At 35.9% G+C, this 144,179-nt stretch overlaps 1 long non-coding RNA gene across 2 annotated transcripts; it reads left to right on the top strand.

Moving 5' to 3' along the window:
• The first annotated feature begins 38,576 nt into the window (after window positions 1-38,576).
• LOC119817798 lies at window positions 38,577-117,726 on the top strand. 2 transcript variants are annotated; one of them, XR_005285945.1, is made up of 4 exons: window positions 38,577-38,786; window positions 38,890-39,042; window positions 115,192-115,357; window positions 117,183-117,726. It is a non-coding gene; the product is annotated as an uncharacterized LOC119817798 (long non-coding RNA). The 2 variants fall into 2 exon arrangements; XR_005285944.1 differs by lacking the exons at window positions 115,192-115,357; window positions 117,183-117,726 and adding an exon at window positions 65,993-67,546.
• Window positions 117,727-144,179: the final 26,453 nt, after the last annotated feature.

Here is a 144,179-nt window from a genome sequence, read left to right on the forward strand (position 1 = left end):
CATAAGAGACATTTGATAGCCTGGGTACTTTTTGAAAGAATGGCTCAAGCTATTAAAATGTGCACTTACTAGTAAACTGTGCACTTTCAATTGTGTATCAAATGCAGCAATAGGGCTTTATGATTTGACCCAACTCCTACCCACAGCATTGGGACAGGAAAAATGTAATACTTATTATATGATATCTTGTCATCTTAGATGCTGCAAATATATTAGAATGTGTAATTGGCACAAACGACCATTTAGGAGATGGAAAAGGGCAGTAGACACAATTTGAAAATGGCAATTAAGAAAATAGCTTCAGAGGACAGAAGCATTGTAAGTATTCTGGATATTAGAGAAATTATTGTATCCCAGTGAGGTATGATCCATCATGGGTAGCACTCCTTGGAAATTTTGTGAAGTTTATAAAAGTCAGACATCACCCATCCCCATCGGCCCTTATTCTCCATATGGTATGATTTCTGACCTTACATAAATACAAGAAGGACTGGCAAAGATTTTGAGTCTTGTAATGGGAGAAATTGGACCCCATGTGCTGCACAGATTAATGTACCAGAGGGCTAGAACATTGCATGTGGATGTGGGAAATTACACTTTTTCTTAACAAAGAAACTTCCTGCTCACTCAAGTGAGACCTCACCATTTGTTTATCTGGAAGGATGATGGCGAAATCTGTGCTTAAAATTCAATTAGTCCACAAATTCTAAAATACCTTTAGGTTCTGACTTTGCTTGTGAAAATTGACAGTGTGGGAGGATAACTTTAATGGACGGTTTCATTTTGTAATCTCCCTGTATTTATTATTGTCTTCTTCATTTTCCCTTACATTCAGACATTTGGGTTATTCCCCACTAATGGTTGTTTTCACACTGTTCTGTTTTTAAGTCAGTATGAACTAAACATATATAGTTCTTCAGTCCTCTCTCAAATATTGGAAAATTAAAATCTGTCTTAAATGTTATAGCTTCTTCCAGTAGTGATTGACTTGGCTGGTTTTTGTGAGATGCACTTCTCTCAGACTATATTCACCTAGGGAGCTGCATGAGCGCATCTTTTCTCTCTTTCCTTAGAGTGTGTATTTCCAGTCCAGTGATGGATGTCAACAGACACAATAAGGAACCTTCTGGTACTCAATTGTGTAATTAGAGGCCAAGCTGGGCCATCTTAAAGCACTGCTACCTACATTTAGCAGACTCTCTGAGGTGGCTCAGTTGAATGTTAAATACTTCCCTCTGAAGGAGTCCTGGCAGGAAATTCAGGCATTTCATATTTTTCACTTATTCTATCACAGTATTTGCTGTTCTCTTGTCATAACCCTTCAAATGGCAATAACAAAAATGATTCAAGAAAAGACAATGGTGGGCTTTAATGCCTAGTCAGAAAGTTAGGATGAAGGATGCTTTAGGGACTGGGAGGAGTGATGTTATGATGAGGAAGAGACTTTGAAAAATAATTAATCTACAAAGGATTATGTTATTAAGGGAAATATGAGCGTATGGTCCCTCTCCCCAAAATTAAGGCCCTAGGAATGGTCTTAAGATTGCATCTTAATTATTTATAGTGTTTATTTCCTATTGAGAATTTCTCTAACGTGTCATTAAATGGTCTAAATGTATCAAAGATATTAATCAGAACAATACCTAGGAAACTAAATGGAAGTAAATTAAAGCCAAATTATCCACTGATACACACTAACTCCTTTTGTATGGGAAAGGTGTTTCTCTAACAAAAGTTGTGAAAGATTGATTTCTATTAGTAGAGAAAATGATATAATTTTATTAGCAATGCCTATGGCAGACTATTGATTCAAGATGGCAGCAACTGTCGCCACCTGTATGACCATGGGGGTCTCTCCAAGGAGCCTAAGAGATGCACCAAGGTTTCACAGGAAGACACAGCAGTAGAAGATGAGTTCACAGAGCACACAGTATCTCCAGAACAATGACAAAAAAAGGAGGCCTTATGGGATGATACTTTTAAAAAGTGGTTTCATGGAACTGGAATTGAAGATGGTAGGACTGAGCAGAATACTAGAAGCCTTAGGCCAACACCAGGCCCACCTTGCTCATTCACTGTCTCCTAGGCCAGTATCACTCATCATGCTCCTAGTTCTGCTAGGAGGAGTAAAACAAAGAGCACAGCACTGGCCAAAGGGTGCAAACTTGATATTCTAGGGTAAAGGCATGAATACTGAGGGCAGGGTGGTATACAACATACTTGAGCTCATGCAGGTCCTACTGCTGAACAAGCTGCCCACCAAGGCAATCACTCTTAACCTGAGCAACAAAAAGATATTCGAGATGAAGAATGGTACATTTTCTGAATTGTGTCTTCTTGCAGGACTTCTATGGTCAGTGTTTCCTGACACTGGAGACCATGTTAATGTCTTTGGTTCATGCTGCTATCAGATACTCTGATGATGTCCATGTTGACGTCTGTAGTCTGTCCATGATCCAAGGTGCCAAAGGAAATCATGTAGAATTTCTTGATCCCTGCTGCCTCCGGCTGGTATGGGTAAGGAAGCTTCTTTTGCAGTGCTCTCAATGACTGCAGACTCATAACTGAGAATGAGAGACCATGGATGCTTCTGTGACAAGCCTCCTCACTAAAGAAACAGATGAGAGATAACTAAACAAAACCCCAAACCAGTTCAAAGAGAAAATTATTGAAGAGAGTCTTATTGTGATAAAGATTCTGAAGCATAGTTCTTCACATTTAACAGCTTCTGGCTGAGCTGTGGGAGAGAACTTAGTTTTCTATAAGGGGTTTGGCATTGGGAGTTTCACTATGCTCCAAAGATTACATTGGCAACACAAATTGGTCTTGGTGTTAGAGTTATATAAGACTACTAAAAGAGACTCTAAAAGCCAGAAAGGACAGATGTGCTCCAGACTCTAAGAAACCACATATATCAGCCCATATTACTATACCTAGCAAGAATTTCAATCAGCATAAGTGGAGAGAATAAGCTATTCAATAATGAAGTCAAAATTAAACAGTATTTATCTACAAATCTTGCCCTTCAAAATGTGCTAGAAAGGAAAACTAGAAACAAAGGAGGTGTGTGGTGATATTTTGTTTGTGATCTAATAGATAAATATTGCCTGAAGATCAGATTGTGGAGATAGCCAATAGTTAGCCTTAGAGGCCAGGCAAGGATGGCACACATCTTAAATCCTAGCCTTCAGGAGACAGAGGCAGAAGTTTCTCTGTAAATTCAAGGTCACTCTGAGATATACGAGACTGACTTAGTCTAAAAGAGAAACAGAGGCAGGTGGTGGCAACTCACACCTTTAATCTCAATACTTGGGAGTCACATGTTTTTAATCCCTGCACTAGGGAGGCAGAGACAGGAAGGGATGTGACTGTGTGGGGAGCTGAATAAAAGGTGGGAGGAGAGAGGAGCTCACTGCATTCAGTCTGAGTATTTGCCTAGTTCAGTCTGAGTATTCAGTAGATGTAAAAAGTCTTTCTATTGCCTGCTTTTTTACCTTTCTGATCTTTGAGCATTTATCCCAATATTGCATGCCAGGGTTTTTTTTTAATTGATTTTTATTGAGCTCTACATTTTTCTCTGCTCCCCTTCCTGCCTCTCCCTACCCCTTCAACCCTCTCCCAAGGTCCCCATGCTCCCATTTTACTCAGCTGGTCTTGTCTTTGTCTACTTCCCATGTAGATTAGATCTATGTATGTGTCTCTTAGGGTCCTCATTGTGGTCTAGGTTCTCTAGGATTATGATTTGTGGACTGGTTTTCTTTGCTTTATGTTTAAAAACTACTTATGAGTGAGCACATGTGATAATTGTCTTTCTGGGTCTAGTTTACTCACTCAAAATGATGTTTTTAGCTCCATGCTTTTGCCTGCAAAATTCAAGATGTTATTTTTTTCTGCTGTGTAGTACTCCATTGTGTAAATGTAACACATTTTCCTTATTCATTTGTCAGTTGAGGGGCATTTAGCTTGTTTCCAGATTCTGGATATTACACACAATGATGCTATGGACATAGTTGAGCACATGTCCTTGTGGCACGATTGAGCATCCCTTGGATATAGAGAGTTGTGGGGGTAAAGGGAACACTCCTGCATTGCTGGTGGGAATGCAAGCTGGTACAGCCGCTTTGGATGTCAGTGTGGCAATTTCTCAGATATTAGGAAACAACCTTCCTCAAGGCACTCCAGGTTTTTATTATTAAGACCAATTAGGATTCATACAATATCTGGCATTCCAACATGGGGCCAAACTTTCCACATTAAGCCTGAAAAGGCTTTTAAAAAAGATTTTAAACACACAAAATCAGAGTCAAGCTCAGCTTCTAGGTAACTGCTTTTTTGTTTTTTTTTTTTTTTTTGAGTGGGTTCTGTTTACCAGCAGCAAGCAGAGGCAGCACTCCTTTAAGAGATGGCTTCCTGACTCAGTGGCAAAACCAGGAGGCTCTTTTAAGAGACTCTTCTATAGGACACTTAATTGGGGTTTATGAGTAGTGGATGGCATGTTACTTGGTAACAGCAAGGTCTCAGGAGCTTCCCAGAGTTGGGGCAGTAGTCATGGCTCCCAAAATTGGTGGTGAGCATACCTCTGCCATGAGACTAACCTCTCAGGGAACCAAGAAGCAGGGTGGAACCCCCCACTGAAGTCATTGTCTTAGCCCTTGCCATACAGCTTATCAGTTTAAAGACTCATGTGGTCAGAAAAAAAAATTAGAAATATGATTCAGACAAATTCAGACAAAACATAATAACCTCTAAATGATTTGTTTAAAATATACATAGTCTTGGAGAGTAAAAAGATTTAGACAGTGATAAAAAAGAAATATACGTTTAAAATAATAAAGGCCTTAAAAAGGGAATAAAGTAATATTAAAAATAAAGATGGAAAATACATCTTAATTTGAATACTATATGTTATTTTGCTGTATTTGAATTGTTTTACTGCTGATGAAGGAGACACAGATGCTAAGAGACATTTGATTATTCACCTGGCATTGGATGGAGAAAATGACAGAGCCCCACATAGGAGCACCGGACTGAGCTCTCAAGGTCCTGATGAGGAGCAAAAGGAGGGAGATCATGAGCAAGGAAGCCAGGACCCTGAGGAGTGCTTTTACCCATTGAGACGGTGGGACAGATCTAACGGGAGACCACCAAGTCCAGTCGGAATGGGACTGATGGAGCAGGGGACCAAACCGGACTCTCTGAATGTGGCTGACGGTGGAGGAGGACTGAGAAACCAAGGACAATGGCAATGAACATGAACTCTACAGCATGGACGGGCTCACTGTGAGCCTTGTCAGTTTGGTTGCTCACCTTCCTGGACTTAGGGGGAGCTGGGAGGACCTTGGACTTAACATAGTGAAGGGAACCCTGATGGCTCTTTGTCTTTGGAGAGGGGTGGAGTGGGGGTATGGGTGGAGGGGAGGGGAGGGAAGGGGGAGGAGGAGGGGAGGAGATGGAAATCTTTAATAAAAAAATGAGAAAAAAAACAAAATAATGTTGGATTAATCTAGCATATATATTTTGAAATGCATTGGCTTCAAAATTTAAGTCAAAATATATGTAACTTTTGAGAAGAAGTTTTGCTTTTGCTTTCACAGAAAATAAGAGGCTGTGGATTCATTCTGGGTTAAGAATAATCAGGTTTGATGGAGGAAGATCCCTGAAAATTTTCTGATAGGAGCAGATGGGCCAGATGATCCAACATTTCAGAGCACCTCTGTTGTATTTTCTCTCTGACTTCTACATCCAGAATGGCTTCAAGGCTGCTGACTTAGATGGTCCAGTCTCACAGAATTCTCCAGTCAAGATTTGACCATATTCCTGAATTTTCTCAGGGTTCTCCAAAGATTACCAGGATTCCCAATAAGCATAAAGTAGTATAAAGTTCTACGCCCACATTCCCAAAAGATGGGTAATGGATATTTGCTATCATTTAAGGTGGGTTGAGTACAAGTTGTTATTGGTAATGGTCAAGAAAAAAAGCTGAACAAAGGAAATTAGATTCGGAGATCTTATTGCAAAAATAAAAGGGAGGCTATAAAAATGTGGTAATACTTCCTTGCTCATAATCTCCCTCCTTTTGCTCCTCATCGGGACCTTGGGATCTCAGTCCAGTGCTCCTATGGTTGCTCACCTTCCTGGACTTAGGGGGAGCTGGGAGGACCTTGGACTTAACATAGTGAAGGGAACCCTGATGGCTCTTTGTCTTGGAGAGGGGTGGAGTGGTGGGGGTATGGGTGGAAGGGAGGGGAGGGAAGGGGGAGGAGATGGAAATCTTTAATAAAAAAAAAAGAAAAAAAATGTGGTAATACAACTTGGAACAGAAAATGAATTAGGTACAACCTTTTGGAATCACCAAAATAGGATAGATAGATAGATAGATAGATAGATAGATAGATAGATAGATAGAAGAATATTTACTCTGTATTTGTCAAATGCTAATGGACTAGACATTGTTAATGTAATTATTACCTGTGTATAATGTGTATAGTTATTGTATTTATTGTACATAGCTTTTCTTATATTAATTATTACCTTTTTATCTTAGACAAAGTGGAAGAAACGTGGTGATATGACATTAAAAATAACTATATGGCACAAAAAATTCAACTAGGGAACTTCTACAGCTGATAAATGCTTTCAGGAAAGTGGCTGGATACAAGATTAACCAAAAAAATAATAGTCCTCCTATATATAAATGACAAAAGAAATCAGAGACTTATTAATACATGGATTGTGAAATCATGTAAAAAATATATTCAAGCCAAAGCACACCAGATCCCTGGAAGATGAGGGTAGTTGGAACCACAATCCACTCCAAACTATTAAGCTACTGGCAGCTGTTAGCTGCTGGGGAAGAGAGGCAATTTTTAACAGATCAGTTTCCAATAGAAAACAACACATCAAAGACTGTTAGGAAGTACAATGACAAAATGACACAAAATTGGAGAGATAAGGAATGGGGTATGAATTAGGAAAGAATCAAATGGGTGAATTTAACATAAATAAAATGTGATAAAAATTATTTCAAAGAATTAATGAAGGGAGAGTGAGATACAAAGTACACAGAGATAGGAAGAAAAAGAAAATTTTTTTAAACCTCTACAAGAAAAAGAAATTATACTTTAACATGTTTGTGTCTCTCCTTGTGATCCAACCCACTTGCTGATTTCAACAATCATTTTTACACAATAAACAATCATGATTTTACTTCAAAATCAGGTAGAAATTTTAATCTTTAAGGATTTCTTTTAGACTGTGTGAGAAATAAGATTAATTACTATCTTAGAGAATGATACATAATACAAAATATCTGTCATACTGTGACTGTTAAGATTTAAACACTAGGAATTTTCTTAGGTATTGTGGTAATGTTTTTTTTTACATTGCCAATTATTTTTTAAAATACCAGTGCTGCTTCTTATACATTAAAAACATATTTTGAGAGAACCCCTTCTACTATATACACATAAAATCAACAGCCAAAGTCAATGTTCAAATAAAAGAAAAAATAAAATTGATTCAATAAAAGAGAGACAAAAAAAGCAAAAATCAAGAAAATGTCCAAGAAAGAAGTACTATAAATATTCCAAGATTAGAAAATATAGTCAGACATTTAGGGTATGAGGGAAATTATTAGAGTAAATTACATTAAATTTCAATTCAACTTTAGGTGTACCCTATCTGTGGTTCATAGAGGCTAGCATGATTACTTAAATTGTTAAATGTATCCTCAAGTTATGTAAGTAACAAAGTTTAATATGCCCGAAGTAATATTCTCATAGTAAAAATTTCAATATTTGGGCTACAAATTTTTAAGTGTGCATTATTGAATTTTTTTCATTTTTCAAATCTTTAAGTATGTGTGTCTGTATTGAGTGTATATAAGTATGTGACCCTGAAGATCTGAACAGCTACTGGATGCCCCTGGAACTACAGACAGACAATTGTAGTCAGTCCAGTATGGGTGCTCAGAACCAAATTCAGGTCCTTTACAGGAGCAGCAAGCACTAATGATAAAGCCCTCTTCTCTGTAGTCAGATTTTTGCACTGCTCACTTCCAAATAATGATATGGAGATTTGTTTTTAATCATGTAAGATTGGCCTCAGCTTAGGTTGTTCCCAAGTAGCTCCTTTTTAAAAAAAAAAAATCTTTTTTTTAATGATGTGGTAGTCCCTCTGTGTGTTGTTTGTATTAGTTAATGAATAAAGAAACTGCCTTGGTTTGATAGGGCAGAACTTAGGTAGGTGAAGAAGACAGAATTGAATTCTGGGAGGAAGAATGCAGAGTAGGAGAGACACCATGCAACCACCTGGAGACAGATGCTGGGAATTTTACCCAGTAAGCTACTGCGACATGGCGACATATAGATTAATAGAAATGGGTTAAATTAAAATAAGAGTTAGCCAATAATAAGCTAGAGCTAATGGGCCAAGCGGTGTTTTAATTAATACAGTTTCTGTGTGTTTATTTCGGGGCTAAGCTAGCTGAACAGTCAGGACAAACAAGTGGCCTGGTTCCTTGCAACAATTTTACATACCAATCCTAGTTCCCCCTCCCTCCCCTCTTCCCACTCCAATCACCTTCTCCACACACTACTCTCCATCAACACCTCAGAGAAAAGGCCTCTCATGGGCATCAACAATGTCCATCACAGGCAGGGCCAAGCCCCTCCCCGCCCCCTCCCCCCACATATCTAGGCTGAGCAAGATATCCCTTAAATGGAAATGGGTTCCAAAAAGCCAGTTCATGAACTAGGGATAAATTCTGATCCCACTGCCCATGGCCCCCAAAACGCTACACATCTGTCACGTACATCGAGGGATCCTACCCAACCAACTCTTATAACTTAAATTAATCAATTTCTAAAATCTATGTTCTATCAAGTTAGCTCTCCTTCACATTGTATGTCCAACTCTTCTGTGTCTGGCTGGAAAAATACTAAGTGCCTCAGATTCTTCCTTAGTTTCTCTCTCTCCCCAGAAGTCCTGCCTATTGTTCCTGCCTAGCTATTTGTCATTCAGCTCGATTAAAACCAATAAGAAGTCTCAATAGGCAGAAACACAACTTCACAGTTTACAAGATTATCTCACAACACTTTTCAACCTCTAAATATGCATTACTCAAAAGATACTATGTCATATATTGAGACTAATGATAGGGATATGAGTTTCTTAATTTTGCAGAACTCATAACGTACTATAAAAAGAAACAGAAATACTGAAGTTAACATAATGGCAGCATTGAACTCTACATAAGTCCAGCACACAGACAATGATGAGGTCTCTCCTGTGTAGGTATTGAGTAGAGGCGATAACTAAATCCAGCTCAGATACAGGTAGCCCTGATGAAACACAGTGGGTCTTCACATACATCACACAAATGACATGAGAATAGGAATAAAATGGATTTTGTTAGACAGTGAAGGGAATAGAAGAGAATAATGAAGGGAATATATCTAATATACATACATACATATGTATGTATGTATATATATATATATATGATTTTATAAGAAAACTTGCAGTAAATATCGAACAAATTTTTAAAAGGAAAGAAAATACCATCTCATCTTCTAAAAGAAGAAATGAAGGATATAAAAATCATCAGCTTGTATAGCTATCAATCCTACTTACTGATTTGTTATAGTAGCCAAATGATAAGAGTCTATAGGCATGACAGAAAGTGCAATATGAGTTAAAGTAATAATTGCTATAATGACTGGAAAAGCTCCAAAATGGGATTCACTGTCCAGCCAGAGAAAAGACACATGTATCGAGTGTTTCTTATATCAGGCAAGAGGCAAATGGTCTTAATTTCTGAAAATTTAAATTGTAGTATCTGTTATTACATTTACACAGGCAATCACCCTTGCTAAAATAGTAGTGAAAATTATCAGTGCTTTCTAGGCTTGCTTACTACTCTATATCATGATTCTTTGATGAAAAAAAAAGTGAAGCATAATAAATGGGACTTGTTTCTAAATATATTTATAAAGGAGGATTCTCAAAAAGCTGATAACAAATCCATCATATGCCCAATGACTACACATCCTGTTCCAGAGATGCTTGTTCTGCCGTGTGCATTGTCGTTCTATCCACGATGACACGTAGAAGTCACCTAAATGTTTTTCAGCAAAGGAGTGATAAGAATGTGGCACTTGTACACAAGGAGATTCTATTCAGCTCTAAGATTTGTGAAATTTGCAACATTATACTGAGTTAACGCAAAGAAAAACAATACACGTTCTCTCTTACTTTAGCTCCTAGCTGTAAAACATCAGGTTAGATTATATCAACAGAAATAATATCAGAACTCAGAAAAGTCAAGGCAACCATGAGAGGAGGAAGAGAGCAGGGGTGCTAGAGGTGGAGATAGTAGGATAGGACACAGGTGATAGCAAGGTGGGAATGAGGAAATGTTCATGGGTGTGACTTTAACTGGTATTCTGGTTTGTTTTAAGGTGTACGTAACTCAGATGAAAGCAACTTTTGAAGGCAAAGGTTTATTTTATCTTATATATTACAGTCAATTATTTAAAAAGGTTAAGGCAAAAACTCACAGCAGGAACCCGAATACAGGAAGTGAAGCAAAGGCAAGGAGGAACGCTGCTTATTGGGTCGCTTCTGTGGATTTGCTCAGGCATCTTTCTTAATAAACCCCATAATAAATTCCATACCCAAGAATGGCACCACCCCCAGTGGACTGGTCCATACTACATTAATCATTAATCAAAAATTGTCCCACAAACCTACACATAGACCTTCAGTTTCTCAGTTGAGGTTTCCTATTCTATATGATTCTAGTTTGAGTCAAGGTGGCCAGAATTACCTAGCACAATTTGGGGGGCGGGTACAAAAGGAGAGGGGAGAATGTAAATTAGTGAAACTAAGCCGTAAAGAAACATGTTATCATTTATGAGCAATACATGAAACTTTTAATGAATATGTAAAAAGCAGATGAAGCCCTGAATGAATGTGTATTGTTGACACAGTCAGCACCACATCATGGACCAGTGTCTAAGGCCCATGGGAATGTCAAATCCTTCCCCATATGAATTAGGCTTAGACAAATAGTAAAGTCATCCCGTGGTTGAGTGCAAATGTTGGCAGGGTGTGTCCATACTAGAAATTGCAGTTTCCTCTTCCCAGGTATTTACAGTCTAACTGCTTGCCTACATAGTCTTCCTACTGAGGCTAGATACCTCCTTCCTCTGTCATGTATATAATAAGAAAGCTGAGGTTACAAGCTGTTACACTAATTGTTACTTTTCTATCAGAGTGTGCCAGACCCATATGATACCAGCATTTCTGTGCATGGATCTGTCCTATCTTCATTATCTGCTTAGTCAAGTAAGGACCCAAGGTGCACAGGTCATTGTGATCTTATAGATGCTGAAAAATACATATTATATGTATGTGTACACACACACACACACACACACACACACTGTTTAAATGCAATCATGCAACAAAGGGTTGTAAAACTACCCCCTAGAACTATAGACAAATTTCAGTGAAAGGTAGAAAATCCCCTTCTCTGATTGCTGGTGAGGGGAGACTGAGACTCTCTGAAGACTGTGTAGACTGCTGCCATTGTACTTTGTTACCCCTGAGAACTTGAAATAGAAACCTACTGCCCAACATACTACAGACTTAAGGCATGAGACTTAGGAGTTGAGCTGTATGTTTGGTGGCATCCTTCTTGACAGCTGGATCTCATAGTAAAAAAGTTGCTGTGTAAGCAAAACCAACTAGTGTAAAATCTACAAAATGAAATGACCAGCTTGCCAAGATGTTCCTAATGGTGTAATGGCGGTACTTTTAATACTATATATGACCAACAGCTAGAATTTCCTCAGTGGTAAAGAACTGGTGCTGGGTACTGAAATCCTAGCCAACACAGACATGTGGCTACAGAGAACATGAGCCAGTGTCTTCTGCACATGACAGCAAAGTTGTACTCATGGAAACAACACTGTTGTCTAAGCAAGACCCTCATAATGATGACAGCATTCAATATGCTGACATTTACAAGACCATGCTCTAGATGAGGAGTTACAACATTAATGGGGGCTGAGAGAGGGATGAACAAGTTTTTATTCCAATAAGCCTTCTGATGATTATCCGATCACAGGTGGACAGCCTGAAATATATGTAGAACATATATTTAAGAATGACATCTATTGGACCAAATAACACACACACATATATCTACCCACATAATATGTACATATATGTGTATGTAGTTTTATGTAACAATGATAGAAAGTATTAAATTTGAGACAGAAGGGGTACAAGAAGAGGTAGAAATTAGGTGACTAGAGTACTCATGTATAATATTCTCAAAAAATAAAAAGTAAATCAAAATATAAAATGAGAAGACATCTGAATGTTGGTATAATGAGGAACTCTTGCTCCCCAAAAAGTTTTACAAATTCTTTTCATTTTTTTTTAAAGAAAATGGTACTGTCAAATCTGCAAGTGCTCATGAATATAAATACATTGGAAAGATACCACGAAATAGCTTTCATTTAATCATAAAATATTTTGTGGTCAAAAATACTGTAGGACTTTACTAATAATTAGCAGAAATATGTTACATTTACCAATATTGAAAACTTCAAAATAGTAACGAAAAAGCCAGCAGAGTTGTTTCAATGACAACGTTGAAATGCTGAACTTATTTAGAAAATTTCTATATATCCTTTCCACTAAAATACCGGCATGTGTTTTTAGCAGTTGTCTAGGACATTAGCGGTAGATCAATGTACCTTTTTTCAAGAAATTCTTCTTAAGCACCAGGAACTCTGTTAGGTGGGGTGAATATCAATACGAAGCAGAAAATCTCCTTCACTTTCCTGTATTTGTTTTACACTTTTGAAATCTAAGCATAAATGTCATGGGTCATTTTTTGGAGGGGACAAATTACATGCCATGCTCCCTAGCTACTACAACCAAACATAATTTCAGTATAACGAGGAATGTTCCCCCAACTAGCAACCTCTTTCTGGGGCTTCTCTGTTGCTGTCTGTCCACTCACTCTATTCAAATCTTTGGGAATTATATTGTCCCATAAGTTCAAACAAACTGTATGTCAAGAGGAAGGGTCAAATATCCACATATTTCCATCTCTACTTTAGAAGAATCTAAGCTAAGTCATTTAATGCGACAAACTGTTTTAGTAAAGAATAAATAAAATCCCTATAAGGAGCCAGATATTGTGAAAACCCTGTACATGTATCAGATAATAAATACTTATTTCAAATGCAGCAAACTGCTGCTGGTTTTGTTTATGATATTCTCTACAAAAATTCTGCAAAGTAAGCTAAAAAAAATGAATTTTTGACTCAGAGAGGAGACCAATGGATACATTTACAGGATTGAGGGGTAATATTACCGGAATTTTATACCAAAACAATTTGCTTAAGTATTTTCAGGCATATTAATGAATCAGAATAACTCATTTATAGATGAATGAGATAATTAATGGGACTTACAGTCATGGAGAGCACAGGCCAATAACAAAGATGAGCAAATCTCATGGAATGAAAGCCAATACGAAGCAACAGAGTTAGTTAATCACAGAAAAAGCTGCTTAGGTCTATTTGACAGTATTGCCCTCAGAACATCCAAAAATATATGCATATACAAAATATATGGATATGCAAATACACACACACACACACGTTGAGAGTACTTGACCAATTACATTGTCTAAGAACAGCAAGTCTGTATTTGATTGTTTGTATTATTAGTTTGTTTTTTGCTTTTTTAAAAATTATCCTGCCATTACATCTTAGTTGTCAATGAACAATCTTGCTGGCTGTCTCTGTTCTAGGTTTTAACAACTTATGGAAAGCAGTACCTTCCATACCTTAGCATCAGCTACTTTCATTCTGTGCTCTTCAGCTATTTCCTGAGAGCTCAGCTTCCAAACACCATTCTGGGTTTGAAACTTCTTAGCTCTTTTATTGTAGTTATCCTTTGGACCTAATGTGTCCAATTTAGGTTGACTGATTACTTTGTCTTTTGGATTTTTATTTTATATTTATTCACACACAAACACATAAATATTTGGCTCCTTTGTAAATGTCCTCTGAGATACTCTGTTTAATGTTATTTTTACTGCATTACAAAGATTTCTAATATATAAATGTATATAACCATTGTAGTAATATATTACCTGAATTTTACATTCCAAAGTCTACATCAATAAATCAGGAGCATAAATTTCTGCCAAGTACAAATGGTATGTTTAGTGCACTGTGTTTTTAAAGATATAATGTATAGAAAAGAAATACATACAGAGCAAGTTAATATGTGTGTGATGCATTTATGCTACATATTCTTTCGTTAATTCATTAGTAGGGAACAGTAAATCTTTTATTTCTTCTTATCTATTATTTGCATCAAGTAGGTGTATTAATGTTTTCCAAACTCATGTGAACACTGGAGATAGTTTCATATCCACAAATACTCACCATTATAATAATATTTTATTTTTTTTACATTCCTTCATATTTATTAATCATCTGTTACAGTGAAAAACATAACAAATAACCTTGTATTAAAATGACAATTTAGGACTTACCCAAACATCAGTGTTATTCTATTTAATTTTCAACCCAACTATTATGTATGCTTTCTAGATATATGTCAGAAGAATCACATTTTAATCTTATATGACAAAAGTTTCTTGTCAACGTGGTAAGAAAAGTTATGTTTCTAGCAAGAGTAAATTATGAATTCTAAAACATTCACTGGCAAATAAAATTAGTGTCTATCACTCTTGAGACTTATTTTATCATTATTTTTGTGTGTGAGTTGAGTGCTCATTTCAATTTGTGCATATATAAGTGCATAGGCCCACTGGGTCAGTAAGTGCGTGTCAGATTCCCTGCAGCTGGAGTTATAGGCAGTTGGGACCTATCCAATGTGGATGCAGGGACCTAACCTGACACCTGTATATGAGCAGCGAATTCACTTAACCACTGTGCTACCTCTCCAACCCTCACTTAGAAATCTTAGTGTATACTTCTGCTCTGAGAAGCAAACTTCAAGGGATAATTAAAAATAACCAACTTTATTGATGAGAAGATGCTTCAATAATTATTTGTCATCATTCTCATATGGTTATTGTGATGGGGATGACACAAGAAACAATTAGGAATGGCTACTAATCTTCTAAACAGTTCTGTATTTAATTCTAAAAAAGGAATATTTGATTAATAAATGTAAAAAATCGCAGATCCATAAACTATCTGCTTAGTTTTGTATAATAAAATAGTATACGTAACTAAATAATATTGAAATTATGGAATTATGTCTTCAGTTGTTATATTCACATAACAGTTATTGATGACTGTATTTAGAATAAAATTATTGAATATGTAAGTCTAAACATTACAAACATTTAATTCCAACGAAGCACCTATCCTGCTTTTCTCTAAGCTATGTAAGAGCTCAGTGACTCAGATCATGTACTCATTATTAATACAGGGAATTGCTTTGGCATAAAGCTAAAAAAAATCAAGAAGAAGTCTTTTTTAAGTCACACTTTTCTCTGGAGGAATTCAATGCATAGTTGCCACATGACAGCTCCTTAATTTTTTGTGAAAAAAAAGTCTCAGTCTGAGCACAAAAATTACAGATTTCATTTTTTAAAAAAAGAATGAAACCTCTAAAAACATATTTCACTTTCAAACATTCTAATGCCAAGAGGTACACAAATCAAATAAAAATTGATGGATAAATAAAAAAGGTTGACTATCTTTTTACAAAGTCTGCATCAAAAGTGAAGAATGTTTAAGCACTCTTTTATTGAACAAGTAATGATGAGAGAAATTTCACATACAAGACAAAAATGTGAGGCTATCAAGCAGAAAATATCAGAAAGGGTAGCTATTTTGGGAGTAACAGAAAGCATTTTTAACTGTATCAGTAGATGAAGATTTCAGGTGAAGGTTCATACAATGAAACACATAACTAAAATGAAATTTCCAAAAATTATGAAACGCCTGCTCCCTGCCTGATGAACCAGGTCATGCTGATTTTATTTATCTTTCAATTCTTAGCATAGCCATGGATTTCACTACAGATTTCAATAAAACAATTTAAATAATTTCATTCATATTGTTTCAGATTTGTCCATTTTTTTTTACAACTGTACCATGTGTGAAATTTTATGAGTCGCTGAAGCTAGGAATTCCTGTTGAAATGTGTAGTGAGAGATTATTGTCATAATTTTCTGAAAATCCTTCAATGAGCAAAAGTTCTTATGGGAAGGTCACAGAAACTTTTTTAAAGACTGGGTTTCTTCTTGTGAATATGAAGTAGGAAGGGCCTCTCTGCTCTTTGTATTTAGCTATGCAGAGGCTATCTCTCCCTGTTGACCTGACACAGCCCTAGCCAACACCATCCATAATGAAAATCAATGCCACCAAGTCACTAAACAATTACTCTGTCTTTTAAAATGCACAAGTCTTCAAAACCAAGGATTTGGAGACTGATTAATTTGCCATTTGTCCAGGAGATTACACTAGTTGCATTATTTAACATGTTCTGTGCCCTCAACAGGTAAAACAAGATAAAAGTTCTGAAAACCATGGAGCCCCATGAGAGGTAGTTTTTGACACAAGGAAAAGCAGGGAGGAGTCGTGTCCTGTGCCTCTAAGACTCAGACGTATGTGCTCACGTTGGAAGGCCATTATGGCCTGTAGTACATCTACATCTATAAAATGGAGAAAGTCGATGAAAACGGCTGTGAAGTTATTCACTCATTTGAATACTCATATTTCTTTAAAAAGAAAGGATTTTCTGTGATTTCTCTCCTTAGGAATTTATACATATGTGTTGATTCTATAAGAACAATGAACATTAGCTCATTTAAAAAAAATGTGTACACCACTTCTCAGTAACATTTGAAAAAGAAAAAAATTACCAAGATGTTAATAATATATGTGTATTCATAGCCATTTTTTCGCTGATATCATTTGAAGAGCACAGACAAGCATTTTTCAACCATTAATCTATTACTTTAAACTCTCAACTCTTATGTAATTATTTGATTACTTACATTAATTCTGAGAAAAAATTGCCCAAAGCTGTGTTTTCTGCATAAAAAGTTTAAGTCAGTGAAAACATTTTGTTAGAAAAATACATATGTTGGCAGAAAGCTGAACAGAAAGAACTCTGAAAACAAATGAGTTGGAAGAACAGACCTCAGATGGGTCAGTGGTAGAAATGTCCACCTGTAGTTAAGGGGTGGAGCCCCAGGAGGAAGACAAGGTGACTTCAGAAGTCAATCAGCATGTTTGCAATGATGAAAGGCAGGTACCAGGTGGAACCTTCTCTCTTCTACAAATGAGTCAACTAGAATATACAGGCAATCTTTCTCAGGTTTTCTAAATATCTGTCTGAATAATATATAATAATATATGCTCCCTATATTTGTTAATGCGTGATTTAATTGCATCTGAGCTGTGTTTCTCTCTTCAGATGAAGTCATACTCTCAAATTGTGTTATATAGTGAATAAATAAGAATAAGTAATCAGTCATGCTTAGCCTAAGATTACACAGATATTTATCTCAGTCTTGTTTTGGATTAGCATATGTAAAAAAGGCAAAGATAACATACTTAGAGTCTTGCCTCTATGCTCATGACTTAAATAAGTAGGCATAAAGGTGGGAGTAGTTGGCCTTTAGGTCCTGCCTCAACTTAATGTGGCAGTCTTAGTTGACTTTCTAAGAAATGGATAGAGGTGGTTGGTGGGGTGGGAGGGCTAGTAGGAGGGGGTGAGGTAGGCCTGACTGTGATTGGTATGTAGAACGAATAAAAATAAAATAAAAAAAGACCCCCCAAAAGAGACTTTGGATAAAACCTTTTCAATTTTAGAAATCATTTTGAAATATTTTCCTGATTCTTGATGCTATTAAAGGTTACTGTGTATAGGCAAGGTACTCTGCCACACAAGAAAAGAAATTGATGACATTTTTTTGACATTTGTACAGAAAAGTATTTAGAGTTTCACACTTAGGTCACACCTAAAGCAGCGAGTTGCTCTTGGTGGTTACTGATGATCTAATTATTCTAATTAATAGAGGAACATATGCACTGTTAAGGAGCTAAAGTGATTGATTTATGCTCACATTGTCCTTATGTACCAAAGACCACACGTACATGTGTCATGACTTTGATTTTATTTGTTTGTGTCACCTCAATTTCAAACACTCAAGAAGAAAAATAACCTATACACTTGGTTTCTGGAATTTGTTCAGCGAAGCCAACTATTAGAAGGATTACATATCTAGTAAGACAAGTCAACCAGTGGGTGGCAGGAGCCATTTACTTCTCTGGGGAATAACGCCTGAGAAGTCTAAGATTTGCTCTCTTTGTGGCAAAGCCCCAGGAGACCTAGACTCACTGGAGACCTGTAGCCAGTTTGCCGCATGATTCCAGACATGGTCTCAGAAGCATGAGCCCTCTGTGCCTTCCAGGCTTTCACTACGTGCCATACTGTTGACCTGAACACATCACAGTAGGTCATGAAATTTAACATTACTTATTTGCATAACTGTACTGGGAAGGATGATTTTAACCACAAGTGTGTTAAAGAAATGACATTAAATAGATGCTATTAAGAGTTACTGGGAATATTTGATGAAGAGGGAAGGAAGCACAATCACAGAAACCCACTGTTACTTAAATTTCAGTAGCTATGCCAATATTCCAAGAAATTAATGGAGATAAAGGCAAAAGGACACGGGATGAACAGTGCCAACTATTAACAGTAAGTCTCCAGGTTATGTTGCCTATAGGATAAATGGAAACAAACAAAACAGATCAAAAACAACAACAAAAATGATATAACCCAGGGGGTAGAGCAGTGTAAAATGCAAAATGTTTTGGTCCTACTCTGACTGATGAGTTAGTTGTGAGACCTTGGATCCTAGCAGATACAAATATTAACCACAAGAGACAAAACTGTCTTTCACCTTGCAAGACTCTGTAATTGCTTATGTTGCCAATTGGGTACACTGTTCTACCTGTAAATATGCTTAGTTAGAAAAGTTCCTTTGTAGCTCACAAAAGGGCTTATGTTTTTGATGAGAGAGATGTAGACTAAAATTGTAATTGCTACCTGTGGTAGAGTTGGGAGACGAAAGGGGAAAGAGGAGGGAACAAATTGGTAATTATTGTAACCACTTTTTAGAAACATAGAAAGTAAAAACCTGTAAAACTGTTCATACAAGACACTGAAACTGTATAAATAAAGATAGCTCATGATATTCAGGGCCACTTATTTGAGTAACCACAGCTGGAAAAAAAAATCTCTTCTTGGTGCCTATTCAAGGCATCCTTTCCTGCCTGGAATTGAGAACAGCCTGCAGATGTCTTCATGTTATGGTAACAGGTAAGACTGTAAATGACACACTCTCGTGAGAAATGAAGAAGATAGTAAGGACATGGGGGACACTCATGGTGTGCTCCACATGGGTCAATGGCAGACTTTGAGTTCATAGTCGCTTTTGGACACTTACCATATCCATTTACATTGACTGCTTGAGCAAAGTTTTCTAGAGAATAAATTTTTGAGTTACGAAATACCAAACTAGAAAAGGTTGATCTCAATATTTATTCATATGAAACAAGGTTTCTTTAGCAATGTTTATTAAATGCATTGTTTCTTGAAGAAGCCTAGAAATCACAGAAGGATGTGATTCTAGATTTTCTGATCTCTGCTGGTTCTATTCAATATGTAACTGACCAACCTTTTTGTTTATAAACAGAAAATGGGTCCCATGAAAATTACCTTAAGCTCTTATCTGTTGTGTCCATAGTTAACTAAGGACTTATCATTACATCTTATCTTTCATCCCTGCCACATGAGTACCAAGCTTTCAGCATATAAACTTGGCACACACACTCAGATTCAGATTCAAACAACTGGTTTGAGGTCTCCAGGAATGTTCCTAGTAACTCTATGAACGACATTCCATTCATTCACAAGCCATAAGACCTTAATCTATTATGAAATACTGGAAAAAACATGGCCACTGGCATACAGCTATGATGAATAATGAACAAAGATAGAAATACTGCCTAAAGATTTGAGAACTAAATGTGAATGGGTTATATTCTTTGGTACAATGATTACTAGTAAAAGGTGCTTTGATTTGTAACTCTTAAGTCTATCTAAGACAATCATGTAATTGTGTGTCATTTAGGAAATTTAGTACTCAATTTTCCATATGTTTTATTTATTAGAGACTGGGCTATATACCACAAGAAGAGCCATTCATGCTACTCTCTGTCCTTGATTCCCAAATAAGTCACATGGCTCCCACCATAAAATGGATTGAAACAGCGAAAATTGGGAAAAAATTTTGGTAATACAACCATAATTTTATTTCCTGAAGAACTCTAAATACTATCCACAAGGAATCATCAGCAATTTCAACTGTAGCTTACTGAAATAGAAAATTTTAGCAAGAGGATTCTAGATTTACAATAGATTTCTTAGATAAGATGGATGCTTGTTCAAATTTATCTACAATTTTCTATATGAGCATTTTGAATAGCTATATTTTCATGACTATATCTCAGAAATAGCATTTATTCTAAAACAAACCCATCTATTACACCTATCATTCAATATATTAATTTTAGTAGTAACCCTGCTCCTGGCAAAGAATGACAACTCTACATTTGAAAGATCTCAGTGTTAGTGATATAAGTGGCTCCCATCTGTGTCACACCGCCACATCTGCCAGTTCTGACAATGGAACATAGGATGCAAAAACCAAGAGCTGGAAGCAGCGGTCTGACTCTCATTCTGTTGGGTAAACAGAATATTTTTGTCTCCGCTGATGTATCAGTAGAACCAAAATAAACTAATAGCAATCCAGTTCATTTTCAAAACGGGTTAGAAGTTTATTTTTATCACCTGGCACAATAATATAAAAATGTTAAATGCTCGGAAATCATGTCTCTGAGATTTCAATGATGCTGTTTATATGATCTAAGAAATACTTCAGAATTTGGTTTTGAGGAGAGTTTGCTAGAAAACAGGCTAGCTGTGGTCTGTAGAGTCAGGTTTCTTATGAATGTTTTCATGTGTCAACTACTCATCTAAATTTGTTCCATCTATTTTCAACATCATATTTAGTGGCATATGCTCTGTGTGCTTCTGTTTTGTCAGAAAAATGATTCAAGACAGAAGTTTAGATAAATTCAGCAGAGTCACTAATTCTGTTACTGGTTTTGTTTTTATTCATTAGTTACACCTAATATCATTTAAACATGAAAGATGTTGGCTTCCTTTCAGGTCTGCATGGCTTAAAGGGGTAAAATAATAAAGAAATAAGATAATTAGAGAAGGACAATATTGTTAAAAATGGGAAAATTGATTACTGCCACTAGCAATGTTAATATGTGATTAACATCATAATTCCTAACCAGTACAGGAGCACTCAGTGGGGTAGTAAATTTTCACAGGCAAAGCTTGAGGAAAGTTGAGTCAATTAAGCACTCCATGAACCACAGTGCCATGGTAGACACTGGTGAGTCAAATGATTTTCTTGTGAAATGTCTTGAACGATTAAATCATCAGAGGTTCTGCAACCACTGTGATTTAGTTCATGTTTTATAACTGATGGTGATTCTCTTTTAAAATATTTGAATGATTATTTCCTTAAAATTATTAAATTATTAAGCAACAGTGAAAATGAAAAGTGGTCATCAACATAATTTTTCTTTAAATTCTTGAGCTATTAGGTGGGTGGTTCTGTGTTAAACAGAATTCAGGCCAGACAAATTCTCAACATAGACTGATAGAGGGGTGTAGTGGTAAAATGTCTAACCAAGAAGCTATTTGCATTTGCTGCTTCTTGGAAAAGGGAAAATCATTTGTCTCCAATGGAGTAATATTGGTTGTATGAACCACACCCTAGGACTGGCTTTATTATCAGGTGTACAGGTGTAATTAGTCAATACAAATCAGACTCTGAACTTGGGCATATCTTTTTTTGTTTTAGTTTTGTGTGTCATTATTGTTTTATTTGTGTGTTTCGGAAGGAAAGAACATGTTAGGTTTCAGACCTGGAACAAATGACTGAGATACCCATTTATCAAAGTGGACCTAGCTGCCAGGTTTTCCCTGTATTCCTCAACCCTTACCAGTTCCAGGGTTCTCCTTGTTGGCATACCCTACTCCTGACCCTGAACTGGGTTAGGTGTGCTGGGCTGCTTGTTCCTATATGATCCAACCATTTTGATTACCTGTTATCTTATTACCTTTGGTCCTTCTGGCTGAAATACCTGGTTTCCTTCTCTCCCCTCTCCTCCCTTCCTCTCTCCTTCCCCTGCCCCCACATGGTAGAGTTCAGTTCACTCTGGACTTTCCCAGATGTCACTTCCTCTAGCTATTCTCTCTCACATATATCTTTTTTATATTTATTTATTTATTATATATACAATATTCTGTCTGTGTGTAGGCCTGCAGACCAGAAGAGGGCACCATAACCCATTACAGATGGTTGTCAGCCACCATGTGGTTGCTGGGAATTGAACTCAGGACCTTTGGAAGAGCAGGCAATGCTCTTAACCTCTGAGCCATCTCTCCAGCCTCCACATATATCTAGAATAAACTTTATCATCCTCCATACCTAGGAGCAGTTGTGTTCTTTTCTTTTTTCTTCATTGGTCATCCCTCAACATGATCAGTATTTTCCCTGAAATTCTGTCTATTTCTTCATGGTGAGACTAAGTACCTTCTTACTTAAAACTTTTCTGATAGGAAAGTAATCTGTGTGTTATTGTGTTTAGTTGTTGACTCTTGGTGCTCTGTTTTTTTTTTTAAGGTTATAGGAGAAATAGAGAAGGGGAGAAGAAAGGTGAGAGGAACCTATGGGGAGTGGAAGGAGGGGAAACTGTGGTCTGGATGTATAGTATGAGAGAATCTATTTTCAATTTAAAAAAAAAAAAAAGAAAGGAGTCTCTACTACAAACTTGCAGGGACTTGCAAATGTGTGTATAGCCTTCCATCACCATAAACAGCAAAAAGAGAAAATCATTTATATGTGAGCCTTCAATGCCAAGCATAGGGCCTTGATGTTTGAAGATTTTTATATTGATAAAAAGCTACTTCAGAAAAAAAGACATAGTTGGAACTCAGCATTGGAAAAATCTATTACAAATGTTCCCTTTAGAGGACACATTTGTTTTCAAAACTAAATGGTGAATTTAAAGATTGTAGTTTGCTGTTTATCAAAATTTGTCCAATATCCAATTGTGATATTTTATCACAACAAGAATTTCCTGAACTACTTAAACATGTTACCATAATATTGAATCTCTTTCTTATTAGACTTGGTATGCTTTACATTGTTAATCTATAGCCTTGACTCTCCTTATGCATAATTATATTTGTTGAAAATAATTTCCCTCCAGTTTAGGAATATCAGATGTTAATCTAATTTTTTTTAGATCTGATACATGCCTTTCATAGGCCTTGATTTTCTGTTTTAGGTAAAGTAAGTGAGTGAAGGGATTTATTCACTCACATTGTACTAGTGAAGACCTATTCTGATAATTGTCATCTTCCCTCTCTATGTATTTATGTATTCTGTGGCCATTGTCACATACACTAGCAAAAACTAACAATTACCATGGATATTTTCTTCCTTGACAACATTTGATTTCTAATAAAAAGTAATCAGAATTTGAATAAAAGGAAAGAAAACAAAGTCTGTGGTGGTGTGGATTGGTGTATCTACAAGATTTGCTATAACTAAAGTGCAAATCATATTCACTATTATTTATAAAGAGAAGGGTAGAGAAAGAAGGGATCTATGAAATATGAAATCTCATAGAAATGTTATAAAACCTTCTACACTTTTGCTAAGTTCAATATATAAGCCATTCATTTCTTGGAGATTTGGTCTTAAGATCTGTGTAACAGAGCACATTAACCTATTTATTTTCATTAATATAAGGAACAACTGTGATATTTAATGTATTTAAGTAGCAAATAGTAAGTGATTTTTTAGTTTAACTATTTGGCTTGTGGAAAGCACTCAATGTAGGTGATTCTTCAAATATGAACCTAAATGATAAAATGTCCCTACACTCTATTAAATTCAGATGAACAAAGTCCACTGGTATCGCATACACACACACACACACACACACACACACACACACACACACACAGGCAACAGAGAATTTCTTATTTATATATGGCTAGTTACCTCATTTTCAAACTTATTATCAAAGTTCCTTTGTTAACTTGGAATTTTCTTACAACATATAATGATTATATATTACAAAAGTTTTTAAAGTCCATGTTTGTAATTTTGTATATTTTGAGTGATTATTTAAAACACACATAAAAACAGAATAAGTCAGAATTCCTATATAACTCGTAAATTAGATTTCACAGCGACCAGGCTGGGGAGGTGGCTCTAGAGTTTCAGCACCTGCTGTCCTAGCATGAGGACCTTAGTTCAGATACAGGACACTTACACAAAGACATAACTGTTCAGTGTGGTGGTCTGCAAATGTAAATCCCAGCACGAGGAAATGAAGACAGGTAGATCCTGGGTGCTTGCTGTCCAGTGATTCTACTGTAATCGGTGAGTTCCAGACTCAGTGAAAGACCCTACATCCAAAATGCTGAAGATGACATTTCAGTATCAACCTTATGCCTCCATATCCGACCACAAAGGGAAACATACTAATATGTCATATCCCACATACCATAGACACCCAGCACATGTATCACATACACATCACACTCACCACACACAAAATACAGCACACAAAGCACACATACTATACAAACACACACACAACATACACAAACAACATACATAAAGAAACAGTACATACCACACACACATACACGCACATACTGACACTGTCAAAAACAAAAACATTAAGATATTACTACATTAAGTTAGTACTTTTCAAAATGTATTTCTTGATTTGCCTTTCATACGCATTCAATCAAAAATATTTTGCACATCCTATACATACTTCAGTTTTCATTCCTAAAATATGAATTTACCCTTTACAGAGTTACAAAGATATGTAAGTCTTGACCACACTAAGACTTAGGGTTTGCATTCCCTGTACTTTCATTTTACATAGTCCAATTGCATGTTCTCAAATACAAATAGAACTTCCTCTTAATTTTTTTGAACTCTACTCCATGCTGTTTTTTTGTAGGGCCAAGTGTTTATGTGCACTCTAGTGCACACAGTGTTTGTGGATAAAGAAGGACATAAAGTACTACGGGCAGAATCAAATACTAGTTTACAATGCAGAATTTAATAGGTTTAAAAAAATAACACTTTAAAAAATAATACATAGTCAATTCAATGTGTCATCATGAACTATTAGAATGCCACACATTATTCTTGTGAAAACTTGGAGAAAAATGCCTTTTATTACAATTCCAAAATGAAAGATTTAACTCATACTTATTCTCACTGTGTTTTATGTTCACTAATATTAGATCTGACCACTTAGGGAGAAACACCATAGGAAATACATACATTCCAGTGTTTAGAAGGAATTTGACATCTAGAAATAATTTTTGGCCAGTTAATGTTTAATTGCACAAATACCCATAGCACCATCCAGCCAAAACCTTATTAAATTAGCATTTCTAATGGTGTTCTGTTCAACAGAGAGGTTAGTCCCTAGAAATGACTATTTTCTACTAACATCAGACTTTAAGAGAGGACAGTGATAGCTACAGAACCATTGGAAGTTCTGTGGAAGCAAGGCCAGGGAAATTTGGGTTGCAGTCTAAAGACGCAATGTGAAGCCCTATACCCTGCTGAGAGTTTTCACTAAAGTAGTTCTCGATAGCATGCATTTATATCAACCTTTTATTAATGCATGCTATCGAGAACTGCTTTAGTTAAATGTTTTCCTCAACATCAGACCCTAACAACCACTGTAACTGTATTTGGATGGGGCAATGATTGGGAGGTGTTTGTGAGTTCCATATCTTTCAATCCATTAATGACCTCATAGGAAGAAAACTCTCAAGAACCAGTATGGTCTTTTATATTCTTCTGCCATGTGAGGCTACAGCCTTCATCTTTTTATTTTTCCTTCTGTCTTTCAGTTTTTGCCATATGCAAAGAGCCCTACTAAATGCCAGACACTGGGTCCCTTCCCAGCTTGCACCCAGAACCCTCCCCCCCCCCCCCCCGCTTCATCCTCCCGTCTTTGGAGCCACAAAATCCCACAGCCCAGCCTGTATGGGCTCCTGGACCGGGAATTGAGTGCACCCAGGTCAGTGGGAGGTCCCCTGCTCCAATAGCCTGCCTGCATCAAGGTAGGCCCTTTGTCACCGAGCTGCTTGGCCAGCAAGGAAACCTGACTGTCTATCAGAAGATCCATCATTCATTGGGGGCTTATTCTCTCTGGATACTGCCTCTCTCTTCCTGTCCCTTCCCAGCTTGCACACAGAAACACCCCCCCCCCGCTTCATCCTCCCGTCTTTGGGGCCACAAAATCCCACAGCCCAGCCTGTTTAGGCACCAGGGACCTGGAATGGAGTGCACCCAGGCCGGTGGGAGGTCCCCTGTTTCAAAAGTCTGCCTGCAGCAAGGTAGGCCCTTTGTCAGTGAGCCGCTTGGCCAGCAAGGAGACCTGACTGTCTACCAGAAGATCCATCATTCATTGGGGTGAGTGAATTGAATTCATTGGGGTGAATTGAACTTCGGAAAGAAGACCCAAAGGGCATTATTCAGAGGAAGAAATGGGCAGGCGCCAATGCAAGAATTCCTCCAACAATTTGAAAAACAACATGAAAGCACCAGAACACAGCGAACTTATAACAGGAGGACTTGAACACACTAATCAAGAAGAAGTAGAAAAAATTGACTTTATGAAAGTAATAGAGTCCCTTAAAAAGGAGGTGAAAAACTCCCTTAAGGAAATGGACGAGAAGAATAACAAAAGGTTTGAAGAATTGAGTAAATCCGTAAATGATATCCTAGGAAAACAAGAAAAAATAATCAAACAGATAATGGAAACAGTGCAAGACTTGAAAACTGAAATGGAGGTAAGGAAGAAAACACAACCCGAGGGCCAGCTGGATATGGAAAATCTATGTAAACGAACAGAGACTACAGAAACAAGCATAACCAACAGAATACAAGAGATAGAAGAAAGAATCTCAGATTCTGAAGATATCATAGAGAAAATAAATGCACTGATCAAAGAAAACAGCAAATCCAACAAATTCTCATCACAAAACATTCAGGAAATCTGGGACACAATGAAAAGACCAAATCTAAGAATAATAAGCGTAAAAGAAGGAGAAGAATTACAGCTCAATGGTCCAGAAAACATATTTAATAAAATTATAGAAGAAAACTTCCCAAACCTAAAGAAAGATATTCCTATTAAGGTTCAAGAAGCTTACAGAACACAAAATAGACTGGATCAAAAAAAAAAAAATCATCCCCTCGCCATATTATAATCAAAACACAAAACACACAGAATAAAGAAAGAATATTAAGAGCTGCAAAGGAAAAAGGTCAAGTAACATATAAAGGTAAACCTATCAGACTAACACCTGACTTCTCTATGGAAACCATGAAAGCCAGAAGGTCCTGGATAGATGCTTTGCAGAAACTAAGAGACCATGGATGCAAGCCCAGATTACTATACCCAGCCAAGCTTTCATTCACTATAAATGGAGAAAACAAAATATTCCAGGATAAAAACAAATTTAAACAATACGTAGCCACAAATCCAGCCTTACAGAAAGTAATAGAAGGAAATTCACAAACAAAGGAGTCCAGCATTGCCCAAAATACCTCAGACATCTAGCGACCCTTCACCAGCACATCTCAAAGAAAGGAAACACACAATCTCTACTACCAAATAAAAAATGACAACTGGAGTTAACATCCACTGGTCATTAATATCACTTAATATCAATGGACTCAATTCACCTATAAAAAGGCACAGGCTAAGAGATTGGATACGAAAACAGGATCCAACATTCTGCTGTTTACAAGAAACACACCTCAACCACAAAGACAGATATCTATTCAGAGTAAAGGGTTGGGAAAAGGTTTATCAAGCAAATGGACCTAAGAAACAAGCAGGTGTGGCCATACTAATTTCTAACAAAGTTGACTTCAAACTAAAATCAATCAGAAAAGATGGAAAGGGACACTTTATACTCATTACAGGAAAAATCTATCAGAATGAAGTCTCAATCCTGAATATCTATGCCCCTAATACAAAAGCACCCACTTATGTAAAAAAACATTACTAGAACTCAAGGCAGCAATCAAACCAAACACACTGATAGTGGGAGACTTCAACACTCCTCTCTCACCAATGGACAGGTCAATCTGACAGAAACCTAACAGAGAATTAAGAGACTTAATAGAGGTAATGAACCAAATGGACTTAACAGACATCTATAAAACATTCCACCCAAACAGGAAAGAATATACCTTCTTCTCTGCGGCTCATGGAACCTTTTCGAAAATTGACCAGATACTCGGTAACAAAGCAAACTTCCACAGTTACAAAAACATATTAATAACCACCTGCATCTTATCGATTAAAATTAGAATTCAACAACAATGCTACCCCCAGAAAGCCTACAAACTCATGGAAACTGAACAGTCAACTACTGAACCACAGCTGGGTCAAGGAAGAAATAAAGAAAGAAATTAAAGTCTTCCTTGAATTTAATGAAGATAAAGACACAACATACTCAAACTTATGGGACACTATGAAAGCAGTGCTAAGAGGAAAATTCATAGCACTAAGTGCCCACTTAAAAAAAAAAAAACGGAGAAAGCACACATTGGAGACTTAACAGCACACCAGAAAGCTCTAGAAAAGAAAGAAGCAGACTCACCTAGGAGGAGTAGAAGACTGGAAATTATCAAACTGAGGGCAAAAATCAACAAAATAGAAACACAGAAAACAATCCAAAGAATCAATGAAACAAAAAGCTGGTTCTTGGAGAAAATCAACAAGATTGACAAACCCCTAACCAAACTAATCAAACGGCAGAGAGAGAACACACAAATTAATAAGATCAGAAATGAAAAAGGGGACATAACCACAGACACAGAGGAAATTCAGAGAATCATTAGATCTTACTACAAAAGCCTGTATGCCACAAAATTGGAAAATGTAAAAGAAATGGACACTTATTTAGATAAGTACCATATACCAAACTTAAACCAGGACCAAGTGAACAATCTAAATAGTCCTGTTAGTTGCGAAGAATTAGAAACTGTTATCAGAAACCTCCCTAACAAAAAAAGCCCAGGACCAGATGGTTTCAATGCGGAATTCTACCAGATCTTCCAAGAAGACCTAATACCTATACTCCTTAAGGTATTTCATAATATAGAAACAGAACAGTCATTGCCAAATTCCTTTTATGAAGCTACACTTACCCTGATACCTAAACCACACAAAGACTCAACCAAGAAAGAGAATTACAGGCCAATCTCACTCATGAACATCGATGCAAAAATTCTCAATAAAATACTGGCAAACAGAATCCAAGAACACATTAGAAAAATTATCCACTATGATCAAGTAGGCTTCATCCCAGAGATACAGGGCTGGTTCAACATACGAAAATCTAGCAATGTAATCCATCATATAAATAAACTGAAGGATAAAAACCATATGATCATCTCATTAGATGCAGAAAAAGCATTTGACAAAATTTAACACCCTTTTATGATAAAGGTCTTGGAGAGATTAGGGATACAGGGGTCATTCCTAAATATAATAAAAGCTATTTACAGCAAGCCGACAGCTAACATCAAATTAAACGGAGAGAAACTCAAGGCCATCCCACTAAATTCAGGAACACGACAAGGCTGTCCACTCTCTCCTTATCTCTTCAATATAGTGCTTGAAGTTCTAGCAATAGCAAAAAGACAACACAAGGAGATCAAGGGTATTCGAATTGGAAAGGAAGAAGTTAAACTTTCGTTATTTGCAGATGATATGATACTGTACATAAGCGACCCGAAAAACTCCACCAAAGAACTTCTACAGCTGAAAAACTCCTTTAGTATCTTGGCGGGATACAAGATCAACTCCAAAAAATCAGTTGCCCTCCTATATACAAAGGATAAGGAAGCAGAGAAAGAAATCAGAGAAGTGTCACCTTCCATGATAGCCACAAATGGCATAAAATATCTTGGGGTAACTCTAACCAAGGAAGTAAAGACCTATTTGACAAGAACTTTAAGTCTTTGAAGAAAGAAATTGAAGAGGATACCAGAAAATGGAAGGATCTCCCTTGCTCTTGGATTGGGAGGATCAACATAGTAAAAATGGCAATACTACCAAAGGCAATCTATAGATTTAATGCAATCCCCTTAAAGATCCCATCAAAATTCTTCACAGATCTTGAGAAGACAATAACCAACTTTATATGGAAGAACAAGAAACCCAGGATAGCCAAAACAATCTTATACAATGAAGGAACTTCTGGAGGCATTACCATCCCTGACTTCAAACTCTATTACAGAGCTACAGTATGGAAAACAGCTTGGTATTGGCATAAAAATAGAGAAGTCGACAAATGGAATTGAATAGAAGACCCAGATCTTAACCCACAAACCTATGAACACCTGATTTTTGATAAAGGAGCTAAAAGCACACAATGGAAGAAAGAAAGCATCTTCAGCAAATGGTGCTGGCATAAGTGGATGTCAACCTGTAGAAGAATGAAAGTAGATCTGTGTCTATCACCATGCACAAATAATTTAATCCAAATGGATTAAAGACCTCAATATCAATCTGAACACACTGAACCTGTTAGAGGAGAAAGTGGGAAGTACTCTACAACATTTGGGCACAGGAGACCGCTTCCTACGTATAGCCCCAGCAGCACAGACATTAAGCGCAACATTGAATAAATGGGACCTCCTGAAGCTGAGCAGCTTCTGTAAAGCAAAGGACACTGTCACTAAGACAAAAAGGCAGCCTACTGACTGGGAAAAGATCTTCACCAACCCCGCAACAGACAAAGGTCTGATCTCCAAAATATATAAGGAACTCAAGAGACTAGACTTTAAAATGCTAATGAACCCAATTAAAAAATGGGGCACTGAACTGAACAGAGAATTCTCAACAGAAGAAGTTCGAATGGCCAAAAGACACTTAAGGGCATGCTCAACCTCCTTAGCAATCAGGGAAATGCAAATCAAAACAACATTGAGATACCATCTTACACCTGTCATATTGGCTAAAATCAAAAACACCAATGATAGCCTTTGCTGGAGAGGTTGTGGAGTAAGGGGTACACTCATCCATTGCTGGTGGGAATGCAAACTTGTGCAACCACTTTGGAATGCAGTGTGGAGATTTCTCAGGAAATTTGGGATCAACCTACCCCAGGACCCAGCAATCCCACTGTTGGGAATTTACCCAAGAGATGCCCAATCATATTACAAAAGCATTTGTTCAACTATATTTATAGCAGCATTATTTGTAATAGCCAGAACCTGGAAACAACCTAGATGCCCTTCAGTGGAAGAATGGATGAAGAAAGTGTGGAATATATACATAGTAGAGTACTACTCGGCGGTAAAAAACAATGACATCTTGAATTTTGCATGCAAATGGATGGAAATAGAAAACACTATTCTGAGTGAGGTAACCCAGACCCAAAAAGATGAACATGGGATGTACTCACTCATAATTGGTTTCTAGCCATAAATAAAGGACATCGAGCCTATAATTCGTAAAAAAAAAAAAGATATATAAGAAGATATATAAGAAGGTGAATCCAAAGAAAAACATATAGTTATCCTTCTGGATATTGGAAGTAGACAATATTGCCGGACAAAAAATGGGAACTTGGGGGTGGGGTGGGATGGCGGGATGGGGGGATGGGGAGAGAAAAGTGTGAAGTGGAGGATGGGAAGAGCTTGGGGGAATAGGATGGTTGGGATATAGGAAGGGTGGATATGGGAACAAGGAATTATATATCTTAATTAAGGGAGCCATTCTAGGGTTGGCAGAGACTTGACTCTAGAGGGGTTCCCAGGTGTCCAGGAAGATGCCCCCAGCTAGTTCCTTGGGCAGCTGAGGAGAGGGTGCCAGAAATGTCCAGATCCTATTGCCATACTCATGAATATCTTGCATATCACCATAAAACCTTCACCTGGCATTGGATGGAGAAAATGACAGAGCCCTACATAGAAGCACTGGGTTGAGCTCCCAAGGTCCTGATGAGGAGCAAAAGGAGGGAGATCATGAGCAAGGAAGTCAGGACCCTGAGGAGTGCGTTTACCCATTGAGACGGTGGGACAGATCTAACGGGAGACCACCAAGTCCAGTTGGAATGGGACTGATGGAACAGGGGATCAAACTGGACTCTCTAAATGTGGCTGACGGTGGAGGAGGACTGAGAAACCAAGGACAACGGCGATGAGCATGAAATCTACAGCATGGACGGGCTCACTGTGAGCCCTGTCAGTTTGATTGCTCACCTTCCTGGACTTAGGGGGAGCTGGGAGGACCTTGGACTTAACATAGTGAAGGGAACCCTGATGGCTCTTTGTCTTGGAGAGGGGTGGAGTGGGGGTATGGGTGTAAGGGAGGGGAAGGAAGGGGGAGGAGAAGGGGAGGAGATGGAAATTTTTAATAAAAAAAAGATAAAAAGATAAAAAAATGCCAGACACTATCATTTGTCTTTGGAATTCTCAGAATCTAGTTGGTCTGAGATCTGTATTATAAGTTTTCCAGCCTCAAGTGCACAAAAGGACTGAGATAAAAACTGATGTAAATCTGAAACCAATATAAAAATTAAATGTCTTAACTAAAAAGGTAATATGTGACTCTTGGCTAGTTCAGTTTGAAATATAAAAGTAATTAAGGAAATTTGCATATTGAAGAACAAGTTCTTTAGGCTCTATACTTTAAGCAACTTTATTAGTTAAGATATGTATATCTCACATGAAGAGAAAGATCTTTTCCATAAGGTAAACATGCTGAAATCCTGTTTTATCTCTTAAAATGTTGTTTATTCTACAACTTGATCCAAATAATTTTATCACTGAAATATATATATATGTGTAACATATAAAAAATAAGTTACATAGTTCTAATCTTTGTAAAATTGATTCGGGATCATAAAGTGACTTTTCTTTCTATTTTAAACTTTCCTATATCTTTACAAAATTATCAATAAAATGGGGAATTATAACATCCATTATATTTTCCTATGTCCCTCAAAGATGCTCACTCTTTTATACTAGAAACTGTGTCCTTGTAGAGTCAATGTTCTAAATTTTTATTTAAAATATTGACATAATAGACTTCTAATACATGTTCTAAACAGAAAAGACTTAGAAAGCAGTTAAGATTATGAAACATAGGCAGGTAACAAAGAGAGGCTTCACTCCATACATAATCTATTAATATCTCGTTAAGTTATTATTATGATATGTCACCGGAATCAAACAGTAAATACCAAAATACATCTGAAATGTTTCCATCTTAATGTTATCAAGTATGTTTCAGAAAGTTATTTTATTATTGTTAGTTATTATTTTAGCAGCATACCCAGCTGCTCATGAGCACTTTAAAAATAAAAGCGGTGTGTGTTCATTGTGAAGAAATACCTTTCTGTTTACACTCTATTCCATAAAATAGAACCTTACTTGTTAGCTGTGTCAAACCACTGTTAGCATTCTTTTTTTTTAGCTAGCATCTAGTGATTTTTTTCCAGTTTATTTATTTTTTATTAAAAATTGCCATCTCCTCCCCTCCTCCTCCCCCTTCCCTCCCCTCCCCTCCCCCCACACCCCCACTTCCTCCCTCTTGAGGCCAAACAGCCATCAGGGTTCTCTACACTATGTTGAGTCCAAGGTCCTCCCTACTCCCCCCAGGTCCAGGAAGGTGAGCAACCGAACTGACAAGGCTCACACAGAGCCCGTCCATGTCGTAGAGACCAAGCCCATCGCCATTGTCCTTGGCTCCTCGGTCAGCCTCCACCATCGGCCACCCTCAGAGAGTCCGATTTGGTCGCATGTTCCATCAGTCCCATTCCAAGTGGACTTGGTGGTCTCCCATTAGTTCTGTCCTGCCGTCTCAGTGGGTGAACGCGTCCCTCATGGTTCTGACTTTCTTTCTCATGATCTCTCTCCATCCGCTCCTCATCAGAACTTTGGGAGCTCAGTCCGGTGCTCCAATGTGGGGCTCTGTCTCTATCTCCATCCATCTCCAGGTGAAGGTTAAGGCTCACAGTGAGCCCGTCCATGCTGTAGAGTTCACATTCATTGCCGTTGTCCTTGGTTTCTCAGGCCTCCTCCACCGTCAGCCACATTCAGAGAGCCCGGTTTGGTCTCCTGTTCCATCAATTGGAACACAGCTCAGGTCTTAGCCAATTTTACAAACTTTGTTTCCTTTACTTTTGTCTTTCTTGGTTTTGAGAGCACAAGCTTTAAGCAATTTCTTATTTTTATCTATTAAACCACGAGGTTTTCCAGATTAAAAGGGCTGTAACCCTTCAAGTGCATCTTTAATAATTCATGCACAATACAGGACTACATGTTCCCTGCTGGAATGAGCAAGCTTTCTTCAGAGATACATTACTGTTTTATCTAGATAATGCTTTAGGATTATAATCTAAATCTTATGAGAATAACTGCATTAGAATTACCATGGTGCATCATTTTAATGCACAGGCCTACAGTATAATGTTGTTGTTGGAGCAATCTAATAAAACAAGGAGATCTCAGTACTAGAGGTATGTGAGAATGGCCTTGAAGACTGCTGGGACAAATATGGTAGAGAGCTGTTTGTTAAGGATTTATACCTATACAAATACATGGTCATTCTAACAAATGAATGTAAGTAATTCTTCAACTACAGAAAAAGACTGACTATAATTTTTAAGTTTGTGCCTACAAAATGGGAAATAATTCAAAAATTCTAGGATACTGAAATCAAGTCATTTTGGGATTAATGTAATTGGTATGCATCCATTTGGATTTGAAATGTGTGTACGTAGCCTACAGGACAAAGGATGTAGCTTCTCTTCACATTTGTCTGGGACACAGGGCAGACTGTAAGAGTGTGGTCCAGATTCTAGAGGTAAAGATTTCAGTTTTATTTTTATTTTCTGCAATCTCTTGCTCATAGGGACTATCTGGTTGACAGGAAATGCACCTGTAACTACATGACTGTATCATCCTACAAGAAGCCAAAGAGGAAAAGATGGCACGTTGGTAAAGCAGGAGTAAATGGTGGTTTTTTTGTTGTTGTTGTTTGTTTTTGTTTCAGTTCAGGAGTAAATCAAGTTTTGTTTTTTTAATCGTTGAAGTAAGTCAAGTGTCTTCTCACACTTATAGCTGTGTCATATGTGTTTAAATTATTAAAATATATAGGTCTTTGTCTCTTTCTGTTTAAAACAATTTCTACAATATCTTATCTAGCTCATTATCCAAAGAACCACCTGAATTTTCAGAAAATAATATGATTATATGTCAAGTTAAATTCTGTTAAAAGACCTTAAATAACCTCCAGTTGCCATAAAATGAAGTCGTGTTTTGCTAGCAACTTTTACAAAACGTTCAATGTCTGGGCTATTTTTCAAGTCTATTCTTTTTTAGTTATCTCTAGAATAAATCCGAATTTTGTATTTTTCTATAGAATCAAGATTCCACTCAACTTTTCAGTCTATTATGATTCAGGCTGCTTCTTACCTCTAGATCTAATCCTCTTTTGCTTATAACATTTTTTCTCACCCTGCCCATCAGGCTGATGTCTGTTTGAATTCAAATCTACAGAGATACAATTAAATTTGGGACCCATAATTTTATTTCCAAATTCTAAATTAGGCTCACTCATCCTTATAGCTCATATCACAATTCACCAGATTCGCTAGCACTCAATGGTATTCCGATCTACTTACTTTTTCCCTACAACTAGATTGAAAACCATGCTAAGAGTTAAGGAAAGATTAATTGTCACATTTGTCATGATGTCCCCAGTGCTTAGAAAAATAACCACCACATAGGGAAGATGTTTCCTGAATAAACCGCAGTAACACAAAATACATCTTGCCACTAATTGCAGCTTATTTTTTCCTGCATATTTCCGCAAAGTTATAGTCAGATGGAGCACTTCTCCATTCTTGGATGAAAACTCTGCGGTGCCATCTTGTTTCTCCCAAATCACATTAAAGCAATAGAAATTCTTACAGACAGCCACCAATTACTTGCTTAATTAAATAATTAAAAATCTAGCCTAATGAAAAAACATTTCAGCACTACTAAACACAACTTCACCTCTTCTTTTCAAATAGGACTTGCAACTTCATGAGAAGTTTCTTGCAAGACTGTCTTCCTCTTCTAGTTCAAAGCCTGAAGTTTGTCTCATTGGTACCATGACTGGAGACATTGTACTAAAACACCCCCCCCCTTCACTGTTGAATGTTTTCAGCTGTTCTTAATTCTCTGGGTCTAACTACTTAAATGCTGAGGTCTTTCTTAGACACAGGAATGGTAGGGTGGTTGTGTTTATTCTAGGTTTGTTTGTTTGTTGTTTTGTTTTGTTTTGGTTGGTTCGGTTTGGTTTTTCAAGACAGGGTTTCTCTGTGTAGCTTCGGAGCCTGGACTGAACCTCACCCTATAGACCAGGCTGGCCTCAAACTCAATGAGATCCACTGTCTTCTGACTCCCGAGTGCTGGGTTTAAAGGCGAGCTCTATTCTGTGTTGGAAGAGAAAGGATCTACTGACAAATTGCAAGTATACTTACTATGTAAAGTGCAAAGTTTTTGTTGTTGTTGTTGTTTTGTTTGTTTTTTTTTAACCATAGTTTACCTTTGTTTATTGTGATTTCAAATCCCAAGAGAGCTTAACATCCCTGAGGGATCTCCTGAAGAGTTGATCATCTTGAAAATGAACAGGACCTTGGTCTTAGCATAGAGTGGGGAACCCTGATGGCTCCTTGGCCTTGAGAGGGAGGGAGGGGAGGTATGGGTGGAGGGGAGGGGAGGGAAGGGGGAGAAGGAGGGGAGAGAAAGGGGAGAAGGAGGGGAGGGAGGGGGGGAGGAGGAGGGAAGGAGATGGAAATTTTTAAATATAAAAAAAAATAAACCATGAGAAAAAAAAAAAAAAAAAAAAAAAAGAAAATGAACTAAAAATTTTCAATATGTGGCTAACCTCTGCTTCTGAGGGTATAGTCTGGCTTGACTTTAGATGACATAGGAAACACATTATTAGTTTATGGAGGAGAGGTTGTGGAGGGAAAAGGCATCTAAGGCTTAGCTTGTTCTAAATAATGTTAATATTTTTGAATCATCATATCCATGTTCATACCCTAATGTGAAAGTGAAGCTCATATACTACAAGGTGAGTACCTAGTTTCTGCCAGTTTACTTGGCAAGATGTATGATATCTATTCTGTTCTTTTATTATGGCAACATAAGATCATACCTGCTACTATTCCAGTTTTTCTCCCAATGACATGAGAACTTTGAACAAAGGAAGCTCAAAATCAGTATTCAATGTAGCTTGTTGTGAGAATGTAACAGTTTTCTAAAGTAAATGGAGTACCTTGGAATCCTGGATATGCTTTGGATCATAAGGATGCTTCAACAGATTACAAAAAAAAAAAGAAGGAGGAAAATTCCTGTACAGTGCAGGAGATTGAACTAGGTAAACTGTATCATAATTGATAATTCAAGGTTTACAATGAAAAAAGTAACAATATGCAGCTCCATAATCTAAGGGTGAAATCATTAGAACCATTTAGACACTAAATTTTTATTGTTCTTTATTCATTTCAAATTAACTTAATGCAATGAGACTATAATTACCCATGTTTATACTGTAAGAATTAATCACCCAAGGTGTGCCATTAACAATTAGTTGGAAAATTTTAAGCACTGATTTAATAATTCCTCTATGTTTGGTTTATTCAAAGAAAACTAAGAAACTTGAATGAAAGAAGAAGAAAAAAGAAAAACACAAATCTTCTTGGTCTAGTCTGGAATTTATCCCTCTGAATGAATCATATCTTATTCCTCAGATATTAAAATCCTTTTACCTTTATGATTAATTTTAAAAATATATGTTTAAAAACACTCATTGCATGTGTCCATCTTAGAAGGCAAGTTAAAAAGACATTTAATCATATTATAATAGCATGTTCCTATAAGAGGATCCAGGCTTACAATATGTATGTTTTACTACAATCCCACATAAGACCAGAGCTGGCACTTGAATTCTAACTTCTTGGTTCTGACAAGCAATAGAAAACACCTCTTGAAAAGCTGCCGACTTAGTGTAGGTTTCTTTTTGTTTGAAATTTTAAGCTGACAAAGTAAGGTAAAAGATATATGTCTTGATAATTCCCAAGTACAACGTCAATGAATCATGCTCTGAAGTAAACATGTCCTAGGAGTTTTCTAAAAATAAATCCTCTTGGTTAAACAAAAAGGTCATGCTAAATAAATAATAGTTAATATGTTACTTATTTTTCAAGTATTGAATATCAAGCTTTTACAAAAACATTCTTACCTCTCTACACATCACGGTCTCTTTACCCTCGAGGGAAAGAGCGGTTTACATTCATAGCTTGCTCCACACATCTTTCCCCATCATTTTTATTCCTTGTTTCATTGTTGAAGGTATCTGTTGAGTATTCGATTCTCATCACTCAAACACACGCAGCTCCGCATGTATAATAAGTGCACGCAGACTGCTAACATGTTTGATTTACAAATAACTTCAGCGGGCCTCCAGGTATCACCGAAAGCCCCCCTTTCGTGCTCGGCCCTTTCATTACTCATTACTTAATGGAGAAAACAGATTGATCTGTTGTCTGACAATTTGTCATCTTCCACAGCCTGCTGATGTCAATCAGGGCTAGGGGACAGACATTCATCAGCACAACCTGAACCTTGTCATGAACAGTGGACGTGTACTTCCTGTGAAGCTGATCTGAAATCAGAGGATCCAGAGAAAAAGTAGCAAAGGGAACTGGAAAGGCCACTTCAAGGTAACTCTCGCTACTAAAGGAGGGCAACGGGGGCTTTGTTCAAATCAATGGTTGTGTCTCTTTCAGGTTAAAGTCGGGAAATATGAGAAATAGGAAGAAAGCAACAAGAGTGATGCCTGAGTTCTATGGAACGAATAACTATCAAAATATTTAGTTATTAAATATGACTCTTAGGGCTACATAAAGGGATAAATAAATTATATTTTAAATTAATTATTGGTACAACAAGAATGCCTTAATAAAGACTATCTTTAATTAACTGCCTTTGATAACTTGTCCCATTTACTGGCAGTGTGTGATAATTATGAAGGCACAGGAAAACTTTAGGGAGATAGATTAAACTCATTAAAATCACAATAATTGCATTGATAGCAATCCTAATGATTGTGTGCGTGAAAATGTTGTGAAACATATAGACATATATATCTGTATTTTGCTTAGAAATTTGTTCCAGAAGAGAGTGAAAATTCTAATATTGCTATGAATATAATTGTTTCTCTCAAATGATGTTGGAAAATGTTTATTTAAATGATTAAATATGCTCATTTCATGCTTAGATTTCTAATGGAAAGTATTATTTGGGAACCTTATCTAGGCCATGATGAAAACTCAATGGCAAAAGGAATTAAAGAAGGAACAAAAACACTCAAAAGGAAGACAAGAAAGGAGATTTGAAGGTTTAAAAAATTCAAAGAAGAAATAAGCAGAATATTTAAAACAGAAAATTTATGGTCCTCTATCATATGTAGATGGAATGAACCACCTATTCTGATACCCTCCTGTTTGATGAAACTAGTCGTTAGGCCCATGGAGAATTTTTTAATATTTTGACTTGCCTTTTTATTACCTGTGTGTTTGATAGAAAGTTGTTTTCTTATGCATATTTTCTTTCTTTTTCAATCTACAAATTTGAACTCTTACCTAAAGTTCGAGATTATAAAGTTATAGAGAAAATAATATCCTATGCATAACTTTCATGCAATAAAATTATTTAAATGAATAGTTGAATAATTATTTCTTTTTAATTTACGTGTGCGTTCATGTATGTATATGTGCAGTCTTATGTTCATGTGAATATGTGTGTACAGGAGTGTGGAAGCCAAAGAGCAACCTCTGGTGTCATTCTTCTGATGCCATAAATCTGTTTTTCTCTTTCTTTCCTTGAGAAAGATTTTCTTATTTTTTGTTTTTATATTTTTCCATTTAAAATTTCCACTTCTTCCCCTCCTTCCATTCCCCTCCTGCACCTCCACTTCCTCTCCCCCCTCCCTGTCCCTCCTTAAGAGAGGCCAGGGAACTCTGCCCTGTGGGAAGTCGAAGACCCTCCCACCTCCATCCAGACCTAGGAAGGTATGCATCCAAACAGACTAGTATCCCAAAAAGCCAGTACATGCAGTAGAAACAAGTCCCATTGCAATTATCAATGGCTTCTAAGTCAGCCCCCATTGTCAGCCACATTCAGAGAAATCGGTTTGATCACATGCTCCTTCAATCCCAGTCCATCTGGCCTTGGTGAGCTACCATTAGATCAGGCACACTGTCTCAGTGACTGGACCAACCCCTCACGGACCTGACTTCCTTGCTCATATTCTCCCTCCTTCTGCTCTTCAACTGGACCTTGGGAGCTCAGTCCAGTGCTCCAATGTGGGTCTCTGTCTTTATCTCCATCCATTAAAAGATGAAAGTTCTATGGTTATATTCAAGATATTCATCAGTGTGACTATGGGACAAGGCCAGTTCAGGTACCCTCTCCTCTGCTGCCCAAGGACCTAGCTGGGGATATCCCCGTGGATACCTGGGATCCCTTCTAGAGCCAAGTCTCTTGCCAACCCTAAAATGGCTCCCTTAATTAAGATATCTACTTCCCTGCTCCCACACCTGCCCTTCCTCCATCTCAACTCTCCCACTCCCCCAAGCTCTCCCCAATTCTTCCGTTCTCCCTTCTCTCTCCCCTTTCCTCTTCCCTTACCCCACCCCGACCCCCATGCTCCCAACTTTTTCCCAGCGATCTTGTCTGCTTCCAATTTCCAGGAGGATCTATATATAATTAGACATTAAAATTCTAAATAACCCAATTAAAAAATGGGGTACTGAACTGAACAGAGAATTCTCAACAGAAGAAGTTCACATGGCCATAAGACACTTAAGGTCATGTTCAACTTCCTTAGCAATCAGGGAAAGGCAAATCAAAACAACTTTGAGATTCCATCTTACACCTGTCAGAATGGCTAAAATCAAAAATACTAATGATAGCCTTTGCTGGAGAGGATGTGGAGTAAGGGGGATCATCATCCATTGCTAGTGGAAATGCAAACTTGTGCAACCACTGTGGAAATTAGTGTGGTGGTTTCTCAGGAAATTGGGAGTCAACCTACCTCCAGATCCAGCAATACCACTCTTGTGAATACACCCAAGAGATGCCCAATCATACTACAAAAGCATTTGTTCAGCTATGTTCATAGCAGCATTATTTGTAGTAGCCAGAACCTGGAAACAACCTAGATGCCCCTCAACTGAAAAATGGATAAAGAAAGTGTGGAACATATACACATTAGAGTACTACTAAGCAGTAAAAACCATTGACATCTTGAGTTTTGCATGAAAATGGATAGAAATAGAAAACACTAGCCTGAATGAGATAGCCCAGACCCACAAAAATGAATATGATATGTACTCACTCATTAGTGGACTCTAGCCATTAACAAAGGACATTGAGTGATGCAGGTATGTCTTCTATCTATCTCATGATTTCATTGGTTAATTAATAAAGAAACTGCTCAGCCTGATTTGTTAGAAATAGGTGGGTGGAGTAGACAGAACAGGATGCGGGGAGTGAGGCAGATGCCTTGGGCAATTGCCCTGCCGCTCCTCTCTGAGCCAGATGTGATGAAGCTCCGGCCCAAGATGAATGTATGCTAGAATCTTCCTGATAAGCCACCACATCGTGGTGCTACATAGACTATTAGATATGGGTTAAAGCAAGATATGTGAGAATTTGCTAATAAGAGGCTGAAACTAATGGGCCAGGCAGTGTTTAAATGAATACAGTTTGTGTGTTGTTATTTTAGTGTATAAGCTAGCCAGGTGGCCGGGAGCTGGGCAGAAACACAGCCCGCAGCAAAACTACAATTGAGCCTATAGTTCAGGAGCCTAGAGAAGCCAAATAAGAGTGTAAACCCAAAGAAAACATATATAGATCCTCCTGGAAATTATTTTCTTGGATTACTCAACTAAGGTAGGCATGGTGGTTGATCAGCGAGGAAAAGAGATCTAATTATCCCTACTTTTCAAGACTTAGAATTGTGCCACCATCCCTGGCATTTAATATGGTTTCCAGTGTATGTTGTCATTATAAAATATTAATATTTGGTCTCTGCTTCCTTTCTGGGCAGCATAACAGAGATGACTCTGTTGTCAGGGGCTTGAGCAAGACCTGAGGACATAAGAGCAGGAGTGCTGACTCCTTTCCCTACAGCAATCAGGAAAAAACACCTTTTACCTGGCCTTGGAAGCACAGTCGGGGTGGCTTTTGTGCTGTGAGTGAGATGGACCTGGATATGAGGGCCCAAGAGCAGGAGAACTCGACTGGCTCCTTGCTATTTGCAGCATTGGGTTAGCTAGCAGAAGTAGTGTGGGAGAACTCCTTCAGGTATTAAGAATGAAAGAAAGATACTGAACTGACTAACACAGCTACAAACCAGGCATCCACTGAATCTGTGAACTTGGAGCATGTGAAGGGAACAAGCCTACAGATTGAAATCAGCAGGATCTCCATGACACAGGATAACAGCAGGTTCTCCAAAAAGAGTCCCACTCACAGTTTATTATCAGTGATGTAGCAGAGACCAGAGACCTTGATCTGAGCACTGACTCCTAACAATGAACGCTTGAAAGAAAGGATCACTGTAAAGAAAAGGTACTTATATCACTTTAGATCTTTAGGTTTAGATCTTATATAGATCATTACATATTGAAATTTAATGTAATCAAAGAATCAAAAATATGTAAGAACCATCCAGATATGATGGACCAAGGAGGACATACTAGTCAGAGATCAACTAGAGGACTTTCTGAAGCTTGGCTTCCATTAAGTGGGCGTGGAAGAATGACACAGCCATGAAATTGGAATAACAACACAGCCATGAAACAGTACATCAGAAAAAAATAGGCAGGAAAATGATTGGTATTTGTTTGAGAAGCAAATTAGTAATGCTTCTTAGATAAGTAAATGGCACTTTCTGTCATACATAAATACATAATAATATATATTTTTAGAGTTATGTTAATTTGCACAATCATCTTCCTGTTTTGAAAGTCAATAAAATTGTAACTTCATACTGAAACAAATGTTACATCTGGTAGAAAAAATAAACCTGAAACTCATAGAAAATGATGGTAAAGATGTCTCTTTGGCATTATTTATAAGAAGAATAATTAAAAGTCTAATTTTTGACAAATTTTAAAGTAAAATATGTACTTAGGTCAATAAAAAATTAAAATTAAAAATTTTATATTATTCTCACTTCATTTATAGATAATAATTAGTTCCAATATTAAAAGTCTATAGTAATGTCCACCTTAGTATTCTGAAAGTAAGAATATAGAATATGAAAGAAATATATAAGGTTCTATCATTATATTCTCTATAATTTGGAAAAATAAAAAAATATACTTCAACAGAAATTTCCAAAATATACTTTAATTTGAACACATTAAAAATAATCTCTATAAGTAAGTATATAACAAAAATATTTCTGATTCACAAAGACAGTGTATGTTAAAGAGATAAAGCTTGATTCTTTAATAATGGAGCTATCTAATTAATATTAATTTCCATAAATTTTTCTGCTTGCACTAGGTTAAATCCAAGTTCAGTACAGACCTTATCAAGTACTAAAAACAGCACTGAGCGAGAGGAAAAGTCATTAATAGTGGCCTACATGGATTTTAAAAATACAAATTGAAGAACCTGTCTCTTGCCTGAATCCCCACTACTTTTTTCACATCTTCTATATTTTAATTGCATGTGTATGATGAAGACCTAAGATGTCTCCTGAGTGACAGTCTGTTTGTGCCTACACATGAGCGTTGAATTTTTACAGGATGCCTAATTAAAAGTTTCTCAACCATAGTTGGCAATCAGTCCATTGGTAGAATGGAGCAAACCTTGCCCTACTCTGGATGTTCTGAAATGTATATGAATAAAAGTCACAAATGTGAGCACATTCAGTATAATTATGTTAAATTTAATTATATTCAATGATAAATATGCTTATAGATATTAGGTAAAGTACATAATTATTTAAATGTGACTCATAATGGATATATAAGTGACTACCTTTTGTATTTAGGAATAATCTACTATGTGCTGCTAATAAATATGATGAAGAATATCACAAATTATTTATTTTCTCTTAAATGTTTTTTTAAATTAAACTATGATATTATTAGCACATTTTGTAAGAAATTCACAAATCATATATTTAATAACAAATTCTTTATCAAAAGATTATCACCATCCATGAGTTGAATCTGGGTAGTAACCCACAACAATATGTATATAAAAGTGTTTGCGGTAGGCATAAACCTGTAAAAAATTAGTGAGAGATTCTGGGGTCCCTGACAAATAGCTATGTAGATTATTGTGTGACTGTCTTCTGTTATTTTTGTTTGTTTGTTTGTTTGTTTGTTTCTCTCTGGAGATGTGACTTCTTGCTTGTCCCTTCCTCAAGGATACACCCTTGCAAGTGTCTAAAACAAATGGATCAAACTGACTTGATATTGACCCCTCTGGACTGTGAGACAAACACAACTCTCTTTACATCAGAAGCAGACTGTCAATACTTTTATAAGAAAAGTTAATTTGGAGAGCCCTGCATAAAATCATTTTATGCAGTGTGTATGCAGACTGTTTTCCATATGGATGTTTCCATCCTTGATCTTTTCCTAATATCCATTGTCCCTCCTACTTACTCAGTATTTATCTTTGCTTTTCCTACAATTATTTCAAAAAAGGAATCCATAAATTGAATTGAGTCTTTGAAAACCCCCTTTGTCTTTCAAATTTTCAGAATTCATAGTCAGTTCTGGATCCGTGTACTCAGGCCAAATATCTGTGGAATCAACATATCATATTTTATACATTTTCATCTTTGGCGTTTTGCTCATGACTCTCTTCCCAAAGCAAGTCACAAAATCTAAAATTAGCAATCCCCAAAGCAAGTCACTAAAACTCTAACTTCCCTTCCTCTCTGTATTAGAGCTAGCTATGAAGAAGATATAAGAGTTTTATTTTAGTAGGATCCCTGTCTCCTTCTGGGAGGTTGAGATGTTGGGCAGGGTTCAAGAAGAAACTCAACAGATAATCTTGCTTTCTTTCTATACTTAGTCTTTCAAAATTATCTAGTCACATTTCAATATTTTCTCTGATTTACTTATGCCTCTGTAATGTCTTCATAATAACCCTAATAGACAGAATTTGGAGAAATTCCAAGTATAATTTGCTGAAGAGCAATGTTCCCAAAGGTGACATGGAAGTTCATTTCTCTTTGCACATATATCAACAAATATCTTAATCTGTATCATTTGTAATACCCAATCATTTTTCTGGAAGTTCAAGTAAATGCTTTTCTGATTTCTTTGAGTAATTCAAGACTCCTGTTTCCATAAATGTCCCTGGTCTGGATGTGCTCCTGCTCCTGTGGAGTTCACTGTCTCAAGGGAGTTTATTGAGTCAATACAGAACTCTTTCATAAGAGTAACTCAAAGCCAGTTGGTCAAATACACAGGTAAAGCCACCCATTGTTGCTGATTCGGTATCTAATGTGAGGAGTCACATTTGGAGAGTGAGTATTTTAAATATAAGGGCTCTGAATAGATGGTGGTAGATTGTTTAGATTAGAAAACCCAGCATCTGTTCACTTTCTTTTAAAATACTACTTGGGAAATGCATGGCTCACTAATGATGGAGAAACTAGGGGTGGTAAAAATCTAGACTTTGAGTACTCTGTAAGTCTAGAACGTGAGCATCTACAGACCAGATAACCTTCTGTTCTCTGAGGTGTCTCTCCGATCTTACCACCAGCGAGAAACGGTCTTAGAAATATTGTGGATCACATGCTGCTTCACTTATCTTCTCCTCCTCCAATAAGACGTCCTTTATCCTTTCAGTAACTTCATCTTTCCTCAACGCCCATTTTCCATCTCGCCAGGGCTGCCTTTAGAATCCAGAATCAATCTCCCGACCTTCTTCAGATGAAACTCATTTACTAAAAAGAAACACAACTATAACCTCAAGTTAAGATCACTAAACTTAGCCAGGCGGTGGTGGCGCACGCCTTTAATCCCAGCACTCGGGAGGCAGAGGCAGGCAGATCTCTGTGAGTTCGAGACCAGCCTGGTCTACAAGAGCTAGTTCCAGGATAGGCTTCAAAGCTACAGAGAAACTCTGTCTCGAAAAACCAAAAAAAAAAAAAAAAAAAAAAAAAAAAAAAGATCACTAAACTTACCATATTTTCCTCAGTCCGTATTAGCTTTTTTCCTTGGACATAACTATTTTATATATTTTTCATTGCAAATATCCATCCAAATCTTTGCCTTTACATGTTCTTAGTAGAATTATTTTTTCTGGTGAAACATTTTTTTTTATTAAAAATTTCCATCTCCTCCCCTCCTCCTCCCCCTTACCTCCCCTCCCTTCCACCCATACCCCCACTCCGCCCCTCTCCAAGCCAAAGAGCCATCAGGGTTCCCTTCACTATGTTAAGTCCAAGGTCCACCCAGCTCCCCCTAACTCCAGGAAGGTGAGCAACCAAACTGACAAGGCTCACAGTGAGCCCGTCCATGCTGTAGAGTTCATGATCATCGCCGTTGTCCTTGGTTTCTCAGTCCTCCTCCACCGTCAGCCACATTCAGAGAGTCCGGTTTGGTCCCCTGTTCCATCAGTCCCATTCCAACTGGACTTGGTGGTCTCCCGAATTTATCTCCATATCACTTGAAAATGAAAACTAGCATACAAACAAATTCACAAAATCACCACCAATATCCGGAGTGCTCTGAAGATCATATTAAACGTCTTCCTTTCCTGTTGCATGTACACATTATCTTCTCTCAACTGTCCAAATCTTGTTTCTGCAGACTGAATATTAATTTCATTTGTCTTCTTTTAATCTCATATACCTATAAAATGCTGTGCTATTTCCCATTTGAAATAACAATAACAAACAAGCACACAGAAAAACAGGGCCTTGGTTCTTTCCTCATGGATTATCCCCTGGGAATTTTCTTTGTTCCAGTTTACCTTAAAACAACTCAATAATTTTGTTGGAAGAGAATTATTTTGGTCATCTCAATATCCCTAAATAATCCTAGATTGCTATTTCAATATCCAAGTATTCATAGTAAGAAGACTGCATAATTTCCAAGTGCAAACTGAATAGATTATTCTCAACTTTCCTTCTTTTATTTCAACAACAACCACAAAAATCCATAATTTCCAGTATCTTATTCCAGGAGGATCCTGTAGAGCTCTGGCTTCCTTTGTTGGCTTCTCAGAGAATTGATATCTAAATATATATGGGTTCAAAGACTATATCTTTGATCTTCTTCTCTATAGAGACTTAATGGAAGATTTTGAATCAAGACAATTACTGACAGATCTCAAAATTATATCTTCAAAATATATTTATTCTGATAGAATTTATGGGTTTTCAATAATCAAAGCCCAACCCAGTATCTGACATATATCTCTGGTTTCCATTTCAAACTTAGTATAAACAAGCATTATGATTTGTCAACTTCTGGTTCCCAAACTCAGTCATCTCAAACTATTCACCTCACTGATAAGTAGAATCACTGAACTACTATTTCTAGGACTACAACATTTGGGGATATAGCTGTTTATTATTTTCCTGTCCAAATACTTTCTATGAATCATTCTTTCTCACTCTGTCTTCAAAACATATATTTTTCTTTACCTCAATTGCTATGACATACTCCAAATATGATTGCCAGGTAGATGCTGTATTTGTCTCCTGATGACCTATGTTCACTGATTTTATGTTAGTATTCTGCATTTTCACACTGCCAGATAGTATGCAGGTTCCCAGCGAGGGCCTCGATAATTGTTTTTTCTTATGCCTCTATTTCTATAAATTTTATGATGTTTCCCTCCTTCACCACATTCAGATATTATATATCTTTATTGACAACTCTTTCCATGGACTTCCCATATGAAAACAGTGTATCATTTCCTACTTAGACCACTATTTTTTTTCCTTGGTCTAGGTGCTCTAAAAAATAACTTGAGGGGAGAGGCAGGGAGGGGCACAGAGAAAAATTGTAGAGCTCAACAAAAATGAATAAAAAAAAAAGAAAAAATGTTTTTATGCCTAAGCCTCTTGCAATATTAAGGAATTAAAAAAAGAAATTTTGCATTTCTGTCTATGACTCTAATTTTAGCACTGTGTGTAATAGCAATTTGACATATTGACAGTATTGCTTGCAGTGTTTTGATCATGTTGACTCTCACCCCTTCATAAATGAGTTTTTGTGTGTTCACGCATGTATGGTGTACATGTGTTTATTACTCTGTGTAAGTGGGTGCATCCATGTGACACACGTGCACAGAGATCAGAAAACAACATTCGGCTGGGTCCTTCCTGTCAATTTTGTGTTTCTCTCTTGTTAACTGCTGTGTACCAGGCTAGCAAGTTTTTGGAAATGTTCCCGTCTCTACCATTTATCTCCTGGTAGGAGATCAATGGGATTACATACAATGGATTATTACTCTATCAGGGTTTTATATGAGATTGTAGATCCAAACTCAGGTTGTCAGCCTTGTGAAGCAAGCACCTTACCAGATACACCTGGCTACATTCAATGTTTTTTCAAGTCTAGTGTCATCCATATACTGCCAGGCCCACAGTTTTCCTGGTTTCTCCTCAGAGAACTTTTTCTGTCGCTTCTGTTTAATCAATCTAAGGATTCTTCGTTATGAGCTAAAAGAATTTCTTTATGGTATATGCCAATGTAGTTTCTACATTTCAAATATATGTTTAATTATTCTGAACTACAAATGGGCATGTTTCATATTTATAATTCTATATCTCTAATGTAACTCTGTGATAGGCTTTTTGACGTTTCACACCGAGGACAGCAAAATGTGTCTCCTGAGAAGCTTTTCCAGACTTTTCATTATTTTAGGTATATTCTCTAATCTCACTTGACATAATTCCATGTAATATTGTTAATGCTAGAGTAGTATACATAATTGAACACTTGTGGGTGGTATTACACATACTATAGTACCTGAACTGATTGCTTTTTCTAGGTATGCTTATATCCCCAACATCCATGTCGTGTACAAAGCAATAACTGCTAGAAAAATGTCAACTAACATTTTATAATTCTTCCAGTATAGAACATGAGGAAGGAGAGTCAGATATTTCATGATAAATAACACATGAAAAAAATTGTTTCAAGAGAAATACATCAATGATAGTGTCTCAACTACCTATGTCTCAAATTTATTGAAAGATGAAATATTCAAATGCATAAATCAGTGGTTGTTAACCTTCCTAATGCTGTGATACTTTAATATAGTTTCTCATGTTTGGTGACCCTAACCATAACTTATTTTTGTTGTTACTTCATAACTGTAATTTTTCTAATGTTATGAATTGTAAAGTGAATATTTGTGTTTTCCAGTGGTCTTAGGAGACCCTTTTAAAAGAACTGTTTCACACTACCTAAGGGCTCACAACCCATAGTTTGAGAACAGTTGGCATAAATACTTGAAGAGAAACAAGAATCTTCTACATGGACTTTTTACTTCTGTCAGCAGATGCTAAAAACAAACACTCTTTGAAATAACAAATTGTAAAGTCAAGACATAAGAATCAGGAGTTCAAGGCAAGTCTCAACAACATACTGAGTTTAAGACCAGCCTGGACTACATATGATATCTATCTATCTATCTATCTATCTATCTATCTATCTATCTATCTTTCTATCTATCGATCTATCTATCATATGTCATATATCTATAATGTTCATCTATCACCTGTCTATATAAAAATAAGTATTAAGATTCAAGGAAGAGCAAAGAGTTAATGACTTTATCATAATCTTTAGCTAGTAACACAATACTTAGATTTACACTATAATTTTGTCAAATTCTTTATTTCACCATTGAATAAACACCTATTTATACCTCATGTAGGACTGTACATTTGATGATGAATCCACATATTTTTTGTCCTAAATCCTTGGGTTATTAGGTATACTCTTGCTCCTTAAAAGTCTATACTATTCTTTGTTATGCTATGATCCTGTCTCCATCTTGGCACTTCAGCATGACCACCCTCCTTGACTCCTAAAATCTGGATCTAAATTCCTTCAATAAACCCTTAAATCACTCTGCATGCCCTTATGTACTTATTATTTTTAAATTACGTATCATTATTACTTTCACATATGTCTATGATGTGTGTAGCAGTACATATGTACCACAGATTATACGTGAAAATCAAAGAATAAATTTCTAGACTTGAATCTACCCTTCTAACTTTATATGCTTTCCAAAAATTGAACTCGGTCATGTGGCTTTCATGCAAGTAATCCTGAGCCATCTTCCTGGTCAGATAGCTATTTTAGTATAAAGTATATAGATGTAATTCTGTGCCAATATTTACTGTTATATCCAGAGTCTAGTCTAGTAGTTAACAAATGTTTAGAGCAGGTGAGTAAAACTGTATTTTGAAATAACAAATGATAGGATACTGCATGGTATACTCTTCTAAATCTTGTCAGAAAATAGGATGCAGCAAACAGCAAGTATTCATAATTAATGACTATACTCAAATAGTCAATCAGTCAAATTGAAACCAAGTCTTCAAAATCTTCAAATAAAACAAAGTGCATATTCTTCAAAATGGTGCCTAAGTGGATGAGAAACAGCCAAATATTGTATTCCCATTAACATGAATCACAGGAATTTATGAGTATTTGCTTAACATAAACATACTTTAGTAAAATCAGATAGAAAACTCATAATTCAGAAGAGTTTTCATTAAAAAGAAAATACATGACTGTCATTGTATTAAACATATATGATGAATGCATACTTTTGAGCAATTCACAGATGACATACCTAAATAAATATGATTTAAAAGTGCACGCGAAACCACAGTCATTATCACCCATAAGATTTACAACAACAAATATACATTCAAAATATGTTATCACAAGTCACTCAGTAACCAAACACTATCATGAGGAAATAAGAAGCCTAGATAGTACTAAAAAAGTGTATTTATATTATTTTAACATGAACTTCTTAAATTACGGTTTTATTTAAATTTTTTCTTAGATGCATTAAAATTACCTGCACCTGTACCCATATAGTCATATATATGCCATATGTGACCTGAGCTACTTAATCAAGTTATTTTCTGTTTACCAGTCTAACTCCATTTTGTCTTTCTAAAGGGCAAGTTTGAAGCATAATGACATCTCACAGGGTAAATTATTAGAATGATTTATTGGAAAGTTGCTAATTTAATGCCCTTCACTGAGCCTGTAATTTGACAATAAGTCAGTGAACTTTTAATGTTTCCTCAAAAATATATAAAAAGGGAAGAAAATAATTTAATACAGAATGTTAGAATGTTAAAAATATTTCAATGAAGATTAATAACATCTGGATTATAGTTATTTCTCTCTTTGAAGGAAAACACATCATCTATTTCATAACAATTGATAACTTTCTGAAGAATGTCCTTGATTGTAGCTGTATTGTTCAAGATTTGATACTAATCTGTAAGATCTTTTTAGATAGGAATATTATCTCATCAAACATTCTGAAAGAAACAAAACTTTCTGCCACCAATAAATTACCCATATTCTGAAAATGACAATTTTCACTTGGAGTACTGTTCTCATATGAATGCTTTCTATACCCAAAATCAAAAGAATAGTCCAGAGTAAAAGATAAATAGATATGTCTTCTCCAAAGCCACAGAGAAACCCTGTCTCAAAAAAAAAATAGATATGTCTTCTAAGCCAAGAGAGAGAGAGAGATGTTGAAGTCTAAAATCAGATATGACCTTTTAAAACACATTGTGTTACTTAGTATTTTATTTGAAATATATTTTTAGATAATTCTTCGAATTACAAATATTTGAATTATAGTATATGTAATATAATATATTTAGATTTCCTATATAGTCAACATTGTATCAATTTTAAAGTTTATGGCACAATAGCAATTAAATGAATTCTATGTTTAAAATATGCAACATCTATAAATTATATGTATGTTAATCTGTATGAATAGAAATTAAACAAATAATCATTTTTTATTCATAACCTATGGAAATTCTGGACACAATGTGATTTCATCTATAATTAACCACCTGTTAAAAATTTCAGCCATTAGTAATTTTTTCTACTTGGCATCTTTTTTAAAAATGCTACTTCATGAGATCATAGCTCTGTATGCCACTGTTACAGTGGTCTAGGACCTAGATCTAGATAGGTCATGTGTCAAAGGGTTGGCCTAACGCTCTACTAAAGAGCATAAGAATAAAATGACTTCTAACACCATGTTGTTTAGTTCGTATGTTAGAGAAACTTCTTGCAGTAGAAGGGAATTAACACAAAGACCTTCAACTGGACAATGTGCAGAGACCAGAGACTGTGGAGCAGTCAGCCTTAAAGGGGATGTCTTCCTCAAACCCCTCTTCGCAAACTTAAGAAATCTATGAGGAAAATAAGCAGAAAGATTGTAAGAATGTGATGTGATGGATGGCTCCAATAAAACTGATTCGTCTGGGCACAAGGGTAGTTTATATGGGGATTCACAGTGAAAATGACTGCACAACCAACACCTGCACAGATTTAAGACAGTGTCTCAGCACTGAAAGGAGAAAGTGGAAATAGGTTCCCACCAGTAACCAAAAGACTATTTACCATGGATAACCTTTGCAAAGGGAAAATCAGTGCTCTCCAGTGGGTTTTCAGTTAGAATATCTAGCAAACTACAGTGTAGGTCCCATGCACAGGAGTAGTCAGTCAATACAAAATTAATTCTTTGTGGTTTTGCTTTTGGTGTGTGCGCATGTGTGTGTGCTTGTGTGCACGTGTGTTCTTTTGTTTCATTCAACTGTGCTTTGGAATTTTTGTCGTGTTTTATTTGTTACTTTTACATTTTAATTTTTGTGTTCCTATTTTATGAAGATGAGAAGGAGAGAGAGGGTACAGAGAGAAACGGACGAAGAGAAGGAAGTGGTGGTGGTGGTGGTGGTGGAGGAGGAAAATATTTTGAAAGGATCATAAATTAGGATGGATAGGGAGGTAGCGAGGATCTGAGAGGAGTTTGGGGCTGGTAAACATAATATATAATATATATTATATATAATAAATATAATGTATGAAAAAAGTTAAATTAAAATGCCTTTCTGTTGTCATTAATCTTTTCTGTAATTGTGCAAAAAAAACTGAGATGGAGGCATTCTTTCTAGAAGTGGGACAGCTAAGGCAATCAAAGAATTGATCACATTTGTCGTATTGCCAGAGATCATTGTCACTGCATTATTGTACTTAAGAGAAATGAGGATCAATTAAAAGTGACAATGAAAATTTAAGGAGTGTGAAAAAGTGGAGAATTATTGAATGAGTTAATGCATAGAGGTTTTGTATGAAGCTATGTCCCTTTAGAATATTCTAAATGTACGTGTGTTTTTGTATATTGTTGGGACTAACAAATCCTGGCCTGCAGCTGGATGTTGGGACTAATGAGTCCTGGCCTTCAGCTGCTCTTCCCTCCTAGAACCTTCTAATTAAAGTTACTAGAAGCTGTGCCTAGCTTAGAGGATCAGAGGATGGGATTTTCAGCTGTTGGCCATTGACTGCACTGTATTTAATCCTACATGGCGCTAATAAAGAGGGGCTTTGGTATCAGTGTTTGAAGGTCTGTGTGTTGGTCTGTCTCTGCGTGTGTATTCTCAACCTCCAGCCTCTTCCCCGAAGTATGCAAACTGGGGTCTAGCACATAGAGCACAGACCAGGGCCGCGATGCGCGGCAGTATACGTTCTCTGCATATTGTACTTTCATTAGTCAGTCACATTTAGAAGCCACTGTTATATTTAAATTTTCTCTCACTTTCCCTATTGATTATTTTTCTTCTTTTCCTACTTTTTTTAAAAAAAAAACAAGGCCTCTCTATGTAGCTCAGTCTAGCTTTGAATCCATGATCACTCTCTCTCTCTCTCTCTCTCTCTCTCTCTCTCTCTCTCTCTCTCTCTCTCTCTCTCTCTCTCTCAACCTTCTAAATTTTTAGATTGAAGGTACACATCAACACATTGAACTTTTCCTATTTGGTTTTCTCCCCATATTTTTCCTTTCCCTTCCCAATATATAGCATCTTTTATCTCTGTTGCATTTTTACCCTAAGCTGAAGGGATGCTGAGCACTTTTTCCTGAGCAGAGGTTGCATAGATTTGCTGCTGTTCACTGCTGCAAACCCAAGTTTGCTGACCTTAAGTTTGCAGCATGAATCACAGCTGCTCCATTGCTATTGGCAGTGATTGATCACAAGGGGGATGGGAGTGATTAAAGAGCATATGATGTGTTTGTTTGCATCTTGAGTGACTGCTATAGAGTATATGCAATCAAAGGCATGGTACATTAAATAAATCAAATAGCTCCATAAATCAGCACAACCTGCCAAAAAGGAGCAGTGGGTTCTTGCGTTGCAGCAGGGCTGCATGTCAGGCCTTGGGCAAGCTCTTACCTCCAGGGTGAAGTTGTCAAAGCTAGAGCTCAAAGAACCAGGAAAGGCTGCCCTTACACAGACTTCAAAATCTCAGTAGGAAAGCTCAAATATAATAACAATATTTTAACATTTGTGCAGGAATGTGAAGTTTGTGACATTTGTTTAGTTATATTTTCACATTGTACTTTCCTAATAATTTTATGAAACATTATTTATAGTTGTAAAAAATGAAAGTGCATAGAAGAGAGATCCTTAAGGCTGCATTGCTATTAATATCCCCTCTGAGGTACCACTGTATTTTATACTCTTTATCTATCTTGATCGTGTTATAAAAGATAGTGTTTTGTCCTCTCAATACTTCAGCACACTTACATTAGATCCTTTAATACACGGTGACTCGAGGAGTGATGCATTAGCATATTTGAACCAAATTAGAACATCAGAACTGATAGGAAGTACATACTCAACTTAAATAGTCATTTTAAAATACCATGGGACTGTAAGTTATAATAAAAAAGGATAAAAGAAGGCTTGAGCAGTTACAACTTAAAATGTAAGGGAAGTTGCACAGAATAAGACTGTAAGATATGTCTGCAAAAGAAAGTCCACCTGTGATATGAGAAAGTTCATATTAAAAGTAAACTTCTCGCTCTTTGACAAACACATGAATCAGTTAAGTGTGGAATATAACTTAAAATGACTGTGTTAAAAAAATTATCTCACATTCTCATACCTTGCAAATATCCCCAGTAGTTTGCAACAGTTTAGCTATGAGCAGTTCTTAGACTTGGTCTTGTTTTTCTATATCATTTTTATCACATATGTATCAAAAATTCTTAAAATTTCCTTTATAGTCCTTTAAACAAGAAAAGAGATTATTTTTCATATTGAGTTAATCATCAATGAAGTAGCTCCCTGATGTTTTAAAGTTGCAAAATAATTTTAATAGACTATATTTTGGAGCATTTTTAAACTTACAATAAAATATAGAGGGGAGAAGACATATTTTTTACTCTTATTACCACAAAACTCAGGTGTCCTCATTATAAATGCCCACACCAAAGCTCTCAGGTGATGAGTCTAAAATAACACATCTTCACCACTCTGAATAGATATTGCATGCTAAGTTTTTCTCTTGGCATTATGTATTCTATGGGTAGGCAAACATATAGTAATAGGTGAAACACACCATTTTGCTAATGTTATAGAAAAATATCCAAGGCTGGATATTTTGCAATGAAAACAAGTTTATTTAGCTCTAAGTTTTGGATATTAAAGGTCCAAACTTGGGCTTCTCTAACTGGTGTCTGATGAGGGCCTTATGACAAATGGAATTGTTTCAGATGGACACACAAAGGGCATAAATCAGATGGCAGGATGAATATCCATATGAACAGCAAAGAGATGTCCTTTCTTACTTACAACTGCTCACTCCTAGAGGAAATAAATGGGGTCTCAGAGGTACTTATCAGAGTCGTATGAGAACAAATTGCTTCTGTACCTGTACCCCAGATGACTTCCCACTAAACCAAGCTCTTAAAAGTCTTACAATCTCTTCCTGCACTGGAACTTGAGCCTCTCTCATGTACTCTTTAGGGGGACATGTAGTGATGAGCTGTGGGCTGCATTCCCGCCGCCCTGCATTCGGCCTCCTGACTAGCTTATGCCCCAAAATAATTACACAGAAACTGTATTCTTTTAAACACTGCCTGGCCCATTATTTTCAGGCTCTTACTCACATCTTGACTAACCCATATCTAATAATCTGTGTAGCACCACAAAGTGGTGCCTTTCCAGGTAGATTCTAGCTTGCGTCCATCTTGGGCTGGAGCTTCATCGCATCTGGCCTCTCTCTCAGGAGAGGCACAGTGGTCTGTCTCACTTAGGAGAGGTGTGGCATCTGACTGAGCCATCTACCTGACTTCCTTCTTCCTGTTCTGTCTACTCCACCCACCTAAGGGCTGGCCAAGGCAGTTTCTTTATTAATGAATGAAATCAACACAAATAGAAGACTCTCCCACATCAGGGACACACTTAATCCATATCTAAACCAGAGTGGGATATAGTCAGCATAATAGTGTCCTGAGAGTCTCTATGAATGCACATTAAATTCATTGGAATGAAAATGTCCTTCATTTCTCATACACTTCCTTCTCTCAACTCCTGACAATCAGTGACTCTTTTGACTTTCCCTACTTTTTCCTTTGCAAAGTCATCCTATACTTGGGATTAGAGCATATATACATCATTAAGATTTCTTCTTATGTGTAATATGTTCACCTAAGTTACTTTTAAGACTTCCTATAGCTTTTCAGTTCATGTATCCAAAATATTTTCTCAATGTTTTTACAACCTGTTCATTTGCTTATCTTAGTTGCTTACTTATGTGTTTTAGCAATTTAGAATAAACCTAGATCAAGCATTTATTTACCGGAATTTGTGAGGACCTAAATATTCAGCCTCTCTGAAAAAAATAGTTTTTAAAAAATACAATTTTTGTTGGATGGTTTTAATTGTTTTGAAGTCATAAAAATCTTGGAAAGTATGAAAGAAAGCATAGGGCTTCTGTCACAAGAAACAGATTCATGAAGATAGCCATGTGCTACTGAAGAATACTGCTGAATAACTGTTTTCATGCCACCTTACTAAAGACAATACTTCCTAACCAGATTCTAAATATCCATCTTTATAACCACAGGTATGTATCTCACATTTCTCATCAAGGATACTTCTCTTCACAGTAGATGAAGATCATAACAGAAAGCAACAATTGCTTACAATGCAGCAAACAAGTGACCATGCCGGCACCCAGCCCAAACTGCTCCATCTATAACATAGCTTCTTCACCTAAGAGTTTGAAAACATTTTGGAAAAGGGGTAGAAAAGACTGTATGAGCTAGAAGATCAGAAAATCTAGTGTGAGAAAATGTCTGAGAATTGACAAGGAAACTTTACAATAACTCAGGAAGGTGGTGACCTAAACAAGACCTGAAGAAGTACACAAATATACATCTTAACATGAAAGGGGGGAATTTCACATGGCCCTACACATAGGCAAAGAACTACAGAGCAATTTAAGAATCCTGGAAGCAGGAGAAATAGCCCTACTCAGGGATGAGCTCTGATTATGCTATCAAATACTAATTGGCCATTCCTGAAATCAAGTAACAACAGACTCAGCAGATTGTATATATTCAGCATCTAGGCAAAGAAGCAAGCATGGTTTAGAGGAGAGCAAGTAACAATTTGTGACAATAATTAGATTGAGGAAAAGAAAGGGAGAAATAATGTAATTATAAATTTAATTTTAATATAATAAAACATATGTTTTGAACAAATAGAATTATTCTTTCTTAATATGTGAATTTGATTTTGTCATTTTGATAACATTGACACCCCACAACATTAATCCAACATTGTCTATTTTTGCAGAAAAAAATGGTTTGTCAACGTATAAAGTGTTGTTGCACAAAATAACATCCTAATAAAATAGCAAAGCAGTCACTTTACTATTTTACTAGTGTGCTATTTAAAATAAAAGCCAATGATATATTTATTATCAAGGAGAACTGTAGTTACTTATACATGTATGAACACACATACATATACACATATGTATGCAAATATAAACACATATATGCGTATATGTAACATATATAAGTCATGTGAATAAGCAATAAATTTAGAGTACATGTCTCAGAAGCTTACTCATCTATTTAAAATGCGTTGCAAACAAAGCAATCACTTATTATTTAAATTAAGCATCTGAAGCTGTTGATTCTCAGCTTGAGTAATCGCTTGTCAGCAGACTATTCACTCTTCCCAACGGATAAAGCAGTACTGTGAGAAAAGAGAGTGCACTTTGTTCTGATAGATCACTCAGAAGCTAGAAAATAGTACTATTTGAAGTCAAAATCTGTTTTTAAACATTGCAAAGCATTATTTTTAAGTTGACACTGAATTTCCTGGGTAAAAACTCACTTTGGAGACTCTGAGGAAATTTAAATGAAACGCAGCATGATTTTCAATCCTAATCGTCAGTTCGTGTGGAGATGTATGAGTTTAGACTGTGGGTGCCCACATGGAACTAAATGGCAGTCCTGTTTGGGTCATATATCAGGTAAGAGCACACATCTCCTTTGTCAATGGATTCTCTGAGAGTTACTAGCCGGAGATACTCAAACTGTAGAAATCATGAAACAATGAAGAAAATGAAGGAACACATCAGGAATCCAAACGTGCTGTAAGCAACTGCCTGAGAACTGAAAAAGCGAACATAAAGAATACAAGGCTCGGCATTTTGTTTAATTGTAATTTTATACTAACTGATCACAGAGCTAAATTCAATAAAAATTATACTTCACTATATGAAGTATATCTTAGTTGTATGTTTCTTTTATTTCAATGGTTTAAAAAAGCTTCTTCCGACATCAAATATTATAGCAATTGAATACAAACTTCTTTGTTATTATTATGTTATTATTATCTAAATACTTCCTGTTTCCCTACTGTAGGTAGAATGTGGATTTTAAGATTAAAATATAGATTAATATTTTCAATGGTTTTGTATGATCTCAAGGGTGATTTTATGCATGAGCACATAAATATAATTGTGAATAAACAAAAATGTATATGAACATTTACTTACAAATATAAGGCATGTGAGGTCTAATGACAACAAATAAGTCAATAATTACCTTAAATTATGGAACTGACACAATAGTTTCTTCCTTCAAAGAAGATATTGAAGAAGACTGTAATAAATTAATAAATATTGGCAGAAAACATCATCAGAAATCTACATACTAAGAAGACCTATCTGGAGCTACATTAGCAAAAGGAAGAAAGACAATGACCTGATATTCAGAGAAGGTAGGAGTGTGAGAAATACATTGTCTAGCACATCTACACATGCTTACCTCATGACTGACAGAGGCTATAGTTTAGTCCTGCAATCCAAAGCAACCAGCGCATTCTGAAGTAGAGATTCATTGATGTAGTTCCATAACTGAAAATGATGCTGTTGAATATAAGATGGCCACCATAATAGTTGTTGATTTCTGGAGGTGGGAGGCACTATAATCAATAGAGTACCCACTATTTTTATGCCATAGTTTTCTCAAATTCATAATGAATAAAAACTAACAATGCAACTTAGGCATTATAGTGAGTACTAAGTGTATTACAATTGATAAACATGAATTATAAACAAATAAAGAATTTCTATATATTCAGGTATCACTATAGTCAATAAGATTTTTATTTTTAATATTTTATTCAAATTTTCACCAAAGTAAAGTGACTTTAAAGCATTATATAACAGTGCACCAAATATAGCGAGGTTAGCTTCATCCATGAGGCTCATGTGTTTCTAATTTGTATCTCATTAGAACTTTTTATGACTAGGTATCACAGGAAGTAATTTTAATTCACAGTTTTTGCAGTTTTTGATAAATAATGGTAACTGTGGTAAAGTATTTAAAACACTAGCTTGTAAAGCCAATTCTCCATCCACTTTTATTCGTTTGTTCATTACCTTGAATATTTGTCAGGAGGAAGATAAAAAGCTATCATCACTCAGTAGGACTTTTTATATTAGATGAAAAATTTTACTTCAATTATTTGATATCATGCCATAAACTCCCAGAGTTCTACATGATGTGTAACTTTGAGACAAGCTCTATAAATAAGCTTCCTGCAATTATAACTACTATACTGTATGATTTACAGTTCTGTGTAGTCTTACTTAGGAAATGAACCTGGTAATATCATTTAATATATTGGGTTTCACTCTGGAGAAAAGCATCAGTGGTAGGAAGCAAGAAGAAAAACACAAATTCCATTAGGTTGGCATCTTTCAAGATGAATATTTATGAGTCTATTAATTGAATATTGTTTGCTCCCAAGAGATTTTTGGAGTATTATTATAAAGAGAAATGGGCCACAATAATCAAGAAATATATTTGCCATCTATCAATCAGTGTGTATTCTCAAATAGCAAAGAAATGTGTATGTGAGTATACGTTTGATGTGCATTTTAGAATGAGGGATCAAATACTTAAGATATATAACAGTTATATATTTATCTATATATAATATTAAAGTTATATATGCAAAATTTGAATAAGCTCTTTCCTTTATTTCATTGTTAGTATTATATCAGGAAATTGCCAGAAAACAATCCAAGGAAAAAATAACATTTATGTAAGCACAATAAAACTCTGTGGCACCCTATGCTAAATAAATATCTAAAAGCTTTTATAATGACTTTTCTCTATTTTCCTATTTTTTTTTCCTTTTTTTCTTTTTTTTGGTTTTTCGAGACAGGGTTTCTCTGCAGCTTTATTTTTAGAGCCTGTCCTGGAGCTAGCTCTTGTAGACCAGGCTGGCCTCGAACTCACAGAGATCCGCCTGCCTCTGCCTCCCGAGTGCTGGGATTAAAGGCGTGCGCCACCACCACCTGGCTTCTATTTTCCTATTTTTATAAAGGGATCTGGTACAGACAAGTAAAACTAAGGGTCATGTGAGGGTTTATATGGAAACCTACTACAAAAGGAGCATCTATCTATCATCTGTCTATCTATCTATCTATCTATCTATCATCTATCTATCTATCTATCTATCTATCTATCTATCTATCCATCTATCTATCCATCCATCCCTCTATCATCTGTCTGTGTATGTATTTGTATATGTATTTATATATCTATCTACACCCCCCACACACAAACACACACATGCACACACATGAAAACATCAAAATGGAATCACTAAATAACAGGATAACAAAACTCAAATGAAACCAAAGTGTTACTTGAAACCACATGAGTCTGTTATTAGGAACTCAAGAATTTATTTAACTAAACACTGATACAAAATATACTATATGCTTCTGTGATCCACCTGCATATCCAACTGCTCCTTCCTCTGGCCCCAACCACAGGAGCAAGGGAGTAGTCTGAGAGCTTTTTAGCGCTCACGTATGAAGACAAGACCATGCCCTGGGGCTCCTAACCCACCAAAGCCATTGACTAAAGGCATCAAAATCCCTCATTACCAAATCCTGTATCTCAACTCCAAATGAAATCTCCAGTGCTAGGAACAGATTATATCTAATTATGTTATTTTCAAGTCTATTGGATTCTCTTCAAACTGATGCTAATGCACTATTTCTGAAGACAACACCTACATAGCATATTGAATACAAAGAATTCAAGCTGGTGCTAACCAAGAGCCTTCACTCCTAACAGACACTCGTAATAGTACTGGAAGGTATTCTGTATAATATCAGAGGAGAACTCTAACCAACAATTCAGTTACCTTCAAACTACAATGTTGCCCTGCCCACATAATATGCTGGTGAAATAGTTGCTTAAAAGAAGTGGCAATAATCATTGACTTTAATTGTATTTAAGCAATGCTCCATAAGATAAAACTCATCACTGACACACCTTGGGTAGCCAAGAACTTGTGACTAGAATAGTCGTGTGCTTGGTGAAAAACCAAATACCTTTGTTCTGTGATCACAATGGAGCTAAAAAAAAAAAAACCTGACTCCTAACAACATGCTGCTGTATCTACAGATCAGAGTGTTACTTAGGTACTATAGATGTGGTCCCAGGTCTGAGATTGGGAAGTGGGCATGATCTCCCGTCACTAACCAAGTAGTTATGTCTAATTGACAACTCCTCACCAAGGATAAATAAATTTTCTTCACTGTATATAGAAACCACACTTAAGTGGGGCTCTGTCATTTTCTCCATCCAATGCCAGGTGAAGGTTCTATGGTGATATGCAAGATATTCATGAGTATGGCAATAGGATCTGGACATTTCTGGCACCCTCTCCTCAGCTGCCCAAGGACCTAGCTGGGGGCGTCTTCCTGGACACCTGGGAACCCCTCTAGAGTCAAGCCTCTGCCAACCCTAGAATGGCTCCCTTAAGTAAGATATATAATTCCTTGTTCCCATATCCATCCTTCCTATATCCCAACCATCCTATTCCCCCAAGCTCTTCCCATCCTCCACTTCACACTTTTCTCGCCCCATCCCCCCTCCCCCCATCCCACCCCACCCCTATGTTCCCATTTTTTGTCCGGCAATCTTGTCTACTTCCAGTATCCAGGAGGATAACTATATGTTTTTCTTTGGGTTTTGGTTGCTCACCTTCCTGGACCTGGGGGGAGTTGGGAGGACCTTGGACTCAACATAGTGTAGAGAACCCTGATATCTGTTTGGCCTCAAGAGGGAGGGAGTGGGGGTGTGGGTGGAGGGGAGGGGAGGGAAGGGAGAGGAGGAAGGGAGGAGATGGCAATTTTTAATAAAAAATAAATAAACTGGAAAAAAAAAGAAACCACACTTAAGGGCATGTTCCAATTCCAGCACTAGATAGTCAACTAAAGATGAATTCGATGGTATTTTGAAGAATTTTTCTCGTAATACTTTGTCTTGGTGTTTTTTTTTTTTTATACATTTTTGGTATCTTGCTGATATATTACAGTTTTCAAATTTATGTTTTTATTAGTTCTCCGTGTGTGGGTGTGTGTCTGTCTGTATGTGTGTGTTTGCATATATAAGTGTGTGTGTGTTTGCTGAGAGTGTATGTGTTTGTGTGTATATATCTTGTGTATATGTATTTGTGTGTGTGTGTTTGTGTGTGTGTGTGCTGTACTTCCTATGTTTTGCTTTTTAATTTTTTTCTCCATTCCTTCATTCTACTCTTACTTTTCTTTGTTCTTTTTATTTACCTGCTTATTTTCTAAAAAGAGAAAGGCAGAAGCTTGGGCTTGGGTGAATGAGGAGAATCAGAGAGGAAATGAGGAGAAAACTGCTCAAACTATATAGTATAAAATGAGTTTTCAATAAATATAAGATTACATAACAAACTCACTTTCTACTGCCCCAGAGAAAATGTTGCTTATTTGTCTAACATCAGCTCATGCAGACTAAGTTTTAATTGTTTCAATCTCCATATAAACAAACAGCAACAGTGATAGGTGATGCTCATACATGTATTGTCTCTTTCTCACCAAGACTAAACTATGCACAGACTTGATGTTTACTAGTTTAATAAGATTGTTATTAATCTTTCTTCTTAACACCAAAACACAAGAGGCATAGATGTCAGATATTCTCTTACTAGACGGCAATAAAGTGGGAGAGGAAAGCAAAAAACTTCTTACACTGACATTTAGATGATGATTCCAGATTAAAGATAGTTAGTTCCAAATTCAATTTGATGTAGTCTCAAGGTTGTGGCATCAGCTTAGTCATTTGATCCCATTAGCCATGGGTGCTGAGGCTTCCCCGCCAGAGATGTGATTCATTCAGGACATCAGGAGATGAGTACATTGATATTTCAGGAATACTCTGCTGATTAATTGTCAACAGGGGAAATCCAGCCCATAAGACAGGAGTGACTTTTCACTTGACCACACAAAGCAAATTCTCAGTGTTGCAGAGAAAAGTCAAAGCAAACTTTGACCCCATGAATGCTGTTACACAGTGATTCATTTATATTCCACACACTTTTAAAACCATTCTTTATCTCAAACTTTGTTAAGTTGTGGCAGTATTTCTTTTAAATTGGGGTTATTGCCATTGGTGAGAAATCATACGAAAAAATTGCATTAAAAATAACTTCTCTGAATGATTCTGTAATGGTAGTATCACTAAGGAACAATTGATTAATTTTACATTTCAAAGGGAATGAAAAAGGAATTATATACACATACATAAAAGTATAAAATTTACATAAGTATTCAAAAATGCTATATTGAATATAAAATTGGTTTCCCTTATATAAAAGTTACAGTAAACCATGGTAAAATTTTGTGAATTTCAGAACAAAGAAAAGTGTCTTTAAAAATCCTTTTGAGGGGCTGAAAAGATTGCTCAGTTTCGGTGGAATAATCCTTTTGTACACTGTGAAAATATGTTACTCTCATCATTGATAAAGAGCTGACTGGCCATTGGCTAGGCAGGTAGGACTTATGTAGGACTTGAGAACCAAATGAGAGTGCAGGGGAAAAGGAGGGGGTAGAGTCACGGGTGAAACATAGAAGAAGCAGGAGATGAATATGCCATCCATTTAAATTGAAAGAACTGGTTAGTAAAAAACCTAAGCTATCAGTCAAGCATTTTTGATTAATAGTAAGTCTATATGTGATTTTTGGGAGCGGGCAGGTGCAACAGAAAGACATACCTACAAATGATGCCAAAATTTGACAACATAAATATCCACATAAAACATTAGAAAGCTTAAAGAAAGTTTCCAAACACACAAAAACAGAGCCAAACATAATTTCTTAGTCTCACAGTCTCAAGGCAGCCACAGTGCAGAGGTATGACTTCCAGTAGCTGCCTGCAGGATGGAGTCAGTTGTCAGATGCCATGTGCTAGCACAATGCTCTAAGCTGAGCTATGCAAGTGACTGACAATCAAAGAATATTACAGATACATGGTAATGACATATCCAGATGGGAAAATCATCTAAATGGGTTACAGTGCATTTAAAAGTGTTCATAGGGTTGGGAGAGAAAGGAGAAAGGTTATAGACAGTCATAGAAAAAATAGTTGAAAAATAATAAAGTTTTTAAAGAAATAATAAAGTTACATAAATGGATAAAGACATGTAAAGATGAAAATACAAAAAAAAAATTCCTGGATTCTGTGTGTTACTGTGTTGTCTTTGAATTTTTGATTGTTAATAAAAAATCAATAGCTGCTAAAAAGACATTGGGCTATGAGGGTGGTGAATTAAACCAACTTATATATTTTTAAAATATGTTGACTTGAAAATGAAGTCAAAATGTGTCTTGCTTTGTAGAAGAGGTTATGCTTTGATTACCACAGAAAACGAAAGACTCTGAATTCATCCAAGGTTGAAAATGAACAGGTTTGGTAAGAGAAAAATCCCTGAAAATTTTGACTATAGATACAAAGAAATAAACCAAGAAAAACTACAAGACACGTAATGTACACTTACCTACTCAAATACAAATAATCACTTTGGCAAACTTGTGTACAGTACACAGTATAAACATATTAATACAGACAAGCATGTTAACTTTAAAAGTTTATGTATTTTTAGATCAAGGGGATCAGGATCCAGAAAAATGGATGTCCCAAGTTATCGAATACCTCAGCGCAGCTCTGTTAGAGTGTTTTTTTCAGATTTCTGCATCAGAACAGCTTCCAGGATGCTGACTGAGATGACCTAGACTCACATGACTATAGGAGCGAAGACTTAATTATTATCCTGATTTTCTCAAGGTTCCTCCAAAGATATCAGTGCCCCCAACAACAAAAGTAGTCTAGGGAAAACAATACTCACTTTCCCAAAAGATGGATTATGGAGGTTTGTCATCATTCAAGTGTGTTGATTTCAAGCTATTATTGGTCATGGTCAAAAAAGAAGGTACACAAAAGAGTTAGATTCTAAGATCTCTTTCTGAAGAAAAAGATGGGAGGATAGGAATGACAGGAAAAAGGGTAGATTATTAAATCTAATTTAATCCAAAAACAACTATTAATCTCAAAATATTTTACTTTGTATGGATTTTGATTCATTGATACAAATTTAAAGTTATTTTTGTTATACTGTGCCCGTGTATCTACTCTTGTTTTTGGTATTGTGCTTATGCAGTTCATTTAAAATATAAAGTACAATTAAGGAATACAGTTTAGTAGTTATTCATCTTTAATAATCAAACTTGTAGTCATATTAGGTATGTTTTCAAGATTAAACAAAGATATTTAGATAAATAGATAGTCTTCAAACACATCAAAGATGTACAGACTATGGTATTTAAAATAATTTTATAATGTAAGGATTTGCAAGACAGTGAGATATGTTTGCTTCTGGTAGTAACAATTTACTTCAGAAGAGATGGTGGACATTAAAAATCAACTCCATATTATATTTGCCTTCTTTGTGGCAAAAGATAGCCACTGCAAAAAAAAAAAAATAACTGCCCCAGCCTCATCTGCTTTATACTGTCCAAACTTGACAAGCAAGACACAAAAGAAAATGACTGCAAGATATTTTCAAGATAAGGTAGGGCAACTTTTCAAAATTTCCTGCTTTACAGAACTTTTTGTCAGATATAGTAGGCCTGTAGGCCCAACATGAATGTCCCAAACATTGCAGATCAACTTTGGGTGACTGTTCAGGCAGTCAGATGTCCCTGTCATTAGGAAATATCATATGCTTCTGAGGACTTTGATGGAATTGAAGACAAAATTGTGTGACTTTTAATTTTCCTTAGATACTATAAAAAATAAATTAGGTATAAATCTTTAGAGTGTTTTCTCTAAATTTGCCAAATACAAATGGACTAACTATTGTGTCTGTAATTCATATACAATAACTGCTTTGTGCATGTAAATTAACTACATTAAAGTTAAAACCTTCTCTTTAAAAAGACAAAAAGAGGGAAGTGATTTGGAATAATCCTTTTGTACACTATGAAAATGTGTTTATCTTATTGTTAAATAAGAGCTGACTAGCCAATGGTTAAGCAGGTAGCTATTAGGTGGGAGTTATTTACAAAAAGAGAGTGCAGGAAAGAAGGATGGTGGAGTTGCCAGTAAGATGCATGGGAAGCAGAACATGAACATGCCATGCCGAAAATTGATAACTCCACATGGTAGACTTTAGGGCTTGCTAGACAATGGTGGCACATGCCTTTAATCTTAGCACTTGGGAGGTAGAGGCAGGTGGTTCTCTGTGAGTTCGAGGTCAGCCTGGTCTACAAGAGCTAGTTCCAGGAGAGCCAGAGCTGCTAAACAGAGAAACACTGACACAAATAACCAAGAGGAGAAAGAAGGAAGGAAGGGAAGGAGGGGGGAGGGAAGGAAGAAATGGAAGGAAGGAAGGAAGGAAGGAAGGAAGGAAGGAAGGAAGAAAAAAAGATTTTTTTTAGTTTTTTCTTAATTTGTTTTAATAAAATGATTCTGAAATATAAATATACTGTGACAGAATGCTCTGAAAGTTGTCACAGAAGAAAACTGACCATGCTTGTGGGAGCCAACACCTTCTGAGCATATTGTACATAAGAAAGATACAAATGTTCAATTGTAATGCAGTCCACAGATGAAAACTACATGAGAAACCTCTTTTGGGTATCGAGGAGACAATAATGTAGCTTTTCATAGTCCCCAGTGTGGTAGGACTTGTTACTTAAGATTTATTTTACTAGACCTTCTTCAACAGGGGCCTGGTTTAGAAGTGAGAGTATGTTCTCTCTGCTTGGTTACTGTATATATTTGCTCTAGGTCAATTGATGTCAGAGAAAATAGATAAGGCCTCAGTCCAACATAGGGCAAAGGGAAAATGTGACTCTTGTCAACAAATTTATATTCGTTCTGACTTTTTTCTTTTTTTCTCTCATTTTTTTTATTAAAAATTTCCATCTCCTCCCCTCTTCCCCCTTCCCTCCCCTCCCCACTAGCCATACCCCCACTCCCTCCCTCTCCAGGCCAAAGAGCCATCAGGGTTCCCTACACTATGTTAAGTCCAAGGTCTTCCCAACTCCCCCCAGGTCCAGGAAGGTGAGCATCCAAACTGACAAGGCTCACACAGAGAGCTCAGGAAGCTTATGGCAGTCTGGAAGTGTAGCTCCATGTCAAGCTGTTTTGATACCCACTTCTATTAGCCACAGATACATGCACACACCTGGAATACACACATGTGCACCCAAATAAATATTAATCTTTTAAAAATAATTATAAAATCATTTTAGTAAATAGCTTTTCTACAGAAAAGAACGCTTTGTGGAGTTAATTATGAACAGTAGCATTATCTAGGGGTTGAGGTCAGACTCAATTTCTATCCATAGCTGTCAATTAAAAGTACCAGTTAAAAATAGCTTAACTGTTTAACGTATTTTAGAATGCCTTGCTAGAACTCATCTCTCCTCACTAGTACCAGAGAAATTGATATAAGTCTTAAAAATAAGGGTAGTTTGGTTACCCATATAATATTTGTTTCACCAAACATCCATGGGTGTATTTTCTCACATTAATCATTATTATACTTCATAGTTAGGTAAGACTGTTAATGATATTTTTTCTAGGAGCCTCTTCAACTATGAGGTCTAGATGTTATGAAGGAGGATTCCAGAACTTCATTTCTCTAAGTATGAGTGTTAGTACTTCAGTAATCACATATTGCCACCAAATTCTGATAGTTAAACAGAAAGTAACAACATATATTTATCATATATCACAACTAAACCACTCGTGGGCATATACCCAAAGTACTCTATTTCCTACTACAGATTTATTGTTTATTTATTTGTGTTCAGAGTGGCTCTCTTTATAAACTCTGGTCTACTGAAACAGTCTAGCTATTATTTGCTGACAAATGGATAATGAAAATATGTTATCTACATGTGATTAAATTGTATTCAGCTGCAAGAAACATCAAATTATGAAATTTTCAGGCAAGTGAAAAATGCTAGAAACTGTAAAATAAATGAGGTAAGCCAGACCCAGAAAGAGAAATATCACAGCTTTTCAAGCATATGTGGATCTTGGTGCCAAATCTTTAGATTCACGTGTTTAATTTGGTGTAGTTGTTTCCTATTGTGGAAGGGGCCTCAAATCCAGGCAGAGTGATATGTCTTTCTTTGTAACAATCATTTCACTTTGAACTCATCTTATAGGCAAATTCGTAGTATACATTTTGTAAGTGTTAAGTCCCATGGACAATAATGTGAAGTATGTATAGATAACCTATTTATAACAAAACAGCAAGTTAATATCATAAAATCTATATTTTCTCCAGTGTGGGCATGATTTTAGATTCTTTACTGTTCCACTGAAGAATAGAAAGTTGAAATATATGTGCATAAAGTCTGTTTATTTATATATGAGATTTCTTCATATATATGTGTGTATACATGCCATACATATGTGTGTGTGTGTGTGTGTGTGTGTACATACCAGAGATTAGTTTACAAAATTGTATCCACTATGGGTGGTCTGGAATCACACAAAAATGTTTCTGATATGATATTCTGAGCAAAACACTAACTCAAAGGTGGATTCAAAATGAATTAATTAAATGAAAACAAATATGATAAATATTGTAGTTTCATGAAATAAGACTAACTTCTTTATGTTTGAATTTGTTCTAGTTATAATTCACATAGTATGTCATTTTAAAACTTTTATTAACATAAGCCCTTGTGAATATATATACATATATTCAATCTGTATATATAAATTGAATGTATATTTAAAATAACCAAAGATACAGAATGTGAACCATCTGTCACTTATAGCTCTACACAAATTCATTGCTATAGTGAGAACACAGCTAATTGCTTCTAAAGACATACATTAATGCACGTTACCTGAAAGATTCATGTCAACTTTTACTTCCTTGGTGTTTGCTTGTTTTTTTCATCTTTGTCTTCCTTTAGAATACTTATCTTCTGATATTCAAATAATGTCTGTACAAATCTTAGCATAAATATTTCCTTCTCGTTCTGCAAGTGTGTTCTCAGAGTAAGTAATCTTCTGACTCTGGATTTGGTGGATCCCTTGCAATCATGATTAATACAAATAAGACTGGCTGGTCAAATGCTGTGATGCTGTGTGATGCTGGAATAAAAAGTAAAGTCGACATTAAGATTGTTGGCACTAGCTTATTCATTGAAACATATCAGATTTTCTGTCTCCTTATTGAGGGCACTCTAGACAGTGGGGCTAGCAAGAGCATGAGGGCAGTCCTTGAAACAGGACTGCAGTAGGAGACCTGTCGATCTGGACACAGACAGGGAAGAACCACCAACTGACAGAATTCCCAGTTGCTTTGTTTTCTCAGAACTCTTTGAACCACTCTAGTCTGTAACCCAAAGCATCTGAAAGCAAATTAGAAAGCTGTGTCAATCACATGGGAATTAATTTCTAAAATCTCGGCATTGTCCTCAGTAAATGGATGGATTTATTGAGCTTGCCTTCAAATATTTGACCTTGTTTCTGCTCAAAAACTGTCTAACTAATCAAGCTTAGTCAGAAAGAAAGAGAAGTTCCATTAATAATCTGGCATGAGGCATTGTTTCAATGGAGCCATCCATGCCAATTCATACTGAAAGGATCAAAATGCTCAGACCTATAGTATTTTCATTAATTGGTCATTATTTCAGGTAGTCTTGCTGACAAAGAAAAATCTTTACCTGTTTTATTTTATGGCTGCCGAATTTTCATTCTGCCAGATGGGTGCTTACCTAATTGCAAAACAGATTGTGTCTGCGTCTACAAAGCAAATTGAATCGGAGACTTGAGCATTAATCTCCAGGCCATATGTGTATGTTGTCCTAAGTAAATATGACAATAGCACCGAGCTATCATTGTGTGCTATTTATAAAATGACAGAAGTCTATCTCTATTGATTCATCCATGAATCAGTGTTTTTCTAAATGGTGATAGGTTACAGATGCTAGAGTCACCAGATACGTGTTAAATGCATACTCTCAGGGTTCCTCTCAAAGTCTACACTGTCAGAGTTGCTGAAGTAGAACCCCAGATGGCCTGAAGTTTTAAACAAACACTCCTCTATAGAGATTCCCATAAACAATAAGTGCTGAAAATGAAGTTCCTCATAAAACAGTGTTTCAAGAAGAACTGAATATTGATCAGCACTGCATTGGATGAATGTTACAAAAGCAATTACTATCTCTCCATATTTGTATGTGCATAAAATAGTTTATAACAACAATAGAACAAGCATCTTGTTTCTCAAGATTTGGTTGGCTGGTAGGGAAGAAGGGATGCTTCTGGACAGTGGACCCAAAGCAGCTAAACACATACTGGGCAGCTGAGAACTCAAAAGACAAAGACTGCAGGCTAAAGCTACTATGACTAAGAAACCCCGTTCTATCAGTCCAATAAATTGTGTCTGTAAGCCTATTGGGTTACACGGAAACTTGTGGCTCCCAACTCTGAAATACAGATCATTTTTTTGAATGTACATGGGAAGAAAGCTTCAACTTGAATTTTACCTAACATTTTCTTTTTTTTTTTTTCTCATGGTTTATTTTTTTTTATATTTACAAATTTCCATCTCCTTCCCTCCTCCTCCCCCCTCCCTCCCCTCCTTCTCCCCTTTCTCTCCCCTCCTTCTCCCCCTTCCCTCCCCTCCCCTCCACCCATACCTCCCCTCCCTCCCTCTCAAGGCCAAGGAGCCATCAGGGTTCCCCACTCTATGCTAAGACCAAGGTCCTCCCAACTCCCCCCAGGTCCAGGAAGGTGATCGACCAAGCTGAGAAGGCTCCCACAGAGCCCGTCCATGAAGAACAATCAGAGCCCAGCGCCATTGTCCTTTGCTTCTCAGTCAGCCCCCGCTGTAAAATTGTCTTCGTACTTGAATAATTTCACCCTTATTTCAATTATTTTTCCATTCTTTCATGGCAAGTGCCTGTTAATGCTGTACAAACAGCATTTCCACCAGAAACTATGGACTTACTCTTAGTAGGTACTTAATAATAGGATTCTAATTAATTTAATTTGCTTTAATCTCTGCAGATTTTAGTTTGTCCTAAGCAATTGTATATTTCTACATATGTTAAAATATTGACAATAAATTATTCATGCCATAAATAATTATAAGCAAATCATAAAGAATTCTTCTGTTCTTATACATCATCACAGAAAATTCATATTGCAAAAGAAAAAAAAAACTATTGTAGAAAACCACAACCAATGAAAATGCAGAGAACAAGTAAGTATGTTGTGCCCAATCCAACCAGAACATTTCCTGAACCTAAGACGCACTGCTCCTTGCTGAAGAGGATTCAAATTTTTGTAAGAAACAATGAAACAAAAATTTGCTCTAAGATTATATCTCTTAGAGGTGTCAAAGAGGCCTCATAAAACACACACACACACACACACACACACACACACACACTGTTTTTCTAAAATTATTGGTAACTAACTTGATATTTGGAAAGTCAACATGAAACAGGTTAGGAAAGAGAAATATTTAGCAGGTGTTTTCAACTTTCTACCTGAAAAAGGCATATGCTGTAGTCATATAAGACTCCTGCTTGCCAGCAAAATTAATATTAGTTGTAAAGACCCTCCTTAGGTTGCTATAAATTTATTATCATATATCAAACACCTACACTGATCAGTGTAGAAGAGGTTCAAATATGAACTACGTAGTAGAGTACACTATTAAAAGAATGATAATGTAACTTGATACAGAATAATGAAAGCAGTAATATATTACTGGTTAGAGTCAATCTATAATCCTATCTAAAACCTAGTGGTCAATATATATGCTGTGAAAGGTGGGTTTTCTTCTTAGTCAGTCCAAGTACTATTTCTTATGATTATCTTTTAAGGAAATAATCAGGTAATTATATATTTACTTTTATAAATATCAATAATTTGCTTGAAAATAGAATATTTTTATTAAACATTGGAGACACATGAAATAATGATTAAATAAGGCATCATGAAAATATTGTATCATTTATTAATAGGGTGCATGTAGCAATAATAGTATATAAAATAGAAATTTAAAGAACGCATAATACAGAGAGATACATACTTTAAAAAGGAAAAATATGGTTACCATTCAGTGAATAAAGTGGAATGTGCTGTGCTTGTTCCAGGTGTGAAAGATTTTATATCTGTGTTTATTCCACAAGGAGATGTTGCAATTCTCAATAATTTCTCAGAAACTGCAACCAATTATGTCAGTCAACCACAGCAGTGGAGGTACTCTTTCAATGCCTACTGGGAAAAAGATGTTGACTCTCATATGTACTCTTGAATTTCTCTAAAGAATATTGGTCTCTTCTGTTATTCTATTGTCAAAATCTCATGCCAGCACCTCTTACTTGTGAAACACTAAATTGGGTTTACTGAGATGATGTGGGAGGGTTTTCTATCTATCTATCTGTTGCTTTCATTGATTAATTAATAAAGAAAACTTCTTGGCCTGACAGGTCAGAACATAGGTAGGCAGGGAAGACAGAACAGAATTCTGGGAGGAAGAAGGCAGTGAGACAGTCGCCATGAAGCCAGCCACCAGGTCAGACATGCTGAATCTTTCCCGGTAAGCCACCACCTTGTGGTGATACACAGATTACTAAATATGGGTTAAATCAAGATATGAGAATGAGCCAGTAAGAGGCTGAAACTAATGGGCCAGGCAGTGTTTAAATGAATACAATTTGTGTGTTGTTATTTTGGGTGTAAAGCTAACCATGCTGGAGCCAGGCAGGATGGAAAGCAGGCCTGCTTGCCTCCAGCCTGCCTCCTGCTCCTCTCATCATAATACTGAGAAAATGAATTGTGGGGAATGTAGTTCTCAAGATTTCCAAGGGACTTTAAAGGGAATAGTGCAACATTCAGTTGGCAATCCCACATAGAAGTATAATGTGATGCTAATAATAGTGTTATAACAGAATCTTAATGGAGAAAACTTTTCTACTTTTAGTTCTTTTTCTCTTAATTTCCAAGTCTTTCACAGAGAGTATTATTGATAATATCAGAACAGATGTCTAGTTTTTACTCAGTAGAATATTGGAAACTGGATGCTGATACAATCCTGGATCGTTTCATGTGAGAATAAAAATGTGTTGGCATCTCAGAGGAATCTCATACACTTCCTAGGGGTGGGGGTATGCCTCATCTGTGATATGTATTAGCTAGATTGTGTCACTATGACAAAATGTCTTAAACACGATAGCCATAATGAAGAAGAAGAAGCTTGTTTGGATCATAGTTTTATAGTTCCAAAGATAGAGAGCTGGCATAAATTTTGTCCTTGCCCACTGCATAACTTAAAGATTGTGGCAAAAGCAAATAAAAGATCAAGAAAAATATCTTATCTCAGGCTAGTGACAAAGGAGAGATGGATTTATGGGGAAGTGGGGAGGGCTTCAGATGGGAAAGGGTTCTGTAGTGTTCCTCCAAATAATAGAGTTCTCCCAAAATTAAAATATTTGCTCCAAGATCCGCAGAGCCTCAGATGGTGAACAGGGGAGAAACAAAAGGTTACATGTACTGGAAAACAAACAAGGGGAGTCACTGGAAGTGGGGATTCTGATCACCTGAACTTTACAAAGAAAGATAATACACAATACAGTGAGATGTTGGTAAATACTTTAATACATATCCATCTAGGTAAGATTTCTTTGCAAGTAACCCCCCTGAATGCTTCATTGAACTCCTCCACAATGAGACTTCCTGTAGGAGTCTGTGACAGCAGCAGGGGCAGTACTCATTTTATGTGCTGCTGTGGGAAGAGAAAAAAGAAAACTGAAGAGATTTGAATGCAATTGGTGGAAGTATAGTGCACTCAATGTGCATATAAAATTGCTTTTGAATAATTAGGCACTTTTACTCATTGCGAAGTGCTGAGGTATTGGGTGCATATTGGGCCTCTTGACTTCAAGACCTAATAATGAGATTTTAGGTGAGGACTCAGAAAGGAGTTAATTAGCCATTTGCAATCTCAGATTATTCACCTATAGGGTAAAGGTGTTTGATTACAAGTTTTACAAATTTCCTTCCAGCTCTGGCAGGTCGTGTTCACTTGAACACATCACTGGCAGCACTTGGACAAAATGCCAAACATGGAAATGTTATCTCCAGTTCCCTACCAGGCACGCTACTATCATCTTTCTGCTCTATTGCCCTTAGGCGCCAACCCAAAACATCTCTACTTGGGATTTTTCCAAGCTTCTTCTTTTAGTTAGAGTTCATCAGCTCAGCGTCTCTTCCATATCTAATATGATGCATAATATGTGTTGCTGTGATGGTGTGAGCTAATGAGGTAGTGGCTTGCCAGATGGCATATTTGCATTTTAACAGGGGCCTTCTGGAAACAATGCGTTAGTACAAAGGAGTGCTTTAATTGATGCTAGTGTTATCAAACAAGGTAGGCATTCTGAGGAGAACGGCCACAGATAATGGAAGATACTATTCCTATTTTAGATACATATTCCATTTCCAAAGATAGAGCGTTTTATGTTATTAAGGTCTTTGAATGGCCTCGTAAATGGAAATGTTTTCTTTTGCTTGAAATTCTCACACTTTCATCTCGTGGAGTAACCCTTCTGTACACTGTAAAGATGTGCTGCTCTCATGGTTAATAAGAAGCTGACTGGTCAGGACCAGGGAGCTGTTAAGATGGAGAGCCAATCTAAGAGAATGCTGGGAAGAAGAAGGGTGGAATCACAGGAGCAGTGAGCCAGACACAGAAAGAAACAGAAGATGTATATATCATGTTGAATAATACTATCTGCAAATGGGGGCACATAGACATGAAATATGGGCTAATTTAAGCTGAAAGATCTTTAGTAATAAGCCTAAGGTATCAGCTGAGCATTTATAATTAATAATAAGTCTTTGTTTGGTTACTTTGTTTGGGGAGTCTGTAGTTCCAATAAAATGCTCCACCTGCACTTACATGAAGCCAGTAGACTCAAGAATTCAAGTGCCACACAGATTAAAGGTGCTAGACCACAACTAAAGTAATCATCAACCAGTAGACATATCAGCTTGTATAAAAAAAAGTGTTTTCTCCATACTGCCACTCATTTCGAGCAACAGACTAAAATTTGTCTATAAGAAGAGTTGACACTTAAAAATTGGTTGGAAAATTAGCTCTACCACAATGGAAACTATTAAAAATCAGGGCACTTGAAGCAAATTGCTAGTAAGTTAATTTAGCCTATACATATATGGAAGATGATAGCAGATACTATAAACTGATGGAATGGAAGGCAGTTTCTAAGGCTTTCCATACAAAATTCTTGAATTGTGACTGTTACACTATAGTATCTCTGTGTCCAAGGTGATATAAGAAAAATAGGGACAATGTATAAAGGAGGGCTGTATGAATTTGAAGAGCATTCTTACCCTGCAATCATGACTTTAATTTGTTCTGAATTGTTTCTTTGTGTGAGAGGTCTTTACCCAACAGGACACTTGGCATTTTATTTATATTTATATCCATCATGTTCACAATCAGTTTATCTCTTTATATGACAGCCACCTATGTATCCTATCTATGTATCTATCTATCTATCTATCTATCTATCTATCTATCTATCTATCTATCTATCTATTAATCTATCTATCATCTATCCATATGTTTCTAGAAGTTATAATTTCTAGATATCAAATAACACTATCATTTATAGACTTAATGATACAATGAAAGAAGTTTTACTTTATATCAACAAAAACTTGTCTTTACCCTTCTTTACTACTGCAACTTCAACTCTCAGACTGGTTCAGAGAAACCTCTTTTCGTCAAAGGTAACAATCAAAACAACTGCTCAAAACACTGAGAACTGTATTATATATGTATGTATATATATGGAAATAACTCAATTATGTATATACATATGTAATTAAAATAAAGTCACATTTCCCCCTGCATTTCTCTTTCCAGTTATCCACTCTACAACCCCTCTTATACCACTCATTTTGAGTACACACACACACACACACACACACACACACACGCACACACGAGAGGGGCGGAGAAATACTACTTAGTGAGTCCATTTTTGTTGCTTTAGCTCATATGGTTTCAGGGATGACAACTTTCTGCAATAAAGAATAAAGTTGTCTTTCAATATAAAAGAGGACTCATCCCTGGTAGAAGCTATTCATCAGAAAGCTTTGGCTAGTTTTGAATATTGCATGAAAGCATGGGTATGAAGTCTTACTCTGCCATCTTATCAGCAGAGAATATCTTCAGAAAATAGTTGTAAGGCTTTCTTAATGTATAAATTTGTCCCTCAGTCATTTGTGTTTGGAATGATACCATATTAGAGTTCTAATTTATTTCAAAAATATAATCCAAGTCCACTAACTCATCATGCATGATCTGTGTTTAACAATTTTCTCTGATAACTCTTTCAAAAAGACTCTGATATTTTTCATATCAGATTCCATACCCTGAGCTCAATAACCTTCCTTAAGCTCTAGCATTCTTCCTGTGTAAGTCACTTTTCTTTCTCCCATTACCCCAATTCCCCGGCACCTGCAAACCTGAAGGCCTTACTCCAGACCCTGGAGCCATAAACCCTCATTGTTCTTGAGCCAACTTTCTTCATAAACCCTTTTCTCCTTTTCCTGCCCTTCTCTCCATCCCGCTCCATCTCTAAGTCCAAAAGCCTATTTCCAGGCATGTGATTATGAACTCTCTTCACTTATGAGACCTGTCTGCCTGGCCTAGCCCTAGCCCTACAATTCCCTGGTTCAAGCAAACAGCTCATCCATCAGTTTTACTTGGCCTCATTTGACTTGTATATCACCTCCATTGGCCCAGTCAAAAGAAAGAAAAGAAAAGAAAAAAGAAAGGAATTAGAGGAAAGGAAAGGAAAGGAAAAAGACCATTAGATACACAAGCAAAGAAAGAAGACCCACATGCCTAGGTCAAGACACAAAAACAAAACAAGTGGCTAAAACAGAATGTTTGTCATAAAAGCCACTAGCTCTAGAGAACAAATCTTTGATAATAACTGCCCAAGATGGGAATGGGACTCAGTTTGGTTTTAATTCCAACAATCAGGAATATGGTAGAAAAGACCAATTATTAGATAGTTGTTTATTTACTTATTTGGTGGTTTACTTAAAGCACTGCTTATATCACCTATTCACCAAGCATGTCTCCTATAGCCATACTGATGAATATCTTGCATATCACCATAGAACCTTCACCTGGCGATGGATGGAGATAGAGACAGAGCCCCACATTGGAGCACCAGACTGAGCTCTAAGGTCCTGACGAGGAGCAGAAGGAGGGAGAACATGAGAAAGAAAGTCAGGACCGTGAGGGAAACTTCATCTGGCGATGGATGGAGATAGAGACAGAGCCACACATTGGTGCACCGGACTGAGCTCCCAAGGACCAAATGAGGAGCATAAGGAGGGAAAACATGAGCAAGGAAGTCTGGACTTCGAGGGGTGCTCCCATCTACTGAGATGGTGGGGCTGATCTATTCGGAGCTTACCAAGGCCAGCTGGACTGGGACTGACAAAGCATGGGATAAAATCAGACTCCCTGAACATGGCGGACAATGAGGGCTGCTGAGAAGCCAAGGACAATGACACTGGATTTGGATCCTACTACGCATACTGGCTTTGGGGGGGGGGGGGGGGGCTGGCCTGTTTGTATGCTCACCTTCCTGGACTTGGATGGAGGGGGGAGGAACTTGGGCTTCCCACTGGGCAGGCAACCATTACTGCTCTCTGGACAGGAGAGGGAGGAGGAGTGGAGGGGAGAGGGAGTAAATGGGAGCCGGGGAGGAGGCAGAAATTTTTAATAAATAAAAAGAACAGAGTGAATGAGTATACCTCTTACTCCACATTCTCTCCAGCTCCTTTGTAGAAAATCAGGTGTTCATAGGTTTGTGGGTTAATATCCGGGTCTTCTATTCGATTCCATTGGTCGACTTCTCTGTTTTTATGCCAATACCAAGCTGTTTTCAATACTGTAGCTCTGTAATAGAGTTTGAATTCAGGGATGGTAATGCCTCCAGAAGTTCCTTTATTGTATAAGATTATTTTGGCTATCCTGGGTTTTTTGTTTTTCCATATAAAGCTGATTATTGTTCTCTCAAGGTCTGTAAAGAATTTTGATGGGATTTTAATGGGGATTGCATTGAATCTGTAGATTGCTTTTGGTAGAATTGCCATTTTCACTATGGAGCCTGAAATGGCCCTTTCCTATAGCCATACTGATGAATATCTTGCATATCACCATAGAAGCTTCATCTGGTGATGGATGGAGATAGAGACAGAGACCCACACTGGAGTGCAGGACTGTGCTCCCAAGGCCTAAATGAGGAGCTGAAGGAGGGAGAACAGGAGCAAGGAAGTCAGGACCACGAGGAGTGTGTCCACCCACTGAGACTGAGTGGCTGGTCTAATGGGAGCTCACCAAAGACAGCTCGACCAGGACTGAAAAAGCATGGGATCAAACCGGATTCTCTGAACGTGGCAGACAATGAAGGCTGACTGAGAAGCCCAGAACAATGGCACTAGGTTTGATCCTACCACATGTACTGGCTTTTGGGGAGCCTAGTCTGTTTAGATGTGCACCTTCCTGGACCTAGATGGAGTGGGTTGGACCTTGGACTTCCCGCAGGGCAGGGAACCTTGACTGCTCCTTGGACTAGAAAGGGAGGGGAAGGGGAGTGGGGGGAGGGGGAGGGAAATGGGAGGTGGGGAGGAGCCAGAAATTTTTAATAATAATAATAATAATAAATATATTAAAAATAAAAAATAAAAAGAACAGAGTGAACTAGAGAAATAATTTTTTAAAAACTGAAAAGAAACAATTTGCCTTTTCCCTTAACACATATAATTCCCTGCCATACACACTTCTGCAAAGTCTGGCTCCCACCCAATCTTGGGATTTTTAGAATATAAGCTGAGACTGCAAACTAGACCCAGGCATCAAAACTTTCGAGGAACTGTCGTGGCTTCAGTTTACCAGTGACGTCTCTCCTCTAAACTCATTGGTACTAAAGTGATTATTCCAGAAATATTTCTGCAACAATAGATTTAGGAGGTAGAAAAAAAAACATGACTATTTAATTCATACCCAACCACAACATCACCAGACTCCCAAATATGCTTCTGATCCACTGCTTACACAATTAACTATGATTAGGGTAAATGGATCACGACACAAAATTAAATGTCATGGACCTGGTTAAGATACTGTGGAAGAAAGTTAATAGGGATGGTAGGGGCATAAAAGAAGTTATAGGAAATGTAATAAGAATATATTATTGCACATATGAAATTGTCAAACACCAAAAATCATCAATGAAAAATGCATTTGCTTAATACTGTATGGTAAGTTGCAGTTGCAATGATCAATGAATAGTTTTCTTTCATCTTTTTTTCAGACAGTATCTCAATATTTAGCTCTGTCGGCCTCAACTCATTAAGTAACTCAGGATAGCCACAGAATATCTAGAATAGACAAAAATATAATTTTACCCTTTCTAAAATTTTTAGGAACTATTTCACATTAGCAGAGTCACTTTACCTGTGTTTGCCAAAGGATCATGTTCTTGCTTCTCTATATGAAATCTCTAGCAAGACGGTATTTCACACTTTGCTCACAATCATATTGATTGAACCATGATTCACACAGAAGAAAGGAAAATACAGACTTCAAATTCTTTGATTTATTCAAAGTGGCAGGTGCATTTTTGTAACATGAACGGGGCCTGCTTGTTGGTGTTTTCTGTCCTCCCACCAGGCCCCCACAACCGGCAAGCCCCAAAGAAAATCACACAGAGATCTCTATAAGTTATAAAGCTGATTGGCCCATTAGGTCAGGCTACTTATTAGCTCTTGTAGCTTATATTAACCCATTATTTAAACAGCAATACAATATCTTAAAGATTCTGTGATAATGCATTATTTCTACATATGTCATTCTCAACTCGGCTTCACCATTGGACAGCTTCTGACAATATTCCACCATGTGATGGTGACAGTTGCAAAATGGTAGCCTCGTTGAGTGATATTACTTTTGCTATAGAACTCTACATGTAATTAACAGAACTAGACTTCATTTTAATCCTTTGATATGGCTTTCAGAAGTATGTATTATGTTGATGCTTTGCAAACTGCTGAAATTTGGCATAGATGGACAGTCTAAGTGACAGCTTTTGAAAATGACTCAATATCTATGTGTAATTAATATGATATCCCCAAATATAACTAGACAGAACAACTCAATACAAGCATTTTCTCAGTGTGCAACTGACAATGACCTTAATTTAATGAGTTACATTTTGAATCAGCAGGTTGCATATGAAGGAAATGAGTCATAAAAAGATTAAGTTGAGTAAGATGACTAAAATTCAGATGTAGGAAGCTTAACCTGAGGCACGGCATCATACTGCTTCCCAGCGCACTGTAAATTCATGCAGGTTCAAGCTGAGAATTAGAAATCTGCTCCTTTTATAATATATTATTATGTTACAGTTCTTATATTTGGAGACCTTGCCATTAACAAATTTATGGAAACTTTTTTCAACATTGAGATCTGTCCAAGGTAGATGAGTAAGGAATAAACCAGCATTCAACAGATTAGCGTTTGTGACCAGACTTAGAACTGTAATGCAATAATCAAAATACAACAAAAAAACAGGAATTAGACTGGTCAAAAGAATATTTTCCATATCTAACAAACTGTAAATTTAACCAGAATATACCTGTGTCTTGTTTTTAACTAGGGATTCTTCGTTTTTTAAGTGGACTTATTCTCCATGGTCAGTGAATTCTCCAGATCAAGCATACTCTTTGGGGAAGTTACAAGTGTTTGCCATCACCATTGTAGTTCTTGTATCTGGCAAGTTCTTTTATTTTTAAGCCTTGGGGGTACCCAAGCTATCATTGACAGAAGAAGCAGCTGTTATGAATATAGTCATTTTAAGGGTTTTTAGTCAAATCAAGAATACACAGAACCCCTAGGGTGTGATGCTAATTTGTTATTTCCCAGTTTATTAAAATATGCTTTCAAATATTTTACCATGTATTTCTTAATGATTGACTTTTATTAATATTTGTCATTTTTTTCTATCTTATGATTCAGATGTTTACTTATGTATTCATAGACTATACTTTGGTCAAAGAAGAAAAGTAATAAAATGATTAGTGGACAAATTAATTAAAACATACAATCATTTTTCAATGAGATAACTTATAACCAGCATAAATTCCATAGAAATCATTTGTGAACTGTAATGACCAGTGGTTTCCTCCCATTCTCATGTAAAAGGAAAGTCTCCAGTTAGCACTTCTTAAGTCTGTAATGAAAAGGTTAACTTCATATTGTTTCTTTTTCTCACAGCAGACAAATAAACCACTGAGATTTAATCAACAAGCAACACACAGTGATTTAATATGTAATTTTTAAAAACTTGCTATGAATTTAATGATCACATATCTACTTTCAAATTAAATAAACAAAAACATTTTCTCTCTCTCATCAACTTTGCATATGTTGAATTTATTGAGTCATATATTATGCCATAAACTCTATGGAATAATCAAATGCCTTGGGTTTTATAGTCTTTGGTTCCCATAAATAAATGCTTAAAATGAAAAATGTGAAAAGTTATAAAAATAAAGATTTTCCTTAGCATTTCTTGGGCAACAAACTATAAAAATAAGTGCAAATGGTCTGTATATAGCAGATGTCTAAAGTACTTTCGTTAAATGAACAAAGGAGCTTAGCACTCCAGTTGCACCTAGTAAAATCTCAATAATTTAATATAGTCACATAAAGAATTTTTTAAATAAAAATATCATGTTAATGCATTAAAACAATCAGAAAAATCTATAAAATACAAACCCATTAATTATTTCTCATTTAGCTCCATTGTTATCACATGGCATAAAGATCTAGCAAAAATAAATATGAACTCTTTATGTAAGTCCTTATGTGTTAAATTTTATTTCATAAGTATCCTTTCCTTATTGCCTCTTTTTTTTTTTTTTTTTTTTTTTTTTTTTTTTTTTTTTTTTCCTCATGGTTTATTTTTTTTTATATTTAAAAAATTTCCATCTCCTTCCCTCCTCCTCCCCCTTCCCTCCCCTCCTTCTCCCCCTTCCCTCCCCTCCCCTCCACCCAAACCTCCCCTCCCTCCCTCTCAAGGCCAAGGAGCCATCAGGGTTCCCCACTCTATGCTAAGATCAGGGTCCTCCCAACTCCCCCCTGGACCAGGATGGTGATCGACCAAGCTGAGAAGGCTCCCACAGAGCCCGTCCATGCAGAAGACTCAGAGCCCAGAGCCATTGTCCTTTGCTTCTCAGTCAGCCCCCGTTGTTGGCCACATTCAGAGAGACGGGTTTGGTCGCATGATCCATCAGTCCCATTCCAACTGGAGTTGGTGATCTCCCATTAGTTCTGTCCCACCGTCTCCATGAGTGAACGCACCCCTCTCGTTCCTGACTTTCTCCCTCATGTTCTCGCTCCTTCTGCTCCTTTGCCACCCATTTTCTCTTCCTTTCTTCTTATCTCTCCTTACTTGTTTTGGACCTATTTTATTTTTCCCTTTCAAAAGTTTAAGATGCAATTATAATTTAATATGAATTCAAGCATATCCAAAATTGGTGTCAATAAACTATGTTGATGTATTCATAATTCATAAGCATTCAGAATACTATTCTTGCATGTGTGTTGTGAGCATGTGTGCACACATGTTCGCAAGTATGTGAATGCATGTGTATGTGTGCTTTCATCTGTATGGGTGGTTGTACTTTGAGACCAGAGATCAACATCAAATGGTGTTTGATATTGCTATCCATTTTGTTTTATTATTTTTGAAACTATAATTAGACACACCATTTGTTCTTTCTCTTTCCTCCCTTTGAACCTTCCCATATGCCTCTTTCTGCTCTTCAAATTTGTAGCCATAGCTTTCGCTAATTTTAAGGTTGTTATATTTTTATTATCTTGTTTTTATAATCTTAACTCTACTTTATAATACCAAAACACAAATTCTTACACAAATTGTGTATTCACATTTTATTTTGCACATGTATTTCTATCTCCCCATGAAATTTCACAGTGTTACAGTTTGTTTATTCCCCATTCCTTTGAGAACAAGTCTATGTAAATTAACTGGGAAGAGAGAGATCATCTATTAGAGAAGATTTCTATTTGTTCTTTTTAATATATCCTTCCTGTTTTTAACTTCTAAAAAAGACAATTTAGTCATTTTATGTCATTGTACAGTACTTTCTTCATTTTAGTAGCGAGTAAAGAAGGCCACCAGAATATTGTTTTGAAGATAGGGTCTTATGTAAAACAAGTTAGTGTAAAGAACCTGAATAATTGAATTTCTATTGCACAAACATGGGAAGTTTCCCTGATTTATCATATGTGATTTTTTTCACTTTGTGCAATGTTTGACTTTTTGGGGGAGATGAAATAGCTCTTCACAGAGCTAGCAAGGAAGCAAGCAATGTTAACTGAAAGTAAAGAAAAGGAAGAGCCTATCATGTATTCCTTTAACAAACTTCATGCAGGCCAACATTTGTGGTTTTACCTCTTAATACATGGCAGAGATTTTTGAACAGAATCTTGATATCTTTATGTTTGGGCTCATGGTACATGAATTCATTTTGTGCCACTGTTTGATACTTGATATCAATTTTTCTGACATAGTCAATTCTTATTTTCTCTCTTACCTTTTGGAGCTCAGGGATACGGGATGATTCTAAGGACTGGACTCTGAGACTAATAGCTGTGGTAGTAATAATGATAGCTACAGTCATTGGAAAATCAGGGATCACATTCCAACTCACACAAATTTGTGACAACATGTCTGTTTGCCATTACAAAATTCAAAGTGACTTCTTTCTTCATACCAGTAGGAGAGTGAAGTGTGGTCTTCAGACGTCCTTCAGCAAATATTCCAGATTACAACTTGGAGTTATTACAAAATTAGCTAATGTATTATTTGATTCAACACACAGTAAGGTGACTTAGGATGCTGTAGAAATTCCTACCGCCAATAGCCTTTATGTTACTCACCCACTTGGACATGGCTGCTTATACTATATATGCCGATGTATAGCATCTGGCCTCTTTTCCAGCTGCAGAATTTGGTTGTTGTTCTCCATTTCAGCAGAGAATTGTGAATCTTCCCCTAAATAACTAACCCTCTATTACACTTAATTCCTAGTTAGTGTGAATTTCTTTTAAGCATCATTCTTCATTAGGACTCTAAATCTAGAGATTCCTTTTCCATTTACCATAATCAATCAATGGGTATACCCCTCATACTGAATGGTCCTTTCACACTAAGGAAGAGAAGACCAGAAAAGGTAGCAGCTGTTTTGGAAACTATTGTAGAAGTCTCTCCCTACCATACTGCTAGTCTCTTATCCAAGATCTTTTTGGAGGGTGCAATAAAAAATTATGTTGTTTTTATTTCCTCTATTTCCAAATATGAACAGTTCTTCTTAAAAATCTGATCATTTATTCTTTAATTGGTGAGTTTTCTGCATTTCCTTTTTTGTCCATCTCACAGTTATGATGCAACTATACAGATTTCAATAATAGCATTCTTTCTATTTAAGAATTATTGTAAGAATTTTATTATGGCATAATTTATATCCACGACAGCCTTATGATGTATATATTTATTATTATTTATACACTATATTTGAAGGAATAGAGCTAGGGGAAAGTCTAGGTGTTTTAAGGAAATATTCTATAATTATGATAGAAAACAATAGAATTAAGTAATGATAATTTAGTCTTTATAAAAATATAACTATTTCTAAGAAAGATGTCTAACCAATTACATAAAAGATAAATTTGAAATTCATTATATATATTAAAATTGCTAAAATACTTGTATCAATATGAATATATAAAAATTAAAACAAAAAGTTCAGTTAAATTTTAAAATATCTGCAAACAAATATTTATGATGCAATAAATATAAATGATGACTATAGCAAAGGAAATGTTAAGGTAAAGCTAAGATTACACATTCCATTGCAAGTTTAGGGTTCTACAATATTTAAAAATATTTGTTTTTGTAATATAGAGAAATGGCATTTTAATATGTTATTGGTAGAATTTCAGGCAAGTAAAATTTTGACACCCACTCACCAATATTTATAACTTAGGGTTATAGTAGTTAAATAGGTCTACATTTGGATGAAACATGGTCCATAGGGGAAAAAAAAAACAGAGAATTCATAAAATGAACAACAAGAGCTTAGATTTATCAGAGAGATAAAATAAGCCAATAGAGCAAAGACAGACTTTTCAACAACTGGTGTTGAGCAATTAGACATACATTTGCAGAATCAAAGGCCTGTTTTAAAAAACATATCCAGGCAAACACAAGGAGACTGTAAAATGGTACATCCGTTTTACATACAGTTTCATAGTTTCTTCCAAAATGCCTCAAAAAACTAATGTAAAAGGCAGTAATTACACTAACTGGCTTTATGACAGTATAATAAAATTCATATTCATACAAAATCTATATTTTTGTAAATAAAAGCTTTTTATAATAACAAAACTCTGGAAATGACCCAGATTTCTGCCTGTGAAAAAAACAATACTTCCCCCCAAAACCCTCAGCAATAAAAAGTGACAACTGTGGTAAATATTAAATCTCAAATAATCCTGCAGTAACTTTTGTTAATGAGGTCAATTCCAAGAATTTCTATATCATCTGAAATATATTACATATCACTGTTGAAATGAAAAGAGAATTATGTAATTGTAGATGGAACGGCAGAGGGCTGTTTCCTGCCACCCGGCAAACTTTACCCAAAATAATTACATGGAAACTGTATTCATTTAAACACTGCCTAGCCCATTAGTTTCAGCCTCTTATTGGCTAATTCTCACATCTTGCTTAACCCATTTCTATTAATGTGTGTAGCACCACGAGGGGTAGCTTACCAGGAGAGATCTTAACCTGCATCTGTCTCGGAGAGGAGAGGCATGGCGTCTTCTCCATCATGTAATAAACTGTGGTAAGAGAACAGAGTGTAGACAGAAAATGAACAGCAGGCAGGAGTCAATGCTAAGTGAATGTCTGTGTTGTCTTTTCAGTAATGGGAAAGACATGTTTCTACTACTAAAAAAATTTTTAAAAGGTGTGATGACTAATCTTGGTTGGCTTTTTGGCACATCTGGAAAGATCAAACCTTCATTGAAAAACTACATCTATCAGGTTTGCTTATGAGCAATCCTACACGGGCATTTTCTTAATTGCTAATTGACACAGTAGCACCCAGGACACAGTGGCAATATCCTTAAGCAAGCAGATCTGTGCTATATCAGAAAGACAGTAGGCCATGAGCCTATGAAAAAGACAAACAGCATGCTCCTATGGTGATGACAGAAGTCACAAAAACAATCCCACACTAGTTCAGAATTATGAATAATAAAAGGGTTATTTATTTAAGGGGAAAACTTACAGATCACTGTCTTAGATAACAATCCTTTGTATGCACAGGAACAGAGTCTCGCAGTAGAAGTGGGAGCCAGAAGCAAGAGAGTGGGCACATGTTTACAGCTGCTTTTAAGTATAAGAGACCATGCCCAAGTGAGCTGGTATCTTAAAGGCTATTGGCTGAAGGAGCAGAATGGACTCCCACAGCACTTCCCCCTTATGTTGAAATAAGAGAGTTCCAAACCCAATACAAAACTATATACACTAGGAACAGATATCAAATATAATTAGAATTACAACCAGCATAAACAATACTAAGCAAGGAACATATGATAAATATTTTAATAAACATTCTATATTTTATATTACATATTATTCTATATTATATTTATATTTATATTATATACATTCTATATTAGACTCCATAGGTGGAGTCTAAATCTTGTAAAGGAAATGGCTTGGATAGATCATAAGAGTACAGTATGACTATCTAATCGTCAACCCCATCGAAGGCCTGAGAAAGGAGATAATATTACTTGACCAGCCAGGAAGTATAATCAAGCAGATTCCAAAGCGAGCAATATTTGATGGAGACAATTAGCCACCTGAGCAATCACCTAAAATCTCACTTTGCAATGTTGAAGCAACTTTGGCTAAGGCCTAGTGTAACTGACAGATCATTTTCAGAGGCAGGAAAATTTTCAGAACCATCTTACCCTGTCTTGGCAAGATTTGAGAGTCCTGCTTATCCATTTCCGGATACCATGTACATTGTCAGTAGTTGAGGCATGGGCAATTCCTTGCCCAAAGGCCAGTTTTGCCAAGAAGAAAACAACATCCAAGTGGAGTGTCTTCATGTTCAACATTCTCTTGGGAATAGATTGGTGCTGTCAGGAGCAATAATGTTTCATATCAACAGAACCCTAAGTTATTTAAATGCCATGTTCTATAGATCCTTGAAGTGGTTGACGATTATTTATCTAGACAGAATACAATATCTATATATCTAAAGAAACGAATTGATCTGACTGTATGTACAACAAGCATGAACAACTATTGACCTGTAATAATTATTCCCTGTATAACTTAAAGACTAAAACTTTATGTCAGAATATTAAATAATCTGTAAACAAATGTGCAACAAATGAGGACAATGACCTCAAATGTAAACAATAAATAAGTGTCTTGATCAGATGTAGGAATAATATATAATGCAATATGAAAATATAGTCTAAAAGTTGTATCAATATACAAAATGTCCTAAACAGTGGTAGAAACATGCATTCATACAATCTGACAGAATAAATTTGAATAGGTGTACAAATAATGTAAACAAAAATAACAAATATAATTTGAACTTGTATCTATGTACAAAACTATACCAATACATTATCCATAAATAATAGCTCACAAGTATTCACCCTGATACCCACTATTATTATTCCTTTTATTTGAACAAACATAGTATTCACCAAAACCCTCTATCTTGTACAAGTAATAAGCAACAACCCATAATCAGTGTTCCCAACCCTAAACACAAACATTTTTGGGTAGGGGCATTGTCTTCTAGAATTGCTTCCTGCTGTCATTGGGATGACGTTCTCTTAATGGGATCCTGCAAAAGTAAAGTGATGGTTAAGTTTCAAAATTACTGTCTAGTATAGTTGCAAACAATTTCCAAGCATTCGATAGGTTTTTTTTGTTTTGTTTCAAAGTACTTATTTGGTGTTCTGGCCAGAACATCATGAGAAGTTGCACCATTCCTTTAGCTTGGAACCCCCCCCCCAAAGAAAAAGGTCTTATAGTAACGCTGTCAGCATCACGATGTCATCTCAACCAGGTTGAGTTGTTGCTATTCGGCCCCATCTTCTTCCTGGAAACTTCAAAGATTACTGCAGGAAAAATATCTGAAGGAAAATCTATTGTTCATCATGGACAACTTAAACATCATTCATATAAACATACATTCAATGAAGAATACAATATAGACAAAATAGAGTTGGAGAAAGAATATTTTCCTAGAGTCTTCCTTCTGTCCTATACCAGATTGCTCCTGATATGAGATAGAAACTCTGAATATCCCTTTTAACAACTTGCTTGGATTTAGCATGTTAAACTAATGCTGAAGGGGTAGGGGTTGTTAGAGAAACCATACTGTGGTGAAAAATTTCCTTTTGCTGAATATTTCAATTATCATGAAAAAAGGTTGGTAGAAATATAGAGAGTTACAGCTGTTTGGATGCAGTATGAAATGCAAGGAATAAAGTATTAGAAAAGAGAGTAATTGTTGGCCTTACTGTAAAGTGAAAAAGAATTTGGTGGAATTATATCCATGTCCTAGGTTTTGGTGGTTGGTTAGACTTAAAGGCAATGTGCTTGGGTATTGGACAGAAGTGTTTCTCAGACACAAAACACTCAGTGGCTCCCATGGCAATCCCTTAATTACATATAATAAATTGTAGGAGAGAGAAAGGACTTGATCAATAATATATTAAAGGGAAAGAACAATGACAAACTTTGGAAAATGTACCTTCTGCTCAGGAAAGGGTTAGAAACTGTGTTTGCAAGAGACAATAAAGCAACTTTTCTAAAAGGGAGGCCAATGAAGATGCAGCTTTCTGATCATTGAGGCTATGGAGCAGTGACCTAAGCACTCTTTGGAGATTCTGCCTAACACACATCCTTAGTACTTAGTATTTAAGAGAAGAACATCTATATTTTGATGAGATTAGCACGGGATCTAAATACCAACTTCCAAAAGTTACCTTAAGTCTTCGTTCCCAACAATCCAATACAGGACTCATACTCTCACCTAGATGTGGGTCACAATAGAGCTCTGAAAAGCAAAGCCAGTGGGCCTTGGAAGTTCCAGTGCTGTTGGTATTTGGGTGTTATGCAGAGTACACTGGCTTTGAAGTAATGGCCTTATCTCTGAGATTTCAAAGGATGCTACAGAGAGCATTAAGGCCCACACAGAGTATTCCCACAAAATTAATCATCAAAGGGTTCTCTCTTCAGCCAATATTCACTGGTGCGATGTAGAGTTGTTCCAAGTCTCTAAAACTACAGTTACTAGTATGTAGAAAACGAAGGTAAGTGCACAGACATGTGACTTCCAGATGTGAAAGTTCAAGTATGGACTACACTTATCAAAGGCATAGGAACAGGAATATTGAAGCCTTTAGGGACACACATCTAAAGATATTTTTTCTTGATGGGTCTTGAACATACTTCATGGGACACATTACTCTTTTTTCATTTTTTTTCTAGTTTTCTCTTTTCTAACAGGATTGTTTTTTCATACCTGTCTTACCAGAGCAGTTTAGAAATACCAAACTTATTTCACAGACTCACAACTACAGGAGAATCTGGCAAGGCTACAAAATATTTTCACCATCACCTACAATGAGCAAGAGTTTGAATTTAACTTTAAAGTGGATTCTGAAATGACTATTAGATGGAATTATCTGATTTTGTGTTGGAGAACATTAATGGAATGCTACGAACCATTGAAATCAGATACTGTTCCTGAAAAGTGTCCTTCCACATCCAGACATGACTAATGTGTTTCTCATTCATTTTGACACCGAATAACACTATTCTTCCAGAAACTAATCCCTTTATTTTACATAATTTGTTTTAAATTAGTGAGCACATCCTATAAGCAATGATAACAGAGTTATGAGTCTAGCAGCATGATTTTTGTCACATTGGACATCTTGTTTTAAGCACTGAAAAATATGGAGGACATCAATTTAGCAGCTAAATACAGTTCATGAGAATAAAAGAAGAAAATCTGAGATATAAATAATTGTAATAAATATCCAATCCGTGAAACCAAGACTACTTAAATATTTACTACTAGTAAAATATTTGCCCTGAGATGTGGAGTAAAGGGTGGTTGTAAACTGGTACAGCTACTGTGGAAATCAGTCTAGAGGATTCTCAAAGGCTGAAAATAAGTGCACCATATGATCCAGCTCTACCACTCCTTGGCATCTGCCAAGGAGCCTTACAACCTATCCCTCAAATGTTTCCTCAATCATGTTTCCTCATCTACTGCTCTAATCATGATAAGAATTAGTAGAGCTTAAATGTTCTTCAATGAATGAGTAATGAAAATGTGATACAAATATGTTAGGGGATATTATTCAACTGCAAAGAAAAATGAATTCATGATCTTTGCAGATAAAGGGATGAAAGTAGAAAAGATCATTACTGAGTAAAGTATCCAGACCCCAAAAGACAAACATTCCATGTCCTCTCTCATTGAGGTTGCTAGCTTCAAATATTCGAATGTGAGCAATACAAAGTTATACTACATTCTATCTAAAATACCTGTAAGATACATAAATAGATATCTAAATTTTTAAACATAGTTTAAGTTCCAAAGAATGTGTTTACAATACACTAATTCACCTAAAGTTTGGGTATCATTGCAGAAGAGGAGTAAGAAAGATTGTAAAAGAAGGAGGAATCAATGAGTTTGTATGAGACTATCTTTTGGAAATGTCAGAAACTATACCCATGAAGTCTTAATTACCATCATGACTGCTTAAACATGAGCTGAACAAGAACAAGAATAGGCAGACTCTGGAAGCCTTGACCCTACAAAGGAAGCATAGGTAACTGAAAGGGGAGAAATGCTCCTCACCAGGCAAAAGTACACCAATTGATCAAATAATATCAAAATGTCAACCACATATACATACATTCAAATAATCTAATACAGATTGAGCAGGTTGTATTTCTATATTAAGGAATTTATGTGTTTGTGTATGCATGTATGTATTTTGTGTGTATGTATGTGTAGATAGATAAATAGATGTGTATGTAGCAGCTATTAATGAAACAAGAGATCACAAATTTGAAAGAGAGCAAGGGATGGTATATTGGAGTATTTATAGGGAGTGAAAGGAGAGAAAAACTGTTGTAATTATAATCTCAAAATATAAAAGATTTTTAAAGAAGAAAAAATAAAAATCAGGAAATTAAGATTAAAAATAATTTTGCTTTAAGAGAGTATTTGCTTTACATAACTTTAACATTTAGCAAAAATTACAATAAATTTTCATACTAATGAGAATATGCTTACTTGATTTTATGTAAAGAATTAAGCCATGGCTGAAAAAGGATTCTCTAGGGTAGAGAATACCTTCAGTGTTTCCCAGAGTGATTCAATATTTTGCTTTTAAAATCACTAATGCTGTGAACACTTCACATAAATTCTGCAGTTCAAAATGGACCATTTCAGAAATTGTTGGAAATTCAGTCTTAATCTCAAGCCAAAACCCAGGAAACAAATTTTTATAAACTTGAGAAAATAACTCAAACAGTAGTTTTAAAATCAAATATCCCATTTGAATTCAGTCCAAAGATATGGTAATTTGATACTTAGATCCTGAGGAATGTCTTGTTAGGAAAACAGTAAGCTGTTCTTCATTCATAATTAAACCATTATATTCATATATTTGAGGAATTAACTTTGTATGTACACTGATACATACAAAGTCATACATGCAATTGTTGAGCTCTCCAAGTTTCAAGCAGCATATGGTGTTACTATGTGTGCAGTGCCAACTGTTCATGTTGCAAATTCAGAACCAAGGCTGCATCAACGTTGTCTAATGAAAAGTGCCAGGAATTCCTTGGATCCATTGTATGTTTGATTTTGAATTAGTTTTTGGTCACTGTGCCTTTAGAAACCTTTTATTTCTACCAGTTTTTGGTGATTCCCATATTCATTCGCAAACTATATTTGAAGAACTAGAAAACTGACTATTTTCCATAAAATGAAGGTGTTTCTCAGAAATTTTTATTTTCTTTGATCTAATTAAGATCCCCTGAATACCAAGACTATACATAGTCCAGGCTAAATACAGCAAAGGTAACACATGACACATTCTTCCTGTCACAGAACAATCTTCAAAACTTGCTATTTTCTCAATAAATATGAAATTTGTTCAACTACAATCTAGTTACATTAAGTAGACTGACAAAAATATTTAAATATCAGTCATTTCTTGCTTGCTTGATTGCTTGCTTGCTTGCTTGCTTGCTTTATGGGGGTGTTGCTATGTTTGTTTGTTTGTTTGTTTGTTTGAGACAGGGTTTCTCTGTGTGGCTTTGGAGCCTGTCCTGGCACTCATTCTATAAACCAGCCTGGACTGAAATTCACATAGATTCACCTGTCTCTGCCTCCCAAGTGCTGAGATAAAAGGTGTGCACCACCACCACCCAGCTCACATGCTATTTCTTAATAATCATCTTTGAGAATTGTAATAGAAGAAAGAAAGTGGAACATTCGTATCACAGGTTTTGTTTATGTTAGTGAATGCCGGCAAGTATTCTAGAATTACAGAGGGAAAGAAGAAAAAGAGTTTTTCATAAAGTATTTGGCTGGAAAAGAAAAACATGATGAAGAAGATAGTGGGAGAAATGTCCATGTCTGTGATTTCTGAGCCCCAATTCTGCTTTGCCACCCATATAAAATATCTGATATGTTGTCATATCTCTGGCTACAAAAATGTGAGTTTGGTTGCTGCTGTAACCTTGGAAGTATTGGTTCCTGTCTAAAACTTCCAAATTCACATGCACAGACGATAAGCTTTGTGAAAGCAGATGCTTAAATCCATCACTGATTTGATCCTTAAAATCACCAAAGTGTTTAATACAACGGTCACTGAACAAGTGCTGAAGGTAGTCATTTTCACTGTGTTGCACAGAGAAGCCATGAATTTGGAAGAGAACAAGTAGAGGTATGCGAGAGGGATTTCAGAGAGTAAAGAGAAAAGGAAAAGATATAATTAATGTTACTATTTCAAAAAATTAAAAACTAACTGGTTTGTTCAATAAATAGCTAAATGTATAACTGCCTTCCTCAAATTTTATAAAATTATAAAGTAGTAATTTCTATGTTCCTGGAGAACTTGATTGCATCAATGTAAATAATGTATTCATGGGTTTCATCAGTATAGACTTGATAAGCATACTGCCTTTACTCCCTTATATTTATTAGTAAAATTATCTTGAACATGAAATTTGTTTGTGTGTGTATGTCCATCTATTTGTTTATTTATTTTTATTAATACTTATCATTATTACCTTTCCTTAATAGTTTATCTTTATTTTTATATTAATACTCATTTACACATTTCTTTAGAGTGCAGCAGATTTTTTAATGACTCCTTCATCCTCCTGACAGGAGATTGACTCTACACAACAAGCATTGCTTTCCTTCATCTCTGTGTCTCCATAGTCTTTCTACCTAAAGCCCTGCACACTGTCACAAACTCCTACTTTAGATACCCCAATATGAACTCTGGACCTCCAAGGCATATAATATAGTCAATTCATTTTTTCTAACTGAAGAAGCACACAACATGATATTACCAGTTCCTACACATTTCCTAAGGCTCTGCTGTCATATTGGAGCCCAAAAGGTAGAAATAATTCTCTTAGTTCCAACTCACTAAAGAAATTTTTAGTTCTTACAAATCTATTGGGAAAAAACAGCTCCCTATAATGTGACTTTGCTCACATGCCAATAGTCACAGACCGAAAGGTAATAGCAAAACACGTTATAAGTAAAGTTATCCTTTGGTAGAGGTGATCAGGTTTGTTAGCAACTTCAGGTGGGGTAAAGGGGAGCTCAACTCTTATTAAGACTTTTAAGGGCACTGTTTGTATTATTCATGGAGACTGCAGGGGTAACATCCTTACATCAGAAAGAGAGGGCCAGCTAGACAGTCTATGATGTAACAATTAACACAGTCTGACTGTTTTAAAATGCTTTCTCTTCTTCATAGTGTCTGATAACATAAGCTAACTTATAAAATCTTATACATATATTGGCACTAGATATTTGCTGCCCAGTCTACTACCAGAAATTCTGATTTCTTCAGAAACACCTCACAGACATTCCTCAAACTCTTACATTAGTATCTATGGAGACGTTTCAAATTAGCCATCTCAATATATTTAGTGAGTTACATAGGGCTAGCAGTAAAGAAGAAACTATGTTTCCAGACATACCCACCTGCCTACTAAACTGAGATATATCAGTCTTTAAGCCATGCATTAAAAATGTCATTAACAACCAAACTAATGGAAACAAAATTCTAATTTCATTATTAACCTTAATTGTTTGAAATCAAACAAAGTATTTCCAAAAATGTAACTGAAAACAGCATTGTAAAGATTTGCTCATAGCACACATATTTTCAAATTTAAAGAAAGCCTTTTATGGTAAAAACACTGTTCTAAAAGCATTAATTTTTTAAATTTAGAATATTTTTTCTAACTCTTTGCTTTCTTCAATCACTATTTTTTTAATATCAGGTGAAAAATCTGTGATATCCTGTAACATTGTTCCTTAAAGTCTGTCTAAATTATTAGGTGTTTTCTTTTTGTTGTTGTTGGTTTGACCACTTTTCTCATCCAGAGGTCAGCAAGGGTTCATGAACTGGTGTGTATTGCTAAGATGAGGAGTTCTCATGCTTAGGAGTGATTAAATAAGATCCAATCATATTTGGCACAAAACGGTGGGGATTTGACCTCTGTTTTAAAAGGTTTAAATTATAAATGAGACTCATTTGTCATTCTTACCTTATACAATGAATTATGTATTTAGTGATTTCACATTGATGTTCCTCTGTGTTCTTCATTTTATTGCAGTGTTATAATTTGTCCTCAAACATTTCAACAGGTTTTCACATTTGTCTGACACTTGCCCGAAGTACCAGAAGGTTGAAAGTGAGGTCTATAAACGTTTGCACCTGTCAGAGATGAGAGCAATATCAATGTGAGAATGACTAGCAAAGGGTTCTCCTTACCATCATTCAACTCTTGACCTAGAAAATCCACCTAAATTTCAGGAAATCTGACTTTTTCATAAGACAAATTAAACTATTATGTCTCAGAAAATTTAAGCCAATTAATGAAAAAAGAAAGTCTTTTGTTAGTTTTTTATATAGCTTGTATAATTTCTCCCAGTTATAAAACAGTATATGATTATTGTTGAAATATGGAAATTCCAAAGTCAAATAAGAATTTACTAGTAAAGCTCTTGTAACATTTCAAGCCCACATTTCCAGTGAACACTGATTATTAAAATACATATATTCTGATTTGTTGGGGACATCCTACATTTACATCTTTTATTTCTCTTATTTGTATTTTTAACAAAATTCAAGGTATTCAATATGTATTCCCTTTGAAACTCCATTGATTTTTAGAGCTTTTGGAGGATGCTTAGCAGTCTTTTCTAAATTGTGGGTTTTTCTTTCTTTCTGTTTTTTGGATGTGTGTGTATTCAACTATATAATGTTCTGTACAGGTGCGCTCAGAAGTCAGTGATTAAGCTTGAATATACTTCTCAGGAGCGATCCACCTTGTTTTCTGAAAAGGAATCTCTCACTGGCTTAAAGATTCCCCAGGAGCCCAGACTGGCTGGCCATCAGTCTTTAAACATATCTCTCTTTTTTACCACCTCCTCTTTTCTCTTCTGAGAATATAAGCATACATCATCATGTCTGGCTTTTTATGTAGGTTTTAGGCATTAGAACTCAAGTTCATATAATATGAGGCAAGTACTTCACTGTTTTTCACTATTAACAGAATTACTTCCTGCTGTTTGTTTCTCAATAAGCATTTCATCCAGGTTCGGAAGAAAAGCCTAAAAACAAACTCTTTCTCAATTGTTCTAAGGAATCAATGAAGATAGCTTGAAATCTAATTAAAAAAAAACATAGGATTGAGAAAGTTATTCATGAATAAGAGATTAAACAAAAAAGTTTCTAGTCCAATCAAGGCTTTACATTATTATTTTTCATACTCCTCAAACCTTTCTAATTAAGAGATTGCATGAAAAATAGATATAATAAAGTTGTCATATATCCATTATATAATAACATAAAATATATGTAATAAGAGAGAGTGATAAAAAACAAAAATCACTAGACAGACAATAGATGATAGATAGATAGATAGATAGATAGATAGATAGATAGATAGATAGATGATAGATAGAGAGATGATAGATAGAGAGATAGATAGATAGGTAATGGCTAATAAATGATTGATAGAATATAGACAAATGACACAAAAGGTTGGTCTAATAATAATAACCTGTCACTTAAGTTTATACAGATGCTTTTGAAATAATTTCTTGAAAGCTATTATTTTTAAAACTATTATTTTCCATCAAGAATACAATATTGTAATTGCTGTATGAGACACAACATTGAGATAAAAATGAGAGATGACACATCCTTAGAGAGGATACCAGTAAAGCCATCATTATGCTATCAAGTACCCCTCAGCCATTACTCTAATTACCTAACAACCTAAAGCCTGATCCTATTCTGCTATTTGATTTCTTCTTGTCACCTTCAAAACTATTTTAAAGTTATACTCAATATCACAATGCTTATCATCTCAAATTTAAGATTTAAAATTTCTCATAAAATGTGTTAATTAAGATTATAGCTATATCTGCATGAAATTTTTCATATATCATATACACTACAGTCAAAACAAAGGTACAAAATATAAGATGGCAAAAGTGTAGTTTGAGAGAAACTTGAGATTGTTTATTCAAATGCTCATCTATATTACTGTGTTCTTTTTTATCAAAGATATTTCCCATCTTATCTTTTTTCTGCTGTCTAAAAGAAAATACAGCCTTCCATGACATAGTAAATAAACATACCATGTCTTTAGTTTCAAAATACAATAGTGTAAATAAATGCAATAAGCAGATATTTCTTTACATATCACACAATTCCACAGAGGGAATAAATTGGGTCAAATAGCGTATTATATCAAATAAGTATGTAGATACCAACACATAACTGTCTAACTGTGGCAGTGATTCTTTGCAGGAAATTATGTACCCCAAACTATTCTACTGATGACCAAGGGCAGTTCATATGTCAAAGATACAAAGATGTTGAACTATATTTTTCATTTTTTCAAATGTTTTATGTTACCTTTAGTCATTTGCAAATATTAAACATTTACACATATATACTGCCATATTGACATGTGACTTAAAATTAACACTCTTGTAATATTTATTGTTAGCTATGTGTAGAATTGGATTCTTCAGAACCTATTTGGATTTTCTTTAGTGTTTAGCTTTCTCTCTTGCAAAAAGCATAGGCTAATCCTCCTCATCTCACTGCAAAGATGGAATTGCATATGGTGAGTCAATAGCTCACTTCTCCTCTAAGGCCCATTTCTTAAATGTTTCTGAAATGCCTACTAATTTCACACAGACAGAATCAGTAGGTTAAGTCATTATAGATCTATAAATTTTAGGACAAAAAATGATACTTGAGTCTATTTTTATCCTGTTTGCTTTTCTCTCATGGTCCCAAGGATAGATCTCAGAATCTAGGTCTTTTATTTACTGAACACAAATTATTATTTTCCTGGTGCTTATAATAGCCTTCTTCAGATGAGCAGTGGTGGCGCACGGCTGTAATCCCAGCACTCAGGAGTCAGAAGCAGGCAGATCTCTGTGAGTTAAGGCTAGCCTGGTCTACAAGAGCTGGTTCCAGGACAGACATCAAAGCTATACAAAGAAACCCTGTCTTGAAAAAATATCACAAAAAATATCATTCCTCCTTTATTAAAGTTCTTTCATTTTTCTAATTTTCATTTTAACTTTGTATTTTTCATGCTTTACATAAAAATGCTTGAGTGAGCTGGGTGGTGGTGGCACATGCCTTTAATCCCAGCACTCGGGAGGCAGAGGCAGGCGGATCTCTGAGTTCGAGGCCAGCCTGGTCTACAAGAGCTAGTTCCAGGACAGGCTCTAGAAACTACAGGGAAACCCTGTCTCGAAAAACCAAAAAAAAAAAAAAAAAAATGCTTGAGTGATGTTGACTGAGGTTTTCTGTCCCACCTGGTCCTACAGCCATTCAGCCCCAAAGAAGTGCACAGTATACATTAGTTATAAACTGGTTGGCCCATTAGCTCAGGCTTCTTGTTTACTAATTTTTTTTCATCATTTTTTTATTAAATATTTCCATCTCCTCCCCTCCTCCTCCCCCTTCCCTCCCCTCCCTTCCACCCATACCCCCACTCCACCCCTCTCCAAAGACAAAGAGCCATCAGGGTTCCCTTCACTATGTTAAGTCCAAGGTCCTCCCAGCTCCCCCTAAGTCCAGGAAGGTGAGCAACCAAACTGACAAGGCTCACAGTGAGCCCATCCATGCTGTAGAGTTCATGTTCATTGCCATTGTCCTTGGTTTCTCAGTCCTCCTCCACCGTCAGCCACATTCAGAGAGTCCGGTTTGGAGCTGAGGAGAGGGTTCCAGAATTGTCCAGATCCTATTGTCATACTCATGAATATCTTGCATATCACCATAGAACCTTCACTTGGCATTGGATGGAGAAAATGACAGAGCCCCACATAGGAACACCAGACTGAGCTCTCAAGGTCCTGATGAGGAGCAAAAGAGGGAGATCATGAGCAAGGAAGCCAGGACCGCGAGGAGTGCTTTTACCCATTGTTTACTAATTTTTATAACTTACATTAGCCCATAAATCTTGTCTGAGTTAGCCACGTGGCTTGGTACCTTTTTTAGTGAGGCAGTCACATCTTGCTTCCTCCGCAGCTTTGTGGTATGATTGAACATTCTTTTGGTATATGTCCAAGAGAAGTATACTGTGTCTTCAGATAAATCAATTCCCAACTTTTGAAGAAATCACCATCTTGTTTCCAAAATGGCTGTACCAGTTTGCACTCTCACCAACCATGGAGGAGGGTTCCCCTTACTCCAGATCCTCCTCCAGCATGAGTTTCCACTTGTGTTTTTGATCATAGCCATTCTGACAGGTGAAAGAAGAATCTTAGTGTTGTTTGGATTTGCATTTCCCTAAAGGTTAAGGATGTTGAATATTTCTTTAACTGCTTCTTAGCATTTGAGATTTCTGTGTTGAGAATTCTTTGCCTAGGTCTGAATGCCATTTTTTAATTGTACTATTTAGTTTTTGATGTCTGTTTTCTTGATTGTTGTATACCTTGAAAATCAGGCCTCTATCAGATATAGGGTTAGTCTTTTCCCATTTTATAGACTACTGTTTTATCTGATTGACAGTGTCCTTTGCCTTACAGAAACTTTTCAGTTTCATGAAGTCCCTTTTATTAATTGTTGATCTTAGGTTCTGTGCTATTGCTTTCCTAATCAAACAGTTGTCTCCTATACCAATGCTTTCAAGGCTATTCACTGATTTCTCTTCCATCAAGTTCAGTGTATCTGGGTTTATGATGATGTACCTGGACTTGTATTGTTCAGGGTGATAGATATGGATCTGTTTTCATTTTCCTCCATGCCCACTTCTAGTTTAACCAGTACCATTTGTTGAAGATGCTTTCTTTTTGTCCATTATATAGTTTTGGCTTCTTTTTCAAAAATTGGATGTCTGCAGGTATGTGGATTTATTTCTGGGTCTTCGATGTGATTCTACTGATTAACTTGTCAGTTGTTTTGCCAATACCACACATTTTTTATTACTATATCTCTGTAGTAGAATTTGAAATCAGAGATGGTGATATCTCCAGAAGTTCTTTATTTTTTTTTTATTTTTATTCATTTTACATACCAACCACAGTTCTCCCTCTGGTAGCATGAATTCTGACTGCTCTTTATTATTAAAATACTTGGTGTCAAATATTAGGGGTTTGAAAGCCGAGAGATCATAGACGCAGCATAGCCAGGCACTAGAGAGACCATTTACCTCTATAAATCCTCAGACAGAAATGATGAACCTTTTCATAGACTGTGTGCTCAGCCTGCATCTTCACACTGCATCCCCAGACTGCAATGAGATCCTCTTCCCTCCCAACTTGTATTCCTCTCTCCACCAAGCCATTTCCCTTCTCCTCCCATAACTCCACCTCCCTAGTGCTGGTATTAAAGGCATAGGACCCCAAGTACTGGGATTAAAGGTGTGAGCCACAATGTCCTGGCTTCTAGTGGCTTAGCTCGTCACTTTGATCTTTACGCAAGCTTTATTTGTTAAAACACAAACAAACAATAATTAAACCCTTCCACCCTCCTCCTGGTCTACATTCACCTCCCCACAAACCTAACCCCATCCACTCCACCCAAAGGGTAAGGCCTCCCATGGGAAATCCACAAAGCCTGGCACATTAGTTGAGGTAAAAACCAAACTTTTCATCACTGCTTTAAGACTTGCCATACAGGTCTTTTATTTGCTTGATTAGAGTTACACCCTGAATGTGCCCACTCCTTTTTAATCTCAGAAATTAAACTTTTGTCAGGTCTGGTTAGTACTTGGATGTCAGGTCTATAATTTTTTTTGTTATACTTGGTTAAAAATGTTCAAGTATTTTTTTGGCCTTGGTTTTGTTTTGTTATTTTTGTATTGTTGTTTGTTGTTTTTTTTTTTTTTTTAAGTAGAAGACAGAGCAAATAAGTTGATCGGTGAATTCTCTTATGGATAATTAGGATCAGATATCAAAAACACAAGAAAATCATGGTTCATGTATATTCATAAGAAATGTTTTATTTCCCATTAAGCACAAAGTGACTTTTAATTAGTGGTCACATGGGTAGCAGAATAAATCTGAGCACTACACAGTCAATAGTGATTCAATATGACACTTGCATGGGCTTACAATGACATACAGGCCTTGTTCTACAGAAGATATCTACTGAATCAGTTGCTGTGCATGCAACGTTCAAGAACTAGTTTTTCTAAACTCTAGTTGGCTGTAATGCACATGAAAGTTTAGGAAACTGAATTAAATTGAGGTGGTATTCCCAACAAGGATGTTAATGGAAACAGTGGATTTGCTTATGTCACCATGTGTCTGACAGATCCACTGATCACAGTTAAGAAAGAATTGCATGGCTGAGACTGCTCCAATGACTTTCCGAAAACTAAATTACATGTTAAAGAGTTTCACAATGAAAGAGTTAAACACAGTTACTTCTAAGAGTTAAATTAACCGCCTTGTCAGGTGGCTCTGTCAGCAAATCCCTTGATGTGAGAGAGTGGAGACCTGAGTCTGCACCCTTGGCACATTTATAAAAGCAGCACCAGGTGGTTCATGCCTGTGACCTGAGCAGAGAGGCAGAGACAGGCATCTCAGAGCCTTACTGTGACTGGTGAGCTCCAGGTTCAGTGATAGACTCTGCCTCCAATGAGTAAACTACACTTGAGAGACTAGAAGAGCAAGTAAGTCCAGCATCTGATACTGATGTCTGGAGTTGACAATCATGCACACACATCTGTAAACATATACAGGTTCACATAAAAATAAATAAATAAGAATAACATAATAACATGTATAATATAATATAATATAATAATAACATAATAAATACATAAAAATAAAAGTGATAGATCCTAAGTAATCATGATATTCTGATTATTTTATTCTACTTATTATATAATAATTATTGAAATCTGCATCAGGAGTAACTCTATTTTGTTTCAAGATGTAACAATAATATATGCACAGGCTTAAAGCAGCCATTCCTGAGTAGTTATCACAGGACATTTGACACCCAAAGTCAGTGCTAAATATTTTCTTACACTTTGCATATTGCCACTGAATTTTTTTAGGAAACTTATGAAAACTTTCAATAAATTATACTGAGAACAAATATCAAACAGCATCGAGGAACAGTTGTTTTCAAAAGTCCTCAGAAATTAGTATAAAACTGATGAGATCTGATGAAATATTTTACATTTCCTAAAATTCAAAATCAGTCGATTAATAAATTATTTTCTTTACTGCCTATAAGAGACAGAAATATTGATTTAATTTGCTGGATCAGAATCAAGATGAAAAAAACAAAAAGAGTGAGAAAGGGGTGAGTACCTAAGGAGGAAGCTTAAAAACTCTACTCTTCTGGTTGATAAAGTTCGAAACAGGTTGACGACCTGCTCTTCCCAGATTTTCAGCCAGTTGCTTTCCCTCTTTGTATCCTGAGAATTCTGTCCTATTCTCACCTCTTCTTTCTAATCTGAAAATGTGTAAATTTCTATTGAAAATTCTGATTGTCTAGTTCCCATGAAATAATTGGTTTTCTTTGTCATCTTTTAAACAAGAAAGACAAAAGGACAGAGCATCTCAGTACAATTGCTGGAGCTGAACCTGCAGGCATCATATGTGCAGAAATACTGTTAGGTGAATGGGAGATAAAATCTCTAGCCTTGAGAAATCTGTATTGTGAAATGGTTTCCTTATCGGAGAGGTTAATGAAGATGTCAGCAAATGAGATGAGTGTTGCCAAATGCAGTCATCTTTACCTCCAATCCAACTCAGAAAGTGCTAATCGGGACATTAATCTTATCAGCAGCTGGGAAGGATGGGATGGATACGGCCATTTTCTGTACTTCATTAGAAAACATTGAAAAGATAATTATTCACAAAATCCATATTATCTATACAATAGAGAAAAACATCTCTTTTACTAAATTAAAAATGTTATAAAGCCAAGACAATGATATATGCATGAACTAAAAATAATTTTGAAGCAAGAATTTACATTGTGTTATTTCTTAAAACATGTTTAAACTATCCAGAGATAGTAAGCAGATGATGGATGGCAGTTTATCACCTAAACAAATCATTGAAAAATAACAATAGTCTAAAGAAAATTGGTGATTTGATATCATATTTTGGGAATGAAATATCCCCATTAACATTATGGGCTTAGCCTTCAGTTGGTGGAATTGTTTTAAGAGGCTGTAGAATATCGGAACTTTTGAGCCTAGCTGGTGGAAGACAGTATTTGACAACAGGCTTCAATCTTTATATCCTTTTCCAAACTTTCATTCCAGTCTTTGGATAAGCAGTCTCAACTTCCTAGTGACACAGTTAAATGGTGTTCCTACCAATATACTATTTTCCATCATGTAGAAATTGCATTCAAACCAGTAGTCAAATAAGTCCTTCTCTATGGGAATACCTCTGTCATGTTTTTGTTAGAGTGACAAGTAAAGCAGCTAAAATATAAATAAAAAATAAAACATTACTGAAAATTATATATGTTTGAATTTCTTAAAGAGCAGACTAGAAGCAAGTTCTCTGTGGGAAGCTGATTAGCTATGAAAAGGTTAATACCTGGGTATAGAGTCTGTACATGCAAACATGCATGAGAACTCATGCTCACATGCAGACAAACATAAATTTCAGTAGGACTATTGTTAAAAATAGCAAAATTCTAGGATAAAGACAATAATACATCTGATTATATGATAATCCAGAACATTTTAATAGAAGATAACATCTAAAAATCAAGAAAGCTACTGATAATTTGTCTTCTAATTATTAATAACCTGTATTTTTAAATCAGTCAAATAGGGTGATGAAGCATAGAATGGAGATTAGGAAATGCATAAAGATTTTTATTTCAAAATGTAGGAAGCATTATATTATGTTATACTGTATATTATATTATATATATTATATATAAATCAATAATAAAATAAATTTTTATGAAATCAATGTTTGAACAGCTACTTTAAAATGTATACTAATTTCCAATTAACAATTTAAAAGGCACACCACGTGATTATTCATTTTAAAACTGTAAATTAAAACCACTATGAAATAGTATTTAATAAGATGGTGAAGCAATAGAACACTTATATACCACTTGCAAATATTGTTATATACACTAGTGATAGGAGTTGAAATTAATATAATTAATTTGGAAATGGAAATCTTGTTAAGGTTGAATATATACACTTCTTGCAATTTCATTACTAAGCATGTTTAATATAAATGCATGAAAATACCCCAAATATACATCTATTTGAATTCTTGTTATGAACATTGATATTATCTCCCAATCAGAAGTTACAAAAATGTACAAAAGTATTAGGATATATCTAAAAAGCATGATGGCATAATCACATCAAATGAATACAAAGGAATAAAACATACAGAAAATGAAGGAAAGGAATATATTCTTGATAAATATAGAAATTTGATATTTCAGAATAATAATACAGAAGATTCAGAACCTTTTAATTCCACAAGGAGAGAAAAAGTGAGTTAGAGTGTGAGAGCCAGAGAGCACTGATCTGTAGAGTGGAACCTTGCAGAAGTATCAGAATATGTGGTGTTAGGTCTGAAATATGCTCTGATGCTTTTTATTTTGTATTGGGAGAAGCTTAAATTACACAATTGTAAATTGATACCTGGCAACATTGAGGTATTTGTTCATTGCCTATTGCTGAACTTCAGTATGAAACTGTCAGTCTAGTAGAAGAAAGGTAAGAATTCTAGGATGGTTGGTCACATAACTTAAACAGGATGAGATAAAACAAAGAAAAAGCAGGACTTATATTTTCTGTCTGTAAAATTAATGATATGGGAGTGAAATGGAAACTGATCATTGGAAGCAATAGAGTGCTTTGATTTTTCTTTATAGGCTTTCATCTAAGTATGCAGTGGTATTTCCTTCTTAGAGACTAGGTATAAAATAAGATAAATAGTAGAAATAAACAAGGAGGAATTGCATCACCACATTAAGAATCTTGCAATACCTCTCAATAATGTTGTTGTCTTTTCATGTCCACATGTTGCTTTATGAACAAAAGAATGAATATTCTGATGACCTTAGGCAAGTAATGACTAATTGTTTGGAGCTCCCCGGGAATTCAGTCCTGTCTCTTAGAAAGTGTATGGACACAGGAGTTCTCTTAACCAAAAGAAGCAATCTACGGAATAACCAAATCAGCAAAGCAACACTGCTCCCCGGTGCTGGCACATTTTAATATTTGAGGCAGGGGACCTTGTAAAAATCCTATCAAACTTTCATATTAGTAGAAAATGTAGTACCTTCTATATGCACTTTCATACTTAATTAACACACACACACACACACACACTGAGTAAAACAGATAAACCTAAAGAAACTCTAAGAGACTTAGCACTTCACCCAAAGTTACAAAGCTGTTACGAATAATGTAAAAAAAATTCTAATTCTATTGGAGATAAAATTCTTTAATTTGGGGTCTTTGATTTATTTGTGTAGTGGCTAACAGAATATTTTAAAATTTTCAGGTCATGAAGCCTCTGTTGAAGCCTCTCAATTTCATAAATTTTAAATGCAATGGGGGAAACAGCAATAAACAATACATAGCTAATGAATACAGCTGTGAACAATAAATCTTTATTCATAAAAACTGGTGGTAGATTGTACTGAAATCTTTTAATGAGAGCAAAAGAAACCAGGATACAAAGTAGTATAAAGAATATCTGATCTGAATTGTATAAGGAAGTAGCATTCTAAACGAAAGAATATTGGAAACACACCAGATTATCAAAAGGAATGGGTAATCCATGACTGAATTACTTTGAACATTTTTAAATTCTTCAATGGAAGATACAACAAATACCCATAGTTTTAAAAGGTTGAGGATTAAAACATTGAGAAGTTTTAGAAACAAGTATCCCTTCTCTTTGATAATCGGACCTACAGCTCCTCTCTATCCATGGTGACCTTCACAAATCAGTTTCTTATATTTGATTGAATTATGACCAAAGATTAAACAAAGAGAAATCAAACAAAAGCAAATTGTCTGTGAAAGTCAGGTACCTAAGTGGATGCTGTAATATCAGCATTTGGAGAGCTGAGAATTGCAAATTAAATGCCCACTTAGAATATGGAGTAAGGTTTTGTTTAAAAGCAAACAAACAAATCAGTAAAACTGTACCACAGATATCCCTTAGGAAGTATGGAGACTTAAATAAATAGAGACTGCATATAAAATAGTATAATGTGCCTGTTGAGTATCTTGGCTGGCTTCATATTTTTCTGACAGTATAGAAGCTTGTCCCTTTCTATTGGATGTACAATTTATATCCTCTCCACTATTGTAAACACCACTCAGTGCTTTCCTGGTATTCATACTTTGACAACTCTCATATTAAAGTTCAATTTTAGTCTATGTTTCAATCCCTTATATTAAATGAAATACTACTCTTGAGAGTTTTAGTTTTCTACTCTCAAGTATCTTTCCTGGGATGATCTAAAGTATTCAACTTAGACAAAAACATTTCCATATTATTTGGAAAGTAATAAACTTCTTTCTGACTACAACCCCTTGACATGCTTTAGAGAGCTGACTTCAGCAAGTTTATGATTTTAGATTATTTCAATGCTCTTTTGAGTTCATGTACCCTCTAAAACTCAAGAGAATATTCCTCAGGACACTGAACCAGCTCTTTGGAATGCCATCAGGAAAATGTGCCTTTTTTCCCCCAAGTCATTTTTGTAGAGTAGATATCTAATGTCAGTGAGTGGCAGTTCACAGCAAGAAACAACCGGATAGTCTGAAAAAAACACCCTGTCAATCAGGAGAAATTTGCTAGTCCATTCTAGCAATTAAAAGCACACACGAGGGGCTGGAGAGATGGCTCAGAGGTTAAGAGCATTGCCTGCTCTTCTAAAGGTCCTGAGTTCAATTCCCAGCAACCACATGGTGGCTCACAACCATCTGTAATGGGGTCTGGTGCCCTCTTCTGGCCTGCAGGCATACACACAGACAGAATATTGTATACATAATAAATAAATAAATAAATATTTTTTAGAAGAAGCACACATGACTTCTGCTTAATTTCTGCTTCGAATATCATTTAATGATTTTACCTTATGTCCTAGAATGGTTATTCGCACATCTTACATTGTTAGACTTGGGAGCAGTTGGTAATAGTATTTCAAAATGGTGTGTGGTAGTCACTTTTTTCAAGAGAGAAACTCTTCTAATTTGGAAAGGTTTATTATGCTAATAGTTTCAATGATTTTATTCAAAGCTCACTTGGTCCCCATGTTGTTTGTTGGTAGTCAGAACACTGTAGGAATGGGACCATGAGAAAAGGAAGTTGTTAACTAATGGTGGACATGAAGAATCAATCAAAGGTATAATAAAAGAATGCAGGGTAAGATGGAGTCCCTGGACACAAGCCAGTTTTCTCTTTCCTCTAATTATGCCTCACCAAGTTCAATCTCACTACATCCATACTACATTGTCTATTCAAGTATTTGTCCACCAATGGATTATTATGCATTAGGTGAGAGCCCTCATGATCCAGTTGACTCCGTCACAAGAAATTTCCTCACAGGCACACAAAAAACTGTACCTTACAAATCTCTCAACCATTCCCAAATCTACTCAAGGTAACAAGGTTAGTCATGATAAAATGTATTCAATTTTAGAGCAATCAGTTTATATTTGGTTTCTTCAAGAATCTAGAGTATTAAGATCAACAAAGTAAAAATATATTTGAGTAAAATCTATTGTTTCTCATCAAGTTGTACAAAAACACTATCACAAAGTTGCATTTTGATGTCTTTTTTGTCTTCCATAGACAACCACATGGGACACCAATGGTTCCCAGATAAGGCATTGTCATTCCAAAAGTAATGGTTTTAATGTGAGTGATTGAATTGTATTAGTTATGCTGGAATACAGCAGGCAAATAGTCTTTCATTCACTATCACATTAAGCAAAATATAGTTCTTCTGACCGGTGGATCAAACCATGAAAAACTAGAGGAAACAAAATCAAGCAAACAGCAGAGAGCTGGAGGAAATTCTGGTTTCTGGTGGACCTAGTGGTCTGTTGTTTTCCAAAGCATGATCTCAGTGCTGGGAAGTGGTTCACTGCCTTAGGTATGATTCTGTTACTTTGATAAAATACCATAACAAAAGTTTCTTAATGGAGAAAGGGTCTATTTGGTTTACAATTCTAGGTAGGGTCTCCTTATTAGAGGTCAGTCATGGCAGGAAAACAGAGCGATTAGCCACATCTATATGGAACAGCAGAGAAAAAAATTATTGTATGCATGTTAGGACTGAACTTAATCTCTCTTTTTTATTTTATCTAGGATAGAGCCCATATAATTCATATTCATATTAATATGCATATTCCTAATGATATTCCCCATCTCTTTTAACACCATTAAGGAAATGCCTTCAAGACATACTCACAGGTCAGTTTCTCATTGACTCATAGAGACTCCTTACTTTAGCAATTCTGTATTGTGTCAAGACGATGGTATAAACTATTACTCTTAGTTTGTTTGCTCTTTTAGTGCTGTGACAAAACACCATGGCAAAAGCAATTTAAGAAGACAGAGTTTATTTGGTATATGGTCTAAAGGATTAGAATCTGTGGTGGCAAAGGGAAGCCATGAAGGCAGGATCAAAAATCTGTGGGCTTACATCTTGAATTGCAAGTACTAAGAACAAATGGGGACCTGGGAATGGTGAAAGACTTTGAAACCTCAAAATCCATCCTGAGAGCTGTATTTTCTCAAACAAGATTATTCTTCCTAGATTTCTGTAAACTTTCCACAATTGTGGACCAGGTGCCCAAATATCTGAGACTATGGGAAGGAAATCTTCAAGCCTCCACAGACACTTTCAGCACCTTCAGATAAAGGTTACTTTTTCTGAGCTGATTTTATTATGTTAAAGAAACATTTATAATAGAAGCTCTTTTTTCCCCATTTCTCTGATGACCAATCATGAGCATTTTTTAGTTTTTTTTTTTCTTTTTCGAGACAGGGTTTCCCTGTAGTTTCTAGAGCCTGTCCTGGAACTAGCTCTTGTAGACCAGGCTGGCTTCGAACTCAGAGATCCGCCTGCCTCTGCCTCCCAAGTGCTGGGATTAAAGGCGTGCGCCACCACCACCCGGCTGATGAGCATTTTTTAAAGTAGGGAAGAAAGAACTGAAACTGTGTGTAAAAGAAAACAGGTCTGGTTGCCTAGACTGTCCCTTGCTAAATCTCAGCCAAAAGCATCAGCAGTTACACTCGGTCTCCACGTCTGCAAAGATATGACATTTCTTCTGCACAGAAGATTCACATTTTCTAGCAAATTTTCCTAGGTCTAAGACTGATTAGAAGGAAAGACATTTTTTCTAATGTGTGTGCTTTTTCTTGTGAGATTTTTGATTTCCGCTCTTGTTTAAGGAACCACAAATGTTCAGAGTGTCTGGGAAGCCGCTGTCTTTACGTCTAACTTTATGTTCAGTTTATGTGGAGTGTACATTTAAAAGACAACAGAAAATACAGAATACAGTAAAATGAATTCTAACGCTAACTTCCTAATAATCCCCCAAACAAGCTTATGCTGAACTCATATACTCCTTTAAATACAAAAGAAGTCACTGCTGCTGATACCAGCTGTCCATAGTCACACTGATTGGGCACAATTAGTGTCTGGAGACTGATTGGAGCACCCTATGACCCTATGACTACAGCAAAGGAGACACTGTATTTCATTTCTTTCTTGTGAGATATTCCTTTTTAAAATTCTTTTATTTTTGAATTGTAATGTAACTACAAAATTTTTTCTCTTTCCTCAATCTTTGAAGGATATATATATAAAATATATATAATATAGGATATATACATTATATATATATATATCCATGACTCCTTTTTACATTAATTATTGTTACATACATGTGTATGTATGTGTATATGATATATATGTATTGTGTGAATAAAATCAATATCAATCCTGAAGAATATGTAGATTTTATTGACACAATACAATCTGCATCACATAACTCTCCTTAGCCAACATTAAATGCAGAGAGACTATAATCAAGAGCCCCATCCATATCACAGTGCTTTTAAGCTGGCTTTTGATTTCTTTTCTAATTTAATTAAAGGGTTAATAAAATGATTACAGCTCTACATAGATCTTCTGATGATCCTGAGAACTATATTTACTATGAGAACATGTTTAAGTCTTTAGAGAAAAAGACAGGGGTCCTAGTTTCGTTTCTTTTTTTTTTCCTCATTTTTTATTAAAGACTTCCATTTCCTTCCCTCCTTCTCCCCCTTCCCTCCCCTCCCTTCCACCCATACCCCCTCTCCACCCCTCTCCAAGACAAAGAGCCATCAGGGTTCCCTTCACTATGTTAAGTCCAAGGTCCTCCCAGCTCCCCCTAAGTCCAGGAAGGTGAGCAACCAAACTGACAAGGCTCACAGTGAGCCCGTCCAAGCTGTAGAGTTCATGTTCATTTCTTTTACTGTGCTAAAACATCATAACTAAACATAACTTAGAGAAGAAAAGGGTTTATTTGGTTTACATAGGCAGGTCATAGTTGTTGTCACTGAGGGACGTCAGGATAACAACTGAAATAGAAGCAGAGAGAGGAAGTATCTAAAACACTGATTACTGGTAGCAATTCCAATGATGTACTTGGTTAGCTTCCCTTTACAACTCAAGACCACTTTCTTAGGAATGGCACCACATAGTGGCAAAGCCTTCCCAAATCATCATTAGTCAAGAAAATATCCTACAGTCTTATCTACAGACAAATCTGATAGAAGAATTTACTCAGTTAAGAATCCTTTTCTCAGATGATCCTAGCTTGTGTTAGATTAGAAAAAAATTAGCCAATGCAATACAATAAATATAAATAAAGCTATCAAGGAAAGTGTTTGGAAAATTCCATTTGTGAATCAATCCCTGTTTATTTCCCAGTATCCTCTACAAAGCTCTACAGCCATCATGTATCCTAACAAAAGACAGGGAGCATTTCATTTTGCCTGTCTGTTCAGTCACTCTACATTCTTCAAAATCCTAACAATAACCTGTTCCCTGCTCTTTATTCACTTCATTGATGTAGGATGTCCTTCTGTATATGTGTTGTTATTATTGGTTGATGAATAAAGCTGTTTCGACCAATTGCTTAGCAGAGTAAAGCCAGGCAGGAAATATGAATAGAAATATATAGAGAGAGTAGGTGGAGTCAAAGAGATGTTATGTAACCACTAAAAGATAAAGGTGCCAGAACATTACTGGTAAGCCACACCATTGTAGCAATACATGGATTAATAGAAATGTATTAATTTAAGATGTAAGAGCTAGCTAGGAATATGCCTGAATGACAAAACAGTGCTGTAATTAAAATAGCCTCTGTGTGTCTTTGGAAATGAATTAATGTTGAGTTTAATATCTTTATTTCAATATTATTTATGTCCTGGAAGAAAAGGCAATTCAGTACGTATAAGAGTAAATGCAAATCCAGACTATGCTCATCTCTTATAATATACCATAGATGTGTAATAATGACCTAGAAACTACTTTTAATAAAACAGTAACTCTCAACTTGGTTCTGAAGAGTTCAATGGTGTAATTAAAAGACAGATACAAATCTTGGTATTTTTGTCTTTGTTTACACTTACCTCTGTGATGGTTTTAAAGAGAATGGTTCTCACAGGTGAGGGACTATTAGGAGGTATGGTCTTGTTGGAGGAAGTATGTCAATGTAAGGATGGACTTTGAGTTCTCTAATGCTCAAACCATGCTCAGTGTTACAGTTTTCTTCCTGATGCCTATGGATCAAGATGTAGATTTCCTAGCTATCTTTCCAGCACCATGCCTGCTTGTGTGCTCCCATGTCCTGCCATGATGATAATAGACTAAACTTCGGAAGCTGTAAGCTAACCCTGATTAAATGTTTTTCTTTATAATGGTTTCTGTGACTGGGTATTGGTGGTGCATGACTTTAATTCCAGTACTCAGAAGGCAGAGGCAGGAGGATCTCTGTGAGTTCAAGGACAATGCTGTCCAAAGGAACTAGTTCCAGGACAGCTAGGGTTATTACACAGAGAAACCCTGTCTCAAAACAGCAAAGATAAAAACAAAACAAAACAAAAAAATTGCTGTGGTCATGGTGCCTCTTCACAGCAAAAGAAAACCTAAGAAGACGTGGATGGCTAAATATCTTGAGAGTTCAGTCAACAATCCCCCTAAGGTAACAGCCTTCTTTTTGATACAATTCTTCATTTGAATAATTTCACTTGATTTTCAACAATGCCAATATATGTTCAAGATCATTACCTATTCACAATCCCCAATGCCCACACACATATGTCCACTTTGTGTATAATCTAGGTGTTAAATAATGTTGAGAGATTCAGATATTAGGGGTATAGACACTATTAGCCTTATCTTGGGTTAGTTTTAGTCCTTAGGAATAGTCATTCCTTTCTCACCCCTGTGTCGTACTAATAGATAAAACTTTGGGATCTATTGACTTACCAGCAATTTGCTTCCATGAACCTAAAAGTTAAAATGCTATCAGATAACATCTTACTTCTCTAGTAATATCTTTCCCATATTTCAATAACTTTTTCTCTGATGTGTCCATAAATGTATTTTAAACTTTCCTTATATTATGATTTATTTATTCTGTAAAACTGAAAAATTTCATGAAAATGGATCACGGAATTTTAAGTAATGTAAATCTCTATTCCTTGGCTATGGTCAGTAAAAGTTGGCTCTAAAATGAACTATCTATTATTTCCTTCAAAATTAGGGCTGCCTCAGGAGACTTTGTTCATGGCTGAGGTCCATGCTACCACCAGAGGCTATGTTGATGTCGGTGATTCATGCTGGGTTCATGTTTATGTCCATGGTCCCTGCTGCCACTGGCTGTTATGGACAAAGAAACTTCTGTTGGAGTGGTGCCAACGGTTCTGGATTTATAATTGAAAATGAGAGATACTAAGGGATTCTGAAACAACCCATCTCACTACAAAAGGAAAGATAGAAAGAGAGAGAGAGAGAGAGAGAGAGAGAGAGAGAGAGAGAGAGAGAGGGAAGGAAGGAAGGAAGGAAGGAAGGAAGGAAGGAAGGAAGGAAGGAAGGAAGGAAGACAAAGCAGAACTGTCTCTATAGGAAACCATTGAATAGAGTCTTTGAAGACTGTGATAAAGATGCTGAATTCTAACCGGCAGAACTTATGTCATCATCTCTGAAGACAGGAGTAAAGATGCTGTCTTATCTTCCTGGGTTAGCTATAAAATACCTTTCCTGAGTTTCATCGTTACCTTTTCCATTTGTTTAGAGGTACAAGAGGACAGATATAATTTGTCAGGTATTTTAATTTGTCTAGGACTCCTCTAATTCATATATGACTGATTCTCACAACAATATTATGGAAAGGGATGAGTTATATTTAGTAGTTAGGCAAAAATGTGGTAAAAAATGATTAATAAGTGTATGCTGGGCCAAAATGTTTAAGCCTTATGTATCACTCAGCACAGTAATTTGCATTAGCACCTGTCCTAGTAATATTACAAAATACTTATTAGTCTGAGGTCAGGGGCACTGCAGACCTTGGTTTTATCTGAATCCTTCCCTTTACCTGACCCTTAATCTTAAATGGTTGTTCTCCATGTCTCAATCCAAAGGAATTAAGTTTTATATCCTTTTCTCTTCCTTCCAACTACAACAGTCCATGATTAATTAGGAAAAGTACTCTCAAGTTTATGCTCACCTTATCAGTTATTATTTTCTTATCATGATTTTTTCACAAACCACTCACAAGAGTGTTGTAACACTAACATGCTGTGTATATATTTCAGGAGATCTTCACCGTGTTTTCTTTTCACAGGTTAATGTTGTGTTTCATGGACTTTAAGCTGGAAGGCAGTTCTTATTTGCAAGTTAGACTTTCAGATACAGATGATGCTATTCAAATTTAAAGTTCCATCCTTGAAAAGAAAAAAATAAGACCTTGGATAAGGAGAGTCTTCATGATTGGAGTTTTGTGAAGCATAGTAAGTAACAACATTAGTTTTATATTTATATTTTTGTGTGGACATCATCCAGCTTATTTCTCCAGTATGTTGAGGAGAGCTCTCTGAGGTTCGGGATTTTTTTTCTCATGTTCAGAAAAAAAAAAAAACAATAAAAAATAAAACCTATCATTTAAAGGGGGGAGAGTGATCAACAAAACTAAGAAGCAGAAGGATGACAAGGACTGTTTCTTCTGCCTTCTGCTTTGAGGAAGGCACATCTTGGTTTGGTTTTTGATTATTTCAAATGAGTATAATCAATTTAAGTCTGTAAAAGTCTGCTCTACCTTGCCTGTTTGTTGCTCTTCCCGCAAGACTTACCTTTGATAGCGAGATGTTATCTGCCTGGACAAACTGATCTAAAAATGCCATGACTCTTATGTTCAGGATGTTTGTGCCAAAAGGATCAGTCTTTGGAGAATTCAAAAGTTGAAAATACTATGGCTCAGATCTATGGACCTTTTCCATTTTATACTTGCCTCCTCTTTGCCTTCTCTTCTTCTGTCATTCACGAAAATCTAAACACCACATTATCATCATAGGGAATTCTTAACTTGGAACTCTCCTTCATAACTCAAAAGATATTACCTTCCATGGGAAAAATTTTAGAGGTGTCAAGATAGACAGTGTCCTCCTAATGTTAGCTTATGTTTCTATTACATCAGTTATGACTATGTCTTCATTCATCTGTGAAATAGTTACAAAACAGGTTAGGCATTGAGGATACGTGTGTAGAGAACACAGGGCTGTTACTATAATGGAGCACTTGAAGTGACCAATGAAAACTATACATATACACATATCTAAATATGCATAGTAATTCAGGTTGATGACTGATGGGACAATGATCTATAAGGTTATGGGAACTGAATCTTCTAAAAGGAAGTTTCTCTGAATAAGTGAAACCAACTTAGACCATGCATAATTCTTCTTATGCCTTAGAAAATCAATGATATCTATAATATCCTCATTCAGAGCCAAATATTTAATATTCATTAAATTACTATTAGGGGAAGAAAGATTTATTCATAGTTAATTTTGAAAAAGTTATAGTTCTACATTTTGCATTCTTGCATTTGAAAAGTTGAACCCTGTTGAGGCTAGCTCGATTCGGGAAATAACCAGGCCAGCTTAAAGATAAACAATTATATTTTTAATTGTTATAAGGGGGAACTCACACCACAAGAATGGGAAGTCCGACTTCCTCTGTGTCAGGTGGAAATCGCCCAGAGAGAGCGCACACCTGGTCTGTCCCAGTTTTTTCTTCCTGGGCTCCAGGTAGCCATGCCTTAACTAGTCATGATTGGTTAGCAGAGCTTCCCCATCAGAACCCATTTACATACCGGGTGAGACAACACCTGTGATTTTCCTGTCTCTGTAGGAAAGGAACCACTCATGAAGGGAAGGGTACAGAAGCTAGGCATAAGTTTTGCACACTTTCAGAAGGTATCTGGTTTAAAATCTCAAATAGTTAGATGATTAGCTCAAGGTCTCCAAAAACAGACACTGTGAAAATGCCCTGACCATTTGTTTCTTAGGTTGAAACATTAGAGGTTAAAGCAAAGAACTTTTCTAAGAATCTAGAAGTTTCTCTTCAAATTTACTGAGCTTAGAAGCACTGTGTGAAGAAGGCACATAAGGGTACTCAGGAAGTGCCAATAGATAAATATCTTCCTTTTAAAATACTGTCTCCTATACACCACTTTCTTTCCCATATAGTAAATCGGCCCATAAGTCAACAAAGTGATGTCTCAGTAAACACACAGCCTTCATGTTCAAAGACATATATTTCTCTTTTTTGGTCCAGAGTTCCAATAGGGGTGATAACAACAGGATGATTTTTCTGACCTCACAGTAAACAATGTAACAAAAGGAAAATCATCAGACATCTTGTCCAGGAAACCAGAAGATGCTGAGAATAAAGGAGGAAGAGCCGCAAGCCAGGCCTGTTCCAGTGCCCCAAGCTGAGCTAATCGATGTGTGGCTTGTATACCCATGCTCCCGTGTCCAGGAAGGAATCAATCAAGTCATGTTAGGAAGGGTTCTTCTTAGATTTTTCCCAGAGTTGAACAAAGAAACAAAATCTGGTCAGTCACAATGCAATGAGATGATTTATAAACACTCTCAGCATTGTTACAGCTTTATGTAAAATAGAACAGAAATGACACTGATATTTCTTCTGTTTTTATTAGGAAAAGAATAATAAAATTTTATGTTTAGCCATTGAGTGGGATATAAGAATGTTTCTGAAAATATCTATGCAATTTGCTCCCGGGAAAATGGAGTTTGGTTTTGATTATTAAAATATGTATGTGTTGAATGTTAATAAAAACAGTTCAAATGAAGCTAAAGATGTGAAGCTTGGATAGAAATAATGTGGTTTGTTTTCCATCAGCAAGATTAAGTGGACATCTAAGTTTAAAAGTATGGATATGATTGTAGATTTTGAATATATATATATATATATATATATATATATATATATATATATATATATATACTGGAAATCAGTACACTCCAGTAGAAAACACCTCATCACAGTTAATATAACCAGATTGCCATTCAGTGTCAAAGTCACCTAATTCCACAAGCAAGAAAATGAAGGAATATTCTCATATATTCCTGGGTGGGCATTCGTTCCCACCCAGGCATAATGTGGCATAATGCCTGATTGTAGAAGCTTAAGAAATGGTAGGTTTATTTTGGTTCATGGATTAGGAGATAGAATATGATACCACTTAGGTGGTGGCAGGAGCAAGAAGAGATGGCTAATCACAATGTGTGCACTGTCAGGAATCTGAGAGTGATGAAGATGCCCACTCAGCTCACTTTCCTTTTCATTCAGTTCCATCCTGTAACCTTTCATTGTTGGTACCCACATCCAAGAGTAGACTTCCTTTGAGTTAAAACTTTTTGAAAAACCCACATCACCAATTTCATGGAAAGTCTAAATCCAGTTAATTCAAAAATGAAGACTGACCATCACAAAAAGTAAACTGGCAAACTACTTTGGAAAGCAGGGGCAGCTTCTAAGTTAACTTTAAGATACTTATGTTCCATAGCCTAGCAGTTTTTTTTATATCATACACTTGAGAAGTTAGTGGATGGTAAACAAGAGCAGACATGTTCATGTAAAGTATAGCAATGTTCATAGTAGCTCAAACATAGAGATTATTAAAGGGCCATTATTAACATGAATAATTAACTTGTATGCAGTCATGCCGTGGATGGAGAACAAGGGAAACAAGTTACATGATAATGAATAGTATCAGAATAGGATACACAGTATGATTCCTCAGGCAACACTAATTACATATACATGTTTTAAAAACACACACACACACACACACACACACACACTCTAGTTGTTTATACAAATGAAAAATTAATATCACCAACATGGAATGTTGCCTAAACAACAGGAGGCAATAATTGATCATTACCCATTATGACCTACTTTTCTCTGAAGAAATTTGGCTTTAGCTCCTTGCGGTCCTTCATCTCTTCACTTCCTCTGCAGCACTGTGAACTGCATTCGCTTAAGAAGAGTACCTGTGGTGCTCATCTGCCATTCGCAAAAATGTCTGCTTTCTACATGCTACTCTGCAGTCTGCTGTTTATTCACCTGCCAGGGAACTGAAAGGAATGCTGGATGCCCGAATGTGAAATCACACCAAAGTGCTCTGTTTGTCCAAATAAACAAAATATTCACCACTTCAGCTCAGGTTTTTGCTGGTCTCCATTAATGTCTCTGAAACTAAGCCCCATCTCTCTTTCTGAGAAGGGCTGGATCCCTATAAACTGCATCACACATTTGGTGAGATTATCTAAGAGGCAGAAGTGAGTCATTCGCTTTAGAAGAAATGAACAGATGTGGGCTATTTGGTGTTATTTTCTTGTTGGACTGATTAACTCACTGGGAAAGAAATGTACCAAAGCAGCAGTCAGGACTGCTTTTTACGTAGAATAAAAGTAAGGAGGCCTAAGAATGTCCCTGAGTCCTGGATATCAGCAAGGTAGAGTGCTAGAAATGGATGAGAAACTATTTGGAAGGAAATTCACATACACTATTGTGATCTCAGGAAGTAAATAGATTATGCTTATTGTGAAATATTGTATGAAAGCTGATGAGACTCATGCAATGGTATTATGAGGTAGCAATTTACAAAGATATTCATGGAGAAGAAAACCGGTATTTCCTAGGTACATGCTACAAGCTTAGATCCAACTAGACTAACCATACCCTGGGAGACACAATTATTATTTTAATAGATGTGGAACTAAGACACAAAGATATAAAAAGCTTCGTCCCAAGACAAACACGCGAGAGTTTTCTCTCCAAATCTAAATCTCTGTGGTGTCCACATTACCACAGAGGGCACCAACCAATTAGCCCTTTGAGAGCTCCTGGATGTGCAGCAGTCACAACAGAGATGCGGTTCAGCAAACACCTTGGAGCACATCAAGGGAGCAATCAAGTGGGAAAGATACTTTTCACTCATATAAAAAGCATCTGCCGGATGGTAATGGCACACACCTTAGTCCAGCACTGTGGAGGCAGAGGCAGATAAATCTCTGTGAGTTTGAGGGCAGCCTGTTCTACAGAGCTGGTTCCAGGACAGCTGGACATACATAGAGAAATCTTGCCTCAAAAAACAAAATAATAGTTTGGCTTGATATTTGTTTTGATTCCATAGCTCTTGAGTGAGAACGTTAATTTGTTTTGTCCTGATCTTCAAAACAATGGGAGCAGAAATTAGAAGTGGGCTTATTCTCAAAAGTTTGATTTGTATCCTGGCTACAACTTGAGCCCTCCCTAACTGGCACTTCTCTTTCGTGTAGTTTTTAAGGAATAAGCTTGTAAATATGTTTATTTTCGTGACATATATAATATATCCTTGTCCATAGAAGAAAGGCAATAATAATGATTATCTATATTACACGTGACTTTCTTTAAATATAACCTTAATACTTTATTCTCTTTATATATTCCACAGTGAGGTCGCTATTCTTTTGGAAGGGCTTTCTTCACCATGTTTCTGAATTCTTCCTCCACACCTGTTTTGAAAGTGTCTAATGTGTTACACCATAGCACTATCTACCAGGAACATCTAAAAATCCATTCTGTCTTGTTATATAGTTTCCAGAAGAATGAATCCTGCACAATCTCAGTCTGACCACTCAAACACTATGTGCTGACAGACTCCATCCTTCTCACCTATCAGACAATGTTAGAAATAAGAGAAGAAAAACATGAAGTAAATCACTCATGATGTATCTATATTGTAAAGGAAATCAAAGCAGGATCCGAATAGCATGGTTCTGTTCTCTTCTCAGACGTGAGGTGAATATTAAATAGGTAATTTTATGGTTTGGGGAAGGGAGATAGAAGAATATATCAGCATGCTAACCTTTATGAGTAAGTAGCTTTTTAGTTCTGTTGCCTCCTTCATCACAGATGATGGGTAACATGCAGAGGAAGCTGTCCTTACAATAACATCAGGCCATCCTTTGTAAGTAGCCACACACCAGAGAGACCCGGGGACACATAGGGTCTTTTTCATTACAGAATGTTTAAAATTTTCTTTTCCTTTTACATGTCAGTTTCCTGAAACATCACAAGAACTGAACATAAGTATCCCCTAGGTCCAATAATATAATGTTCTGTCACTGGGTCTTATGTGGAACCAAAATGTCTCTCTTTTCCTCCCTTCCTCAGTCCCTCCTTCTCTTCTTTCTCTGCCCCATCTCTGTGCGTGTATACATGCATTATGTGCATGCATAAGAGTATGTGTGTGTATGTTTGAATATGCTACAGTCTTATTCGAGTTCAATTGCCTGGTATCTATTCCTTGTTTGTAGTAACCTTATGCCAATGTCAAAGATGAGAAGCTACAAAAAGAAGACAGTAGGTCACGTCTAGGTTCTATACTGATCATTTGGATTGGTTATAATTTTCACACTCATATCTCTTCACACACTGACTACATCAAAAGTTGTTCTGCACGGAATGTTTCATTAATACCAACGTTAGACATTCAAAGGGTTTATATTTAGGCTTTAATATACAGCATATAGTTCATAAAATTATATCATGTTAGCATGTCAAATCGGAGACAGCCAAAGTATAACACAGGACACAAGGTGGCATATTTTGTAGACAGCCAAAATACTTGTGTAAAAAAAAAACAAAATACTTCTATATTCTCCTTTCTACCAAAACCTATAAATAAAAGACCAAGTGTGAAAACAAACTTTCAGACTCAACTAATTTTCAGGAATGGAGCAATTCTCAGATTTTCCTCTGGGTTACTCCCAAAAAAGGTCACTAGAGTTTCCCCAGACAATGCCTACAAAGTGACAGACTTGGAAATGTGGAATATTAAAATATATTGCTGTGAAAGCTTATGAAAACAGACTCACAGTAACTCTAGTGTAAAGCAGCCATTTCTCTTTCCCTTACTCCTTCTCCCTCTTTCTCACAACCCCTTCCTGCATTAGTTTAATTTACAGTTGAAGGGAAATGCAAACAATTATTGTTTTAATTAACTAGAGCAAGATCTCATGTATTTGAATACGCTGAACCAGGGTTCACATTGATCTAAGTGAAACTGTATTTTTTTAAAGTTGGTCATTTTACCTGGAATTTATTTGAATACACATATTCAAGCAAGTCCCACATACCTGATGTTCGAGATGTTCAGCGCATCTGTAATAGCATCATCCCTAGCTTGCATTGAGCTCCATTTTTTATCAATTCTTCTAGCACTTTCTATTGCTTTCCTAGTTTTGTACAATGAGAGAGATTTTCCTGGGATCCCTAAAGCAATTTAACCTACTTTCTAGGTAATTTCTTAAAAAATTACCTGGCATTTGCCCTCTAACATAAATCTGATGCTATTGTCTTTTTTGTCGAATTCTGCCTTGTATACACTTGTCTTCCCCTGAATGGTTATCATCACCTGTGAGGGACATTACTGCATTTTAAAGTCATTATGGGAGAGAAGAATCTATCTTACATGCTATGATACTTTGCATCACCACTGAAAGTAATATGGAATAAGATCCAGCATTTATGCATCATGGGGGAACACTGTGTTTGGTTATATACACTTAGGTGTGAATAAATACTCAAGTATTTTTAGCCACCATGGCACTTCCTGATATTGGTGTGGGTACCCCCTTTCAAAGCATAGGCATGGAGTGCTATCCTTTGTTTCATTTAACAAGGATTTAACCAGGTCTATATTCACTTTTCTACCAAAAACTATAAATAAAAGAGCAACTAGTGCTATTGCAATACCTTTGCTTATCATACATTAAAACAGTGAACATTTTCTATACATAAAGAATGCAGTTGTGGTGTAGGAGTTCCTTCTGTTTGTGTGTTGCTTTCATTGGTTAATGAATAAAGAAACTGCATTGGCCTAGTTGATAGGGTGGAAACTTAGGTAGGTGGAGAAAAGAGAATTCAATGCTGGGAGGAAGAAGGGTAGAGTCAGAGAAGCCATGGATCCTCCGCCTGAGATGGATGCCACTTAGAATCTCTGGTAAGCCACTGCCACGTGGCAATACACAGGTTAATGAAGATGGGTTAAATTAATATATAAGAGTTAGCCAATAAGAAGTCAGAGCTAATGGCCAAGCATTGATTTAATTAATACAGTTTCTGTGTGGTTATTTCAGGTGTAAGCTAGCCGGAAGGCCAGGACAAACAAGGGGCACTCTCCTTGTAACACAATTGTATATCGTAATGCAAAAATATTGAATATCTAATTGGTAATGTGTCCATTATAGTAAGTAATCATATATAAATATATCCATAATAAATAATAACAAGTGCATAAAATATTTTTGTTATTATTATGTTGATACCTTCTATAGTACAGTTAAAATATATGGTATGGTATGTTCACATACACACACACACACACACACACACACACACACATATATATATATATATATAACATTTTTAAGTGATTTATGAAGACCTAGTGAAGCAGAGGATGTTACCAAGAATATGAATTAATTACCAATAAAATTAAGCATAAAACCTTAAATTCTTATTTTCAAGTTAATTGGTCGCACCACTACAGTACTCTGATTGATTATTTGAAAAGATGTACATTTTTAACACCACTGTTCATTTTCTCAATAATTCCTGAAGTGTCAAGCATTAAGTAAGAGTTAAATGCATCTGTGATAAAATCATTACCAAAATGTCCCTTCATTATTAGACTTCAACAAACTTGAATGGATGGACTGCTGTGGTTGCCCATACTCTAGTGGACTGAAGCCTATACTGATGTATATGGGACTGCACTGATGGATTCAGTGTGTTATAAAACAAACAGAAGAAGGAGGACAATGATGACAAGAAGTGGAGTAAGAAAAAGCTGGGAGAGGGATGGGAGCTGGAGGAGTTGGAAGTAGGGTATAAGAGGAGGAAAGGATCTCAATGCATTGTATTCATGTATAAAATAATGATTCCAGTGAACCACATTGATGATTAGCATGGCACTTAAGAGTATGAAAATAACTACAGGCAACTGATGAACACTCAGAGAAGGAATGGAGGCACTTTTCAGGGAAGACCACACTGATTTGTTGCAAGTACCAAAGTGTCAACCCTGAAAAATTACGTACAAGTAACACTATATAGATTCAATAGGCTGTATTATGAATTTATGTATAAACACACACACACACATATATGAATTCTTTAGCTCTTTAAAGTTTTCTTTCTAATTGATTTTTATTGAGCTCTACAGTTTTCTCTCCTCCTCTCCTTGCCTCTCCCCTTCCCCGCTTCAACCCTCCCCCAGAGTCCCCATGCTCCCATTTTACTCAGGAGATCCTGTGTTTTTCGTTAGGTTTTTGTGAAGAACAAGGCCATGCATTTGTAGGGGAGTGGGAGTGGTATATGGGAGAGATTGTAGAAAGAAATTTAATTAAATTGCTGTAATTAAATTACAATCTCAAAATACCCTAAATATTTTTGTAGAATTAATATTTTTAAATATCTTAAAGCATTTCATAAAGTAGGAGAAAATGAGGGTGAAATGTTCAATGGGTTTGAATCATGAACTGGTGTGCTCTTTTGCTGTGTGTGATCTTCCTGGCTGCCAGTGTAACCTGTGCAGTGATTGGAGCTAGGACAGAGTTGAAAACATATATTGCTAGGATGACTATCAAGTTTATTGGAATTTGAACCTCACCATATAGTGTGTGAATATTGTTCTAAGATGTCTATAATGATTTAACAATAGATATTCAATATTTGGAAATACATATTACTAAATGACAGAATCTAAATGTTAGATGAATTTACATGTTTTGTGATCTTCTAATTAAAGATTGTTTATGTTTGTGTTTTTAATTTTTTTCTATAAATATAAAATGAGAATTCAGTTATCTTTATTATTCCCAAATTCCATCCATATGGAAACATATGTTAAAAAAACGAATCAATCTAGAAATATTCATTAGGGCATCTCGTTCATTCCTACCAGTTCTTTGTCAAATCTGATTCTGCTAGGCCACTGAGCAGCTAAACCTGGTATAGTCAAATACATTTTATAAACATTTTTGGTTTGAATACACATTTACAAAGTAAACTAGAATTAGAATTTATAGTTGTTTTTGATTAGTTGAAATTACCTGAAAATTGGTGTCCCTAAAACATAATCTTGATTTTGTTTCTATCTAGCCTTGAGACAGGCTGCGATCTATCTGAACTCTGTGCTTTTCTGAGTAATCAGGAGTCACAATTAGTACATGGGCCAACTATTATCTTTTTGGCTGACAAAGAGATATTTATTTTTCTAATTTCATATAAATTATAGAGCACACGGAAATTTTTATTTTTAATGGATGAATAATTTCATTTATCTTTTTTCTTTTATTAGCATATGTCAATTATATATAATAAAAAGTTTCATTGTGAAATCTTCATGTGTGTGTATATAATGGATTTGGTGACACTCATCCCTGTTTTCCTCTCTTGCCCCTTCCCGCTCCTGATGGCCCCCTTTTATTCCCAAGCAGTTCCCCTTTTTTTCTACTTTCATCTGTTTTTCTGTGCACATGAATTAGTAATGAGTTTGATTATGGTTGCTTAAAAGATGGATGGTTGAAGGTATATTTACAGAAGTCTGTGCAACTTAACTACGTCACTGAAGAAAATGTCTCTTTTAGCCCAAGGAACAACTGACTTTTCATAGTTCCTAAGAAACTGTCATTGTTTGTTGGTTGGTGGGACAGTTTTTAGTTTTACGTCTTCTGAATTTTTGAAGCAGGTCTGAAACAGGGTCTTTTATTTCCAAGGACAATCTTGAACTCCTGGTCCTCCTATTGTTTTTATTTTTGTTTTTTTTTTTTGGGGGGGGGAGGTGTTATTGTTGTTTTTGTTGTTATTTTGTTTTTTTTTTTTTAACTGAGTGGCTGGACCACCATGACTAGTCCACACAGGGTAATGTTTAGGGAAACTTATGATACAGGGTTAAAAATTCCATCATTAAGCAACTTTTTTTTTTGAAATGTAAAGTATCAGTGGCCCATTCACATACAGACCTCTTTAGAGTCATTTTTAATTGTCACAACTTCTATGGGAAACATTTTGAAAGCACAGTCATGTGCTTTATAATATTATTTTGGCCACACGTAAATGAAATAAGATCCCAAAAGATGAAATGGTTCAGTGATGTCATAATCATCTTAGTGTCTGTAATACAATGACTCCAACTAGTGACTCATTTCTCTAAGCATGTTTTTACAGTGTTATCCACAGCCTGCTTATTAATCACTAAAATCAGAAAATATTTTAATATTATAGTTCGTGACCTGGACAAATTCCTACACATATCATTTATTCCTAGTGAGATTAAATAGCAAAAATTACTGATATGAGTGGTCTTTAAAAACCATAAAGCTTTTCATTATATGAAAATCCTAACACAAATAGTGTTAAGAAACATAAAAAAATTAATTAGATGATATCTAGTTGTTAGATATACAGATTGCGTAAAATTTAATTTTATATTGTCAAAATTCTATCAATGATGTCACTCAGATGAAGGGATTGCAAATATATAAATACATTATTCTAAAATGTGAATATATTCTTCCATATTCAGATGATGGAATTGTAAATGTATAATACATTGTTGCAAAATGTGAACATTTCTTAAATACTCAGAAATAATACTTTTTAAATGAATGTACACTTACTAATCCTTAGGATTTGTTGTGTTGTTTCAATTCAAGAAGCTTACTTAGCAGTATTGAACTCTGTATAAAGGTCCAGGGACAATAGCATGGGAGCATAACCAGCGTCACATGATCAGAGGGGTGGGGAGTATAGCATGACCATGACAAATAACAATCGCTTATCTTAAATAATCCCAAAAACACATATATAAAATTTCCAAATGCCTTTGGTGACTTTTCTGTCATACCATTACAGTAATTTTAAAAAATGTAAAAAAATCTCATTAATCTCATTAACAATTCTAATAGTTGATAAATAACAGAGATTTTTCTTCATTGATGATACACTTACATATCTTTGTATGACATTTAACTTATTATACCAAATATTTTTCCCTGTATTATCCTGAAAACATGGTATCAGTTTGCTATATCACTGCATATGAGAATGTCCCTTATAACTCTGGAAAACTGGATATTTAATTTCTAGGTGATGGCACCTGGGATCTAGGAGAGTATTTGTCGGGGTCTAGGAAAGATCTGAGAGTTTAAAGACAGCACTAGGCCCAGTTTTCCCTCTCTGCACCAAGCCTGTGATTCTGCTGTTGTAGTTGCTACCATATGTGATACCTGCTCTAACTGTTCCTGCATCTCTAACACTCATAGCTAGAGGGATAAATATACTCCCTCTCCTCTCTCTCTCTCTCTCTCTCTCTCTCTCTCTCTCTCTCTCTCTCTCTCTCTCTCTCTCTCTCTATCTCTCTGTGTGTGTGTGTGTGTGTGTGCATGCGCACGCACATGTTTGAGTTTCTCGCCTTGTGTGTATTGTGTGTACATGAATCCCATGTCTGGCTTGAAGAGGTCAGAGGACAACATCAGGGAGTTGTTCGTTTCCTTATATGGATTTCAGGGATTAAACTCATCAGGCTTGGCATCAAGTACATTATTCTTTGACAACTGTGTATTCCTGCTTGATTTTTATTATTGTCATTATTACATTTATTTATATTTTATGTGTGTTTGCATTAAGCTCTAGTATTGTATCACAATCTTTTCTTGGACGTTCAACTATGAACCACCATGTCCAGCTAATAGTACGTTATGTTTACAATTACTGCATTTTAAAACAGGAATAATACGTTCAGAGAGTAATACAATATTGGCATCCTTTTATAAACATGTAAAGAAAAGTGTTTTATCATGCTATACTCTGCCAGGAACAATTCACTAGTTTGAGTTTATGAAAACTGGTACTGGAGAGATGGTTTAGGGCTTAAGACATTTGCTTTTGATCCTAAGACCCTGAGTTTGGTCCTAAGCATTGAAAAGACATCCAGTCTGCTAGCTCATCGTCACCTTTAGCTTAAGATTTGAGAAAGTAATGCATTTTCTTGAGTCTATGAACTCCATAACATACTACACATGCATACAACATACATACCTATACATGCATGCATGCAAACATACTTACAAACATACATACATATACACATACACATACATACACACAAACATAAGCACAGATAGTGAAATAAATACCTAAAAAATTATGAAAATCCTCATAATTATAGATACCTTTCAATAACCTTGGCACTCAAAATAAATATCAGGGACTTTTTACTTACCTGATTTCAGTTTGTCTTCTGAAATGCTGCTTAAGTAATTAATGAATAGTGTGCCTAGGTGCTTTGCAGAACAAAGTCATTGTTTTTATCATAGAGTTGCATGAGTCTCACAATAAGAAATATATATTACACAGTTGATAATTGCAAAAAGTAATGTCCAATTATTTGAAAGAATTGAAGATACATCAAATTATACGGAGTTTCAGATTAATGATTGTATACTGAGGAATAGTTTGAGTTATATCCTATGGGAAATCTTTTTCCATTTGGCTCTCTCCTTAAAAACATAACATTTGAGCAGAATGTTTGAGTCAGACATAAAAACGCAATAAGATCAGGTGATGTTTTCAAAGTCACGTCCTTGGATTTTATTGAGGATTGACACAAGGAACAGCCATATGCAGGTGGCTTCTGCATCAGCTATAAAATCATTCTTAAAACATTATCTCCGCACATTAGTCAATGTTCCCTGTCAGAAAGACCTTGAGCATGTCCTTCAGAGAACCTCACATCAGGGAAATGTTTTTTCCCCTCTAGAACAAGTTTGCATTCTTACACTAACCATTAATTCCAGTTTTGCTCTGGGTGCCAGGACACTCAGAACCTTAGATAATGTGGGCTCATGTAACACTAAATTCTCCTGAGTAGATTTGCCTCATAAATTTTATTTGAATTTATGTATGTATGCCATATTATACATAGCTGTTCATCATAAAGTATCTTAAAACCTATTTGGAAATGGTAAGAATATGGTTGAAATACTAGTGTTCTTAATCATCTGTGCTTTCAAGTGCTATGCCCAGTAGTGCTTACCACACTCCGTTATTACTGGAGAGACTGTGGTTTTAATCATGAAGAGTATGAGTATGAAGCTAACAATTCATAGACACTTAAACTAATAAACTATTTCTTCCGTGTCTCCAGCTTGAATGTTTATGTTTTATAAATTCTTAAGAATGTTATTCTAAATTATAAACAGCATTGGTTATGTGAATAAGAAAATATGCTAAGTTCCTCACGGGCATGTCATGTTGCTGATACCTGGCACATATCAGGAAACATCCAGATGTGCATGCAACTATTTTGTTTTGAACTTAGTATTTGCTTTAGGTAGATAAGGAGAAGTAGATTTAAGGTTGCATTAACAGTTTGCCTGAATTTTTTTTCAACACCCGGTTCTCCTACTGCTTCAGGTCAAAATTCTCTGCTTGATCTTTTCCACTGAACCTATAACCAGATTTGGATTCCGTTGTGGAGGGTGTGGAAGGACATTGTCTAAGACACTTTATGATTTAATACAATCAATGAAAAGAATCTTTTAAAAAGCATATTCACCACATAATAACAAAAATAGAGAATCCCTAGAATTATTTTTATTATATTTTACAAATTATGTCATAAAATTGATTCCTCTCTTTTCTTCTTTTAAATTATACAATAAACATGACTGCAGAAACATGTTAATCATTGTGCCCTCTGTTCATGTGCCCCATTTATTATTAAAACTCATTACACAAAGCAGGGTTGGGGCTATGCTGCTACAGTATCACCACACTGTAGCTGACAACAACTTTTATTCAATTCTAGGGGATTATCCATGCTATTGAATCTTTATGGTGCACAATCATACTGGCAGACAAAAAAAACACAGACATAAAATAAAAATAAATTTTAAAATTATTGCATAAAATCTTATTTATTTTATATATTAAAAGAGTACATTGTTTATTAAAGAATTTTAAAACACTAGGTTGATATTCTTAGAAAACTTTAGCAAAGCAAATACTTTTAAAAGCCTGATTTTTGTAGCACTTCACTGACTGCACATTAGTACCACATAAGACCTCTGACAGGGTGTTTAGAACAATGCCTTGCGTGCCTTTAATTACAGCTCTCAAGAGACAGAGGCAGACAGATCTCTGTGTGTTTGAGGCCAATTTCATCTACAGAGTGAGTTCTAGGACAGCCAGAACTTTTAAACAGAAAAAAATACCAAAAAAATTTAAAATATAATTCCTTGTCCCCATATCCACCCTTCCTATATCCCAACCATCCTATTCCCCCAAGCTCTCCCCATCCTCCACTTCACACTTGTCTCTCCCCATCCCCCCATCCCCTCATCCCACCCCAAGTTCCCATTTTTTGTCCGGCTATCTTGTCTACTTCCAATATCCAGGAGGATAACTATATGTTTTTCTTTGGATTAACCTTCTTATTTAGCTTCTCTAGGATCACGAATTATAGGCTCAATGTCCTTTATTTATGGCTAGAAACCAATTATGAGTGAGTACATCCCATGTTCATCTTTTTGGGCCTGGCTTACCTCACTCAGGATGGTGTTTTCTATTTCCATCCATTTGCATGCAAAATTCAAGATGTCATTGTTTTTTTACCGCCGAGTAGTACTCTAATATGTATATATTCCACACTTTCTTCATCCATTCTTCCACTGAAGGGCATCTTAATTAAGGGAGCCATTCTAGGGTTGGCAGAGACTTGACTATAGAGGGGTTCCCAGGTATCCAGGAAGATGCCCCCAGCTAGTTCCTTGGGCAGCTGAGGAGAGGGAGCCAGAAATGTCCAGATCCTATTGCCATACTCATGAATATCTTGCATATCACCATAAAACCTTCACCTGGCATTGGATGGAGAAAATGACAGAGCCCCACATTGGAGCACCAGACTGAGCTCCCAAGGACCCGATGAGGAGCAAAAGGAGGGAGATCATGAGCAAGGAAGTCAGGACTGTGAGGGGTGTGTTCACCCATTGAGACAGAACTAACAGGAGACCACCAAGTCCAGTTGGAATGGGACTGATGGAACAGGGGACCAAACCGGACTCTCTGAATGTGGCTGACGGTGGAGGAGGACTGAGAAACCAAGGACAACGGCAATGGGCTTGGACTCTTCAGCATGGACGGGCTCACTGTGAGCCTTATCAGCTTGGTTGCTCACCTACCTGGACTTAGGGGGAGTTGGGAGGACCTTGGACTTAACATAGTGAAGGGAACCCTGATGGCTCTTTGACCTGGAGAGGGAGGGAGTGGGGGTATTGGTAGAAGGGAGGGGAGGGAAGGGGGAGGAGGAGGGGAGGAGATGGAAATCTTTAATAAAAAAAAGATAAAAAAATAAAAAATTAAAATAATAATAACAATTCCTTTGTTTTAAAACTTGAATCACAACTTTTTAGAAAAATTTATTCTGAGGCGAGCCTTCAAAATTCCTGATGCTATTTTATTTTACTAAATCAATATCCAGTATCCTGTTAAAACTACCTTTATCATTTGCAGAATATTTATACTGTTGTAAATTTATCAGTTGATTATGATTAATTTAATGAAGGCTTATTTTGCCATTTCTATTAATTAATATCTCATTATACTATAGTCATAAACCAATCAGAAAATGGGTAGCACCTAAATTAGTGTGTTACAGAAAACTAGACTAATAAAATATATCAGAGATGTGATATGTTCCTCAATGGCCTTGGGGGAATAACTATGGTATAGTAAATAATTATCAGTACATATGCACCAAATTTACTGACCTGTGATCTCCCCCCCCCTTTTTTTTACTTCCTTCCAGGCATGTTTTTAATAATAAATCAGTAGATCACAAATAAAATACTCAAACTAAAATATCGCAGTAAAAGCCACAATCAACAGTATAAATTGTGATTCCTAAGGAATTCCAAGCAAAAACAAAACGAATTTTCAATTACAATAAAAAAATCCATCATTTTCCCCACCCTACCAATAGTAACAACAAAATAAAAGACACTGTAGAAGTCCAGCTTGACAAAGTAACACGGCCTCATGTCCTGTAAGTCTGAATGAGGCACAACTTTTACTACTTCTTTTCTAATTGAAAAATAGTTTGAAAAATAAAACTCTCAACTGAAAACAGTTCTGATAAAAAGCAAATAGAGCCTAAAAAACTACAGGGAAAATCTTTGATAACTTATTAAAGATACTTTGGAAAATAGGGAGTTTTAGATCTTAAAAATATTTTTTAAAAAACTCTAACAATTTTCAGAGAAATAGAAAGTAAAGGTTTGGGGGCTATTAAACAACATGGTATTTCTGAACAATAGTTTCCTAACAGTGGAACAGACGCCTCTAGAGAGAGTGCTGTGATGTATCCACTAGCTACGCCTAAGTAGTATTTTTAGTAGCTATTGGAACTGAAGTATTCCCTCTAAAAACATCTCTTCACACTGGAAGTCAAATATAAATGGTAAATTTTCTACCTTCTGAAAGCTCTAAAAATGGTAGGAGGGTTTATTTTTTTAGGTGTGTATATTGTCATAAGAGGTTTGCAATCGTGAATATTTCTTCCTGCACCTGTAGGGTTATCACCTATCCTTTTTTTATTCTTTTCCTGGAAGAAAATATTAGTGGTATTTTTTACCATTATCGAAAAATGACACATTTAATATTATATGGTGACTTCATTCTATAGAGTTTTAGAAAAGTAAGCATTTTAATACTTCTTTATGGAATCAACATTTTCTTTTAAAGTATTGCAAATGTGTCTCGGTAATATTGAAGTCTCTAACATACAGTGAACTCAAAATAAAGCTGCTGCATTACCATTTTATACATGAATCTTCTCTGGTGAGAACTGAGTAATAAGCTTATCTATGGGTATAGCAATGTGTCACTACTAATTGTCCTATTGTTGTTGGAGGAAGGGTCCCTTGTTTGTCCAGGCTGTCCAGCCACTAAATAATCAGTCAGAAAACCATATTATTTGCAATATTGTTTGGCCAATAGCTTAAGTGTATTTCTGGCTAACTCATATCCTTAACAAACCCATCTCTATTATTCTGTATATAGCCATGTGGCTGTGGCTTACCAGCTAAAGTTCCCTGCATCTGTCTCAGGCAGTGGATCCATGGCTTCTCTCTGACTTTGCCCTTCACTCTTCCAGCATATTGTTTGTTAATTTATTAGATTAATAATAGTAATTTTTCCCCTAGGTCCCATACTATTATTAATCTAGTGTCAGATACTTGGACCCATTTACAATGTCAAGTATGGGTCTCACTTCATGTAGTTAGCATTAATGTCAATCAGAAAGTAAGTAGTGGTTTCCAGTACCAAATAGTCAGCCCTCAACACACACACACACACACACACACACACACACACACACGCATATACATACAAGAAACATTATATAAACTAAGATTATATTTAAGAATATATTTATATATATGCATATATATGCAATATAAATTAATGAAGAAAGGGATCGTGAGTGTGAAGCAGATTGTGGAGGAGTATATGGGGGGATGTGCATGGATCAAAGGGAATGAATTAATGCTTTGATTATAATATAATCTCAAACTTAGTTTTTATTAAAAAGTGATGGTTGACTCCACATTTTTATGCCACTATTGCACCAAAGGGTCTATCTTGTAGGCAAGTTGCTATTGTAGCTCACAGGATTAAGAGCTATTTGAAAATTATGATAACTTATTTTCCCTCCAGTAACATGTGCAGTACTGTCTAGCACTACGAAGGGTAGTCCTTAGGGGTAAATCTCTTATTTAAGCACCAGCTCAATTTCTTTATGCGGTGTCTTCAGCAAGAGGGTCTTATAAACCAGTTGTAGAGGGAAACCAAGAGCATTGGCAGTAGCTTCAAATGTTCAAGAAGGAGTTCTACAGAAATGCTCTGGCATACAGTGCATAAATATGTAACCCACAACTGGACAATGTGCAGAGAGTGAAAGACTCTAAAGTACTCATCCCTAAATGGCATGTTGCTAGTCTTCCACCACCACCCTCTCAAGGTTCAGAGATGTATGCCTGAAGATAGAGTAAAGATTATAAAACCCGAAAGTGGTGAACTCCAAAGAAAGAGTGTATTCCAAACACAGCAGAGCAGGTGCACATATGAGTTCAGAGACTGTGACAACATGATTTGCTGAAACTCAAGCCAAAGTCCCGGATACAAAAGAGGAAGAAAGTAGATACAAAGTCTCTATCCAAGAAGCTATTTACAACTGCTAACTTCTGGGAAAGAGTGCATCAGTTTTCTGCAGTGAGGTGACACTGCGTTTATCAACCACACCATACACCAGGGCATTAAACAGAGTGACACCAGCATATAAAACATATTCCAGAGCTGACCTTATGCTTAAGAGTAGTTGACCAACATGAAACTCCTAGTTTTTGTGTGATTTTTTTATGTGCAATTTTGTTTTATATATGTGTATGCTCTAAAGAAAGAAAGAAGGAATATAAAGGTACTGTGTAGAAATAGGAGATGAACATGAAGAAATGGATAGCTTGGGTCAGATAATATATGATCAAAATATATTGAATAGAAATTATAAAAATTAAAATGGTCTTTAAAATTACAAAAAAAATCCCATTGCATTGGTAAACAAATATTTAAAATGAGTGGTTAAAACTTAGGTCTGAAAGAATTCCTCACAATAAGTCACTCTGTGAAATTTAAAAATAAAAAATAATCAGTAGTATGAAAATAACTCGAAAGTTGTTTGTATCATAGACAACAAATATGTAAGCACAATGAGCAATGCACACCAGTTGGTTGTCAAATACAAAATGATCACGCCTGAAAACATGCATAGAGTAGCATTACACATACTGAGAATTTTGTATTAATTTACATAGATATATTTGAAAGTATATATTTCGTATTCCTGCATATATATATACATATATGTGAGTGAACAATTTATGCAAAAAGAGACCAAGAAAAGCAAACAGAACTGATACACTTATAATTTAAAAAAAAGGAATAATTAAAGCAATGATCTTCTAGTAATTATTCCGTTGTAGTTAATTTTTATACTTTTGATATATTTTCAGGTATAGTATTCTGGATCATATTGTTCTATTTTCCATTTTGAGGCAACTCCATAACAGTTTTCAAATCTTAGATTTAATACCTGTACCCATCATCAGTGAGTGTCTTTCCTGTCTCTTCATATCATTATCAACACATATTGGTAATGATTTGTCATTCCTTTTTTCTTATTTATTTTTCTCTCATACAATATATCCCAACCACAGCCTTCCCAAACCTACCTCTCTCCCAGATCCACTAATCTCGACTTCCCTTCAGGCTTCTCAGTGGCCAAACCAAGTACAGCAAAGCAAGATACAGAAAGACTATATACAAACCACCATATCTGGGTTTAAGAGATGGTTCAGTCATTGAAGGTCAGCCTTACAATAAAAAGACTAATTATTTTCTTTATGGTAGCCATTCTAAGGGAGATGAGATGATGAGCCAACATAGCTTCGATCTCTATTTCAATCGGTGACTGGAAGTTCAAGTGTTTTGTTGTTGTTGTGGTTGTTTTTTAAATTTTGAGAATTCTATGTTCAGTTCATTTTCCATTTGTTCTTTTTCCAATATCTACATTTTGTTGTATTATATGGAAATGTTGTGCTTAAATATTTGAGTTCCTTTTGTAATATATATGTAAGTGCATGCCAAATAAACAGCTAGCAAGTGTTCTCTTCCTTACTGTACTGTTTTCATTGCCTCTGAATTCTTTCAATTTCATATGACATCTGTAATTCCACTCTATTATTTCTGTACTACTAGCATTTGCTTCAAAAAGCCTTTGCTATCCCTATAATTTAACGTTTTTCTGTATGTTTTCCTTTTGTGCTTTCAGAGTTACAATGAATTGAAAACAAATCAGATATCAAAATGTATTAAAGGGCAATTGAGGATTCCACTTACATTTGCAAAGTTGTTAGGAAAAAAAGTGCTAGGAAACTAAAAGAACCAACTATAATTTTAAACATTATTAAACTAAATATACTAATAATAAAAATGTAAAAATATGAGTAGTTAGTACAGCAAGAAAAGTAGAAAATTGAATCATAAATGAGAGAAATATGTTTTAAGATAATAGCATGGGGATAATTCTAAGAACACATTGTGCAGGTGAAAGAAAAAAGTCATAAAATCTAATCAGACAAGAGAAAAATGTGAAAATAAATTTAAAATATAATATAAGATATTAATATAAAATAAAACAATATAAAGATCAAAGCGAAAGTATCTTTTGTACCTTCCTAAATCAACAGGTTAGCAAGTGTTTCTCTAACTGATACTTAATAGAGTTACTCTCAAATTGGGTATACATAGTTTATCACATTGCTTTCCTTCTCATGTTGAATTCAGAACCAGGAGTGTTCCCAAAGCTATTACTTCTGGATGAGTACTGCTTTCATTAGCCCTTTTGAATATGCTTATTGGTTATATTTTTCATCATTTACTTATCTTTTATTGTTTTCTAAAGCATTGGTTAAAGATGTTCTATTTTTACTTAATTAGAATATATTGACATTATTTCCCTCTCTGGCCCCTCTCATATCCTTACTCCCTCTTAAATTCATGACCTCTTTTATTTTTATTTTTCCAATGTATCTGCAAAGATAAAAATATGAACTCAAATCTCAATCTGCTAAGTTTGTTCAATGGTGCATATATGGCTGATGGCTTGATATTGGATAACCATTTATGGGGCTCATCCCAGAACACTAATTCTCTTTCTTTCAGCAGACTTTAATTTCCTCTTGCTCTTCACCTAGGAGTTGAGTCACTTGACATTCCCCACATCCACGTTGGAGTGTAAACTTTGTCATTGTTCATTGTTGCCTCACTTATGTGGATGAATACATATGTTTGTTTTTGTTTTTATTTTTTGAGTCAGGGTTTCTTTGTGTAGTTTGGAGTCTGTCCTAGAACTCTCTCTGTAGACCAGGCTGGCCTCAGACTAGCAGAAATTTGCCTGCCTCTGCTTCTGGAGGGCTGGATTTAGAGGTGTACATCACCCCCACCTGGTTCATGTGTTTGTTTTTATGGAGATATGTGTGTATATTTAAGTACATGAGCACATGCGTATGCACGCTTGTGGAAGCCAGACCTTTTTTTCAGTTGACATGACTCAAAAGTCTGCATATTTGCTGTTTGAAACAGAATCTTCTCCATAACCTGGGTCTTACTGATTCAGTGATGTTGGTTGGTCTGAGCCCCACGTATCTGTCTGCCTCCATCTCCACAATACTTATATGACATGTCACCGCAGAGTTTTTTCTATGCATGCTGAGATTGAAAATAGTCCCTTTTGCTTGTGGGGAAAATACGTCACTAACTGAGCTGTCTCCCGAGACTTCCTTGCATATATTTCATTTTTCAAGGCTCTAAAGGAAGTATAAATGCTGCTATTTTTTGTTATAGCTGTGATTTATCTCTTCCTAGTTTTCAGGCTTCTGTTTCATTCACTGGCTTTCTTTCACAGCATGGCTGCATCCCATCTGACTGTATTTCCACTTTTGGATTTTTATCTAAGTCAGCTTATTTATCCTGTATTTGACTTGTTTCTCAAGATACTTGTTCATTTATTGAGTTGAGAGGAAGCATCTTAGCTTGTGAGATATGGTGGTGCTGAGTTTTCTAGTTTACTTGCAAGGATTTGATTAGGCAATTTCTCTTGGGATTGGTTCTCTCTTTATCTCTAGACCGTGAAATGGAGAGACTGCATGAGTCTCCTCATTTTTCGCTCACACCTGAGTTTTAATTTTTTATAGCATTTGCTTTTGGATTTTTTCTCATTTTCTTTAAGTTATAATCTTGTTTAAGTGCAACAAGAAGACTTTTTTAAAATGCATCCAAATACTTAGAATTTTATATATTTGAATTATTTCAAGATTTTGACATAATCACTTCAACCTTGTTATCTCTCATTTCTTTACACGTCTTATACTTTTTATTTCTTTTTTTTAATTTTTAAGACTACACAAAAATTACATCATCTTCCCTCCCTGGTATGTTCTTTCTTGAGTAAGACCATTCTTCTGTTTCCAGCATTCTTTAATTGACTTATAGCTCTTTGTGTAAGGCTGAAGCCACTTTCAGAGAATCTAGTTTGATCACATGCTCCATCAGACTCACTCCAGCTGGACTTGGTAAGTTCCCATTAGATTGGCCCCATCGTCACAGTGAGTGGGCGCACCCCTAGCAGCCCTGACTTCCTTGCTCAGGTTCTCTCTCCTTCTGCTCCTTATTTGGACCTTGGGAGCTCAGTCCAGTGCTCCAATGTGGGTCTCCGTCTCTATCTCCATCCATTGCCAGGTGAAGGTTCTATGGTGGTATACAACATATTCATCAGAGTGGCAATAGTAGAGGGTCAGTTCAGGCGCCCTCTCCTCAGCTGCTCAAGGAACAAGCTGGGTGTCGACATCTCCTTGGACACCTGGGAACCCCTCTAGAGTCCAGTCTCTTGCCAACCCTCAAATGGCTCCCTTAATAAAATATATACTTCCCTGCTCCCATATCTGCTCCTCCTCCATCCCAACTGTCCCAGTCCCCCAAGTTCTCCCCATCCTCCCCTTCTCACTTCTCTCTCCCCATCTCCCCTTACCAAATCCCACCCCCACCCCCAAGCTCTCCATTTTTGCCTGGAAATCTTGTCTACTTCCAATATCCAGGAGGATAACTACATGTTTTTATTTTTATTTTTTTGGGGGGGGGTTCACCTTCCTATTTAGCTTCTCTAGCATCATGAATTATAGACTCAATGTCCTTCATTTATGGCTAGAATCCACTAATGAGTGAGTACATACCATATTCATCTTTTTGGGTCTGAGTTACCTCACTCAGGATAGTGTTCTATATTTCCATCCATTTGCATGCAAAATTCAAGACGTCAATGTTTTTTAATGCTGAGCAGTACTCTATTGCGTATATATTCCACACTTTCTTTATCCATTCTGCAGTTACACCAGGTTATACATTTACTTCTCAAAATTTGGATCCATGAATTATGAGGAAAGAGCATGTAGGATTCTCCTTTTGAATATGAATTACGTCATCCAATATGATCTTTTTTGTTCCATCCAGTTACCAGCTAAATTCATGGATTTATTCTTCTTCATAGCTGAATGGTATGCATGTGTCACATTTTAATCATCCACATGCTCTTTTCTATTATTGAGTTTTTATTGAAACTTACATGTTTAATAGAATGTATTCTAATCAGTTATGTCCCCTTTAACTCTTCACAGATCTTACCCACCCACTACCCACCCAAATCCATGACCTCTACACTCTTAATATAGCCCTTGCTTGCCTTTCTACACTTGTTCCCTGTCTCTGAATTGTGAAACAATTGCTTCTTTTTAATTTGGGGGAAACTGGAAAACGTTCTTCTGTACTCAGTAATATTTGGTCTCCTCTTTTTCTAAACTATTACATCAGCTTTTTTTTTTCTATTTTATGTCTTACCATCAATGAATGGCACCCATATTGACGTTTAATCAAATTACTCCTCCACCATCCTATAATTACCCTTATTTTCTTTCGTTAAAATTACCAAAATAGGAAATCATTTACTGTTAGGTCCAGGACCAGGCATGGGCTTTCTCTTGTTGAGTGAGTCTTCACTTTAGTTAGAAAGCTGTTGGTTACTGTAAACGTATACATACCACTGAGCAACACTTTGGTAATCATATCATGCTGATCGTTAAGTAACAGTCTTGCATATTAGACTCTAAACTTTGTAAATGCAAGAATTATTTATCTCATCACTCTTATGTCTTATATGTAAATGATACACACACTCACCTAAAATTTTATAAACTTGGATACATTTGTTAGATTAATATTAATTAATTAATTAAATTGCACAGTGCAGTTGTGGAGCATAAACTATCTCACAACTCATTAGTAAACAGAGTGGTTGTTTTTTCACTTAGCTTTCAGAATAATTTATGAGGACTTTTCAAGTAATTGTAAATCACACCTCTGATATTCTATCTATATTAGAGGAATCGGCATCTAATGTAACCAATAAAATCAAAAGCAAACAATCAGAAAAGCATTTTGATGAGGCATATATTTGCACATGCTTCCCATTTCACAAGTAGATTCTAGGTATAAAAATTGTCCAACAAAATGAACGCAGTCTAAATAAATTGCATATTAGCATATATTTAAATATCATGAAATGGACCAATTTTGTGTATTTATAGGGTTTAAAAAGTTGTTACATGGTGAATTTCAACTTACTACTCCAATAACTTCCAAATGCAACATTTTTGCATGAAAACGTAACAACAGGAAACAAGAACTAATGCAATCTCTCCAGGATATCAACCATGAAGATCATATATATGTAAATCCTGCAAAAAAACAGTTTTTGTTCTATAGAGAATTTTCTGTTACCTACAATTTTACATTTAAAAAATTTATATAGTATATTTTAGAAAACTTAAAGTAAAAATAAATGACCTATTATATTCAAGTATATTTTATTAGGACTACTTTTCAAGATTCAAAAGCTATGAGTATCCATGTTCACAGTGTGACACAATTTGTCTTGAATGGTTCCATTAGCAAATGATACACACACACATAAACATACTTCTTAAATAAATTTCTGAGCTGGGAATCATAAAACAATTAAATATACAAGAAAAATCATAAAGTAAAAAAAATTTAAAATAGCCCATTAATCAAGATTATAATATATTTAATATTTAATTTCAAGTTCTTTGGAGTTTTGGAGATTAACAGCAGGACCTTGCTTCCCTCATACAGGGAAGTTTAAAGAAATAGTATTTTGTGTTAAATAAAATATGTTTACAACTGTACCTTCATTCTAAATGTTCAGTAAATTCTTTTGCCATCATTACAAGGGAAGAAAATGTTATCTAGTTTATTCTTAGCTCTAACGGTTAATATCATTTGTCATATTGACTGACTTACATGACATCTGACTATTTATTATTATTTTGTTGTTGTTGTTTTCTTTTAGGATCCTAATTTCAGGGTGAGAGTTTGTGAACCCATAAACTGAGAAAAACAGATTCATTTCCCAAGTAAGATTGGGTAAAACCCATCCCTGTGGAAAGCTAAGGAAAACAAAGGCTAAATGAGTATGAATTCATTCTCTTCTGAGCTGGCATCTGTCTTCTCCTACACTCAGACTAGAATTTAGTTCCCTCAGTTGTCAGGTTTGGATCTCCTGTTCTTCAATAATAAATGATATTTTGTAAGAATTTATAGGCTCTACAATCAGCTGTGCCAAATCCATATGAATATTGGTTTTGGCCACGCACCAAGAAATGAAGAATGAAGACTTGAAACAAAAACAAAGCAAATTGCATCACTGGCAGATGTCCCTAGGAAGGACAAATGATGAAAAGATAAAAGTGAATCTGGGAAGAAAAAAAGCCTCTAAAAATGGTCCTGAGGAGGCAGTTGAGAGTAAGGGGTTCACAGTGACCCTTTTCTTCTATAACATCAATCCAATAACTCTCATTCCCACTGTTAGAGAATTGCTCTGGCAGGGCAAATACTTTAATTCATCCATGAGTTTACCTGTCTGAGTCCCAGCTGGACTCAGTGGTACTGGAGAGAGCCTTTAGCCAAAGAAGGAAATTATTTTGGAAGAATACACTACTGAACATTTTTAACACCACCAGCCACAGATGGATTTTGCTGGGTCAGAGGAATATAAGGTGAGCTATCAACACAAATTGGTAAAAGTCTTTCTATGTAATTTGCTATAAAATTCCTTTTGCAGAAAGTAAATCTGGCCTGAAACATTAGATTTCTAAACCAACAGGTTAAAATTTAAAAGAGTGCTCTTAGGGTAATTGTCAACACACATGGGCAAGAATTCAATGATTATTATTATCAAAATAAAATATATACAGAAGCAGAATATAAAAACAAAACATTAAATATAGTTCTTTAAGAAGAGAAATACTAATGAAATAAAAATCAAGAATACATTATCAGATCAAAATGTAGAAATATAACAAAATATTTTCAAACATGAAAATAAAAATATTAGAAGACCAGGACTTTAGCAGAAAAAAATAGGTTAATATTTTAGCCAAATTAACCAAAATCCAGAAATTGTGAATAAGGCTTCCAGTGCTGAGAGACAGAAAGAAACAAAGAGGACATCAACATTCCCACATTTACAGTGAAGAAAGTTTTCAGCTGTGGCATGCGAGAGAGCACTTTATGGAGTGAAGAGTACCGGACATCACTAAGTGATGAAGGAGATGTTCCTGAGCTCAGAAAAAAGGAGAGAGCTCTGATGGAAGAACACTGGAGAAGACACAGTTGCATGAAGACAATACTCTAGAAATCACAGCTTTCCTCCTAAAGGTGGAACAGAACGTGCTGAGTAAATACAAAACTAGTGCAATGTTATATAAATTTATTAACATTGGAGAAAGTCATCAAAAGGTGAAAAGCACTACTAGAGGAAGTCAACATAAAATGAGAGGTTTCACAAGACTGAAATTTTATGCACTAAAGAGTTTACACTTAAATATATAAAACTAGAGCTTAAGAATTGTACAAAGACTTTGAAAAACACATACTATTGAATAGTTTGACAATGTAGGATACTAAATTATGTTTTAGAAATGCTACCATTTTAAAATAAATGATATTACTCTAGGGTGCAGTGGGAAAGAGGACATATGCTTTGGAAGAAACAAGTTGAGTTTCCTCAGCACTCAAGTAAGGGAGTTCACAACTGTCTGAGGTCCACTTTATGAAACCTTATGCTCTCTTCTCAGCATTGCAGGCAACTGCACTCACACAAACATACCTAAATGTAGACACACACACACACACACACACACACACTTAAAAATAAATTAAAAAGATATTAATTTAATATGCATATAAATAGACCCAGTAGCAGATATTACATATTATTACTTAAATGAAAATGACATCTATGTAAAAAGTTACTATTTTTATATCATAAACCAGAAATCTCAAAGGTTTTAAGTTATAAAGGTAGCATTGTTTTGCAATAGAAGGTTATTTTTAAAGCTATTAAAGACATTAATAAGGAATAAATAAAAATCAAGTTGTATAAATAAGTATCCTATATATGGTCTGATGGATGTATTATACAATGAGTCATTAGAAGTAACTATCTTCAGATGAAATACAAAGAAATTAGAATGAGATTACAGAATTTGAAAATATCAGAATTCATTAAAAACTTTTAACAAAACTAAGATTCATATTAGAAGTGGCCAAAAATTATTTTAGAAAAGTAACAAAAGTGTGGCAAGTGTGAACTATGAGCAAAAAAAGTACATATATGTGATTAAAAGTCCAACTATAAATCCCTGCAGCTATAATGAATAAAAATACAAAAAGAAGAGGGAAAGAAAGAGAAGATATACCTGATACTCCAGAGCTGTTTTTGATTGTGTGTTTGTTTAGAGAAAAGGTCTTCCTGCGTAACACAAAAGGGCTTCAAGTCTAGAGGACTCTGTCACAACATGCAGCCAACTAAGAATGTTTTTGTTTTTGATTTTTAATAGAAGGAAACAAGAAAATATCCAAACTTTAAGTAAAGACACAACAGCAAGAAGGAATGATTAATGTAAAACAAAACCTTGAATTTCCATTTAAAGTTGCTCGGAGAAATAGCAGTTGTTCATATTAAGAGAGAATGTTCAGTTATGTGTGTATACAGAAGTGAAATGAATAACAATAAAAGGAGAAATTTTAATTATTTTATAATTGAAATGTATTCACACAACCTAGAAAGTCAGGTGTGTGGTGATATGTTTGTGATTTAACAAATAAAGCAGTTTTAACAAATAAAGAATGCAAAGCTAGGACACTAGAGGCCAGGGAATCGTGGCACACACCTTTAATCCCAGGATGCAGGAGACAGAGGCGTGTAGAACTTTGTTAGTTCAAGGTCACCATGGGCTATGTGAAACTAATACAGTCTAAAAGAGAAACAGCTCAAAGAGCTCAAAGGGCACAAAGGTGACCGCAGCAATTGGGATCATATGGCTTCAATCTAAACACTAGGGAGGTGGAGAAAGAAGCAATATGGGTGGGTGGAGGGAGCAATATAAGGTCGGAGGAGAAAGAGATTCAGTAAAACATGATGCAGCAGACTGAGATAGT

Source organism: Arvicola amphibius, chromosome 6, assembly GCF_903992535.2.
Source record: "Arvicola amphibius chromosome 6, mArvAmp1.2, whole genome shotgun sequence".
NCBI lineage: Eukaryota > Metazoa > Chordata > Mammalia > Rodentia > Cricetidae > Arvicola > Arvicola amphibius.